This window comes from Parasteatoda tepidariorum, chromosome 10, assembly GCF_982258835.1.
Source record: "Parasteatoda tepidariorum strain Cologne lab strain chromosome 10, Ptep-v5.0, whole genome shotgun sequence".
Taxonomy (NCBI): Eukaryota; Metazoa; Arthropoda; class Arachnida; order Araneae; family Theridiidae; genus Parasteatoda; species Parasteatoda tepidariorum.
In genome coordinates, this window is record NC_141764.1 from 10,011,180 (window position 1) to 10,126,962 (window position 115,783).

At 29.1% G+C, this 115,783-nt stretch overlaps 1 protein-coding gene across 5 annotated transcripts; it reads right to left on the bottom strand.

Annotated features, from left to right (window-relative positions):
• Positions 1–335: 335 nt before the first annotated feature.
• On the bottom strand, positions 336–63,239 carry LOC107444126 (nonsense-mediated mRNA decay factor SMG8). 5 transcript variants are annotated; one of them, XM_087153318.1, is made up of 23 exons: positions 63,049–63,237; positions 59,686–59,818; positions 58,622–58,648; positions 55,842–55,970; positions 54,183–54,266; positions 53,098–53,165; positions 49,442–49,619; positions 48,653–48,741; positions 47,502–47,635; positions 43,776–43,987; positions 42,789–42,928; positions 40,075–40,162; positions 39,837–39,992; positions 37,525–37,665; positions 32,842–33,055; positions 29,738–29,866; positions 27,876–28,022; positions 25,908–26,054; positions 19,306–19,427; positions 10,098–10,156; positions 7,643–7,822; positions 7,067–7,192; positions 336–3,641 (listed from the first exon to the last, which is right to left on the bottom strand). In XM_087153318.1, exons 1-22 carry the CDS (start codon positions 63,120–63,122, stop codon positions 7,081–7,083), a joined length of 2,763 nt encoding a protein of 920 aa, XP_087009444.1. In that variant the 5' UTR covers positions 63,123–63,237; the 3' UTR covers positions 336–3,641; positions 7,067–7,080. The 5 variants fall into 5 exon arrangements, with proteins under 5 accessions (XP_087009444.1, XP_087009445.1, XP_087009446.1 ...); XM_087153319.1 differs by lacking the exon at positions 58,622–58,648; XM_087153320.1 differs by lacking the exon at positions 54,183–54,266 and having other exon boundaries at positions 63,049–63,236.
• Between the last annotated feature and the right edge of the window lie 52,544 nt (positions 63,240–115,783).

Here is a 115,783-nt window from a genome sequence, read left to right on the forward strand (position 1 = left end):
GGATATTTTATAGGCAAATTTTTTTTTTTAAATTTCTTTACAAATACGGAGACATTTGAGAATATTCAGGTAAACAAGAGATAGTCATAAAATACAGGAGTCTTCATTAAAAAACAGGAGACTTGGCTATTGATTTTAAAGAAAGTGAAACAAGTTTCTGCTCAAAATATTGTATTCAGTCAAGAATTAATGTATTTCTTGGAAATCCTGAAAAACCAATGAATGTATAAAGATTTATGAGCACAGCATTTTATTATTATTTTGTAATAATTGATTGTATCATTATTTTTTATTTGTGTCAAAAGAATTTAGAAAAAAGAAGAAAAAAAAAGAAATTTTCTTAAGTCCAAAATATTTATTACACACTTTTAGCTACAAATGCTTTATTCTATATCAATAAGAATAAGACATTAAATTGTACAGAAATCAAATATTACACAACTCAAAGATAATAAAGAAAAAAAATTTTTTTTTTAGAAGTTGTTGGCATCAGTCAATCCAGTACAATTAAAAGTATTGCTTCAGAGAATGAAAGAACTGAGAAGTATTTATCTATACAAAAAAACAATTTTTTATTTATTATTTTTAACTTCATTAAATAAAAGATAAAGCAAGGCATTTCACAGGAGTTATTTTGCAGATACATAATTTTTTTTAAAAAATTAAATCAGTGGTTCCCTACCTTTTTGCCCCCCCCCCCAATGTGGAATGCCCTCCATCTAAATATTGACTGCCACTTATCGCCCTTTTCTATCTATTTCTCGCTTTCTTTTTTTTTCATTTTTTTTTTGCTCAAAAAAACTTTAAGCAGTAATAAAACCAAATTGAAAAAAAAAAGAAGAAAAAAAGGTAATTTTCTTAAAAGTTTTTTTAAAATTATTTTTTCAAATGAACAGACATTTTAAGGAAATTAATCAAAACAGGAATACATATTTCTTCAATTAAAATCTGGAAGAATTGAAAGTGTTGATAATTAAAATTTGAAAACTCTATTGTTCATCCTTAAGACTTTCTTCTACTTTCAGTTAAAGAATGAATGTTCGCCAGAAGTTCACTTTCAAGCAAATGTTCAACCATTTTTTTTTTGTTTTGTTCAGAGAGGATCTGTAAGACAGATTTTTGTTTAACCATAAATATGACTAAAAAATTATTTTAAAAAAACTATTCATTTTTTTAAAATTTATTATTTTTTAATTTTGTAATTCCTTGTCTAATCATATGGTTTTGTATATATTTTAATTTCAATATACGCTAGCTTTTTATTATTGTTTTAATTTATTTTATTTTCAATACTCATCACCCCATTGAAAGTAGAAATCGTCTAATTCACCCCCAGTTTGGGAACCACTGAATTAAATATAAACTGTTGCAGGGTTGTCACTCAAATCTGTAAAAAAAATTTTCCTGTGTTTTCCCTGTACATATTATACACAATATATAAAAAGGAAACAAAAATTACTGTGCTCTTGTGTGCCCAGTATTAAAATTTTAATATTGGGCTAACTATATTTATTAGTTTTAATTTCTAAAAAAACAGCCGAACATACTTAAATAATACTCTAGAAAATTAAATACTTTAGTATAGCTGAAATATCATGGTTAAATATCCCATAGAATACGCTTTGAGTGGTCACCATTTTTTAAAAGACAAAAATAAGAAACAAAATTCCCTGCATTTTCCCATTTTGCAGGGTTGGCAGGTTTTTGACATGTGACAGTTTTTGACAGTTTAAACCATGGTTTAAACCGTCACGTGAAAAACCTCACTGTCAAAAATGTCGAAAATGTCAAAAACCTATATTCATATGTGAAATTTAATTAATACATAAAATTTATATATTTTTTATAAAGGTTAGTGTTTCTAAATATGTTCTAGAAAAAATAAATTTAAAATTTTGAAGAAACACTTATATTTTGAATAGTAACCAAAATCTTGTACTTAAAACTCACATCTTTTGTAATATTATGTATTCATTTTCATGTGTTATTGAAAATCTGCAGTGATATTATTAAGAAATTTATTTATAACCAAATTTAGCGTATAGTATAGATTATACAAAAAATTAGACATTTTTAAAGATAAACATTAGCAGTTTTGTACATTAGACATCTTCTTTTAAAGAAAAGTCTTTTTAATATTCTTTTAAATCTTCTTAATAATCTTTTTAACATAAGACAATACAAATTTAAGTGCTTTCTGTTAAATACACAGAGTAGTTAGTGTCAATTTACAGTATATTCAGCCTATTCATTTACTATGCTGAAAATTTAGTTTATCCAAATACTTGTGAATTTCATTTTGCTGAATACGATATAGTTTTGTTGATTATCTAAATATTCAGCTGTTGAATAATTACTTATTGCTTTCAAGATATGCATTATTTGTATTCTTAATACAAGTGGAGAAAAAAAAATTAAGAGATAAAAATTGTTTTAAAATGATAAGTGTAATAATTATAAATAAATATAATGAACAATATGAATTATATTTATCATTATTTATAAATATAACTACTTTTAAATTCAAATTAACATACTGGATAATAAAGATATTCGGTATAACATTAAAAAAAAATTTTATACACTTGTATCAAGTTTGTATTTATACAACATAACTTGTAAGTTCCTTATAAATATTAGTTATATGTTCCTTATATGTCAAAAATGCATAGTAATAAACTTTTAATTTTCTTAAGTATCAAAAAAAAAAAAATTTTTTTTTAAATATAAGTATTTAAACAATTTTTGTGCAAAATTTTTCTGCACATGCATTTGAATATAAATTTCTGAGATTTTAAATCTGTTATTTTACCTTAATTTTAATTAAAAAATATTTTAAAACCTGCTGACCTATAGTATAATTAAATTTCAATCTAATGCATGGCAACTGTTGGTAGTTTTGAAGTTTATATATTTTCTTGGCAAACTTCAGTTTTTGACATTTTTGACGGGTTTTTGACGGTTTAAACCAGTATTATACCCTTGTCATGTCAAAAACCACTTTTTGACGTCAAAAACCCAACCCTGCCATTTTGTAAAGAGAAAAAAAAAATCTAAATTTCCTGTTATTTTAAGTGATTTTTAAATTTCCTGTATTTTCCAGGTTTTCCCTGCGGACTGGCAACCCTGTTAAAATTCCCTGTATTTTCAAGGTTTTCTGTATTCTCCCTGTCGAGTGGCAACTCTGTATTGCCTTTTATTTTTCCAGAAATGAAAGAGAAAAAACAATTCTAGAAATAGGTACAGAAAAAATTAAGAGCATGGAATATTTTTTGAATTAACTCAAGACGTTTGACTCAGTAGCAAAGATAATAGAAAGAAAGAAAAATTAGTAGTAAACCTGTTTTACATACAAACAAAAATGTCAAATAAAAATAAATATTTACAAAAAACAGCTCATAGAATCCAAGTTGTTTGCTTTACAAATGCATTTTTTTTTTTTTTAAAAAAAAAAGATTAAATCTTTTTCTCAATTCCAAACAAATTTTAGCTGATTTTTCTCTCTGAATTTTCACTATGTGGAGATTTTTTTTTTCCCTCTCCTAAAGCACACTGACTGGGGAGGAGGTGAGAATCTCATTTCCGGATGACCTCTTGACCATGACCTCTTGAAAAAGAGCAGGGGATAACTGGTAGAACAGCTTTAAAGAAATAAATTTAAAAATTAATAATAAAACTGAAAAAGAAAAGAAATTTAATCTAAGCACAACTATAGTCTGTCTATGGTAAAAACTCTCTAATTTCAAATATCTGACTTTTTTAAAATTTGATTTTTCAGGAATATAAAGTACGTTTTTGAATCTGATTTAGTAACTCAAAATATATTGTCTGCATTAATTAGCACATTTGTTGTGATTGAGTTCTATTACGTGAAGGACCGATCATTAGATCTAAAGTTATTCAGGGTGGTCCATATTTTGTTTTTCACACTGTTCTTTATTTTGTGGAGGATATAAAAAAGCATTGATCACTTAAATCACAAATATTTGGTAATTTCTTAGCATTTATTAAATCACTGTTGAGAAAAGCACAGAGTTTGAGAGTTAAAAGAACGAATTCGTAAAAAGTGCTTTAGAATAAAAAACTTTTTCGTGTCAACATGAATTAAAACTTTTTAATATCTCCCCATATTTAACCAAGCCAATTTTTTATTCAAAATCATTTTGAATATTGGTGAAAATTGTGTTCGCCAGTTAAGTTTGTTCTCTAAAAGTAGTGACTACAATTGTAATAAGTACTTGCAATTAACTACAAAGAAAACACATTTTTTCCGACCACTGGATAAATGATAAATATTTTTGGTGCTGCAAAGAGAATTTTCATTTTTTAGCAAATTTTACAAAAATTATTAAACTTAATATTTTAAAATTTAATTCATTTTAAATGTAGCTGTAAATTTCATGTTGCATTTCATTTAAATTACCAAATACTTTTATGTACTGAGTACAAAATATCGGATAGATTGGTACAAACCCATTTCTAGAATAAAGCAATAAGTTATATAAGAACAGTACCAGTAACGAAATTTTCTGGAACAATTACCTATTTATAAAGGGTGTTTGCTGAAAAAGTTGAAACTATTTGATTGGTTTATATGATTCAGAGCATATTCTACTGTCTCCAGTTTTTAGAATAATGCAACTAGTTGCAAAATTTGATGAAACAATGACTTAAATATTTGTACATTACTAAAGAAAATATTTTTAAAACTAATGTTTCTTTCCCACTTTTCATTCAAACATTCATACACATATTTTTTAAACACTAGTTTATATTTCTAAGAAATTCAGTTTAAGGATATTTTGTCAGGTAAGAATTTGGAAAAAAAAGAGTAAAAGCTTAAATTCCAAGCAAGTTAATACAGTACAGAACCCGTTATCCGGAAATCAGAAAACCGCAAAACCAAAAAACCGGAACACGAAATTTGATAAATTTTCCTGCTATTTTAAAAAAAAAAAATTTTCCTCATAAGATTTTTGGATTTTTCTTTCTTTTTTGAAAGATGTTTACCCTAGCATCATTTTGGAAATAATCATTAGTGTATTACTTCGTTTTTTCAAGCTTATTTCCAAATATTTTTTTTTTAGTTTAGTTTAACAATAAAAAAAACGACTTTTTGTAGCGATTCAGAAAACCGGAAAAATCAGTTATCCGGAATGGTGATGGTCCCGATCGTTCCGGATAATTGGTTCCCTATTGTAAGACAAGGAAAAAAACCTCAAGAATTAACATTTAAACTTCTGTATGATTAAGAAATAAATTTAATCTAGTATTTAAAAGAGTATGCGACTGTGTGCAAGATAAAAATATTTTTAAAAAATTGATCAGATGAAATTAATTATATTAGTATTGAGCAATTTGTAAAATAAAAGTAAAAGAATCTTTCATTTAATACAACAAATCATTTTAACAAATAATATGGTCAGAAGTTGCTTGGTTTAAAAATACAATGTGCACTTTTCGTTTTAAAAAATCCAAATTTTAATAAAAATAGTGATTTATGAATGCTTATCAATAAATTCTTCATTTGCAATAACAATTGTAACAGCTGAACATAAATTAAAAACATATTTTATAAGCTGTTATTCTGTTATGAAAGAGAATTTAACATCATGTACGTACACAAGAATGTTTACAATATATCTACTTGAAATTGTGGAGTATTAACCTCCATGGCCCCCCTAGAATACTTTATATATAAAAGACCTCATATCTAGATATGTATGAACTAGAAAGTGGAATATATATATAAGGGTCAAAATTTCTTAACAAAAATTTTGTAAAATCAGGCACATACGGTATAACTGTATTTTTATGAATAAAAACTTAGGAACTATTAGTTCTATCAACTTGGGTCTGGTTCCAATCGTTGGTTTCCTTGAAAATTTTAGGGGAAAAAGTTTTTTTTCCACTAAAATAAAAAAAACAACAACGTCAAATTGATTCCTTACAAAGAACCTCAAAATCCTGATTTCTAAAAGCAAATAAATAAACTGTCTTACACAAATATAAATTGGAGTACAGAAATTAAATTTAACAGGGTGCATAGCCAAATCTTTCAACAAAAAATAGGCCCCTTTTAAGTACTTTTCAAGCACTCACAAAATATTTTTAAATAATATATACATCAACAAAATGCAAAATAATTTTCAAAGACTTTATATAATCATGATAAAATAACTAGTTTAAGACAAAGAGCTCTTTTCTTAATTATATTAGCCTTTATAAAAAGATGAAGAGCTTTTTAGGTTTGACATCAGAGGGCGCAAAATGAAGCCTGAAATGGAGAATATCTTGCAAAACTCAGCAGAGTTGCACATGAGAAGGCAATAGTCTCAGGTAATATCTCAGTAGACGCACGTGTGGATTCGCAAGTATTTCATAAAACATGTAAAATGATTGGCGCTTGCATACGCTATGGAACAACGGTAAGCCAAAATAGATTGTAGTTGAATGAACTGTGAAAACATTGAATAGAACAATGTGAAAAGCTTGAAGAAAAAAAATCTCATTTTCGAAAAGGAAAAATTAAGTACATTTTAAAAACACCCAATGAAAAAAAAACACCTTTAAGATCTTTTTAAAAACACTACACAGCATGTTACATACTTAAATAATTTTTTTTTCTTTCTTAATGGCCGGCACTTGGCCCTATTTCCCATTAGAAAAGCTACTCTCTAATTAATACTTAGTGGGCACTTGTGGTTAAGCCATGGTGGTGGAGTAGTCTCGCCTACGTCATACAACCACTAACCTATTTATAGAGCATGTCAAATTCACACAGAGGAAAGGACATAGAGTACACGGAGAGAAAAATTTACATCAATGCCTATAGCAGGATTCGAACCAACATCCACTGGCCCCATAATTCAGTACAGTAACCACTAGATAAGTGATTGGTTCTATATATACTTAAGTAATTTTGTCTGTTTTTAAACCAAAAGTATTCTTTTGAAAGTTTCTAGTCCTAAACTCAATTTCTAAAAAAAAAAAAAAAACAATTGAGAAAATTCCCACAAATAAGCTTGAAAATGAATTTCAGGGTGAGAGAAGAGAAAAAATATACCTTCGTTTTTTTGTTCATCGATTAGATTGATGCTCAGCAATGTTATATGTTCCTTTTAAAAGCTTGCATGCAGAGACAGGCTCTCTGGGTGGAAGATAGGGACCATGATCTCCTTCATACACAAATCTTTGATTCAAATGTTAAGGAAATCAAATAATTACAGCACAAATGAAATGATAGCATAAATGTGCTCATTTTCAATGAATTATTTAGCAAAATTAGGCAGAAAGATAGCATAGTTAGAATCAGAAATTAATTTCTATACATTATTTCATGCCTCCGTGTTCATTTTCTCATTTCAAAATTACCAGTTCTTTGGTAATCAGAGACTAATATTATTAACTTTTTTAGGGATTTTATTTGCTTAAAAATAGAGTTCAAAGATTTTTTGTTTAATAGTGAAATTAATGCTGCATATTTGGATACAAAATGGTGTCATTGCATTTTTCTCCAAGTCAATTCTAGTTTTACTGCTACATTCAATCTTATTCATATTGAAAAGATCTTATTCATATTGAAAGATATTCTTATTCATATAGCCAAACATTCTTTAAAGAATATAGTAAAAAAGGATACGGCAAGCGTAGGACCCAATAAGCTGACTGTGTCAGTTTCAGTGGTTCATTAATTGTAGGAAAAAATATTGGGCAAGCCTCTGAGGCTGGCTGAACTTTCGGATGTAACGTCACGTGAACAGGAGCTTTTGGAGTGACTACGTGAATTCGCATCAACTGGGCCATTTGAGGTTTGGAAGATCTACAAGAATGGAAATAAAAAACAATAGTATACATAATAGTATATGTAAAAGTACAATAGTATATATATGGAGCCGGGATTGCCTGGTTGGTCGGGCACTGGACCAATGTCCAAGAGTTCGATCCAAGCCGGCCAAAGTCTCCTTGTGTAGTAAATGGTGACTGATGCATGTTAAATCTGTTGAGTCACTAAGTCCTCCACATTCCCATAACCAATCATACCTCTGGAGGTACTGATCTAGGAGTTTCCTTGCAAAAATTTTCATTCGATATTTTATGTAGTTATTACTATTTATTTTCACATTGTTTTTAAAATCCTATATCTTTAATACGATATTTTTTTATTACAACTGAATCTCGAAATGAAAACACGCACATTAATAACATCTTTTTCAAGAGTCCGATTTGAGTGATTTTGCCATTGATTTTTTTTGTTAGTTACTGCTACTGATATCACTATTTTTTTTTTAATGTGATGATTTATAAAAGCGAAAGAGGAAGTAATTAGCATGCTTAGTTAGAAGTTATTATAACTGAATATCAAAATGAAAACACACATTAGTAACACCTTTTTCAAGAGTTTGATTCAAGTGATTTTGCCGTTGAAATTTTTTTTTTTTTTTTTTGGAAGTTACTGCTTCTCATTTCATGATTTTTTTAATGTGATGCTTTACAAAATGCGAAAAAGGAAACAATGAGTGTGTTTTCATCCTACAAAATGTGAGGATATTGGCAAAAAAATTACATATTCAAATTAAAAAATTTTTTTTAACCGAAAGTTTTTTTCTTTTTGAAGTTTTATTATTTCTGTTTTTTGTTACTTTAAATTAATAGCATGTATATTTGTTATTTTTAAAAGTATCTTTCAGAAAGATATTAGTATTAGAGAGGCATGTTGCAGAAAGCCTGAAAAAATTCTGCCATCAGTCAGTAAATCTTTTTTTTTTTTTTCTTTAAGTTTCAAATTTCTTAAATTTTTATTCAAATATATATATATACAAGGTCCGGCTATTAATTTCCAGGACTCATGGAATAACTCAGAAGAAAATAAAATTAAACACATAGCCATTTAATATTATTCGAATTAACCCCCATCAGCCGTAATGCACGTCTGTGCTCGGCTGTACAAATTTCGGATAGAAGTTTTAAAGTCCTCTTTTGGAATGCTCTTTAATAGTGACGTTACAGTTTTCTTGATGGCTTCGACATCTTGAAATCTTGTCCCCTTCAGAGAATTTTTCAGCTTAGGAAACAGTCTGCGGGTGCTAGGTCTGGATAGTATGGTGGATGCTGCATTTCAACGACACCATGCTGGGCTAAGAATCGCCTCACAGGCAACGCAATGTGTGGAAGCGAACTTTTTCAATTTCTTCCGGCGTGCGTAACGACTGCGACCAACCTGTGTGTGGATCATCTTCCACGCTTTCGCGCTGTCCCGAAAGCGTTTAAAACATTCAAAAGTTCTGGAGCGACATAATGCTTCCTCGCCGTAAACTTGTTTTAATCATTTGTAGGTTTCCACAGCTGTCTTGCCCAATTTGAAGCAACATTTAATGTTTATTCTTGCTCTATTTTCACTTCGACAATAGGAATTTAAGAGCTATGTTTTAATGCGCTTTTCTACGAGAACCACTTACTTCAGTATGGTGCCGATTGCACTGCACATGCGCAAGAAAACACTCTTCAATATGCAATCATTAGCGCTATCTTCCGGCTTTTCGTTCTCCTACAGTTACGTCAGTCCTGGAAATTAATAGCCGGACCTTGTATATATATATATATATATATATATATATATATGCTTAAACACAATAAATATATGCATAAATTTTAATTAAATAAAAATTATGATAAATAAAGGACATATTAAACAAAGAAGGTTATACAAAATCAAACTAAAAATTACTGGATTCTTCCATGGCAGATTTCATCACAATTTAAAAGTAATATATTAATGTTAAGTGAGAAACAAAATGAAATTGATTTATTACAAACAAGTTTATTTATGCAAAAAAAAGATAAATAAATAAATGAAAATAAAAATAAATTAAACATAAAAAGCAAAAAATAAAAGAAGAAATTTTTTTCACCCACTAGTGGTTTTCTTAAAACATTGAGTTCACATGACATGATTATTTATGTTATTATAATTGTTTAGGTAACTTAAATTTTTATTTAGTTTATACAACACTTTTTAAACTAAATAAGAAAGAGAGGTGAGAACAGTATCAACAAGATTATTAACAATCTAAAAAGCATTTTTAAAAAAAACTTACCTGCACGGGCAAGGGAAATAAAGTGGCATGTCAGAACTTGTAATTTTAGATGCATTATCCTAAAAATGCGAACAGATAAATAAAAAAATTAAATTTTAAAAAAAATCTAAAACTATAAACAATATGAGAGTAAAAATTTCAGATTTATTGATATAACTTTTAAAAAGCTACCAGGTTAAAAAGTAAGACTCATACTTTTAATTTCCAAGCAATAAAATAAAATACAGATTTTTTTCTCCTTTTTTAAAAAAATTAATAAAAAAAGTTATTGATATTTCTTGTTATAGTTTTCAGAACCGACAACAATAAATATTGATATTTCAAATACTAAAAATATAATTAAATTCCTTAAGTTTCCTTTTGTGTGAAAGCAATAATGTAAAAACATGTATTTTATGCACATAAACATACATTTATTCAGCAAAGATCTTTATAACCAAAACACGAAAATATGAGCCTTTGCATTATATAGAATTTTGTGCTATTTTTATCACTTTACATATTATTAAACTTGCATATTAAACATCCCAATGTACATAAGGAACAGATCAATAATGTTTTAAAACAATTTTTATTATTAATACTTTAAACAAAGTACAAAATAAACACTTAAATATTCGTTATTTTTAGAAAATTTTTTTTTTAATTAGCAAGTACATTTGAACTAACAAACAACAAATGTATTATTATTGCTGCAAGAAACAGTACACAACAGTAAAGATCTTAATAACGAAAACACGAAAATATGAGTCTTTGCACTTTACGTCTGTAAAGTATGAGCCTTTTACTTTAGAATTTTACTTTGCGTATCATTAAACTTGCATATTAAACATCCCAATGTACATAAGGAGCAGATCAATAATTATATTTTAAAATAATTTTCATTATTAATACTTTAAACAAAGTAAAAAATAAACACTTAAGGCCGTTGGCACCGTTGCCAGCTTCAATCGACGTCTCAATGTTATTCTATGGGAGAACATAAATCACTTTTTCTCAATAATTTACAACCTGACAGCTCAATGTTTAATATTAATGAATAGATCTCATTTAAACAAACATAACTAATGTAAAAAATTATTTTAAAATTCTATTAATAATTTTTAAAACGAGTTTAAATGTGATTTTAGAGTAATTTTCAAGCGTTTTTCAAAGTTACTTTTTTAGCAAAATTCACGAAATTTTTTTAAAAAAAAACATATAAATACGTAGTTCAAACGTAATTTCAGCAATATGAAATTATACATTAGGAACTATTGCTAAAAAATGATTTTTTCCGGGGTATGAAACATTTTTCTACTCTGAAATCGTTCTTCAGTTCTTCCTTTTCTCTCCAGGAGGCTATCACTCAACCGTGAAGAAATCCCCCAGGCATGAAGAGGGGAACATAAGTGAATTTTCATGGTTGTCATAAATAAACCTGTGATCTTTTTCGTAATGGTGGATTTCAATGGTCGCCAAGAAACAAACATTCACAAGAAGCATAGTCCTTGACAAGAAGTAATCATTTACTGAAATGAGTGATTCAGATCTTATTTTCCTTCACGGCCTAAGAAAATCTTTTTCAAGATTGAAATAATGTTTAACTATAAACCGTGAGAGTAATTAACAAATAATTCACTCGTTTAAATAAATTGAACATTAAAGCCATTTTAAATTTTTTGGAAAAAGATCATTTCGTTTACAAAATTTTTCCTATAGTTTTTTGAAAATTAGCAATTAAAAATAGTTTGTTCGGGGCAATTTTTTAATATCTCCTTTAAATTACTATCTAAATATTTCATAAAATGTATCTCCACAACTTTTTTTCGAGAAGGTATTTAAAACATTATTCTAAATAAGAAAAATGAAGGAAAAAAATGTTACTGCTGTAAAGAGTTACCACCAATGAACTTAGGGTGAAGTAGCTTTGAAGATACGTAACTTATCATTTTTAATGTATAAATTTTTTTTGTTGGAGGGGGGATAAAATAGAAAATCTGAAATAAAAGTATTAAATTTATTGTTAGTTATGAGTAATTTTATAATTATTACTTTGATCATTATTATTAATTCTATCAATGAAAGGAATTTTATTATTGATATTATTATTAATCATATTGTTATTATTTGAAATTAAATTTTAAAATCAAACTAATAGAAAATTTGTTTGAAAGTCGTATATTTTCTTATTTAATTTCTTTTGTACTAGAACAAATAGTTCGGCTGCGTTCAATATATTGCCCTATTTTTGCCTTAAGAAAATTAGTATCGTTTTACTTACATTGATATCTCCAAACACACTTTTGGCGTAAAGTTCCCGCATGACAACATAGTGCAACATTATAAATTAGTTTTCTATGTGCTTTATTATGCATTGTGCTTTTGGATCAGGCTATTGCATCTTTCAACGCTCATACGGTCCATATTATACTTAAAAAGGGGTGTCAATGTTCTAATAAAAAGAGTAAACAACTTTTTTACTTAGTATTCACTTTGAAATTAAAATTGTCATATTTCGTCACTATGTATAACTATTTGAAATTATAAGGCGTAGTTGTTGATAAAACTTATAACGATGCATAATTTTAGTCCTTTTTAAGGTTTGTATGAATCCTGAATTATCTTAAACTCTTCCACTGATATTCTGATCTCAGAGCAAGCATCGCCTACAACTATTTAGCTACACATTTATGCCTACTGCTTTCGTTTTGATCAAAACAAAACCAAATATCTGCTGCAAGTCACTATCCAAAGTGCAATATTATGAATTATTTCGACATATAAAGACATAATAGCTTTTAACCGCTAATAAAACGCATTCATTGTACTAAGAATCTGAATGTCAACTTAACTTATCGACATTAATACCAGTAAAATATACTTGAGACAAGATTTGACATCGCAGATAGCATACGAAACACAATGGGCTGGATAGATTTTATTGTTGCTCAGCGTGTGCATTCTACAGAAAAGACAAATACTATCTTTATTTTTTTTTATTTCTGGAAAACATTTAACATAACGTAACGTCACAAAACGTAAGTATCCCGTTTTACCTTACCTCAGTTTGAAGTTCCATGACATTTATTTATTTAAAGTGATATTTCCTTTTTATTTAATGAATTATGGTTGAGAAATAAAGTTCTAATTTAAATTTTTAAAATCAATCATTTTAATAATCCCAACATAAATTCCATTGACGAAATTGACATTTATGTAAGCGTTTTTAAATTTTGATGCTTGATAATCTTTTCATTTTTATTTATTAATTGTTAATAGTTAATGATATCCTAATGATATTTATTTAAAATTTACAAATATGTATTAAATTTGTTTCTAGCAAGAGAGGAACAAGATTTTTTATCAAACAAGTTGAAAACAAAATTAAAATTTTTTTTCTTTCTGAAAATTATAATCGAACTAAAAACTTGTTTACTCAATGAAGTTTGATAGAAATTATGAGAAAGCTCTGTTTTGCAGTATCGTACAGTTAACTTAATTTTACGTTTTGCAATATTTTCTTTTATCACGAGCATATGGTTATTTTAAGAAACTTTTGATTTTTAATTTCTTATAGATTTTTTTTTGGCATTATTGCGAGAAGTAATAAAAATTGTATTTGCTATAAAATATATAAATTTAAAGTATTTTGAGTCAATACGAATCGTAAAACTATTTCAGAGTTTGGGAGGTTTTATTATTAGCGACTCGAGTGAGCTCTCTAAAGAAATTCATCCAGAGGTCAATCCAAAGGTTGACCTCTCGGACAACCCTTGCTTCACACAAACGCTTTCTCCTATTCTTTTGTAAATAAGAGTAAAGATGTTTGGCTATTTCAGAAAGTGAATACTGGAGAGAAGGTGTAAAATAGCCCATTGTCGGCGAGAAGACCAAGCTATTAGCAGCAAGATGATTATGCACCTGTTGAAAAAATACTTTTGTGTAAGAGCAGCTGTTTTTGTGCAATACATTGCAGCTAATCGAGAACCTAAAGGTAGTGGCTTTCAAAAGAGAAAAGCATGAAGATTTAGCTTTCTAGTTTCTTTTGTTTATGAATATGCTTTCTTCGCGTCGCTTGCTCACAAAAGACACTTTTTAAAGAAGTAGTGACGAGTCAGATTAGTTCAAGTCTTTTATTACTCTTGTCTTTAATTAAACCGCACAAATTAAAGACGTTCTTAAAAATATCGTGTCTATTATTAATTAATGATTCAAATACATTTGAAACGAAGTATTGCATTTCATCGGATTGGGGGACAAAATTGTTTTTTTGTTATAGTACTCTCATCACTAGTAACCCAATACAAAACCTTTGTACTTTTGAAAACTTTTACTTGGAGAAAAAATGGTAATTCAGATTTGAAAAAAGCAGTTACTTTTTTTTGAGAAAACATTATCTCAAATTTTTCCCACCCAAAAGTTTTCATTGGCCATTTTTTTAATTTCTCGGAAATTATCTTCAAAAACTTTTTAAACTTTTATAAATAATCTTTAATAGTGCTTTATTTACTTTTAAAATATTTTTTAATTACTTCGAATATTTTTTACAAGAACATTTTTGATAAATTTTTTTTATTATATTTTAAGAATATTTTTATATTATATTTAAAATATTTTTTTATTATATCACTAAAGGTTTTTGTTCCTTACAAGGCTCTAAAACACATTGCTCTCCCCCATTCTTCAATTATTTTTCTTTCATGCGATGTTTCTATATAAATTTCCTTCAAATGTATATATGCTCTTAAAATCTTCTGTTTTTCTGTTGTTTTGTAAAATAATTCTGTTTTTATAATCACACGCGTTTTATTTATTACGTTATCTTTACATAGAAAAAGAAATTGCAAAAGAAAGTAAGCCAACATGAACAAGGTATATTTATTTGATTTAGATTTTAATTTTGTTCGATTCCAAAATATCAATAAAGAATTATCTCGCACAGAATATAAATATTTGCAGAATAATACAATTAGCGAATAAAACAAAGATAGTATTTTTTCGACACACAGAGAACTATTGGGAGTAGAGAAATTATTATAATTGTTTTCTAATCACGCAAGTTTTAATTTTACTAAAGACAAAAATAGTATATTTGAAACTTATACCCATCTCTTTCCTATTTATGGTGTTAAAATTTTTCTATTCAAATTTTTATTTTGAGGAACAAAATTTACTTTGCATTGTTAAATTGTTATAAATATAAAATTTGCTTGAGGAAATAATTTTATTTTTTAAATGAATAAATAAAAAGTAATTTTTTGTGTTCTATGTAGGGCAGAAATATGCGGTAAATCAGTATGGTAAACAAATTTTTGATATGAAGATTTATATATGCATAGTATGCGTTATATAATAATAATGATCATATGTATAAAGAATATTTCATTGATGTTGTAACAAAAATATTTTGAAAATTAAAATAGAATAATAAAATATTAAAAAGGAATTGTACTTATGTGTTATTATTTGAACTTGCAGTAACTTATGTTTATTTAATTTTGAACTATTTTCCAATTGAGTTGGTAAAATAACAATTGGTCAATAATTATAAGAAAAAACAAAAGGAGATAATTTAGTCTTTAATCAGAGAAACTAAAAGATAAAACAGAAAACGAAAATTTATTAGAAATTTCAAGTAAGGGGTAAGCGGATAGTGAGTCAATTCAAAATATTGTAATGATTTGATAAAATTGTCGTCAAACACTAACATGACCTATGCAATTATTAATGCAATTAAATATTTTATTTCGCCGTATAATAAGTCATGAAAATCCTTATCGTTTTAAATACTGACTTTTTAATTTCTATGAGTAGTCAATTAACACAATAGTAGCGCAAAATGATGCTCATGACAGGCAATATATGAAATCAAACGATTCCAAATCCATTATTTTTTGTGTACAATGTAAAAAATATATTCATTTCGCATTTTTTTTTTGTCTCAATAAATGTTCTTAAGCATTCTATATAATCTCGCAATTATTGGACATCAGTCCTAAAAAAATTAAAACTTATTTTAAATTGAATTTTAAACTCTTCCTCACACAATTAAGCCAAACTAATTTTATAAACCCATGCAATCAATTCCCGTGTTTCTCTGTAAGATTGGCTTAACTTTTAATGTTTGAATAAATTAAACTATATGCATAAATAAAAATGCATATTGAAACACCAGTTTAGGAATTACATAGAAGGAAGATCACATTTGGCCTTTTCATTGAGACCCTTTACTAAAATAAAACACAACGAACCAGCAGGAAGGAAAAAAAAAAAAAGAAGAAAGAAAACCTGTTGTATACGCTTTCACGGTAGTCTAAATTTTGTATGTAGTTACGATTTCGAGAAAGTAAAGTAGCGATAACTTGCCAAAGAAAAAACCCGGATTTGAATGGAGGGGGTGACCCTCAGGCCAATCGAAACCCTCACTATAATGATTCAATCCTCCCAGATTTCTGAGGAGTTTTAACCGTTTTACTGACCACCAGGGGCAAAGGTTTCCTCCACTCTTCCTCCCCATAGACAGTTCACTTCCTTTTTCAGGTGCCAACGGCCTTAAATATTCATTACTATCAGAAATTAAATTATCAAGTACATTTGAACTAACAACCAACAAATTTATTATCATAGCTGCCCAGAGAGTTAGGAAAAAATCCAGTATATTTTACAAAATATTAATTTTATGATAATTGTTGCATAATTTACAAAATATTTTACACATAGGGAATTTCAGAGACTTTTAGTCATCAAAAAAGAAAAACTGCAATATTTTGCAGTTATGATTGGTATTAAATATACTTGAAATGCCATGCATTATGCTTACTCGTGATTTTAAATAGTAATGGGCATTTAATTCATCAAAGAAAGTTAAAAGATTTTTTATTTAATTTAAAAAGAGAGTTGTGAATAAAAATAAACTAAACATTTTAGAACAAAAAAGTTGTACATTTATTTCAATAAATGAAACTCGCTTCATGATGTACTAGTAATACTTATTTCTATAATCAAGAAAGCAATAATCTGTGCAAAATTTTTATTTCAACAGGGACTTTTTAAAATGTACGAAAACCAGGAGAATTTTATTTAAACTAGTAGAACATGGGAAAATGTCAAAATTCAATAGAGTTCATATTTGTCATGTATCAATAGCTATGTACAGTAGTGAACCGATTATCCGTAACAATCGGGACCATCACAATTCCGGATAACGGATTTTTCCGGTTTTCTGAATCGCTACAAAATGCCGTTTTTTTTTAATGTTTATAAAACGAAACTAAAAAATTATTTTGAAATAGTCTTAGAAATAATAAAAAATGATAAATAATAATACACTTAAGTTTAAATAAGGAAAGAAATTATGAAATAAAAATTATATACAGGCTTATATATGTTATTAATGTTATTATTAACATTAATAACATATATAAGCTATTTGTGCTTATGTGAGATTTGTCTACAAACGGCTTTTGATCCGTCCTTTAAATCAGTTCTTTCGTCAACTCGATATGTTGTACGCTCTAAATAACAAAATGGGATCAAAATCTTGCAGGAAAAAAAAACTTTTTTAATGGAAGAAAATTTATTTCCGGCTCCGAATTTCATTCCGGTTATCTGGTCTTCTGATTTCTGGATAAGAGGTTCTGCACTCTATAATTATTTGTTTGCTCTAGAGATCATTAAGTTAATGTGGTTCATGGGTGGAGAATTGTGTTCTATAGAATTGAGTCAGATAAATATTCTACTATAATAAAGAACTTTACGCTGAAACTTTATAGGAAATTCAAGATGTAATAGGTCAAACCAAATATTTCTCTTCCCATAAACCACATAAGATGTAATGGATATGAGAAAAGAAACAGTTTGCAAATCAGAAAAAGCAATAATGTGATAATAAAAATGTATTGAATCTTGTTATTGAATAAAGATTTTACTTACATGAACCGCCTCCCTGATTATCCCGAGTTTACTCGGATATATTGCAAATATTTAACATCTGGAGAAAACTCGGGCTTAGCAGAATTTGTCAGTACGTTTTGTTTTATCACGTTTTTACTCTGTCGGAAGCAAAAAACATATTCTGCTGTGATTGGAAGCTGGTCAAGTTTAATTTGGGAGTTTTGCTGTTGGATGGCACACGTGTTTTGTGCAATTGTATATACAGTGAAACCTGCCAAGTTGACCACCCTTGTAAGGTGGACACCTGCATAAGTTGACCTCAATTATCAAGAACGGAATTTTTCCTATATTATATAAAGAAGCAAAACCTTTGTAACTTGACCACCTGTCTATCTTGTATGTTGACCACTGAAATAAGTCAATTTCGTCTAGGAGTATTATGAAATTCTATTCTAAAACCCTCATAAGTTGACCAAGAAAAAAAAAATTCAGAAAATTTTCTGGCATTTTGCAATGTATGTTAAAATTTAACTTGTTTGGTGAAATAGTGCAAAAAGCTAATTTAAACCCTTTTGTGAATTGACCATCTGGGGAAACTGTAGGGGGTCAGCTTTTGACCATTTCTTCCATTCAAAACATTTGGCTGATGTAAAGTCTAAACAACAGAGCCAAACAACAATGAGGGATTATTTTTGTAACAAATAGGTTTGTAAGTGTAGTAATAACAGAATAAATTTTAAAGTGTTCAAATAATTTTGTTTTGTTAAAGTTTTCAAATTACACATCTTCTTGTTCTGATATTTTAAGAAATTATTTTTATCAAACACTTCACATGCATAACTAACGAAATAATTTTTTTTAAAAAGTTAGTTAAATATTAGAATATAGGAAACGAAAAAGTAAACAATGACCCACTCCCTCTATAAGTTGCCCACTTGTCTAAGTTGACCACTAAAACAATGCACCACTAGTGGTCAACTTAAGCAAGTTTTATTGTACGATGATTGCTGAATTTATACAGCAATAAGAGTATAAAAAAAAATTGCATATTCCTTCACTGACGTTTGAAACGTATCACTTTGTGTTGTCCCTTGTTTTAAGAACTATCATACAAAGACTCATATTTCACTCAGTTTCTTTTGCCCAACTCGTGATAGTAAATTGATTTTAAATTAAATGCTTCTTACACATGAAAAAAAAATTCAAATTTCAACCTGAAACTTGTACATTATGTTTTGTTTCAATTCCTTAAATTTATTAATAAAAAGAATATGTTGAATTTTGGCATTTTTTTCTCAAAATGATTGGTAAGGGAATTGATTAATGTACTTACTTTAACGTGACCAGTGCTTGTGATTCTGAGCACCCTATCTGGAGCAGAGCACATAAAACGATGACCCCTGTAACATTCGTATTCTACACCAATGAATATCTTCACGTTAAACTGGGGACCATCTGCAAAATATCACCATTATGAAAATAGTATAACAAAGCAGGAAGATTTAACAAGCTTTTTGATAAATATACTGCTTCACTCTCATAAAAACAGCATACATTATGTTAAAAAGCATTCTGATGGAGCTAGAATAAATATAATTGCAGTTCTATCGACATTAAGTATATGTGACGGTCAATCTATATGAAATAGAAATGCATTAAATGTAAATGTTGTTCAATCTACATTGAATATAAATGGTGTTTAATCTATATTAAATACAAATTTAGTTCAGTCTGTAGTTGTATATGTTGTATAAGTAGTTGTATATCTGATAAATTCTGTTGAAAAGCATTTTGATGGAGTTAGGATAAGTATAAATGTTGTTCAATCTACATGAAATAAAAATATAGTTTAATCATCAGCATCAGTTATCTATCAGCATTAAATGTAAATGTTGTTCAATCTACATTGAATATAAATGGTGTTTAATCTATATTAAATATAAATTTAGTTCAGTCTGTAGTTGCATATGTTGTATAAGTAGTTGTATATCTGATAAAATCTGTTGAAAAGCAATTTGATGGAGCTAGGATAAGTATAAATGTTGCTCTATCTACATGAAATAAAAATATAGTTTAATCAGTATTAAATATTAATGTTGTTCAATCTGCATTATATATAAATGATGTTCAATCTACATTAAATATAAATGTAGTGAATTCTACATTTATATGATTGTGTTAAAGCCATCAAAAGTATACATTCATAATTTTTTTTTTTACATCCCTTTAAAACTTTCAATTTAGCAGAGAACATTGGCTTATCTTTTATCTGAAAATACAAACATATCAATTAATTGATATTAAAAATATTTAAACTAAGTATGCAAGATTTAAAAAATCTTAAATCTTGCTAATAAAAATTACAATAAACACTATCGTAAAATCGGTAAAAACACTTGAAGCTTTTTAAAATAAGATATTGAATCCTTTTTGTATTTAGTTTGATAAAACCACAATAGCAGTATTTTCCTATTTTTCCAGTAAAATTACATTTTTACTTTCGAAATTAGAAATGCCAGAAAATAGGAAAAAATTTCCTGGATTTATAAATAAGTTTCATTCTATAATTAGGGTCATCTCGTTTTTAGGTATTTCAATGATTTAATTTTATTTTTAACTCCACAATCTGTCTCGTAAAATTACTGAATGACTTTTTAATAACAATTAATTTCAATTTCTAGTATTCATAATACATGAAAAGGAATATATTTTTTAGTTATAATATTTTTTATGCAAATTGAAGAAATTTAATAATTTCTCAGTCAGATACTATGACATAAAAATTAAGCCTTAATTTGTTAACAGCCATACTTAGTTGAGATCATGAGCTGGAATATTTTTTTTTCAGTTACGACAAATTGCTTTTTCAAAATGCTGATCAATTGAATACAGGACGAAAATATTGAACAAATTTGATGAAATAGCTTGTCATTTAAAAGAAGAAGAAAAAAGGTTTTAAAAATGGTTTTGCTTAATTTCTTCCGTTGAGATACATTGTTCCGGTCTCATAAGGTTTTGAGGGTTTGAAAAGAAAAGTTTTTTTTTGTTGTTAAAACCATTTAAAACAAAAACAAAATGTGAAATAATATTTTAAGTCCTTAATTGAAACTAACTAAACAATCCAAAAGTATCTTGGAGTATTTCATTTAACTATTACTTAATCATATTACTTTTATTCGATAAACTTTTCTAAATAGAATATTATCGAAAAGAATATTACTTTTCAATAAGCAATTCAAAAATATAATTTTTTGTTCTTTAAATTTGCTAACATAATAATAAATAAAAGAACTGAATATTGAAGAGATATTTTGCCCCTGCTTGTGTGTATTATAAAAATATCATATTTCAGAATTATTTAATTACTGTCATTTGTTTACTGTATGCCTATATATCATATTATTAGGTTTATCTATATATCATATAAATCTTTCTTGTTTTTTTTTCTTACTTGCTTGAAACAATACAAATTTTAACGTAAAATTAAGGCAACATTTAACTTTTTATATTAAGTAATTAAAATTCCATATAAAATAGGGTAATTCCACTAATACTGATGTTATATTTGTAGACTTGAAATGCATATAACTTAATTAAAAATCCTAAAATCCTTCAACTTCCGCGAATGTTTTCAAAAAATAAAAACTGTTTGTTATGGACATAACAGATACAAATATCAAATGTTTTTCACATACATTCAAGAGATAATGACATTTTTGAAGACATTCAAGTTCTAAACATTGATACTCTTAATAATTAAGAAAAAAACACAAATAAATTAGCTACTGGGTTAACATTTGGTGCTACTGACATAACACTGTCTGATTTTACATCATAAATTAGCTTTTACAAAATGGAAACCAATAAAAGATTACAAAAAGTATGACTAATAATTAAGAATAAATAGTTAATGATTTTATGAACATATTTGATAAGTAAGAGAGAATTTTATTAATAAAATTTTGAGTAAAACCAATACTTTTTGTGCACTTTTTTTTCTAAAATATATGATTATATAAAGATTTATTAAGCAAGAAGTTAGTTTTTTTTAACCATGTTTGCGATTTAAGTAAGAAATAAATAATGCTCACATTCTGATTGTTACGTAAGAAATTTACAATGCAGCAGTGAACTTTGTTATAGAGAAAAATTAGAAAAGTTTTTCTTTTGATCTGTGATAGGCTAGTACTTTTTTTAATTTGATTTTTCCTTTCATTTCAAAAATGTTGTGCCACACCATCAGAAAAATATCTACACACTGAAGATCAAGAAGTTTTTTCAATTCCCTAAATAAATAGTTATGAGGCAAATAATCTGAGATCATTGCCTATGAGTATATATTTTTGATACATATGTATGCAACTGCTCTTTACACGATAATTTAGTCATTTGTTTAGTGTGCAAATTGTACTTCATTTTGTTGTTGCATAATAATGAAGTTCTCATTAAAATACACCTGATTTTTGCATTCTCGAAAGTATAAAGATGTTGCTCTGTTTTTAAGTAACAATGTTCAAGAAATAGAAATTTTGATAAGATTTAAAAAACTTTAATGTTTTAGTGAATGATAAATTACATTTAGAACAGTTTAAAGCAGGTTTTTGTAAGAAAAAAACCCAGTCCACATGGGTTTTTTTGAGAAAAAAACCTAATTTTGTCAGAGGATGAGTGGGTTTCATGAAAAGACCTGACCGAAGATAAGTTAGTTTTTTCAAGAATATTATATATTCATACTAAATATAAATATTAGATAGACAGAATAAGGATTGATTGATTATTCTCAAAGGAAGAAATAGTTAGGAGATTAACTATTTCAGTCATTTTTATGCCCTGTAAATGATTGCATAATGATACAATAACTAAAATGATTCATGAATAATAAGTTATGTGATTAGTTATGAATTAAATAAACACATAATTTGCTTTTAAGTTAAAGAATGGTATTTTTAGAAGCATTTATGAAATGAAAAGCACATATTGTTTTGTTGAACACGGTACAAAAAATTATGAATTTTTATTTTTACTATACATTTTGCTTTTAAAATGAAAGAAAAAAAGATAATAAATTTAAACAGTTGTTTCTTAAGTATTCAAAGTACTTGATTTAAGATTTTAATGAACACAAAGGAATTATTTAAATTTAATTGGTAATTATGTATGAATATCCTTTCTTCGCTGCATATCTCTACAATATGCATTCACATTTAATAAATAATTAGATGTTTACTATTTAACTTAATCTTTCTTTTGCAATAAACAAAATGTTTAACAAATAAAATATTACCAAAAATAAGATTCATAGATACGAAATAAAATGCATTTTTACTCAAATGCAAAATATAAATGTAATATGAATTATCATAACAATTCAATAAAACTAAAAGTTTAAAATAACGGAAACATTCTCTTCAAAATATTTAAACATAACAGAAACTATTTCTGCTTTTCAGTCCTTAAGCAATTTCACAGTTTGAACTGAACTAATCTAAAATGAGAAATACAATATGGATGAAAAATTAAAAGAAATGTTTTGGCTTTCAAATGATATTCTAAATTGTTTTAATTATTTATTATTTGTTAAATTTTTTAAGATGTATAACTTTTTGTCTTGATACTCTTGATTCTTCAAGACATGAATACAAATGAAGATTTTAAAATAATAGATTTGAAGAATCAAAAGATTTGGATTTTTGATACATCTTTTTATTTTAAGTAATGATGCTAGTAAAAAATGCAAAATTAAATTGTCCAAATTTAGGTTAGAGACCATCTACCAACTATGTACATGGTTCATGGCCTTACCTTTAGGATTTTTTTTTCTAACTTTTTGAGAATTCCATCATTTTATGAGAAAAAAAAACTTAAATAACAATTTCGCTTTCTCATTTTTTATTTGTTTATTTATTTTGTGAATTTAGCAGCTTATGAGCTAATTTATAATTTTCAGTAAAAGCAGTAACAAATCATTAGGGTGGAGTTTAATAGTTTCACTAATGTCGATTTTTCTTTTTAATATGATTTTAAAAAAGAACAATTCCAATCAACAGTACAATAATCATATTGTATAATTTTTAATTATGGAGTAGATGCCTTATCCACAAAATTGTTCTTGAACACAAACGCTGAGTTGCATATTCACTTAATTTATATTTTGAAATTATTTAAACCCCACTTTAAAATTATTTAATTAAAGAAATTTTCAACTAAATTATAAATTTTAATTAAATATTGGCATTAGAAGAGGTTAACTAATGGTAACTTGTCTTGTACTTTTTTTTATACAACAGTACCATTTGAATCTTCTAAAATATTGATGTCAAACTATTATGAGTTGTTCATTGCTCCATTAATAAAATTTTATTGAAACTGTGAAAACTTTCTGTTCTAAACAAAACTGAAATTAAAAACAGTATATTTTATTGTATCTGTAATACAACAAACTAAAAAGTTAACAACAACAAACAGTTAAAAAACATTAAACTAACTGCAAAATTTAATTAAATATATAATAAAGATACATTTTATTGTGTCTGAAATAATATATGTCTCTTTTTAGTTTGTTGTTTATCCTTTTTAAAAGTAGTCTGATATGTGTATATATTGTACAAAAATGTATGCATTGTAGAAAATGTTTATATTGTATGTTGCACCATTATTGACCATTTTACTACAGAAGATAATAGTTTTTCAACGGGACACAGAAACTATGAACATTTTAAAAACTTGAAAGTTAAAGAAAAAAATAAACATTAAGATTATATAAGCATTTTAAAAACAATTTATCAAGTTAGATATTTTTGGAAGATCTCGGCATTTTAATTAAGGATATTACAGTGAGGTGTGTAAAAGATATTTCTTAAATGGAATTTACTGCATTGCCAAAAAGTAAAATAACTGATGCGTTAAAAAAGATTCATTCATTTAAATTAGCTGATTCTTTTAACACATGAAATTAAGGTACTTTATTTATTTTTACTTAATATAATTGATAAGCATATTCTTAAGAATGTGATTTCGTTTAAAGTCCAAAGGTTTCATCCAGAGAAATAATTAAAGGGCAGCGATGTTTGTAAATTATTATTTGATAATAAAAAAAAAATAATAAATAAAAAATTTAAATGTGGATAAAAGTAGTATGAAACTTTTAAAACAATTCACTGTTTAATGAACATGTTTCAATTACATCCATTTAGTTTTAAATTCATTTAAATTCAAGCATTTTTAAAACTTTATAAATACGTAGTTTGTGTTTATAAAAAAATAAAATTTTATTGAAATTCATGAGGTTGTTGAACTTGAATAAAATTTTGATTTTAAAGAGTGATTATAGAGTTGTAATTAAATAATAATCTTGAGTTTTAAACTTATATAAATTCAAGTATTTTAAAATTTTAAGAATATGTCGTTTGTGTACATAAAAAATTAAATTTTATTGCAATTCATGAGATTGTTGAGCTTTAATAAAAATTATTTTGATTATATTCAGAAATTAGATATTGTTGTAATTAAATAATAATTTTAACTATTTTAGTTAGGAAAAATAAAATATTTTAGCTCCATATTTGTTTTTGAATAAAATTAAGTATTATTAATACATTTTTATCTAGATTAGATTAAAAAATGAAAAAAAATCTGATTTAAATTTTTTTAAAAAAACTTATTTTAATTTTTAATTGATTTATCTTTTTTTAAAAATCATTAATTTCACCAACCCTAGTCACAACAGTTATATTTTTTTCTAAATAATAACAATAATTGAAGGTTTTTAAGAAATTTTAAATTTCGATTTGTTGATAGATGTTCATAGTAGTAAACAGAGCTGAATATTGATGAAATAAAATAGATGAATAATAAGAAAGAACATAATTCTATAAGCAGCATTTTTATGTTATCTACAATCTCTAAAAAATAAATGCATTTAAAAAAAGAATTCACCCCTAACAGTCTTTTTGGATTTCAGACCATACGATCTCTTCCCTTCCCACAATGCAGGCCAGCGTTCTTTTTGTTCCAATTTTACAGTCACATCCCAAGGAAGTAAGTAATTTGTTCCAGGTATGAATCCAGGCTGATCTTGCAAACCTGTTACAGATTTAATATCAACAAGCAGATTAGAATATTTATTAAAACAACATTTTACAATATAAAAATCTAATAGTCATTATACTATTTAAGAAAAGAAAAATTTAATCTTAATATGTAAATAAATCATTTACTTATAGAATTAGTAAGCTTTTATATAAAATTCAGCCAACATTTAGCATGACTCAATTAGTGTGACTCTTTCATTATAATGACCACTACATGCAGTCCTGTTTACTGGTCCCTAGACGCAATTTTATTTCAACGCCCTTAAGCCAATTCTCTTTCTCCTTTAATTCTAATTTAAAATTTAAAGTGTAGAATAATAAAGTTCAAAGAAACCTAGAGTAAGCCATGAATTTCAAATACTGAAAAGAAAATTTTAAAATATACAAATGAAAATAAATTATGAGATAATAACTTAGGATTACGTAACTGAGAAATTCTCTTCTAATAATTTGTTTCCATTTTAATATTTCGAAGTATTTTTTTCAGCAACTAAAACTTCATAACTTACACTAGGTTTGCCTGAACTTACATTTAAATTAGTAATGAAGGAAATTTTGCAATGAAAATTTTCTACCACACTTCCTCTTAAGAACGTCTGAACTGAACCCTACTTTCAAACAAGGCGATAAAAATTTTGTTTGATTTTTGATTAATTTCAAGAACAACACTCCAAAAATAGGTGCTAAGATAATTAGGAGCTTTCAAAACTAAAATTTTTTCATTTGTCAATCAATAATTAAAATCTTGAGAAAACTATTCAAACTACTCAGGTGTTAACAATAAAACTGAAAATGTAAGCAAACGTAAGAATTTTGTGAGAAGCATCTGTAGATCATTTGATGCCGCCTGTTGAGGAAATATTATTTATTTCTTCATTGTGGTTAAATTCCTTTCTATACCATTCATAAGATTCACTTCATCTTTCCTTTTTAAGAGTTTTACAGATTTTTTACAAGAAACTGCAACTGTAAATTTTCTTTACAAACAACTCAGAAACTGATAAATAAATAGGTTAACTGAACAGCATAAGTTTAAGTACAGAATCAAAATAGTCATATTAAATATATAAATGAATAAACTTTAAGGGTGCGCCTAGATTCTTTCATTATTGAACCAATACAATGCAATGTATATGTTGACAATGCAAACAATACTGACAATAGAAAACAAATTTTTCCACGCATGGTTTTAAACTACTGTTTTACTCTTTTTTTACAGGGTTGCCATTCAAATCTGAAAAATAATTCCCTGCACATATTATACACAATATATTGATAGGAAACACACAATTGATGTACTTTTGAGAAACCTATATAAGTCTAGCTATACTAGTTTTAATTGATGGAAAAGCTTTAAGAAATAACATACTTAAAACGGATAATGCTATAGTAAATGAAATAGTTTAGTATAGCTGAAATATCATCCTTAAATATCCCAAAGATTGCGCCTTGAATATCCCAAAGACGAAAATAAGAAAGAAAATTCCCTGTATTTCTCCAGTTTGCTGGAAAAAACTCAGAATTCCCTGCATTATCCCGGTTATTTTAGGTGCTTTTTAATTTCCCTGTTCTACTGGTGGAGTGGCAACCCTGTTTTAAATCGGAAGGAAAAAGTTATCTTTCCTAAGATAATAAAAAGGAGCGTAAATGTGCATGAATAATATAGAAGTCAAGATAAAACAGATACGGATCTAATAAAAATTAAAAGTAATGGTTGTATTTTAGGAGCTGAATATTTCTTCTCTTTTGTTGCCCTGAAATGATTAAATGAAGACAAACTTCATAACTATACAGAGACAGTAAGAACTCTCACCAATGTTATGGGAGTAGAGACTAGAGGGTCCCACACACACTAGGGACCAAGAGGAAAACATTGGAAGTAATCCTGGTCTACTTTCTGAATGCAACATACCAGGCAGATATTCTGTAGTAGAAGGCTGTCTTGTAAGATTTCCTTTATCTGAAGTTTAAAAAAAAAGTCATTCATAGAGAACTACACAAAACAAATTTTAGTTTCTACTATCTTAAAATATTGTATATTATTAATATCATATTAGTATGAGAGTGGGAAAATAAAAAAAAAATCTGAAAGTATCTATCAAGTCAAATCAAGAAAAAATGAATGAAAAAGGGTCTGAAACTATTTTTCACTGAAAGAAAAAAATTTAATTAACTACATACTTATTATTTTCTGCTATATGTGTACATTGACAACACAATGAACTTAAGATTAGTTAAAAAAATTAAAAACTGTTCAGATTTACATACATAAATCACGATTTAAGAAAATACATACATAATCAGGTTTAAAGAAAATAAAATAATAAAGTAAATCAACAAAACAATGTAGAAATATTAGGAAAAATAGACACTTAACATAGCTTTTTCTTTTATTATTTTAGTTCGAAATATCTCCAAAAATTGGAAGAATCTCATGCATGATTAATAAAATTAGAAAAAAATGGTTTTTAAACATAAATGTATTTTGATTTGATTAGAGAGGAAACGTCTTTATTTTCATTTTTATTTTATTTTCAACAAAGAATAAGCACTCGAAGAATATTTTTAATCACTTTCCAATTCGCGCAGTAATAAATATAGTTTTTTCCTGTCGTTTAAAGTTCTTAATTTATAAACATAAAATCAATGAAATTCAAAAAAAAAAAAAAAAAAAAAACATTTCACAGACTTTACATAATCATGATAAAATAACTAGCTTCCGATAAATATTGCAGAGAAAATTGGGAAAATCATGAATTTTTTTGTAATTTTGTATTCAATATGATACGACAAAGAAAATTTTTTTTAAAAAAAAGATAGAAAAATAAGAACTTTTTACAAACCCCAAATAAAAAAAGCATCTTTAAGAGCTTTTAAAAAATGTAAATCAAAAGTAAGCACTTTTTAAAAACGCTATGCACCCTGTACTCATTTCATAAATGAATAAGTACAATAAGTGCCAGATAAATACCAAAATAATTAACTTTGTCATAAATTTCATTCATTTTCGCAAAAGTTCAAAACTCACATACCATAGAACCTTAATCACCCAAATACCATAATAAATAAAGGATTATTGTTTCGAAATTTTTTATCATCCCTGACACAGATATGTACTAATTTTTTTATCTCCTAATTTATTTGGCAGACAATATAAGCAGTTTTGAATGGATCAAAAGCAAATAAAATTAAATGAAATAAGAAGTTTGTATCTTATTTCAGAGTTTTGCTTATCTGTTTATTTTGATATTACACTAAATAAGAAATATATAAAAGATTCAATTCCAACTTTAGTCAACAAAGAAAAATTTTATTTTAGTTACTTTCTATTAAATAATATTTTATTAAGAATTTTTTCTTCCATATAAAACTAAAACTAATTAATTAAATTTATGAATTAATATTTTAAAAAACTGTATTAACATCCAGTGTCATTCACTAAAAGTTTTAAAAAATGTATTTGTACTTGAACAGGTGAATAAAAAGTATTTTATTAACGATTGAAAATTTGAACAAGATATAGGGAGAGTGGGAATAAATAGTAGGAATTGAAAAATGCATTTAAAAATAAATTTTTATCCAATCAAAGAGGAAAACTATAGAAAAAAAATTCATATTTGCCACCATTGGGCGTCTACTTTAACTCATAAAGTGTACAACAAAGAAAACAGCAACCTTTGCTAATGCTGCTTTCTTCCTGGATGCTGATGACGATTTCATCCCTTTCTTCTTGACTCTGAGAAGACTTATCTTCTGTGGTCAGTTGTTCCATCTCATTGGTCAAAGAATTTTCCTCAGAGTTTCCTGTTTCAAAAGACAAAAATGTGATCACCTAAATTATGCTTCACAATTATGCTAAAATTATGCAAACACTTGGTTGTAGCAAGCTTTTTTAGTAGTCCCATCTGAACTCTTATATAACTGATTTATTTTATCTATTTATGGTAAGCAGAACTTTCATTGAACAGCCAACCCAATTTTTTGGGTTTTTGACTACTAATGTTCAACTCCATCACCTTGTAATTTTGATCCTAGTCCAGAAGACAAGGGAACTGCTGGACCAAGTATTGGGGAGAAATTTGCCTTCTTGGAAGACTTTTATATGGAACTAACCCACATTTGCGTTACATGGAGAGGAGAAAATCATGAAAACCTGCCACAGCTAGCCTGACGGCAAGGGAACTCCAAATCAAGATCTGTCTACCAATGATGATATTTTACATCAGCACTGTGGTCTCTGCAAGCCGGATGCGGAATTTGTAACGATCAGCCATCGCTGGGATTCGAACCTCGTTCACTTCATTCAGAGACAAACGCTCTATCCCCTGACCCATCATGACTCTAACAGTAAGAATTATAGTATGTTTATAGTGGCTTATTATTTCATTTCTTCAGTTTTTATTTCAATTTATTATTTCTCCAACTTTAAATTTTATAGCAGCTTACTTATTTTTAATTATCAGGACATTTTTGTTTAAATAGTTTGAGTGGAAACAAATTTTAATTTAACAATCTATTATTGATTTAATAAATTTAATTCAGAATGATTTTGTCAACCACTATACAGTGTAACGTCCCATATCCAGACGTCCCTTTTCCGGAAGGGTCGATTTCCCGGACACTTTTTAACAATCAAAATAAACAAACATTTCTTCATCTTCCCCTCTAATTAAAAAAAAAAAACGAAGTCTTGACAGGTTTTTCCCCTTTTCAGCTTCTAGAGATCTATGCATTGAACCCATAAATCAACAGAAAAGAGAACAGAAGATCTACTAAAACCATGACGCTCCTCCTCTGGAATGCAGAAAAGGGGGGAGGGGGAGATTTGTTTTCAAAAGAGCACAACTGAGTCCCCTCCCTCCCCCTTCTTTCCTATGCAGAGAAATTCTTTCCTAAAAGAGGCGTTTCCTGGAACCTTTTTATTTGAGTGTCAGGGGAAGAAGAAATACTGTGAAAAAGGGTAAACACAGCAAATGTTAAAGTGGAGGGGGAATCCCCTTTAGTAACACAAGAAAAAATAAAGAGAACCCAATCAGCATGCCACGCCTTTATGCTTTCTTGATAGCCAATGATGGGAGAGAAAATAAGAATTTGTCACTACCCCGCCCTCAACTTGAATGACAAGTAAGGAGGGAATGTATTTTTCTTCTCCACATACCCACCTTAATGAATGACGGGAATTCCCCCTTCTTGCTTGAATCGTTCTAGTTCAAAATGGCGGAGAGAGCAATTAATATTTTCATAACTGTGAATTTTTTTCGTTTTCTATATTTATATTTAAAATAGCAATAATTATTTTTTTCTAATATTTTGTTTATGATTGATTAGATATCATTCTAATACTAAAACATTATTGCCTGAAAAATAATGTTTATTTATTTTCTGCTTCTTAGATTCAGATCATTTTAAGCTTTGTTTACCTTGGAGGTCAATTATATGGAAAAATCAAATATACGGACTTCGGGAAGTCCCGCCGATTCCGGATACGTGACTTTCCACTGTATAATACAAATATATATATATATATATAGGCAAGGGCGCTAGCAGAATAATATAAAAGGGGGTGCAACCCTCTAACAAACTACTTCCCCCCCCCCCAATTTTTTTTTTTTTTTTTTTAAGTGTTGTGTTATTGCATCTTGTTTTGTTATTACATATACTTTCATCTGTTAATTTTTTTCAAGATACATTTCTTCATTGTTAACTAGATATTTAAAAAAAAGTATGAATTTCTTGTATTTGCAAATTTTGGACACGAGAAACTGTACTGATGGCGCTGACGTAGCTACTGACTTTGAAACACACATTACTACTAACAGTAGTTTCGCATACTAACGTGTTTGTGCGAGCTTAACATTGATATTTATTGTGTTGATGAAGTTTTACAGTTGTGAGATGTCAGTTTGTGTTATACACCTTTTTTAAACTAAATAACTAATAGAAAATATAATATTATTTATATTTTATTAAATGAAATTTTAAAATGTAGCTCTGATATCTGCCAAGTTTGAGCATGCTCAGTGTACATAAGAAAAGAATCAAAGATGACTCAGAATTCATTGAAAAAGTTATAAACAGATTTGGACAGCAAACAAGACGATCACAGTTCTTGTTTGATTAAACAATTTTTTAATTATTATGTATCATTTATTTGATTATTTGCTTTTGAATAAAAATATTTTTAATAAAATCTTTTTATAACAAAATTGTTTTTCTGCATCGCTCTAATTGTTTGAAAAAAAAAGAAGCTAGGGGGGTGCAAGCGCACCCTCTTGCACCCCGCTGCCGGCGCCCTTGTATATAGGCATTTTAACTTTGACTTCAGCTCAGAAAGTTTGTTTTCTGTTTTTTCTTTTTACTCATTTTCATTTGCAAACATCTTAGTAAATGAATAGTTTCATTGTTCCTTCCTTGGTGGCCTTTCTCCTATGGATGGTCACCACATTATTCAGTGCAAAGGTCTTCATGGAACTTTGATTACTGAGAGCTATTAATTGGCAAGAAGCCTAATGAGGTAATGATTTTCTGTATATCTGATTTTAAATTTGCTTTATTTCATTTTTATACTATTAACTCTCAGTCATTGGAGAAAAAAAAAGTTCTTGAAATGAAAAACAAAAAGTGTAACACAAATACAAAAGCAGAAAACATAGGATGATTAAAAAAAAAAAAGATACTTACAAATTTTTTTTAAAGATTATTTTAAAATGAAAGATAATGAAAAAATTCACCATAACATAAAATATACAATGTGATGGGCAATTGCAATACAGTCATACCTTCAGAGAGTTCAGATTTAGCAACAGGTATGTTGGAGTTTGTGACTTCCCTTGACTTCTCAGATGGAGCATCATTATCAGGGGGTGGAGAGGAGGAGGAAGATGGAGCCGGACGAGCCACATCTGAACTGGCTTGAAAAATTGGAAACTCTACCCTGTCTAAATCACGACAACACTGATTTCTCTGTAGAACGTAGAAGTCGTAATTTGCTGCCTAAAATGACAATTAATAAATGAAGAATTTGAACGTCAAACACATTACTATCAGACTTATATTTTATAACCGTCGGTGAACAGCCGACCCATTTTTTGGGGGTTTATGACTACTAATGTTAAACTCCATAGCCTTGTAATTTTGAACCCAATCCAACAAACTCCTGGATGAAGTATTGGGAGAAATTTGTCTTCATGGTGGGCTTTTTGATGGAATTAACGCGCACTTGCATTAGACGGAAAGGAAAACACAAGCAACACCCCTTTGCTGTCCCAAAACATGGTACACATGATTTTCGGGGCTGACATTGTCTACTTAAACTTCACTTTCTAGGATGAAGTTGAATCCTGCTGTTCCATTCATTGATGCTTTGATTCAGGTGTACTGTAGGTCACCCAGGTTTCACCGCCTGTAATGATTAGGCTAAAAAAATCATTACCTTATACGTGGTAAAGCCCAAGGAAGGTTGACACCTCTCCCATACATTTGGTTTTGTTCACCTTTAGCAACATTTTCGGAACCCAGCGTGAGTGCAGCTTTCGGTAATTTAATCTTTCAGTTACTAATACATAAAAAGCACTTTAACAAACTTGAGGAAAGTCATCAGATAACGACTTAGTCCTAAAGCACACTTATTTTCGCTCACTGTTTGGTCAACATTCTGCACCAAATTGTCAGTAGTGACTGAAGGTCGCCCACCTTGTTCGTCATCCTGCACATTTGTATGACCATCTTCAAATGCTCGAACCCACTTCCTAATCCATCACTCATAATGTTTTCTCAATCAGTGTGCATAACCAAATTTCTCAACAAAAAATAAGCATTTTTCAAGGAAACAAAAAATATTTTTAAGCACTTTAAAAAAATTTCATAATTAGACAGGGTGGCAAGTTTCTGACAATTGCCGAAAACCAAAAATTTTGGCTATAATAAATATGAAGTATTTTTAAATTAACATACATGTGAAATTACAAGTGCTCCATCAATATTATGCTCTTGAATTATTTTAACATAAAACTCTTTTTGTTTTCAAAATTACTGTCAAAAACCAAAATTTTAGAGTAGAAAATATTAGATAATTATAAATAAAAAAGTGTATTATAATATACATAAAAATATAAATGTGTATTACATTATACAGGGGTCTGTCCAGACATTTTGTGAAAGGTCCTGTTTTTCTAAAATTGTGAAAAAAAATTCATAATTTGTGAATATAAAATAAGCGTGAAGTCACATTCTTTTAACCAGGGTCCTGCTTTTGTGAATTTGTACAAATAGGGTCCTGTTATTGCAAAAATTGATAAAAACCTTTTCAAGAAGTTATTCAATTGCAAAGAGATTCTACTCAATTGCAAAGAGATATACAAGATTCTGCTCAACAATTGCTTCTACTAAATTAGAGATGCAACATAGTACAAATATTTGGTATTTAGCCTATACTGTTCAACACAGAATATTCATTTTGGACGAATGATAGAAACAAAATCACTCACATTTGTAATAGTTTCAATTGACATATTTTAAATAACACAACTTAGTAATGTATCACTTTTAATGTGTTACGCATTAAGTAAATTTAAACAATTTTTAAATTTATAATATTTTATTTAAAAAATTGCCAGAAATTAATTTTTATTTACATAATGTTCTATTAATTAATTTTATGAATAAATATAAATTGATCAATGATTTATTTACAAAAAAATTATGATTTAACATTAATAAGAATGTGCACTTGATGTTTGCAAAAGTAGAAATATTTTCTTAGAATACTACATTTGGAATTTAAACTTAGGGAAACTTCTTTGTCTCGAACCATCTTTCTTTCGCCCCCAACAACCCTCGGAAGTGTTTATTTGATAAACAAAACAATAATGAAGATAAACAAATTTGTGAAGGGTCTGATTAAAAGATAAATTATTTTGTGAAGGGTTCGTTTTAAGGAAAAAACATTTTGTGGACGGACCCAAATTTCTTCTAAACAGATCCCTGTTATAGTATTATAAATATGTAATTATAAATAAAAATGTCAAATTGCAATTTATCGAATCCCTTTATTTGTTTAATTATTAAAAATGAAAATGCAAAAAAAATTCTTATAAAATATCACTTAACAATCATCGCATTCTTTTTATATGTAAAATCAGTTTTCATTTACTTCCATTTTAATTCCTCTTTTTCCCAAAGCAAGCCATTACAAAAAAGTGATTTTGAAGCTTTCAGTACTACAAGTTCAGTTTTCAGTTTTGTATGAATACGAACGAAATTTGAAAATGTTCTTTTATTGATGCTCAGCTGTATGGACTAGAATGTTGACCTACTAATTTATTATAACGTAATAAAATAACACGTAATTAAGAAATTTATTCTAATAACTGTACTAAATATTGCTGCTAACTTAATTATACCATTGAATTGATTGAGTGAAAAAATTATTAAATCATTTTAAAAAAATTTATATTTTTTGTAAATTATAATTAGTTTTCTTATCAGGGAATATATTATATTTATGATTTGTAGTAAATAATCAAGTACATATAAGAAGAAGAATTCTTAGTCCCTCAGAACAAAATGTTTTTTTTTCTTTTCTTTTTTTGGATCAAAATTTCCCCCAAAATGTTAACATTTTTCATTCATTTTCCTTTAGTACAATATTTTTTTTTAAAAAAAATATGTTTGGAAAGTAAGCTTATATAAGAATAAAAATTTGTTTGATTTTTCACAATTCTTGAATAAATGAGCATATGTTAAAAATTGTTAGAAATCAAAATATGTTGTAAAGTTAATTTAGTAATAATTTATTAAATTAACTTACTCCTAAACTTAAGGAATTCAAACTAATAAATACACAACTTGACATTTTAAGTTTTTTAACAAGGTAAAAAATTTTTAAACTGACACATTTTTTAACAATAAAAAAATTTTGTAGGAATTTTTTTTAAACAGAAAATTTTTCTTTGGCTGCCTGAATTTTTCTCAAAACCTCGTTCCCATGATTAGACATATACTGCTAACCTGCATATAAGTAATAATAGCAAACATTACATATAAAAAAATATTTTTTTCATTAGTTGAGATCAGACAATTACGACTTAAGTTTTACTCAATCTAAAAAATCTGCCTGAATTGTGACATAAAATAATTAAAATCAATATTTAGATTAATAATAATTATAACAACTTACAGTTATTACTTATAATATATCAAAAGTACCATGCTTTTAGAAAAATCAATAAATAATTTAATGGTTTTGGCAATATTTTTTATAAGAGTGATATATTAATACAAATTATAATAATAGTTTCGCCCAGTGGCTGAGCGGTAGTGCTTCGCGCTGTCGTGCCACAGGTCCCTGGTTCGATCCATGAGCTGGGCAAGGTTGACTCAGCCTTTCATCCCTTCAGTGGGTCGATAAAATGAGTACCAAGCATGCTTGGGAGCTAAACACTGGGGACTCCTCACTGGGCTGACCACCCAACCGGAACATCTGTCTTAGCACATCAGAGCCGAAAGGTCAAGAAAACTGAGATGGGCACAGTAGGCTTTGGCCCTCTATGGGCTGTCGGGCCACTGAGTTTAGTTTATAGTATAATTATAGTTTATAATGCAAGTATTGATCATGATTTAATGTCTAATAAAATGATCTCAATGTTAATAAAATGAAACTTGTCCCAAGTTTTTGATATTTTTTATCAGATTTTGAGAATTTTTGACATGCCAAGACAAACACATCGAAATTCCAACCCTGTAATTAAGATATGCGTACTAAAAAAAAAAAAATTCCTTCTTACTATTGTTGAAAGTTCTTAATACATTCATAAAATGCACAATAATGTCTTAAAACTTTACATGATCATGATAAAATAACTAATTTCTGACAAAGAACTCTTTTCATGATTATATTAGCCACCATAAAAACAATTTATACACAATTTTAAAGATATTCATTATTAAGTGGCTCATTCTATTTTTAAATTAATAAGTAATTTATTTAATTATATAAATGAATAATTCAAAATTATAATTAATTTTTGACTATTATTTTAAAAGATTATCGAGTGTACTTTTTAGATTTAAATGAAAGTTATTTATAAAAGCATATTCAACAAAACATTAACAAGATTATTATTAATCATACTGAATTTATAAAGATATGTAAAGAATTAAGCAAACTAAGAAAACTCTAATAAATTCACATTACATTAATGTAATTTAGTGAATGACGCCTAAAAGAATGTTTATTAATATAAAAAAGAGTTTATTTTTTCACATTATTATTTCTATCAGATTATTTAGATGGACTAAAGATTGTTTTTTCAGATTATTATTTATATCAGGTTATTATTTCAATTTTCTTTAGACTAGAAAATTACGAAAACATTTTTAATCCCTAGTATTTTAAAGCAACACTTTACGGATCCTTTAAATTAAATAAAAGCTTTCTCTAGTCCTTAAGTTAAAAGACTGACCTTAATATCGAATGGGTCCTCTCTGGTGGCTTGCTTTCTTCCACATTCACATGTTGACACTATTTTCACTTGACTGCAATGAGACATCACGGGAAGAGACTTATCATCAACATCATCATCATCTTGATCACTTCTATGAATCTGAATAGGAGTAAATCCATTATCACTATTATAAGATAGAATAAATGATCTCAGTTTTATAGTAGCAGGGTTGCCACTCAAATCTGTAAAAAAAATTCCCTGTACATATTATACACAGTATTATAAGGAGAAACACACAATCACTCTGATCTTCTATAAGCTATATTGGGATAACTGTACTAGTTTTAATTAAGTGCTGGAAAAAATTAGAGAAAGAAGGAACAGCTCAACATACTTAAAACAAATAATGCTGAAGTAAATGAAATAGTTTAGTATAGCTGAAATTAGTGATGTAACGAATAGTGATGGGGCCGAATAGCCGAATATTCGGCCAAATACTTACTTTTTTAAAAAAATTTCTCTTTTGATTGTAATTAAAGTCATTTTCAAATTTTAAATTAAAAATGAAATAAATACTAACAAAATTGCTTTTTTAATCTTTCCATATTTAAAAAAATTTTAACAACTTGATTTATTTTTTGTAATAATTTAAATATCTTGATGCCAATAACAAGGCAATATGGCTTTTATAAATCTAAATAATTAATAATAGCATATTTTAGTTATAGTTATACTTGTAATTTATATGCTATTTTATTTAAAATAAGAACTCATTACTTACTACTGTTAAATGTATTCTTAACTTTCTTTTTTGTCAGTAAAATTATTAAAACTCAGAAAATTAAGAATTTTTTAAAAAGTTTCGCTTTTGAAATTTTAATTTTGTAATTAAATAATTTTCAAATTTTAAATTAAAAATGAAATAAATATTAACAAATTTTATTTTTTAAACTTTCTATATTTTAAAATTTTTTAACAACTTGATGTATTTTTTGTAATATTTTAATTATCTTGATGCCAACAATAAGGCTTTTACAAATCTAAATAATTAATAATAGCAGCATAATTAATAATAACATATACTTCATTATTCGGCTAGGCCGAATATTCGGCAAAAGGGTCGAATACCGAATAGTGGCCGAATATTCCTTACATCCCTAGCTGAAATATCCTAAAATATCCCATAGATCGCACCCGGAGTGGTCACCAATTTTTACAAAAGATGAATATAAATACCTATGCTACTTTCTTATGTTTAAAAATCTAACTAGAATTTAAAAGATTTTAAATTTTTAGTGATCAGGAATTACCCTTTCTCTTGATCATTTCTGGGGTAATTCCTGATCATTTCTGGGGTAATTACTGATCACCAGTTTTTATAGCAAAGGGGCTGTTTAAAAATAATTATACAATGATAATTAACAACTAAGACATCAAGATCAAACAAATAAACCAAAAAGGCATATTTAAGCAGCTAATAAAACGATTTATTTAGAAATATGAACTGTTATTTAAGAAAAGACAATTAACTATTTATTAGCTGTTTTTTATACTATTTATAAAAAGTTACGACAATGATCAGGAATTACCCCGGTGATCAATAATTACCCCATCTGTAGGGGGCAACATTTGATATAGTTTCCTATAATCAATTATAATGTTTACAATAAAAGTGAAACAATTAAACAAAAGCTTACACTATTTTTATATCAAAGAAAAAGAAAGTAACTCAAAATGTTTATTAAGAGAAGTGTTGCAGAAATGTGCACATTTTGAAACCTGTCTTTGAAATGGAAAATACAGAAAGCAGTTTGAAAGATACTTATTTTGTTAGATTAAACAAAAAAACTAATATTAAGTAAATGTAGTTACACTTTAGTAAAGTGTACAAGCATTCTTGTCCATGTATAAAATTTTTTTTAAAATAAAACTTAGGTGATCATTATTTACCCCAGAAACAGAGTGATCGTTAATTACCCTGGGTCATCCTAATTGGCGAAAGAATGAAAGTAAATATCGGGCAAACAGGATTTTAAAAAAAAACTTCCAACTTTTACCGGGTCAAAAGTTTTTGATTCACAAAAGGATGCAAACCAATGCTCTTGATTTATGCAGAATACCACTATATTCATGCTGAAATTGCATGCCTCACTTCTAGTTTTTAAACCCGGAAGAATAATATGAAAAAACCAGAATTCGGGAGTGCCCTTGGAATAAAATCACCCATGCATTTGTCGAGTGTATATTTCCATAACGTTAACATACACAATACTAAAATGCAGTGATATTTTGAATAAAATGAAGTAACAACAAATGAAAAAGAAACTCACTGGATTCATGCAATGATTTCCAGTAAGGCTGAGAACTTCGCACATTTGATGTCCGTTCTTCCAGAGCCTTTCGCAGTCTTCCATCAGCTGCTGAGCGAATCTCGGCACGGCCGGACCCCTTGCGTGGATGTTAAATACGTGTAAAGCGTGAGCAAGCTAAAAGTAAATTACAAACAGAATCAGAGAAAAATTCCATTTATAGTTATGCAATTTTGGAATTATTAAAATCATTTTTAACCCTAGTTTCATGATAATCCTCAGTGTAGTGAGTGGGTAGGTTTTCTTGGTATGCAGCAGACGCTAAGGGCAAGACTTTATTGCACCTTCTGAAATGATAAAAAAGATAATAAAAAACAGTTGAAAAAAAAAGGAATCGAATACAGGATGTCTAGTGAAAGACTGAATGACTTCAAAATTAAAAAACTTTTAAATAAAAGGCGACAGACGAATGAAACATCAGCATATCTGACTAGACAGTCCAGGGTGGGCCAGTGCCTTCCTTTGAATTCGAATCCACTTCTCTCTACTTTTAACACTTGTTCGCCAGTTTTTCTCCTTTAGAGTAAGGAAATCAGTCTCAACTAAATCCAGCCATCTCAGCCTGGGTCTACCTCTTTTCCTGTTCGTTAGGGGTTTGTGTAATAGGATTTTCTTTAAATTTGAGTCATCATTCCTTCTGAAAATGTGAGCTGCCCATTTCATTCAATTTATTTTTATGAATTTCACAATATCTCGCTCTCTGTAGATTTTATACAGTTCAGTATTATATCGTCTTCTCCAGGAATTATTTATTTTTATCCCATCAAGGATGGCCCTCAAAACTTTTCTCTCAAAAATGGCAATTTTATTTTCACCAGCTTGAGTTAGGTTCCAGGTCTCAGAGCCTAATTAATTCTCAGGTCTAGAGCCAGGTATTGGCCTAATTAATGTTTTATAGAGTAAAAGTTTTGTATTTTTTGATAAAAGGGAGGATTTGAAAAAACGTTTTAAACCATAAAAAGCTTTATTTGAACAAATTAGACGACTCCGAATCTCATTGTCTATGTTATTGTCGGCAGTAACTATTGAACCAAGGTAAGTAAAATTCTGAACAGTTTGAAACCTGTGGGAACCAATCTCCAGATAGGATTCACTAGAATTTAATTTTGCAAGTACAGGGATGTATTTGGTCTGATCGGTATTAATGATTAGTCCCATATTTCAGAGCAGCAAGCTCCAAAGAAAGGAAAGCTTCTTTTAATGCAGGAACAGTTCTTGCAATGATGTCTAAATCATCCGCATACCGCGAATGAAACAAACTGTAAAAAAGCTGCAAAAACATATTCAGAAATTTTTTGAACTTAGTTGGAAAGACACAGCCTCACGAGCTATCATTGACCAGTTTAAGCATTTTTCTCTGTGTCTAGTTTTACTTTTTTCTATCTAAAATTTCAGAGCGTATTTGATAGGTCTAAATGCTTCATTCTGGAAATTATTGGTAATAGTAGATGGAACACTTGATAAAAAGTGATAATTGGTTTTTAAAAAAAATCATTGATAGCCGCTTCTTATTCTTTAAAGCAACTTTATCATTCTAAAAACGTTTAAATAAAACTTCTTTTTAATTTTAATTGAAAGAGAAAAGAATAAAAAAGACAGCAATAAGCACTCAGAGAAGAAGAGAAAAGAATTTTAAGACTGTTTTTGTTAATAAAAATGTATTAAGTATGTCATTTGTACAAATTGCAATATAGTTTAGATACAGGGGATGACTGACTGATATTAAAAATCTTTGAAATGAAAGGTGACAGACGAATGAAACAAACGGTGAAAAAGCTGTAAAAATATATTTGAATTTTGTTTTATTCGACACATCATTAAGACAATTTGTTACGTATTATTAATACATGTTATGTACTACAGTAATGTAAGCAAAAATTACTATTATGAACCAAATAAAACAATCTTAAAAATTTTAACTATTTTATTTTTACTATTTTGTTTATTTGCCCATCTGCTACCTCTAACGGAGGAAGAAAATAGAAATAGCATTCTTCAAAATGAATGATTAGGATTTTATTCACATGCTTATTATCTGCATTGTGTCCAGTTTCCTTTCATGTTAACCGATAATCAGCTTGAAAATTTCTTGTTAAATACAACAATAATGGATTGCTGACTCACAGGACCGAACATGTGTTTCATGTAAAATGCTATTTCACATTAAGCGGTTTCGCATTAATGAGTTTCGACTGTACTAACAACCGAAAAACCAGAGTTGTTTGTGTGTTTGTTCTTTCTTTATTAATTCATTAAACACTTAATGTTATGCTGGTAGCAAGCTATGGATGTTTTTTATGCTTTTCACTCATAATAAATAGATTTGCCATTAAATCCTCCCTTAGAGGTACAATAACAAAGGAGGATATATTTTAACTTAAAAACGGACCCTTCACAAAATATTTTAACTTAAAAACAGACCGTTCACAAAATAATTTATCTTTTAATCGGACCCTTCACAAATTTGTTTATCTTTATTATTATTTTGTTATTCGAATAAACCCTTTCCAGGGCAGAAAACAAGAAAGATGGATATAAACGAATTAAGTTTTGTTTTCGGCAGACGATTCTTCCATTATTCGTACGAAATTAATATTCCGCGTTCAGTATAGGCTAAATACCAAATATTTGTATGTTGCATCTCTAATTTAGAAGCAGCAATTGTTGTTTATTTTTTAAAATTTAATTTTTTTAATTAAAATTTTACAGTGTTGAGCATAATCTTGTATGTCTTTACAGTTTAAAAACTCCTTGAAAAAGTTTTTTTTTGCAATTAACGGACCCTATTTGCACAAATTCATAAAAGCGGACCCTGGTTGAAATAATGTGAGTAGTTTTTTCACAATTTCACGAAAAACGGACCTTTCACAAAATGTCTGGACAGACCCCTGTGATTAGAGTGAATTATATTACCCTTCAGAGAATTTCACATCAGTATCCAAAGTAGTTTTCATCGCTTGATAGAAGGGTCGACTTTTGCCCTCTTTCAGATCTCCATTCATAGCATTGGTCAGCTTACAAATTACTTCAAACCAAGTCTGGACAGGAGCCAGCTAAAAGTTAATTCCTTATTATACTTATTAATTGCCTTTTTCTTGCTTGAATTTTACTATATCTTGATAGTTAGCAAGTATGATCTTTTTTTAAAAAAAAAAATTGAATTAATTTAAATCATATTTTGTAGAATTTAAATCAGATTATTATTATTTATTTTTACAATTATATTAATTAAAGCATATGCAAAAATGCATTAATAATACTTAATATTACTTAAAAACAATATAGCTAAAACAGTTAATAACTGGTTAACATTATTATTTAATAAAATCATAGTTATTTTTGTTCAAGCTATATAAATTAATATTATATTTTCTATGAAATCAGACTATGTAAGAATAACTTATATAAGAATATATTAATATATATTCTTATAGACTTATATAAAAATATATTAATTAAATATATATTTTTCCAAAATATTTTAGGCTTAATTAAATAATTTAAAAATAAAAAAAATCAATTGGTTTAAGTTAGTGATGTTTTTTAAAATTAAATATTACAATTTATATAAATTAATGATTTTTTTTGAAAAATCAAGTGACTTAAAGTGGTATATTAATCATGATTTAAATCAAATGAATTTTTCCTTCATCTTCAAATAAAAGAAAATACAAAATGATACAATGATTTTCCTGATCAGAAGCAAAATCATTTAAACATTTTTTAAAAATTGAAACAAAAAATAAAATAACTTTGAATATGATAATATTTAAAAATCAGAAAAGAAATATATATACAAGAACTTAGGTAAAACCTATAAGATTTAAAAAAAAAAAAAAAAAAAAAAATACATGAGATACATACAAAGAGGAGTTTTGATGAAGGTATTGAGGAACTTACCTCGAAATAAGCAGGAACCGGAAATCGACCAACATTATCATCGAATCCCTTTGTCAAGGCTAGATTTATGTGTTGAAACAGAAACTTGGAAAAACTATGTTCAGAGTTATCATTGGTTGAAAATGGCTCAAATGTGAAACCATTTACATACGGAAAACTTAAATTATTTCCTAGGATATTAGATTTGCTCTTCGGCTTGGAATCAGAAATATCTGCAAGGTGTAAAAACAATCTTATAACAAAGTATCTTTAAATGAAAATCTGGAATAATAGTTTTATTCAAAACGCATTAATGATCACACATTAATGATAAACAAAAAAAACCTTTAATGATCAGAAGAATATTAATTTTTCTATTGCCAAGTATGACATATTAAGAATGTTTTTCTTAATATAGTAAGATTGCTTTTTGTCATTTTCAAAGGCTCTGCAAAAATATGCCTTTCATTAATTTACCTACACCTTCAAATACACTTTTATAACTGTTAAGTATGAAACAACAAATTTTGGCAAATAATATGTCACTTTTATTGCTGTTTCAGATGAAACAGCAATAATTTTATTACTTATAAGTTTATAGTTTTATTACTTTTTAGTTCATACTACTTTTACCACTGTTTTATACAAAATAACATGTTTAAGTAAATAATATGGTATTTTCAAACTGTTTAATATGAAACAATATTTTAGTAACAATGTGTTACTTTTATAACTGTTTCATATGAAACATCAATTTTTAATAAATAATATGTAACTTTTATAACTGATTCCAATAAAATAACACTTCTTAAAAATTGTTGAGAGTTTGTATCTGCTAAATTATTTAGTGACATTTCTCTTCAAAACTAAAAAATTTCAAAGTAAAAAACTATTTTCAAAAAGAAGAAAATCCAAAACTTTAATTCAAAAAAAAAAAGAATAATAAAATAAAGCTGTTATGCCCTAATTATTTAATATTTCAAAAGTTACTTCATCACTGCATTGTAAAGGTTCATAAAAATATGAAAAAATTACGAAATATTCATCGATTTTAACGAGATTTTTCTCTGGGTGAAAAAGTTCTACAAAACTAGAAAATTCATAAAAATGCTTAATATTTTTTTCTAAAATATTTTGTTATTTTAAAATCGAATAAATTCCATTCAGCAAAAAAGCATTATGCAGTTTCAAATTAAAGCTTTACCTCAAGTTTGAGAAAAATATCTTTAATGTAACTAGAAATTTAATAATGGTTTCTTTTCCTTTTCCTTTGCAAAAACCCTTCAAAAAAAAACATTCTTTAAATTGTGTATCACAGAAAACATGAAAAATTTACAATGCTATCATTTGAGTAATAATAGCAGGCTTCACGACTTTTTGCCTAGGTTTAAAATTATGAAATTTTATAATATAATTATGATTAGAACATTATTAAATATAAATTATAACACATATGTCATAGCACATTAATAACAGATGTCACAACACAATCACTCACTTATATACATCTTTTCTTTTTAATATTTCAAAGCTTTATTTACACTTAATTACATAATAATTTTACTTAATTCAATGCAAAATTTTCAAGTGATTTTTCCGAATTAAGGGAATTTTTCTTAATTTAAATATTAATAAAATGACCACTATTTTTCAGTCTCATAATATTTGACCTCTCTTTTGGAAAATAATTTTAACTTTTTATATGTTCTACTTTACTATCAGAGGTCATTGCATGATTCTGTCTGGATGAAAGTTTCAAGATAGGTTAGAAATATTATTTTTTTTTTTTTTTACTTTCTCTTTCAAGCATAAGTAATGGGTCTGTTTGAACCAAATCGCTATTTGTAGACATAAATAGCGATAAATGTTCCTTTTATAGTGTTTGTTTTTTAATGTGTAATATATGTTTTTTTAGATTTTGAAACATTGTTTTGTGAGAATGACGTCATGAAATTAGAACAATTTGATCTTTGGCCTTTAGCAATTTTAAAACAAGAAAAATATGATTGATGAATAGAAAAATTTTAAAGGTAATGATTATACAAGTGATTCTGATTTTTAAATAAAAGTGCACTTGAAATTCTATGTGATGGTAAGTAAACCATATATTTTAAATTTCTTTTGACCATAGATTATGCCTACATTTTGTCTACCTTAAGAACTCCCCCGCCACAAAGTCTGCTGCTATAGAAACAAGACAGGCGCATTTCAGGGCGGGTAACTTCTCTTCACTCTAAGAATAACACAATTAACCCTTGTGGCAGAAATTTTTCAAGCTATCTGCGACAAAACTCCCTACCATTAGTGCCTTTCTGCAAGATACTTTTAATAATAACAAACATATATACCTTACTAATTTAAAATAATAAATGCTGTGTTTACAAAAAAAGAAAACTATTATATTTTTTAATTGAACATGTAATAATTTTTTTATTTAATATGGTGATATTCTTGCATTTTTTGGATGGGGGGGGGACACTAATTATTTTCCTTGTCGCATTTTGTAAATAATAATCACAATAAAAAAATTTATTAAAATCATAAAATCCGTTGATGAAAAAAAGATCAACGACGAACTCACCCGAATCGGACTCCTCAAATCCGTGTTTCGTTTCGAGATCAGGTTGTAATAAACAATACCGTACATAAAATATCGGATTTAAAATCTATGGAGAAAATCAATAGCAATAACTGCTAAGAATTCAAAAGTATTACTGCCTTAAAAAGTAAATACTCAAATACACGATTCAAATTTTTCATATTGTTTGAAATATTAAACAATATGAAAAATTTCAGATTGTTTCAAACCATGAGAAAATCAATAACTACCGAAACTTCAATCAAAACATTACATCGATTTACGATACTATCTGCTTGAATTGAGCACGTCAAAAAGTGATTATCTAAATGTATGATTCAAACATTACGTGGAATTCACGAGACAAATTTACGAGAAAACTCAAAATTTGTCCTTTTTAAAAGAAAAATCTTTCTGCAATAACTCTGTAACGTTCTGCGACAATGTCGCCATGTTTCTGTCACGGGGCAGTAGACCGGTAAAAAAAGTTTCCCTTTCTCCCGCTGACCAGAGCCGAAACCTGTCCTAAATAATGACTACTTCAAATAGTTATACCTCATTACCATAGTCACTGCCACGGGTCTAGACAAATGAGCTAGGGGAGTTCTTACTTTAGACAAACTATAGGGTCTCCTAGGATTAGAATAGGTGGTCTTCAAGGAAAAAAGTAAGCCAGAAAATAAATCTTGAATTAATTACATAATTATTTTATAAACAAAAATTAGTAGTCTCCTTTTTTTTTACCAATGAAAAAAATACTGAACAGAAATAAATATTATATTGCAATTTAAATATGAAATTTGTAGTAAAACACAGAACAAGAAGTAGAATAATTCATGAAAGAAGTTTTTTTACAACAAAAAAACTTTTACAATTGCATTTTTTTAAAATAAAAAAAAATTGTGTTGTAAAATTAAGAAATTGCAAAAATAACAAAACATTTTTTAATAATAATCTATAGCAAATGCTGTTGTTTTCTTCAGCAATGAGGCATCTCACTTCTTCTAGGTGATTTACCCTTTACTTTTATAAAACATGTATAGTCAAGAGTTAAAAAAAGTTTAATGTTACAAGAGACAATAAGAAATAATTATTGTAAATGTTGACTTCGAAGACATTTGTTCTGTAAAAAAAGAAGTTTAATAAGCGAAATTAAATGAAAGTCATACCCAAGTCTTTAGCCATTTGACAGTGGAACCTTATTTGAGACAAAAAGAATCCAATAAAATCTGAGAGATATCGCTTTGTGGAGAATATGTAGACAAACTCTTGATTAGCAGGAACCGCAAACAGAGAGTTTCCACTGCAAAATTAACATTTATGTAATAAATATATGCGTGTATATATACAGTCCCTAAGCCAAATTATTAGACACATTATAAGATTCTAAGTAAAATCTTAATTATCAGGTGATACTATACAGCTTTATTGCTTTTACGCAACTGAAACCGGTTTGCACTTGTTTACATTAGTGTATCAATGGGTTATCATTGTAATGCAATACGTTAAAAATAAATACAAATAGGAAGTATATTAAAAAATCACCTGAGTAAAAGCCCATTACATGTATGTTTAAATATAAGAATATTGCAAGCAAACTCTTGCAAAACATGTAATTTTTGAAAAACTACAGTGCGTCTAATAATTTGGTCTAATTATTACAATATAATAATATAAAACCTGATATGATAAATATTCTATATGTATATAATCTATGGCAATGCATGACTAATTATTTGCTATATAGTATTTAAAGAATATTTAAAATATTAATTTAAAATACAGATATAGTCTAATAAATAATATTTAATTTCAGATTAAGATTTTATTTATATATTTAATATATAAATATTAATAAGAAAATATTAATATATTAATGTAGAAATTATAATTTTCAGCAGAAAAAACAAATTTTCACTTTATTCTATACTTCGTTTGCAAAGAATCTTGAAATAGACTTATTTAATTTTTTACAATTAGTGCAATTATCATTTTAGTTTTTCGATTACTTTTAGTGTAATTATTATTGAAATGGAAATATATTGATTTGTTGCTATAATTAATTTCTTTTTTAACTTTTTATTTATTTATTTTTTGTTAACTTTAAGATAAGTGTATTAAAATCAAATTTAACGTTGTAAAAGTTTAATAAAGAAAGTGACAAAAAAATAATAAAATATGCATATAATGTATTTAAAAAAAAAGGATTCTGATCAATTTGCACTTTCAGTAATTTAAATTACAAACTTAACATAACGTGTGGACTGAACCAAAAAGTTCACTGTAGATTTCAAAGAAAATATTGATAGAAATTAAATACCTGACATTAGTTATAACTCTGCTTTTTCTCAATATTCTATAAATTTCATCCTCCAATGAGTGCTCAAGTTTTTTGAGAGGGGATTGTTTCTATAGGAATTTAAAAAAATAATATTTGTACATGACTACATAAGACATAAAACTTCAAACGAGAATTGGCTAATCTACTGGGAGACAACATAAATATAGCATAAATGAACAACAAGCAAATATAAATTAAGTAAACGAAATTAAATACTATTAATTATCTGGGCTTAAACCAAAATTTTTATAAAAATTCCCTTTTCTATGAAATTGTAAGAATCTACTTATAATTATGATAATCTAAAATAATGATAAATTGGATCCTTCAGTCAGAATCTTGATTTTAATTTCGCGAAAAAATTCCAAAAAATATCTGTCCTTCAAATAAATAAAGTTCTTAAATTGAAAATAAATGCAAAACCATACTTCTTAGTTATTTTTTATTTTATAACCGTCCTTGAACAGAAAAACCAAATTTGGGTTTATGACTAGCATTGTTCAACTTTGTAGCATTGTAATTTTAAACCCTATCCAGAAGACAAGGGAACTCCTGGATCAAGTACAGGGATAAATTTGCCTTTGTGGGGGACATTTTGCTGGAACTAACCCACATTTGCGTTACATTGAGAAGAAGAATACAAGAACCTCCCCTAGTTAGCCTGACGGAAAGGGGACTCTAACCCATGATCCGTCTACCAGTGAGGATATTTCACGTCAGTACTGTGGCCAGTGCAAGCTGGATGCCAGTAATTTTTTAACAACATACTTTTGGTTTTGGTCTTGTTGAAAATTCGCCTGAAGTCAAATTGTCGGGTGGAGTGTACAAAGGAGAAGATTCGAACACAAACAGAACACGGGGAGAGCATGGTCTTCCATTCTGTATCCATTCTGCAGAAAGTTCCAAATCGGATAGAACTTCTTTAAACCAGGGCAATGCTTTCAATCTGAAAGAAGAAGAAAAAAAAACTTACACACATGAAATACAATATCTTAAGATAGTAAAAATAACAACCACTAAACAATGACAAAATATTCATACATGAGATGAAAAATAAACCTTCAGAACAAATTCAGATAAGAAACGATAGGTATTTCTTTCACACGAAATAAATGAATGTCATGTGTCATAAAAATAAACACATTTTATTTTCAAATAGAATTTTTTCTTAAATTGAAGACTGCAATAAAAGTAAAAATATATTTTTTAAATTTTGATAGAAGGATCTTAACAGTGGCAGGTGGGAATGTACTCAATGGCATTAAATTTGAGCTGACTATGTCTGTCAAAAACATGCCCAGAACAGATGTGCTAAAGCTCAGTTTTAAAAAGTATAAACCCACTTAGACTTTTAACCCACTGACGGTTCTGCACGTAAAAAGTCGCATTTTAATGTGCAGTCTTCTCCGCATAGCAAAACTGGTTTTTACATGTTACTATATAGGAGAAAAACATTCCTCCCAATTTTACTCATTTGCTAAACTGCCAGTGGGATAATACAAGCTCAAGATAATATTTAATTTGCAAAGCAAAGGTTAAAATTCTTAAAAAATTATAAACCAAAATTTAGGTAAATATAAGATACATTATTTGAGATGATCTATTTTTGAATCATGACATTTGATTCAAAATCCTGACTATTATTATAGAAGAATTGGTAATAGTAAAAATTTCTTTTGTACTTAACATAGAATATTTAACTTAACACTCTATTAATGAGTTATACATTCGTATTAAATTAAAAGGCAGGCTGCACATTGATTGTTAAGAAAATAATAAGAATATTTAAAGTTGCTTTTAATAAAATGAGATAAAAATTAAATAATTGATTTATTTTAATTATAAGAGAATTAAGAATGATTAAAAAAAATTAAACCATAAAATTAAAGAAATTTTAAAAGCTAGGAAATATGTAAGGCCTATAACAGCATCATAACTATTAAATTACTTATACAGTTGAACCTGTTTATCTCGAACCTCTTTATCTTGAAAACCTCTATATCTCGATATTTCTAAAATTCCCTACATTTACTGTCTAAAATCAATGTATTTTCCATGTTTATGTCGAATTATTTCCCCTTCAAATCCTCCGTTTCTCGAATTTCTAATAATACAGTACTAGTGTCAAAACTTTCGTTATCAGTAGAACTTGCTACAGAGATGCATTTTGTGAACCCACAGGAAGTAGGGATGAACTGGTTGGGGGTGTTTCTTGGAATTTCAATCACTATCCCTGCGCTTTCTTTAACTAGAAAAGAATACAATGATTCTGGCATTAAGTGAGGGGTTAATGAGTAGTGACCAGACCACCAGGGGTGAGCTTTTCAACATAGATATGAAAGCTAAGAATTCATTTTCACCTCAAAATTGCAACCAATGGATCAAAGGATAATTAGGAATTTTAAAGTTAACTGTAGAAAACAGTTGGTATGCAAACTTGTAGATGCCATCAATGAAAAAAGTTCTCTTCCAAAATTAAATGTGTTGGATGCTATCAGAATTACTGTTTTGCCTGGAGAAATGTGTCTCTAAAATTTATCCAAAATGGTTTTAAGAATTGCTGTGCAGATGATGAACAAGAGGTTGAAGGCATTAGTAAAGAAGAAGAAACTGCTGACGCTGAAAATACAGTGCCAGATTTGCCAGAATGGAATGTAATAAAATCTGGATTTAATGTTGACATTAATTTTGAAGAATTTTACAAGTGAACAACTGCCTGGCAATATGCGGAACATTGACAGTTGCAGAAATCATAGATAATGTCAAAGGAATATCAGATGATGAGGAAGAAGCTGAAGATCATATTGATGAACCAAAAGTGAATGCAACAGAGGTAGAAAAAAGCTGTAGAATTCTATTAAAATATTCTTGAATCCCAGGAAAATGTTATCTATTTGGGCTTTGCGCTCTTTCTAACCTTTAAAAGAATAATCGAAACAAATAAAGTTATACATCAAATATCTTTTAAAAATTACTTTCAGTGTTAAATGTATGTTAAAAAAATATTATGTAAATAGATGTTATGTAAATATATGTGGCATACGTAATTTGAAGAAATGCCTATATTTTTCTACTAAAAACAATTAAAGCACTTTTAATAGAATTTCTTAATTAAATTAAATATTTTTAAAGTACCTGTATAACTTGAAACCTCTTTATCTCAAATTTTTTTGCCTTTCCCGTGAGATTCGAGATAAACAGGTTAAACTGTATTAAAAAATTCAGACATATATAATCGAATAATATAATTTTGAACTATATGTTTGATTTGAAGGTAGTAAGAAAATATATGAAAATTTTTATCAAGAGCCTGGCTTTTTATCTGAATACAAAATTTGAGCTAATTCAGTTGAATAGTTACTGATAAATCAAATTCAAAACATACAACTTTTTCAAAATTCGATCTCTCAGGAACTATTCAATCGATTTGTCACAAATTTTGTATTTTTTCACTTAAAATTATAATCTTTAAAAATATGTAAAAAATTGTATAGCTTACAATTTAAAATATTTTCCACTTTTAAATAAAATAATAAATACTTACTAAAAGTTATATATTGCATGGAATTATATTGAGCTATGGTGAAATATGCAAAACGTAAAATTAACATTACGGAGTACAGAAATATGAATCCCTTGGAAAAAAGCTATGTTTATTCAGAGAAAGCATGTTTTTGTGTCTGATTTTGTATGTTAAAATAATATTATCTGCACTAATTATTTAGCATATTTGAGATCAAACCTTTGAACCATTAAAATTGAGCCCTAGAATATGAAGATCTGATCATTAGATCAAAAGTTACTTAGGGTAGTCTGTTTCTTTGTACATTTATAAGAACCTCATCAATTGATTGGCAAAACAATAATACAGAGTAATCAAACAGAGCTATATTTAACATTAATGTTTTTAATTAAAACTGATCCAACACTTACATCAAGGAAAAGCAGCAATTTAATTTGATACTTAAAATTATTTTCATTTTTTCCTGTTATAAATACAAAAAATATATATATATTTGGTTTAATACTTTTGACATGAATTTTTATGTGAGCTTTTTTTTTTTCCAGCTAGAGAATTACAAGTTCCAGAGGATATGCCTGTCTATTCATCAGAGGGCTTTATATTATGTCAGAAATTTTATGTCCATCATTTTTATGTCTTTAACTAAAGTAAAAAATATCACGCAAGTGATTAAAATAATCTCCTTATCAAAATCCCACATGAACCACTCTCCATTTAAAAACTGTCCTTTACTTTCCGTGGAGATAGCGGTATTAAAATAGGGCCAACCTCGTAGATTAAATATTTATAGATTGTTGAATACGATTAATCATCTTTTTATTTTATTAGATTCTTGAGCAGCCATAACCAGATTTAAGCATATAAGTACTGCATATCAAAAAAAGAAATGATATAAGAATACCTAATTGTGTCTAGAGCTCTGAAAAGCTGGATGTAGCTAACATCAAAACCTGCTTTTGGATGTGTTATCTGAAAAAGAGATTTGAGAAAAAGATTAAGTTCTTCAATTAAAAAAAAAATCAGTACATAAACTAAGTATATGTTGAAAGGAATAAAATAGTTTAAATAAAAAAAAGAACATTGGTTAATTAGATGCTACTTTTTTTTAGATTTTACTTATTGCCTGTAGAAAATAAAAAAGAAAGTAAGTAATTAATTAATTGGTATATAAAAATATTGTTTCAAGCTGAAAGGCATACATTGACACATTTAATAAAGCTAAAATAATTGCACAATTTTTATTTATTTTTTATTATCTTCAGTTCTGTAAGATTAAGCAAATTATTATATTATATTACATTATGCAAAACATGATTTCATAAGTTTATCCCATCAAGCTAAAATTTAAGCATCATCTAGTTCTAACTCATGTTATTCATAGTACACTAAAATCAAACAATTTTCACAATTATTCTGATTTTTAATATTTAACATGATATTTTTATTTCAACTACTATTAATTTTAAACTATTCAATTTTATAGAACCATTTTTCAAAAGCCTAATTAAACAAAATAAACATGTGGTTTCAGATAATTTAAGAAGAAATACTAAAACGGTGACAAAATCTTTACCTGCTATTGATCCTTAAGCTTATTTTACATAATGAGTAAAAATAATGAACTAAGTGTATGCAATAAATGTGGCTCTTGATCAAACAGAGCTATACGCAAGCAAACATCAGAGATGTTATCTCTTAATGTTTGAAAAAGAATTGTATACAGATTAATTTGTAGCAATGTCTAATGTTGAAACAATATGAAAAATTCACTTTTTAAATGACCTTCCCAAACAAACTGATTGACCTTGTAGGAAAACTTTTAGGCTCGAGGGAGTTCCTCTTTACACCTACTTTAAAAATTCCAAAACTCCAACACAAATGATTTTTTAGTTATAGGATTGATACACAGTTGGACAGACACGCAAATTATTTTTTTTATTAAACAGACGATAAAGAAGCAAAAAAAAAAATTTTTTTTATACTTACAATGATTATATGAGAAACACAGAACAGAGTAAGTAATATTTTAGCAAAATCCAAATGCAAATCACTCCATACTTCTAAGAAGCTCTAAAAATATAAACTTAATTATTTATTTATTGATACATGAAAGAAAAAACTTATTTTGTTTAAACATTAAAATGTCAACTACTTAAAGAGATTAAGGTATGTTTCTATTACTTTTTTAAAAGTTGTACTGGAAAAATCAAGCTACGAATTAATTAATATTTTAGATCCGTCGTTGAACAGCTGACCCAGTTTTGGGTTTACGACAACTAATGCTCAACTATGTAGCCTTGTAAATTTTGAATCAATCCAGAAGACAAGGAAACTCCTGGATCAGTACCCCCAGAGGTATTGATTTGTTATGAGAACATGAAAGATTTTGCGACTCGACAGATTTAACGCGCATCAGTCATCATTAACTACATGGGGAGTCTTTGGCCGGGGGGATCAAATCTAAGAACTCTTGGACTACTAACCATGCTATCCCGGCTTAATTAACTCATATTGTAAAATTTAATAAAGCCACACTATTTATACTGATAGAAAAGAGAAGCAAGTGGAAAATATAAAATTACAGAGTGAGCAAATTAGTATGACAAAAAAATATTAATAATTGGTTCACTTCATTAGAAGGTAACGTTCTATCCCCTGAGCCATCATGACTCAAGAGTCTAATAAGTTGTGAAAAGTAGGAATGTCTGGAGAAAGCCTGAGCTCACCCCTGGATATTGAACCGTTGAAAAGGGAATAAGAGCAAATTTATGATAATTAATATACATGTTTTATTGGGTTGATGCACAAGTTACCGCACTTTGTTTAATTTAAAAAATTTGCGCTGAAAAGGAAATGTTTTGGCATAATCTTTTGTGTTATTCGAAAGAGAATTTTTCACTCTATAAAATAGTGTATTTCGCTTTTTTGTTGAGTTTATTTTTGTTACATTTTAAAGCAATGGAGTGTCAAGTTGACAAAAATGAGCATTTCCGACACCACCTTCATTTTGCGCTTAATTGCGGTGCCAAAGCCACAGAAGCTGCTAGAGAGAGCAAGCACAGAGCTGCTCAAATGCTTCATGTGGCATTTCATTCAATACTGACATCGAATTATGGGTTTGGTTGGACGACTTTTTTAAGACGCTTACGGGTGATTTCTGTCAAAGAGGCATCGAAAAACTAGTTGAATGTTGAGAGGAAGACGCAAACAACAACGAAGAGTACCGTATTGATTAAATTGCTGTTATTTTATGTAAAAAAATAAAGTTATAAACTTTTTTTAAAAAAACAAACACGGGAACTTAAGCATTAACCCAATATAATATTAATATAGGTGCCATTATAAATAAAAATGTTGATAAGTTATCTTTTTTTAATTCTCTTACTGCCTTGGTATTAATATTAGACGAAATATTTCTACTAAATCTATCATAATTAAGGTTGATTATTAAGGTCACACTAGAGCTGTGCAATCGATGACAGCAAATCCTGACAATTTATCACTGAGAACAACTTAGTCAATATTTAAAAGGGTTGGAGAAAAAAAACCTGAAAAGTAATTAAAATATATGCTTAGTTAGCAATAAACCTAGTGAGTGAAAATAAAACAAGTGAAGTAAATTAAAACACAAATTTTGATTTTTACCTTTGTTTCCAACTCTGTTCCTAACTCTTTACATTTACGAACTAAAACACTTGTATCAGATATGCCAGTTGCTTGAAGAAATATGGCGCTGACAGAAGGATCGTAATATCCTTTTACTTCACAACTCCTCTTGAAAGTAAAAGATCAGTATCATGATGGTTATGAATTACTGTAAATTTATATTAATAAAAATATGCATTTCAAATAATTATTGAGAGCATTATTGAAACAAATTGACAAACTTAATTTAAAATTTTTTTAAACAGGGTTGCCACTTAAATTTGGAAGGAAAAAAGATTCTTGGCTTGTGTTATACGCAATATATTAAGAAGAAACACAATTATTGTTCTCTTCTGTGAGCTATTTTGGGCTAACTATACTAGTTTAAATTGCTGGTATAACTTTGAGGAAAAAGAAGGAACAGCTGAACATACTTAATGGTATAATAAATGAAATAATAGCTGAATTATTATCTTTAAATACTCCATAGATTGTTTTTTGAGAGGTCTAAATATTTCAAAGGACAAAAATAAGAAATAAAATTCCCAGTTAGTAAAGAAAAATTTAAAATTTATTGCATTTTCTCTGTTATTATAGGTGATTTTTAAATTCCCTGTATTTTCCCTGCGGAGTGGCAATGCTGTAATAGAAAATAGTAAAAAAGATATAGATTATAAATGTTATAATAGACAAAGTATTACACAAAAAAGACAAAAAATAAAATACTAATAGTTGAAATAATGTGTGAATAAATTTATTTTTTAAATATGCAGTCAAAACTTAATTTATTTAACGTGTTTCTCTCACTTTAAACAAAGGTTTTATAACACAATAATTACACAAAATGAGCCCTGTGCTTATTTTAAGATTAGGCTGAATTTTTTATGGTAAGCATCAGCTTTTGGATGAAATAGGGTGCATAGCCAGATTTTTCAACAAAAAATAAGCATTGCCATACTTTAACTGACGATAATGATGCTCAATCAATGTTAATGTAGGGTTGCCACTCAAATTTGGAGAAAAAAAATTAACTGTGTTCTCCTTGTACATATTACACACAATATATTATGAGGAAACAAAATCATTGTTTTTGTGTGTAGCTAATTTGGACTAACTATGCTAGTCTTAATTAAAATTTTGAGGGAAAAAAAGGAACAGCTGAACAAATTTAAATAATGCCATAGTAAATGAAATAATTTAGTATAGCTGAAATATCTTCCCTAAATATCCCGCAGATTGCTCTTTGAGTGGTAAACTTTTTTTAAAAAAAGAAGAAAATAAAAATTGAATTCCGAGTTTGTAAAGAAAAGCTCAAAATTTCTTTCATTTCGCCTGGTTAATTTTGGTGAATTTTAAATTCTCTGCATTTTCCGGGATTTTCCTCTTCTCCCTGTAGAATGGCAACCCCATTTTAAACATAGTCATTATTTTTTTTTACATTTGAAACATATACAAATGCTTTTTTGCATTATAAAAATATGTAGGCTGCAAAATTTTTAAGTTTTACATTTCAAGTTATAGGCATCATTTTAAGTGTTTTTTCATAGCAAGTTTAGTGTAACTGCAATGCAGTCAGAGAGTAATGATTGTTGTTGTAGTTAATTTACTATGATTACGCACTAGAGCTGCACAATGGGCTATTGGCGACAGTCTGGGAAACATCCCTGAGAATGATCCGAAGACATGCCATCACAATTTTGATCCTCTGCAGAGGGGGTGGTACCCCCGCTTTAGTAGCCTGAGGACCTGCACACAAAGTCGAGCACTTTACGGTAGAGCAGTTTAACGAGAACCAATACCGCGGACCTTATGTCCCTACGCAGACTATCCAAGAGGTCACCCACCTGCACACTGACCGCAACCAGTGATGCTTGACTTCGGTGATCTGCTGGGAACCGTGTCTTAATGATCAGTCCACTGCGGGACAAATTATTAAAGTATTGTTCGCCTTAAAAAAATATTTATAGGTTATTTTTTATTAATTATATATTCCTTATAATATTTTAAATATCCATAATGAACTGATCATCAATAATCATTATTAAATTTAATATTTTTAATAAATGAAATGTAATTTTTTTAATATTCTAAAACTTACTAATTTAATCGTTATTAAAATTAAGTATTGAAGGTAACTTTTACGTAAATCTTGTACACTCTTTTGGAATTTATCTTCCATACTTTCCTAGAAAAATATGTATTCAAATCTGCACGTTTGTTTTTGTCTCTTATAGAATTACTGCTTTTAATATAAAAATAGAATAGAATCAAATCTTGAAAGGATGCATTTGAGTAACCCTTAAAAAGTCCAATTCGCGTAATTTCGTCGTTGATCTGATTTTGTTAATTACTGCAACAGATTTCATGGTATTTAATTATTTTTTAATGTGATGGATGATGATTTTCAAAATGCGATAAAGGAAATAATTAGTACGCTTCTCCACCCAACAAAATTCAAGTATATCGCCTATAATATCAGAATAAAAAAATATTACATAAATCAATTAAAAAAAAGACATTGTTTTTTTTTTTTTGTAAGCACAGCATTTTTGTTATCCATTTGTAACCTACATCTTTGTTATTATTGAAAGTATCTTGCAGAAAGATATTAGCGCTAGAGAGTTTTTGTCGCAGAAAACCTAAAGAAATTCTGCCACAGGAAGACATTGACTATCTCCCTCCAATGATATTCTTTGCATTTTTAAAATTACAAATAAAATTACTATATACATTACACAGTGGATTGCCCAACTAGTATAAATTAATAAACATTTTCTTACAGAAGTAGACTGACAAGCTTCTTCATTCTAAAGAATAAAAAAAAAAAAAACATTTAAGTACTATTCTTAATAAATTACACATTAAAAAAGATTTTATCATAACACAGCATATTAATCAGATTAGATATCACAAACTGATTAATGAGTAAACAAAAGAACTTTAAACTATAAGTACAATGAAATATTAAACTGAGATTAGTAAATTTAAAGTAATTACTGTTCACTTTAGAGTTATAATTACTTAAATGACACTAATAGTAAATTTCTATAACATCAAAAGCTACTTAAGATTTTCTTAAAGGAAATTAGTGATGTAACGAATAGTGATGGGGCCGAATATTCGGCCAAATACTTACTTTTTAAAAAAAATTTCTCTTTTGATTGTAATTAAAGTAATTTTCAAATTTTAAATTAAAAATGAAATAAATATTAACAAAATTGCTTTTTTATTTAAAAAAATTTTAACAACTTGATTTATTTTTTGCAATAATTTAAATATCTTGATGCCAATAACAAGGCAATATGGCTTTTATAAATCTAAATAATTAATAATAGCATATTTTAGTTACAGTTATACTTGTAATTTATATGCTACTTTATTTAAGATAACTCATTACTTACTACTGTTAAATGTACTCTTAACTTTCTTTTTTGTCAGTAAAATTATTAAAACTCAGAAAATTAAGAACTTTTTAAAAAGTTTCACTTTTGAAATTTTAATTTTATAATTAAATAATTTTCAAATTTTAAATTAAAAAGAAATAAATATTAACAAATTTGCTTTTTTAAACTTTCTATATTTTAAAAAAATTTAACAACTTGATGTATTTTTTGTAATATTTCAAATATCTTGATGCGAACAATAAGGCATTCACAAATCTAAATAATTAATAATAGCATATAATTCATTATTCGGCCGAATAACTGCAGTATTCGGCTAGGCCGAATATTCGGCAAAAGGGCCGAACACCGAAAAGTGGCCGAATATTTGTTACATCCCTAAAGGAAATAATTTTGAAAATGAATAAATGTTACACTTAATTTTAAAATGACTTAATATTAACCTCAAAAATATGTTTATTCAAAGCCTCAGCAATCAGATGCTCTTTAAATTGAGATGAATTCAGGGAAGTCTTGCCGAATACTGATATCACCACCACTTTCTCATTTTTCACTTTTTCTTCCAAAAAGAATTTTCTAAACATAAAATAAAAATTATGAGTAACAATGGTTTCAGATGAATTATCATGTTCAGAAAGTGCAATGAAAAAATAAAACAGCATTATATAGATTTTCAAGTAGCAGCAATTTTAAACTTTTAAGAAAAATAAATTCAGGCATGAAAACTGCTTTCTTTATGGAAATGTGCACTTTTAGAAACCCATCTTCAAAGTGGAAAATACAGATAGTAGTTTTAAAGATACTTATTTTGTTGGATTAAACAAAAAATTATTATGTTGTTGTAATTACTAAATTACTAAATGTTGTTGTAATTTAGTAAAGTGTACAAGGTTTCTTGTCCAAGTCCCAAATTTTAAAAAAAAAAAAAATTATAATAATTTTTTTTTAAAAATAAAACTTAGATCAGTGGTTCCTGAACTTTCTTGTCCCGTAGACCCCTTGCCATGTTTTTCGGTTTTGGGCAGACCCCCTGCTTACCTGATATTGATTTTTTGTAAATTCATCAATTTCAAATGTATTTCTGACAGCTGGTATAGTGCTATTCACTGTGAAAGATTTAAATTTCTAACTGTAATGAAGTGTAGTGTGAAAAACTTAAGAAAAAACACATGTAAATTTTATACATTTATTAATTAAATTCAAACTAATTTTATTAATATGTCAATGGAATAAAATAGTGCACTATAAAACCTGTACTCCGTTACTAATATTATAATTGGGGAAATAAGTTTGTATACAAAACCATAGAAGTGTACTGTCGATTTGCTTATTAAGTTTCCTCGTAAAAACTGAGCAACAAATTTTCTGCATCTTGAGCGCCGATAAAATTGGAGGTCTAGCTAGCTAAAGAGTTGACACATCTTGTGAGGCTACAACTTACAGCGGAAAAATACTTTTTGTTACAAAATAGAACCTTACACGCAGAGAAAATAAAAGCGTACACGGGCGGAGCTGCAGGCAAATGCTAGTTTATAATAATTCAGTTTCGTATATCGAAAAATAATCCTAATAACTTAAATTTCAATAAAATTCTTGGTTCATAGCTACTTTTATAAAATATGTAGATAGATATATATCTTCATATTATAAGGTAGTATAATGTAAGTAATTATGCACTACCAGTGTATGTTGATTAGTCCATTCATGCAATGCCAAAATTAAAAGTCACAACCTGCTAATATGAGATCCACTATCATTGATCCCCATTTCAAGGACCCTCAATTTTTTCCCCACTTGACATGAACTTCTTGTAGGTTACCATCGATCCCTGGGGATCGATATAGACCACTTTGGGAGTCATTGACTTAGATGATCATTATTTGCCCCAGAAACAGAGTGATTCTGAATTACCTGGGGTCAAAATATTTCATAACGTTAATCTATTTTTTTTTTCTTCCAATAAAGTGAGATATTTCCAGATCAGTATCTGCTCGAGCCTATTACATGGAATAGGCTACTAGTTTTATAGATAAAATTGTAGAATTCTGACTTTTTTTTTTCATGAGCTACTACTTGGTTTTAAAAACTAAAGGGTAAACAATTCATGCAAGAGAAGACAGAACTGATTTAGAGAAGGCATATTATTTTCTGTTTTGGTTAATTGTAGAGGTGCAGAGCCGTGATGGCTCAGAGGATAGAGCGTTTGTCTTCTAAAGCGAGCCATGGCTAATCAAAATGAATTACGCATCCGACTTGCACCGGCCACTGTGCAGACATAAAATATTCTCAGTGGTAGACGGATTATGGGTTAAAGTCTGCTTGTAGTGAGGCTAACTGTGTAAAACCGCAAAATGATGAGTTCCATAAAAAGTCTTTCAGAAATGCAAATTTCTACCAATACTTAATCCAGGCATTTTCTTGTCTTATGGATTGGGTTCAAAATTACAAAGCTACGTAGTTGAACGTTAGTAGTCGTAAACTCAAAAATTAGGCAGCTGTTCACAGAGCTCATTCTAGGCAGGGTAAACAGGGCACAGCACCCTGCTGCTCTTTTAGTCAAAAGAATCCACCCTGTTGCTTTTGAAGTAAATTAGTGCCCTGATGTAATAGACTCCATACCCTTTTTGCCCATGCTTTCCTCAACCCTTTATTTTTTCCCCAAACTCTACAATGGATTTCTTAAACTTTTGTTATTTTCAACTCTTTTTATTTAGTTTGTCGTTGCTCTCAATACATAGATTTATATGGGAAAGGAAAAATAGCCATCACACCCCCTTGTTGCACTAGTCTTTGAAAGTTTGCAGTTACTTCCACTATCATTAAATAATAATTATTATTAATGATTTTAATTTATAAATCATAACTACAGACACTTAAAAACATGCATTTATTATTTTATTAACATATGCATGCATTTTAAATAAATTAGTAAGCTAACTAGCTCAATATATATGTTAATTTTGTAATAAAAATTAGTAATTAATATGATTGCTTTGCTACTGTTAGTAAAGTTTATAAAAACATTTTTCATTTACTAATTGACAATGTTTATTAATAGAATGTGTAAAGCCCATAGAAAGAAATTATTGCCTTTTTTAAAGTAATAATGCCCTTTTTCCTACCTAGAATGAGCTCTGGCTGTTCAACCACGGTTATAAAATAAAACCATTTCTGCAGAGATATCATTACAACAATCTTTCTAGAAAAAATATTAAATTTAAAAAATTGTACCTTTTAACATTGTACCATAATCATGCACCTTTTAACATTGAAAGGAAAATTTATTAAAAGTGCATAAAAAAATTACTTCAATTAAGCCTTAAAATTATAATATTTTTATGTTACAAAATTCTGATTCTTAAAAGAACCATCCTAAGGTTCTTGTTAATTGAGTTGAAACTATAGTATGACAATTTAAGTTCGTTAATTTGTGCTTTATGCTGTAATGTACATAGCACAAAATATCACCCTTCTCCTTTCTTGGAAGTATTTTGATAAGATTATCAGGTTTTCCAGATTGATAACATTCTCAGATTTTTCTGCGGCACCCTGATCAGGAACCACAATAATTATTTACATATTTTTTTTGGAAAGAATGCTTCAATATACTTAGAATCACCAATGTTTACGGAAATTCTATTACTCTTATTCAAGATTAGAAGGGCAACAAAGAACTTTAGGACGAAATTATTATGAAGATACTAATTACGAAATCACCCCAATTTTCATTATAAAAATTTTTCAGCACAGATCAATAATTGAATTACTGTCAAGCAATTTAAAAAATAATTAAAAGCACGCCTTACTTTAAATCTTTATTGACTAGATCAAATAAACTAAAATCTATAGTGTTTTCATCCTCTGTTGGAGTTGACATCATAAAAATCTTCTAATATTATTTTTAAAAGTAGTAAAATTTAAATAACCAGAAACACCTCATTGGCTAATAACAACACATCTGAAATTGCTGCAAAGAGGAAAATACTGTTTTGAAGCTATCGCCTGTTTATTTCTGCTCCAGTTATGTGTTCCTCACTAAAAGTTAAGGATGGCATTTATCTCAGTAGATTACCGAAGTCGAACAACACTTGTTTTGAATTTACAATCACAACAGTCGAAAACGTAATTTAGGAAGAAAACCTTTCGATTCCACATGTTTCAATCCATCCCCTTTATCCCTCTTCTCAGTTGTATTGGACTGTACTACGATATTTCCTCCTTTCTTAACATTTTTTCTTATTCATTTACCACAAGTATTTTTTTAAATTTCCATGACGCTTTTTTTTGGAATTATGTTCAATGTAGTTTTCAGTTCCATACAATTTCCAAGCGTGAAAGTTTTTAATCTATTTGAAAATCAAGACAAAAGCTAACGTACTTCCTTCTCCTATGACTCTCGACGCGCTAAGATAAGGGCATGCTTGACCATCCTCCTTCACTCTCCTTCTCTTATCAGTTGTTCTACGATATTTCGATACATATCTACGCACGTATATACATGTTGTTGTTGTTAATTTACGTCGCACTAGAGCTGCACAATGGGCTATTGGCGACGGTCTGAGAAACATCTCGGAGGATGATCCGAAGACATGCCATCACAATTTTGATCCTCTGTGGAGGAGATGGCACCCCCGCTTCGGTAGCCCGACGACCTGCGTGCGAAGTCGAGCACTTTACGGTAGCACAGTTTAACGAGGACCAATACCGCGCATCCTCGGTCTCTACGCAGGCTGATCAAAGTGGTTACCCACTCGCACACTGACAGCCGCCAGTGATGCTTAACATCGGATAAATTCAGCGGAATCATTTTGAAATTTAAATTAAATACTTAATTAAATATTTTTCTTATATTTTATTGAAAATTTTTTTCGACAAATTTTATCAGAGCTACGGTGGATAGAGCGTTCACCTCTCAATGAGATGCCCTAGTTTGGAAACCCAGAGGTGCTGGTTGATTCGAATTCCGGTCCCGACTCACACCGAACACAGTGCACTCGTAGGATATCCTCAGTGTTAGATGGATCAAGGGTTAGTGTACCTTAGCATACGGGCTAACGGTGAGATGTTTTCGTGGTTTTCCTCTCACTATAACGCAAGTGCGAATTAGTTTCATCGAAAAGACCTCCGCGAAAGCTAGTTTGTCCCAATGCTTGGTCTATGAGTTCTCTTGTCTTCCGGGCAGGATTCAAAATTACAAGGCTACGTATTTGAACACAGATAGTCGTAAACTCAGAATTGCGTCTACTGCTCAATGCCGGCAATATAATAAAAATGTTATTAGATAGACCTACAATCCACCGCCTGATATTTTTTTTTAGTACTACTATGAGCGAAATATTTTTAAAAATCTAATCAAATATACTTTATGAGTTAACAAAAAATGTGAGGTAAAGTATATTTGAGAACAACCCTTTGAATTATCACACAAAAAGAGAAAAAAACACATAAATTATACAAATAAACTATCTTACCAATACCATCAAGAATTATTTACAAAAAAGTGTTAAAAACAAACAAATATTAGCATACTTCATAGTTTTCTAGTAACAAATTTCTAAATTTGAAAAATAGTATATTTAATTAAGATAAAAAATAGATCGATCTTCAAAATTTTCCGAAAATCAATAACATCTCTTAATCAACCACAATCTTGTTAGGTCCCCCCAGAAGTGCTGCACCGTCTACTGCGATAATCCCCTCCCCCCCTGTCGGGAAACTATGACACAGAAAAAAAGAGGAATTGAAAGGCCATTATAAAAAGAAACAATACAATTTTTTCAACAATCTGACTGGTTTGGATATTTTTCTTCTTACCATCCAATATCCATTTAAAGAACTTTTCCGTTTTTCAGCTATTAATCCCTCTTTCCCTAAGAAAAATAATTATTTTTATATATATAACACTTTATTCACGTTGAAATATCGAAAAATAAATTATAAAAAATAAAATAAAGTGGCTAGAAAAAAAAATCAAAGTTAATCCCTGCCCAGGACCGAACCTCTAACCAACGAGACTACAAACTTCTTTATCATAGCACTAACAACCATACCACGACTCACACGTTGCTTCCTCGAATATATAGCTTAAAGTACTTTCTTCCTTTTAATTAACAAAATCTATTTTGGCCCATTATGTGCTCCCTAATTAGTCTATAAAAATTATCTTTGGTACAATTGTTTGGGATATAAAACTTTAATTACTGGCAGAGTTTGAAAATTATAAGTTAATATTAAAGGGAATTACGGAGTGAGTCGTATGCGTAGCTCCGGAGTCAATATTTATTCGTTTTTTAGCTAATGTTCCCTCTTTCCCGAAGAAAAATAATTATTTTTCCATATATAACACTTTATTCACGTTGAAATATCGAAAAATAAATTTAAAAAAAAAATGAAGTAGCTAGAAAAAAAAAATTAAAAATTAATCCGTGACCAGGACCGAACCCCTGACCACCGAGACTACACACTTCTTTATCAAGGCGCTAACAACCTCACCACGGCTCACGCGTTGCTTCCACGAATATATAGCTTAAAGAACTTCCTTCCTTTTAATTAACAGAATCTATTTTGGCCCTTTATGACTCCCCTAATTAGTGTATAAAAATTCCCTTTGGTTCAATGTTTTGGTATATAAAACTTTAATTACTGGCAGAGTTTGAAAATTATAAGTTAATATTAAAGGGAGTTACGGAGTGAGTCGTATGCGTAGCTCCGGAGTCAATACTTATTCGTTTTTTAGCTAATGTTCCCTCTTTCCCGAAGAAAAATAGTTATTTTTCCATACATAACACTTTATTCACGTTGAAATAGCGAAAAATAAATTTAAAAAAAAAACGAAGTAGCTAGAAAAAAAAGTAAAAATTAATCCGTGACCAGGACCGAATCCCTGAACACCGAGACTACACACTTCTTTATCATGGCGCTAATAACCTAACCACGGCTCACGCGTTGCTTCCACGAATATATAGCGTAAAGAACTTCCTTCCTTTTAATTAACAGAATCTATTTTGGCCCTTTATGACTCCCCTAATTAGTGTATAAAAATTCCTTTTGGTACGATGTTTTGGTATATAAAACTCTATTTTCTGGCGGAGTTTGAAAATTATAAGTTAATATTAAAGGGAGTTACGGAGTGAGTGGTGTGCGTAGCTCTGGAGTCGAAATTTATCTGTTTTTCAGCTATTAATCGCTCTTTCCCGAAGAAAAATAATTATTTTTATATATATAACACTTTATTCACGTTGAAATATCTAAAAATAAATTTTAAGAAATAAAATAAAGTGGCTAGAAAAAAAATTCAAAGTTATTCCGTGACCAGGACCGAACCCTTCACCACCGAGACTACAAACTTCTTTAACATGGCGCTAACAACCATACCACGACTCACACGTTGCTTCCTCGAATATATAGCTTAAAGTACTTTCTTCCTTTTAATTAACAAAATCTATTTTGGCCCATTATGTGCTCCCTAATTAGTCTATAAAAATTATCTTTAATACGATTGTTTGGTATATAAAACTTTAATTACTGGCAGAGTTTGAAAATTATAAGTTAATATTAAAGGGAGTTACGGAGTGAGTCGTGTGCGTAGCTCCGGAGTCGATATTTATTCGTTTTTTAGCTAATGTTCCCTCTTTCGCGAAGAAAAATAATTATTCTTACACATATAACACTTTATTCACGTTGATATATCGAAAAATAAATTTTAAAAAATAAAATAAAGTAAATAGAAAAAAAATTAAAAATTAATCCGAGACCTGGACCGAAGCCCTGACCACCGAGTCTACAAACTTCTTTTCCCATAGCGTTAACAACCACACTACGACTCACACGATGGTTTCACGAATATATAGCTTAAAGAACTTCCTTCCGGTTAATTATCAAACTCTATTTTGGCCCTTTATGACTCCCCTAATTAGTGTATAAAAACTCCTTTTGGTACGATGTTTTGGTATATAAAACTCTATTTTCTGGCAGAGTTTGAAAATTATACGTTAATATTAAAGGGAGTTAAGGGACGAGTGGTGTGCGTAGCTCTGGAATCGAAATTTATCTGTTTTTCAGCTATTAATCGCTCTTTCCCAAGGAAAAATAATTATTTTTATATATATAACACTTTATTCACGTTGAAATATCGAAAAATAAATTTTAAAAAATAAAATAAAGTGGCTAGAAAAAAAAATTCAAAGTTAATGCGTGACCAGGACCGAACCCCTGACCACCGAGACTACAAACTTCTTTATCATGGCGCTAACAACCATACCACGACTCACACGTTGTTTCCACGAATATATAGCTTAAAGTACTTTCTTCCTTTTAATGAACAAAATCTATTTCGGCCCATTTTGTGCTCCCTAATTAGTCTATAAAAATTATCTTTGGTACGATTGTTTGGTATATAAAACTATAATTACTGGCAGAATTTGAAAATTATAAGTTAATATTAAAGGGAGTTACGGATTGAGTCGTATGCGTAGCTCCGGAGTCGATATTTATTCGTTTTTTAGCTAATGTTCCCTCTTTTCCGAAGAAAAATAATTATTTTTACACTTTATTCATGTTGAAATATCGAAAAATTAATTTTAAAAATAAAATAAAGTGGCTAGAAAAAAAAATTAAAAGTTACTCCGTGACAAGGCCCGAACCACTGACCACCGAGACTACAAACTTCTTTATCATGGCGCTAACAACCATACCACGACTCACACGTTGTTTCCACGAATATATAGCTTAAAGTACTTTCTTCCTTTTAATTAACAAAATCTATTTCGGCCCATTTTGTGCTCCCTAATTAGTCTATAAAAATTATCTTTGGTTCGATTGTTTGGTATATAAAACTATAATTACTGGCAGAATTTGAAAATTATAAGTTAATATTAAAGGGAGTTACGGATTGAGTCGTATGCGTAGCTCCGGAGTCGATATTTATTCGTTTTTTAGCTAATGTTCCCTCTTTTCCGAAGAAAAATAATTATTTTTACATATATAACACTTTATTCACGGTGATATATCGAAAAAAAAAGTTTAAAAAATAAAATAAAGCGATTAGAAAAAAAATTACAAATTAATCCGTGACCTGGACCGAAGCCCTGACCACCGAGTCTACAAACTTCTTTTCCCATAGCGTTAACAACCACACCACGACTCACACGATGGTTTCACGAATATATAGCTTAAAGAACTTCCTTCCGTTTAATTAACATACTCTATTTTGGCCCTTTATGACTCCCCTAATTAGTGTATAAAAATTCCTTTTGGTATTATGTTTTGGTATATAAAACTCTATTTTCTGGCAGAGTTTGAAAATTATAAGTTAAAATTCAAGGGAGTTACGGAGTGAGTGGTGTGCGTAGCTCTGGAGTCGAAATTTATCTGTTTTTCAGCTATTAATCGCTCTTTCCCAAGGAAAAAAAATTATTTTTATATATATAACACTTTATTCACGTTGAAATATCGAAAAATAAATTTTAAAAAATAATTTAAAGTGGCTAGAAAAAGAAATTCAAAATTAATCCGAGACCAGGACCAAACCCCTGACCACCGAGCCTACAAACTTCTTTATCACGGCGCTAACAACCATACCACGACTCACACGTTGCTTCCACGAATATATAGCTTAAAGTACTTTCTTCCTTTTAATTAACAAAATCTATTTTGGCCCATTTTGTGCTCCCTAATTAGTCTATAAAAATTATCTTTGGTACGATTGTTTGGTATACAAAACTATAATTACTGGCAGAATTTGAAAATTATAAGTTAATATTAAAGGGAGTTACGGAGTGAGTCGTATGCGTAGCTCCGGAGTCGATATTTATTCGTTTTTTAGCTAATGTTCCCTCTTTCCCGAAGAAAAATAATTATTTTTACATATATAACACTTTATTCACGTTGATACATCGCAAAATAAATTTTAAAAAATAAAATAAAGTGATTAGAAAAAAAAATTACAAATTAATCCGTGACCAGGACCGATGCCCTAAACACTGAGTCTACAAACTTCTTTTCCCATAGCGTTAACAACCATACCACGACTCACACGTTGCTTCCACGAATATGTAGCTTAAAGTACTTTCTTCCTTTTAATTAACAAAATCTATTTTGGCCCATTTTGTGCTCCCTAATTAGTCGATAAAAATTATCTTTGGTACCATTGTTTGGTATACAAAACTATAATTACTGGCAGAATTTGAAAATTATAAGTTAATATTAAAGGGAGTTACGGAGTGAGTCGTATGCGTAGCTCCGGAGTCGATATTTATTCGTTTTTTAGCTAATGTTCCCTCTTTCCCGAAGAAAAATAATTATTTTTACATATATAACACTTTATTCACGTTGATACATCGCAAAATAAATTCAAAAAAATAAAATAAAGTGATTAGAAAAAAAAATTACAAAATAATCCGTGACCAGGACCGATGCCCTGACCACTGAGTCTACAAACTTCTTTTCCCATAGCGTTAACAACCACACCACGACTCACACGATGGTTTCACGAATATATAGCTTAAAGAACTTCCTTCCGGTTAATTAACAAACTCTATTTTGGCCCTTTATGACTCCCCTAATTAGTGTACAAAAATTCCTTTTGGTACGATGTTTTGGTATATAAAACTCTATTTTCTGGCAGAGTTTGAAAATTATAAGTTAATATTAAAGGGAGCTATGGAGTGAGTGGTGTGCTTAGCTATGGAGTCGAAATTTATCTGCTTTTCAGCTATTAATCGCTCTTTCCCAAGGAAAAATAATTATTTTTATATATATAACACTTTATTCAAGTTGAAATATCGAAAAATAAATTTTAAAAAATAAATTTAAGTGGCTAGAAAAAAAAATTCAAAGTTAATCCGTGACCAGGCCCGAACCCCTGACCACCGAGACTACAAGCTTCTTTACCATGGCGCTAACAACCATACCACGACTCACACGTTGCTTCCACGAATATATAGCTTAAAGTACTTTCTTCCTTTCAATTAACAAAATCTATTTTGGCCCATTATGTGCTCCCTAATTAGTCTATAAAAATTATCTTTGGTACGATTGTTTGGTATATAAAACTCTAATTACTGGCAGAGTTTGAAAATTATAAGTTAATATTAAAGGGAGTTACGGAGTGAGTCGTATGCGTAGCTTCGGAGTCGATATTTATACTTTTTTTAGCTAATGTTTCCTCTTTCCCGAATAAAAATAATTATTTTTACATATATAACAATTTATTCACGTTTAAATATCGAAAAATAAATTTTAAAAAATAAAATGAAGTAGCTAGAAAAAAAAATTAAAAATTAATCCGAGACCAGGACCGAACCCCTGACCACCGAGGATACAAACTTCTTTTCCCATAGCGTTAACAACCACACCACGACTCACAGGATAGTTTCACGATTATATAGCTTAAAGAACTTCCTTCCGGTTAATTTACAAACTCTATTTTGGCCCTTTATGACTCCCCTAATTAGTGTATAAAAATTCCTTTTGGTGCTATGTTTTGGTATATAAAACTCTATTTTCTGGCAGAGTTTGAAAATTATAAGTTAATATTAAAGGGAGTTACGGAGTGAGTGGTGTGCGTAGCTCTGGAGTCGAAATTTATCTATTTTTCAGCTATTAATCGCTCTTTCCCAAGGAAAAATAATTATTTTTATATATATAACACTTTATTCTCGTTGAAATGTCGAAAAATAAATTTTAAAAAATAAAATAAAGTGGCTAGAAACAAAAATTCAAAGTTAATCCGTGACCAGGACCGAACCCCTGACCACCGAGGCTACAAACTTCTTTATCATGGCGCTAACAACCATACCACGACTCACGCGTTGCTTCCACGAATATATAGCTTAAATTACTTTCTTCCTTTTAATTAACAAAATCTATTTTGGCCCATTTTGTGCTCCCTAATTAGTCTAAAAAAATTATCTTTGGTACGATTGTTTGGTATATAAAACTATAATTACTGGCCGAGTTTGAAAATTATAAGTTAATATTAAAGGGAGTTACGGAGTGAGTCGTATGCGTAGCTCCGGAGTCGATATTTATTCGTTTTTTAGCTAATGTTCCCTCTTTCCCGAAGAAAAATAATTATTTTTACATATATAACACTTTATTCACGTTGATATATCGAAAAATAAATTTTAAAAAATAAAATAAAGTGATTATAAAAAAAAATTACAAATTAATCCGTGACCAGGTCCGAAGCCCTGACCACCGAGTCTACAAACTTCGTTACCCACAGCGTTAACAACCACACCACGACTCGCACGATGTTTTCACGAATATCAAACGATTAACAAACTCTATTTTGGCCCTTTATGACTCCCCTAATTAGTGTATAAAAATTCCTTTTGGTACGATGTTTTGGTATATAAAACTCTATTTTCAGGCAGAGTTTGAAAATTATAAGTTAATATTAAAGGGAGTTAAGGGACGAGTGGTGTGCGTAGCTCTGGAGTCGAAATTTATCTGTTTTTCAGCTATTAATCGCTCTTTCCCAAGGAAAAATAATTGTTTTTATATATATAACACTTTATTCACGTTGAAACATCGAAAAATAAATTTTAAAAAATAAATTAAATTGGCTAGAAAAAAAAATTCAAAGTTAATCCGTGACCAGGACCGAACCCCTGACCACCGAGTCTATAAACTTCTTTGCCGATAGCGCAAACAACCACACCTCGACTCACACGATGCTTTCACGAATATATAGCTTAAAGATTTTCCTTACGGTTAATTAACAATTTCTATTTTGGCCCTTTATGACTCCCCTAATTAGTGTATAAAAATTCCTTTTGGTACGATGTTTTGGTATACAAAACTCTATTTTCTGGCAGAGTTTGAAAATTATAAGTTAATATTAAAGGGAGTTTCGGAGTGAGTCGTATGCGTAGCTCCGGAGTAGATATTTATTCGTTTTTTAGCTAATGTTCCCTCTTTCCCGAAGAAAAATAATTATTTTTACATATATAACACTTTATTCACGTTGATATATCGAAAAATTATTTTTAAAAAGTAAAATAAAGCGATTAGAAAAAAAATTACAAATTAATCCGTGTCCTGGATCGAAGCTCTGACCACCGAGTCTACAAACTTCTTTTCCCATAGCGTTAACAACCACACCACGACTCACAGGATGTTTTCACGATTATATAGCTTAAAGAACTTCCTTCCGGTTAATTAACAAACTCTATTTTGGCCCTTTATGACTCCCCTAATTAGTGTATAAAAATTCCTTTTGGTACTATGTTTTGGTATATAAAACTCTATTTTCTGGCAGAGTTTGAAAATTATAAGTTAATATTAAAGGGAGTTACGGAGTGAGTTGTGTGCGTAGCTCTGGAGTCGAAATTTATCTGTTTTTCAGCTGTATTTCATAAAGGAAATAAATTATTTCATAAAAGAAATACTAGATTCCTATTAGTAACCTAGTATTTCTTTTATTGCTGTATAATGTAATCCTAGTAACTACTAATTCAGTGTGCAATTTATATAAATGTTTGCAATAAATAAGAGAAAATTAAATTTTTATTTATTTAGAAGCTACGGGTTAGTTTCAAAGGAGGACGGGTACATTGTTGGACAAGCCGTCCTCGGGGACGGATAAAATTTTTGAGTTTCTTCGAGCCCTGGTCTGCAGCATAATATGTTATATTTTTCATTGGTATATTATTGACATCTAAGTAGTTTTTTAGCTTATTATATATATCTTTGGAGGAAGGGCTGCTTTCTAATCTTTTACAGAACAACTTTTCTTCAGCAGAATGCCCTTTATCAATATATCTTACTTAAGTTATCAATACTGCCACACTGTCTATCAAAGTTGATTCATCTATTTGCACTGAGAATTTTCTTGTTTTCAGCTTTTCAACAAGTTGTTTTTCAATTCCTCTCTAATTCCGTCTATTCTTCAGATGCGAAAAACTGCATTGTTTAGCGAGATTTTAAAGCGTCTGGGGGTCCACACGGAGTCTGCCGTCTGACTCAGGGAGGTTAACTAGACGACGTCAAATACCCAGTTGATAATTTGGTCTCGCCAAACGAATTTATAACATTTATTGGAAGCAATTATTTAAGAATTTGCTTTTTTCTTTCAATTTTGGCTTCGAAATTTAGCATTGCATTTAAATGGCCCAGAGCAAAAGGGTTAAACTCTTGTCGAGTTTATTTTCGAATTGCCCCCCTTAGCGATAAAATTGCCCCCCAATGGGGTTCCCACGTTGGGAAACACTGATTTAAACCATTTCAAATTAAATATATATATATATGAATGAGATAGAAAAGCAAATGTTTTGCTATATTTTTGAATGCCAGTATAAAATCTTCAGGAAAAACCATAAGAGTATGTTGACTGGTTAAAGTTCATAACGTATTTTACACATGGCTTCTGTAAATTCGATTAAAAGCATTATTTTCGAATATTAAGAGGGATAAGATTTCAATTTCGCACAATTTCAATAAAAATAATTTAAAATAAGAGTTATTACGATTTACCAAATTGGTTAATTTGTATTTTTTGTAGTTCTTAATCTTTTACTACGTTGCATAGAACAATATTATAGAATTTCAAATGCTTTGGCCGACAGCATTTATTCAATTTCAATTCAAACAATATTTAATATTCAAAAAACTTTTTTTTAAGACATACTTCAATAACTGCCACCAATGATCTTAAAAACATGTTGAATTCAAATAAAGCAAAATTAATAGATAAGTTTTTGTAACTTTAATCAAGTCGAGTCATGATTCTATTCATGTTGCCTTGTTGAAACCTAACCCTATTGGGTGGTAACGGATTTAGAAAGTCCAATTTCGACCTACAATGTTTTCAGAGTTTTTAAATCCAGTTTTTAATGTATTTTAGAGATACAGTGAAGAGTAAATCACATAAAAAAATAAAGACTCTGCACCTTTTTTTAAAAGCAAGCTGATCAGAATACTTATCAAGTCAATTAGCGCATAAGCCCGCTTCTTTACCCATATAGCACAGACTATCAAAGCGGCGTCATAAAAAGTAAAGAAGGTCACAGCAGTCTCCAGGACTATTTATTGTGACTTTTGTCAGTCGCAAATATACTTAACTGGGACTACAATCCCTGAGAAATTGTTGAATTTTTGATCCCTTTTAAGTCACATGAGAACCATTTCAAGAATTTTCTTTCTAAAGTTGTAAGAGTATTTTTGTCTCTCTAAAGAAACACTGACTTTTATTTTTGCCTCTCAGCTTCTAATAAGAGAAAAAGTATGTATCCAAGATATAATTTTCTGTTTACCTACCATCAACCAACTCCTATCAGCACATTGGATAGTTATTCCAAGTTTTACGTTGTGTCTACAAATAACTATATTGTGTCTAAGGCAGTTGCGAAACAGGGACTTGAGGCAGGAAAGTATTCTCTGCCAATCTCTTGATATTCCCGCATGCCCCTATTTTATTTCGAAACTTAGCTCAACCCCTTGCACATGTAAGAAAAAACTCATTTCCTGTTATGTGAATCGTAACTTTTAGCGTTCTTATTACACTAACACACCAAAAAGTTTGAACTATTATAAACCAGTTTAAAACATTTTAGAGTATTTATTAGTTATACGTAATATTTATTAGTATTTATTAGTTTAGAGTATTTATTAGTATGTTAGTGACAGCTTTTCAGATCCATCACTCAACACGAACATAAATTCCTCTTACCGATTGGATATGAATATCATGGTGAAATGTCAAAGAAAACCAATTTGTCCAATTTAATTCATAGTTTTGCATCAGTCGATATTTTCATTGCAACAAGTATAATTCCTAAAGACTCACAATATCGTATTCAATAATTTAAGATACTAGTGAGCTGCGCCCCCTGCTCGCTAATGCTCGCCAACCCCCGAAAATTGCTACGCAATCTTCGCAAACCATACTATAATACCATTCCTATAATAAAATTTAAAAAAAAAAAATTAGTATTATAGGAAAACGTTTCTCTATATAACATAAAGTCATAATGGTCTGACACCGTTTCCATTGTTGTCGGCGCATGTTTATTGGCCGGAAAATCACGTGGTAGGATCCAGTTTTCCCCCATTCATTTCCATATTGGTTAGGTTGTCATCACCAGATCACACTTGGTGAGAATGCTCTCTCTGGTTATTTCAGTTTCCGTTTTTAAAAGCGCCATATGTTGAGCCACCACAGCTAGATTTGGCGTGTGACATTTTTAGCGGCAATCATTGGTCGATTTTATAGCGTTGCCATTCGGGGAGTTGTAATGAGGCTTTTTTTGTCGCCGTGTAAGAGAAATATATATAGAGATTATCTTTGACATTTAAATTTCCTAACAATGGTTAATTATTGTTACAAATAATGATAGTGACTTTTTCGTATTCAATATCATTGTAGGTGATATTCTCGTATTTGATGCTCCTATGTTTATCAAGCTGTACTTTAAAAATATCAGTATAGATATATTTTTCAAATTTAACTAATTTATTTTCACATTCGTCAATATTTCCGTAATTTGGATTAATATGCATTAAAATAAGTATCCGATATAAATTGAAGGCAGAATTTATTGGCGAAAATTCCATAAAAAGCACGTCAAACGAATTCTATCAGTATGTGCTTGAAAACATGAACATCTAGTGCGAAATTTGTCTTTCAGGAAGGCTGCATTTAAAGAGCAGCTCAATTGTGGAATTTTATTTACTATTCGAATTCATAAGGGGTCGTTCAAATATTACAAAAGCAAAATTGAGAGGAATTTGAGATTATTTTGCCCACAAGGGTGAAGAGTATGAGCAATGCTTAAGTATAATATTAAAATCCCATTTTCAAAACTTCTAAAATGAAAAAAAAATATTTGAAATAAAGTTTTCCAAGTGCAAAGTTAAGAAATAAAGAATTGGACTAAATTTCTTTTCTTCAGAGGTCAAGAATTAACCACTGAAAGTAAACACAAGATTCCTAAAGAATATTAAACAAGAAATTTTATAAAATTGAGCACTTTAGTTTTGCTAACTTGCATCATTTTAATTTGAAGCCGATTTCTCACTCTATTATTTTAGTGTCAAGTTAGTGAAAAAACAATTAGACTTTAGACAACACAAGAGATGGAAGTGCAATTGCTAACAAGAGGGGCGAGTGCAAATTTTCCAAAAACTGGCTATTATAATATTTGAACAGCCTTTAAAAATCTAAATATATTATATAGAAGTAATATTGAGCAATAACACTAAAAATAACTTCAAAATTACAAATTTATTCAAGATATTACAATGAGTTTACATTTAATAAAACAATGTATTTGTACAAGAGATGGTTTAAATATTTACTTAAAACAAACTGTTACAGCATATGATCCGGAAAATAACTATTTCTATTACAATTTATATCCTTTGCAAATTTCCAGGTGAAAATCTTTACTACCATCTCGAAAAGCAGTTAAGTTTGTTACTATTATGAATATTCCTTAAAAATTAATTAGCTTGATTACTTAAAATATCTTTGTTTACATGCTTTTTAAAAAACACCTTGATTTTAACCAGCATTGTTAAAGTTTTTTGCATATGGTCTCTTACAAGAGGGGATGAATGCATAGTTTATTTTAAAATTGCCAATTCAATAATATGATGCATAAAAGCATAGAAACAAAAGTCTGAGTGAATGGATATGACTTAAATTTTCACGACAAATGGATCAACTATAAAGCTTTGAAGCAATTTTACAGGTTGCAGAAATTAAATTTTAATTATAAAAAGTTAAATTTGAATGCTAGACAACTTTATTTTAAATAAAGCTTAATTACTATGCCAACGATTACTGTGTTTTAAAAGAACTCTTATGTATGAGTAAATTGCTAAATACAAAGCATTTACACGGGCTCAGACTGAATAAAATTTGACATTTGTTAGTAATTTGGTATTTTAGTTTTAAAGTGCTTTATCCTGAAGTTAAAATTTTTGAAATAGAAATTCCAAATTAGAAAATTTAACATCCTACTAATGAAATCAGTTAAAAATTTAGCGTAAAAGCATAGAACCTATTAAATGTTTTTAACAGTAGCAAATATTTAATATTAAATATGAAAGCAATATTAATTGAAAACTGCTCATATTCGCATGTTGTCTACTGTAACTAATGCTACTGAGATTTAGCAGAAGCTTTCTACAGAGTACGAGGATATCTACCTCAGAAGCTTGCATGAAAGAATCGAGAAGCTCCGAAACTGCTGAAAGAGTGTGAAACAGTAAAAGGAAGCAGAACGGCCGTCTACGACTCCCAATTTTTGCAATGACTAAACTTCCGGTTCATACCTGCTAAGATAAATGCGTAGACTTCAGTAAATTTCAGTATTGTAAAAATATTGTGTAAAATTCCGTATCAATTTAGATTTTATTTGTAATAAGAGCTTGTAAAATGTTTTGAGTAATTGCGCAAAAATTATTCCGAATTAAATCTGTTTATTTTCAAGCTGCTTATTTTAAATTTATCGGCATATTCTTTTTATTGTGTATATTTTATAGCTTATTTTGTAAAAGTCTATAATATCTGTGCTTGAAATATATGTTTCATAATTTTGTTTTCTTATTCCTGACAAGGAAATACTTTTAATTAATCCAGACATAGTTCTCCGCAATGTTCAATCTTTTTATAAATTTATAATTTAGGATTTCATCGGCAGTGTTTTTGCATTCTTGTAAAATAGAATTTAAGGGAATTATTGAAAGTTCAACTAAAATTTTTCCACAATAAACTAACGCATTTTCAAACTATAATGACCTTTTAAAACTTAGTTCTTTGAACTCATATTAAACTTATACACAGTGTGATTCTAAAAAGATGGGCAAAATTTTAGGAAGTGATAGCACACACCCAAGCAAACAATTTTTATCAAAGAATGCATGGTCGAAAACAAAACGCAAAACCGCTAGAGGGCGTCAAAGTTTATGTTCTTGTGTGAGGCACAAAGAACGATGACGTTAAGTTATAAAAGCAAATTTAATGGCATGTGATTACAACAAGTGTTCAAAACAGTGGCGACAGCGGCTATGCACGCAGTACAACGGCGAACATTCTGAAACACACCTGGCATATCACGAACTTTCCCTGCAGCGGCCGAAAGCTTGACGACAAGTAACGCAGCGCAGTAACTCGCAACAAGAATGGAGCTTTCACGTTTGCATCAAACAACTTTCCAAATAAGCCAGCACCTTTGCGTTTTGTTTTTGACCATGCATTTTTTGATAAAAATTGCTTGCTTGGGTGTGTACTATCACTTCCTAAAATTTTGTCCATCTTTTTAGAATCACACTGTATACTATTAAGATACACTTTAAGGTATTGAGTACAATTTAAGTAAAATTTACCTATTACTGGAACGGTCATCTAATAAGCAGGTTTCTTTCTCCATTGATTAGAACTTTCTGCATAACTTTCCGTACTTAAGTACGTAGCATGCCATTCTAAAAAAATGAAAATTTAATAGCCTTTTTGAAAATTCAAAGATTAGTTTGGTACAGAATGTAATCAGCTCACATGCTCTTATTCTCATCCTACCACAATGTATTATATTTCTAGTAAATTCTTATTTGTATAGCAGTATTTAAATATGTTAACTTTACTGCAAATACATTGAGATCTTCAAAAAAAATAATTTTATTTGCTTTATGCTCGAAATCTGGGTCAGAAAACAAATACTTTTGCTTCAGAGATAAAGATTAGATTAGAGATTCCAACCCAAGGGACGACCCAACCACCCAGTTGTATTAATTACATAGATTGAATAATAACCGAAAATACAAGACTAGTCTGATAGTCAATCACCGACAACAGTGCTGACGTAAAATATCTTCAGAGGTAGACGCATCATGGGTTACAGTTATGATAACCGTTAAATGTTTTCGTGGTTTTCTTCTCCATGTGATGCAAATGCTGGTTAGTTCTATCAAAAAGTCCTCCAAGATGCAAATTTCTCTCAATATTTGATCCAGAAGTTTCCTTGTCTTCTGGATTGGGTTCAAAATTATGAAATTACGGAATTGAACATTAGTAGTCGTAAACACAAAAAATTGAGTCCGCTGTTCAACGACGGCTATAAGATAAAATATCTATTGCACGGAGTGAAAAATAAAAAACGGAACACCCTGAATAACTTTAGATTTAATGATCTGATCTTCACGTTCTAGGACTCAATCTTAAAGGTTCGAAAAGGAGACTTCAAATATGATGGTTAATTAGTGAAGTCGATATATTAAAGTTCGAAATCAGACACAAAAACAAACTTTTTCTGAACAAACACACCTTTTTGTTCAACGGATTCGGATTTCTGACCCCCAAAATATAAGGGGTAGCTGCCATCTGGGAAATATGGTACCCATAGTTTAATCAGGAGAATGATCCAAAGTTTAGACGCCTTAAGGTAAGTTTTACTTTTTGCGTATTTCGCCATATCTCGAGTTTTTTTTAAAATTTTTTTTTGCAAATTGAAAAACTTTTGCACATAATTATAAAACTCTTTTACCCAAATATAATTCCATGCGCAAAAAATAACTTTAATAAATATTCATTATTTTTATTGTATTTAATAAGAGTCTAAAAAACTTTTTAAACTTTTTAATGCATAAAGTTTCTTGCATCATTTTAAAAATAAAATTTTAAATTGCAAAATATAAAATTTTAGAGAAACTGATTGTGTACTTCCTGAGGTATCAAATTTCAAAAACACGACTCTTTCAAAATCATTTCTTTTTTTGCACATTATGAAAATTTAAAAAAAAAATTTATTGAACTCTAATGTAACAACGCTTATATAACTTAAAACGGCAATTGATATAAAAAAATCGTACCACCCTTATAAATTTGTGTTTTAATTTCCCATCTCGACCGATACCGTTAAGTCGAAGTCATAGTCAAGGACAAGGAGAAATATTCTATATCATTTTTCAACAGGGTGATCATTGTAGAACTTTTTATTTCCTGCTTTTTATCTAAAATTTCACTAAGAAGTCGTAATTTTTTACAGCAGTTTTAAAAAAAGCATATACATTATTTAAATGCAAGTATTTCGGTTTGCAAATTTTTCTTATTTAATTATCTTTGGAGCTAAAATTTGAGGGAAAAAAAAAGATGCCATGACGTATTGCAAGAGCGATTAAACTCATAAAAATCATATGCTTTGAAATAAATTATTAGGTATTCAAACATGCTCTTTTCAAAAGTTTCCTAGCTGAAGAAAAATTTAAAATTAATTTTTTTTAAATTAAAAAAAACCTCTATGTCTTAAATGTTTATAAAAAAATATTTCTTCCAAAAAATATATATACCAATATTCAAAAGCTAATCAAACTTAAACAACATTCCATCATCATCAGCATTGGCACGACAGACCTTTGTGAGCCTGGGCCTTATCCTCAGAAGCTTTCCCCATTCTGCCCTTCTCCCAGCAATTGATTTCCAGTTCTTTACTTTTAGGACGGCAAAATCCTCATCCACACAGTCTTTCCATGTCTTTTTGGGCCTTCCTCTTGGCCTATTATTGGAGGGGGTTGCATTAAAGACTCTTAATGCTGTTCGTTCTGGGCTCATTCTCACTATACGCCTGGCCCATCTCATTCTACTTACAGAGATGCCAACTTGCTCCGGACAACAAATATATATTTTAAAGTGGTAGTTTATAAATTGTGATTCTTGGTTTAATAAATTCAATTTAGTAAATTTTTATTCACCACTGCTTCTAAATAACTCGTAGACTTATATAATTCACCACTTTACAGTGCTTATGTCATGCTATACCTCTTAAAAAGCAAGTAAAAATAGGCAAATATTTGCAAAATTTACTTCGAATTATTTACCGCTTTTTTAATTATTTTGGCACGTCCGGAGCAGTTGGCATCTCTGTACTTAGTGTAATAGATTTAATGATATCATCACTATTAAAGATCCTATATATTTCAAAATTATATCTTTTCCTCCAGTTGTTGTTATTGAGGATAACGCCAAAGATGGTTCGTAGGACCTTCCTTTCGAAGGTTGCTAATAGCTTCTCTTCCCTTTTTGTTAAAGTCCATGTCTCATGCCATGAGCAACATTATATGCTCAAACAAATTACCAAGGTTTAATGTTATATAATTATTAGAAATCAAGTAATCTTGTGTGCCAGGAGAAAAAATTTTAATTTAGAAAAACAGTTTTGAAGTAGCTGTATTTTAAAGTAATTATTTAACAGTTTTAATTTACTAACAAATTTAAATTTATTTATTTCATCTTAAAAATAACTTGAAACAAAAACCGTGAGTTTTTGGACAATTCCAATTAAAAAAAAATAGGTGTGTTATTTTCTGTTTTCAATGATATCTTCATTTCAGTACTTTTGCTGCAATTTTGGAAGTTTTTTTGAATATGATCTTCTGTTTGATGTCAAATTGATTAAAATAAAACAGTTTATAACATGTATTTAAAAAAAAAAGAAATAGAAAAATTGTGTAGACCAGCAGTTCCCAATTTTTTGACTACGAAAGTTCAAATAGTCAACCTTCTAGTGGCGGAAACCTAACTTTATAAATAAAGTTTATAAAAGAAATTGTTAACTTAAAGAAAAATGCTATTTTTAAAATAGTTAATCAGAGGAATGAAGATATATTTCATTGTTTTTTTATTACCACGTTTATATAAACTTGCCTTCGTGTATGTCTGTCCGGGTGGAATTTTGTAATCGATTTTAAACTAACTTCCCGACTAGCTACAAACTTCAAATTTGGCACACAGTTCAGAATTGGATGACAATGCATGAAAATGAAGAGAAAAAAGACATACAAAGTAAAATAAAATTAAAATTTAAAAAAATAATTATTTTCGAGATTGTCTTTTGTTGTCGATTCCATTATTTCAAATTATTACGTGTCAGGTGAAAATATTTTTGTTGTCGGAGTATTTTTATTGGCTGAAAAATCACGTGGTAGGATCCAGTTTTTCCTCATTCATTTCCAGATTGTTTTGGTTGTCATCAGCATAAAACTAATGAAAGTCGTAAAGGTATTGTTTTTCTATAAAGATTTTTGTATCCTTAATTTAAAATAAAAGTTCTATTACTTTAGTAGTGGTCTTGTAGTAGTTTTGACTACTCTTGACTCAGAAAAATAATCTAAATAAAAATATATATTTTTAAAAACCACGTTTTTTGTTGTGAGGAATAATAATTAAAAAATGATAATTTTTTAAAAATATAAAATAAAAATTAAAAATTAAAAATATCTCAGTTTAAAATAAAAAAATTCAAAATAAAAAGTAATATTTTTAAAAACCACGTTTTAGTAGTGGAGAATAATAATTAAGAAAAAAATTGAAAAACGAAAAACGTGGGGCGCATGAAATACATAACAGTACATATACACATACATATACACATTTTTTTCTCATACACATGCACAGCCACATATACATCCACATACATATGCATATACGAAAGCATATTCCAGATCCACATTCAGATACAATTACAATTACTGATATACATACACATATTCTCAAGAGCACACATACACACACTAATATAACATTACTGTTATGTATTTCATGCGCCCCACGTTTTTCGTTTTTCAATTTTTTTCTTTATTATTATTTTCCACTACTAAAACGTGGTTTTTAAAAATATTACTTTTTATTTTGAATTTTTTTATTATCATTAAGAATCTTAAATTAGATTTTATATCAGACCCATAAATTTGCAGTCCTTGTCATATATCTGGTACAGTTATGAATTTGTTTTTGTTGTAAATACATAAGCTAAAAATGAATAAAGAAAGCCGACCTTACTTTGAAATTTATACTTAAAAGATGTTAGCAACGGTTATGAGGAAAACAATTTTCTTTTTTAAATATTTTATTTTGATTTGAAAGGTGTGATAAAAAATAATAATGCTATATTTTATTAATTTTTGTCCGTTTTATAATTTGTTCAATATATTTATTTTCTCTTCAGAAATGGCATTTCAATTTCATTGCTATAGTACTTGATACTGTACTTGATTTCATAAAGGCATACCGAAAGATTAAATAAATAATGAATTATAGGTTGGATCATAATATACTTCACTTGTTTATAATAAAGTACTAATTCATGGAACCCCTTCAACATCTCCGCGGAACACCAGTTGAGAACTGCTGCTCTAGACCAGCAGTCTCCAACTTTCGGGTCAAGGAGCGTTTCCCGTTCCTGGATCAAATGGTACCGGGTCGTCCTAGGAATTATTTTCATTTTATTTATTGTGTTTCTCTCGGGTTTGTACGACTTTCCATTGATGAGAAGTTAACCGGGTGTTGAGAGACCTAACCTAAAGCTGTACCACAAATGCAATTGTAATTTAGTTTGAAGCCATGTTTAAATACAATACATTATTTAAAATTATTAAACCAAGACTACCTGAAATGTAAACATTCAACGTCCCTCTTCAGTGGACCGTGGTAAAATTATAAAACGTTGCTGCTCCGCTGTGAGAAAAAGGTTGGGGATAAAAGGTTATTCTAGAACAGGGGTTTCCAACTTACATGAGGCCGGGGGCCACAATTAAAAACACAAATCAAAAGGCGGGCAGCAACTTTAACAGAATTTTATCTTGGACTCTTTTATGTTTGAAGGAACATAAAATGTTACTGTCATATTTTTACCAAGTTATACAAAACAAAAATATTGAATTACAAATTAAAATAAGCAGTAGATTTTAAAAAATATTTAATTGCATGTTAAAAAAATTGGGATACAATAACTTTAATGTGCACCCATGTAAATGTGCAACATATATCTAATTGTTAAGATATAAAACTTTAAAAAGGTTGGTATTAAAACTTACATAGTAGCACACAAAATGTTCAATGACAAAATTGAAGTTTGTCTGCTGCAACCACCAGAGAATAGATAGTTACATTTTAAATTTTAAATTTACAAATGTATATAATTTCATCCAAAATAAGTGATTTCGAAAAGTTAAATCGGAGAATTTCTTCGAGAAAATTTCTGATACACACATGCTAAATTATATTCACAAAATACAAAAAAAAAAAATGAAATAAAAAAGAGCAACATACACGATTATTTTTGTATTTGAATAAATATTTTCTTGGATGAGAAATAATTTTTTTTGCACCTTTGGTATGATAAATTTCACAGAGACGAAGAAATTAGGTTTTTATTAACGAGAAAAGTATTTCAACCTATATAGATTTTTTACGAAAATTGTCCGCAAAAAAATGGCAACTAATATAGTTTAGTTCGCGGGCCACAAAAAAGGCATGACGGGCCGGATGCAGCCCCGGCCCACCAGTTGGAAACCACTGAACAATAATTTCACTTTTTCCAACTTTTCCTACTACAGTGAAAACACAGAATACAGTATTCTAGCAATTGGTAATTTCAAATGAAAAAGAAGTAATGAATAGCTCGACTGAAAATTGCATTGATGTTTGGTTAATTAAAAGTTGTCATCATGTTTTGTTCCATGTCTGTAAATAAAAAAGAAACAGAAATTTTATTATTTACAATTTTCTTCTCTATTTTCGTTCACATTTCCTTGTTTTTTATTGCATGGTTTAAAATGGCTAAAAAATTTACTCATTACAATTAAACATTTTTGCAAAAATCCTTAATTGAACCGATAAGTCCAAAAACTAGTCATCTCCACATTGTTTCAAAATTGTGATTCTCGTATTAGGTTAAGCTAACGTAGAAATATAGCTAGAATATAAAAAAATCATGTCTACTTGGTATAGTAAATTTTGTGCAATCGATATATCAACCTTATACATAACTTTTCAGTTTTTTGTCTTTCCTGTGAAATTAGTTTTGTTGGAGATGACCGAGTTTTGAACTCAAGGATTCAATTATTGCCTGAAAATGAGATATTCAATCAAACTCCGCTATAGTGAACTTTCAAGGGACCGAAATTTCGGTTCACTATAACCGGGATTTCACTATGTCCACCTCGCAAACAATTTTAACTAACAGTTCCAAACTTCCCCTTCCACTGCACATTATTTACATAAATGATCAATAAAATGAAATACAAAACTGACGGAAAAATAATACGTAGTATCAAAAAAAGTGTTAGCTTATATTTTTTTATTATTCTTCGTCCTAATTAGTAATCTTTAGTAATAAAATAAATTTCTTTTTCTCTTCTTTCTAAAAAAAATTAGTAATATTTTGCTGATGAGTAATCCTCAACATCAGATATGGAAACACTTTAGTTTTAGATTGAAAAATAATAAAACGAAATTTATAAGTTTTTTTAACAATTCATTGACACCACTTTTTAAATTTTCCAAGAACTATATGAATCCTGTATATTTACAAATTCAAATCAAGCTGTTAGTAATAATATTTTTGATATTATAAATTTATTGCCTTTTGAATGTGTAATTTAATGACACTGAAAGTTTTATTTTTAAATTGAAATAAATGATCTTAAGAGCAAATAAAATAGCTAAAGGCAATGGGGAACTTTTTACGTAATGATTCTCAAATGACTGTAGCTGATTTCGAACCCAGGACCACAGGCACTGCAGATGCCAATCTTTATCTTAAGCCGCTGAGACATCACCTCGGATACTTTGTTTGAGATTATATGTAGTGATATAAATTTTTATGCCAATATAGCCAACTTATGGCGACCTTTTATGCGCGTTAAATGTGGCAACCTTTTGGTATAAATACTTCACTTTGTTTTGAAAACATTGCCGAAGACTAGAATTTATATTCGCCTTATTCGACACATCTATAATCTACTATACTTACATATAATTATAATATTATATATAATTATATAATTATATTACGTGAGTTACATTTACACCAATAATCTTTCCATTTTTTCTTTTCGTTCAAATTCAGTTCTATATATTTTATTATCTTATTGTATATTCTGTAATTTGGGATTTTCCTGCACTACAATATTTTGATAAACTGTATTAATTATCTTGTCGAATATTTTGAACTTTTTTTTTAAATTAAGTATTTGTAGGTTAATTAATTGTAAGTATTGCAGACATTTAAAAAAAAAACTTGGATTTATAGGAATGTCTTCTTTAGTAAATATTAGCCGACACAGCGTATTTCTTAATAGATTTAAGTAAGAGTTATTGTTGCATACTTTGAAATGTTAAATAGTCCATTTTTAATTAAAGTAGTTTAGTAAATTACAAATATCAATTTAATTAGGAAAAATATTACGTATTTTAAAGGGAGTAAAGATATTTTGAAGTTCGCAATATCAAAGATATTTTTAAGTTAGTTGCATAAAAGACAACCTCTTGGAATGAAAATTAGTTTACTTAAACATAATAAAATTTCATAAACTAATTTTAGATTTCATAACGTAATTGTGTGTGTGTGTGTTTCGTAATTGTGTGTGTGTTAATTTGAAGACAACCAATTTCTCAAGCGTTGGTAATACGCTTAAATAATGGTAATTTTCTTTGATGTTAGAGAAAAGAAAATCACAGATCATGACGAGCTTTGATATTAAACTTTTCAAATGATTCTGAATGTTTGAATTCGATAAATTTAATGTCTCTGCAATCTTTAATTGATCCCAACCAGATTAATAAATGAAAGTGTTTATTGTGGCTTTATCAGATTAATCTGATGAAAACTCAAATGGACCTCGGTAGTTTAAACTGGTGTTTTGCATCTTAATCAAAATATTGCCAAATAAAGTTTGCAAGCCAGTTTTTGTATTGTATCCATTTCATCTCTTCCATAGACAGCAGACAACTTTTTTGTTTTTTTTTGAACAGTATTTTTATTCTTTAGATAGTAGAATAGAACGAAAATTAGGCTCTTTACTTTCTATATCTGAAAGAAAATCAACCAGAAACTGCAAGGAAGAAAAGTTTGCTGTGAAAAAAAAATCTAAGTCTTGTGCAGCGAAAAAACGAAATTCCTTTCTGAATAACACAATATATATATTCTTTAATTCTGCGAAGGAAATACTAATGTACATTGAAACTTTTACACTTCATTTACGAAGATGAAATTCAGAAGAAAATTCTAAGTATTGAAAAATTTAGAGATAAAATAATCTGTTTTTTTCTTCTTTTTTTTTTGAATTTTTTATTTGCATAATCCAAATCCTGAAAGGTAACTTATATTCTTTCCTTTTCTTAGTGAGCTTTTGCTTTTCGCAAATAATATTTACTTTTAAATATAAAATAAAATGAATACTGAATTTGCGTGTCAGAAATGGTTATGTATTTCATCCTTAATAGTTTGCCTTGAAACTTAGCAAACAATTTATTAAAAAGTATGTTATGCAATGTTTAAAATTGAAATTTACAACATTCTGCTTTAAAAATTTCATTTATTATAACAACTATCAAAATTTTGTAATGAATGCGTTTTTAACAAATGTTATATTTTTTTAATAACATAGGGAGGAATAACTTTTCAGAGGAAATTTTATTCGACATTAATCCATTTATGAACTAACTTGACAGCTAACTTTTTATTTTAGTTGGTATGAGATTAAAACTTCTACAGTGTACAAGTATTCATTTTGCTAGAAAATGTTAATAGTTAATTGTATATTATTTATAGCATTATATCGTACAGTATTTATAACAGTTGAATGGAAAAATGTATGAGTATAGCTTTACATTGTTGTCATCCGTAAATTTCATGCACATAAGTAAATCAGGTGTTCAGTCAACTTTATAATCACAACATTTGTTATTGTAATGCTGCATTATCAAGTAATATTAAAGTTTAGAAAATTGTTTTACAAGGTGTTCCCAATGGCCTCCCTTAATGTATATCTTTAAAATCCTTGGAAAAATGAACTAAATAAAACTCTTTGGAAATTCGTTGTTTTTCTGTAGACAATTGAACAGGATTGATGCATTTTCTTCCACTTTTTACAGCTGTTATTTTATTGAGATTTTATTTTTTCCGTGGTTAAAATTATTTTTTATTACGATTTTCTTATAAAAATTTAAAAAATATGTGTTTTGGACAAGTATTCCATCTATTATGTCATTGTTTATGGTATATCTTGTACAGATTGTTTGTAAGCTAGTTACAGGTGTTTCATAATTACCGACCTTAAAATTACTGACCATTGATGTCATTTGACCACCCTTGGTCTCTGAAAACTTTAGAGAAGCAAAACAGAACTATAGAGATACAAACTCTAACTTTTTTACTATAGATATCAACGCAACTTTAGGAAGAATGACTTTTAACGAAATCGTAAATAAAGATTTAACTACACAATATCGTGAAAAATCCTCTTGAAATCATCTGATCACTAAAAAATTAAATTCTTGTTTACATATACTTAAAAAAAAGTAATCTTGTTGCAATCAATAAATCTTGTTGCAAAATATAAATTCTGTTGAAATCTATAAATCTTGTTGCAATCTATTAATCTTGTTGCAATTTATAAATAAACTTGTTATTCTCACACTAGCTCATGAAAATTTTAAAACTTTTACCTTTTTTTTTAAAAATTTTATCAAATCCTGTTTGAAATGCTTAAATCTTCTTCTGTTATTGCAAGTTGAAATTTCTTAATTTTTAATGATTAATTTTAAATTTAACGTTTTTAATCTCATTCTAAACTAATTGAGCATTAAATAAAGCAAAAAAATGATTAATAACTAATTTCTGTCCACCAAATGAATATAACTAATTCCAATATATATATATATATATATATATATATATATATATATATATATATATATATATATATATATATATATATATATATATATATATATATATATATATATATATATATATATATATATATATATATATATATATATATATATATATATATATATATATATATATATATATATATATATATATATATATATATATATATATATATATATATATATATATATATATATATATGTCTTTTTTTTACTTAAAAAATTCCTGGAATTTGATACCTTAAGTACTGTTATGCCGGCTGTGATTATATTCTGAGTTACAAACATCTTATGTTTAACCATGTGAAATTGTTTCTTTTTCTTAACTTTGCACCCCTACTGAAGATGCGGCATCTCTTCTGATTGATACTGTTGTAATATTTGTTTGTATTTAGTTCATTTCTAAATAACGCTGTTTTCTGGATTTCATATTTAATATTCAACCTATTTGTGAAGACTCTAATATGAAAATTTTAAGCTAGTTATTACTAGTCGTAAACCCAAAATTTGGTAGGCTGTTCAACGACGGTTAGACTCAGCTCCGAAAGGGCACATCAACCAGCGGTCTAATGTACCCATACCCTAAATCATGATTAGCAAGAAAGCCCTATAGCTGAAGTAAAATTCAGCAAACACTTTACAGGAACATCCTGTAGTTCCCAGATTTTAATGCAATGTTGCCCCAAGTGCTGAAATCATTGAGCAGAATAGACCTCACAAAGTATATGTCGTGATGTCTCTTCAAGATGTATGTCAGGAAAATATTCGTGGTTGAAAGCCGCTGTTGTTTTTTCTACTAACAGTTGTTCCAGTGAAAGTGTGTGCTGATTGCCAGAAGAAATAAAACTGGTGCAATTCGGGTTCAAATTTTCCGGCAATTTAACTTTTTTTTCGGTGTCAGTGGTGTCTTCTTCTAGCCTACATAAAAATGAATCCCAATCGGGCGTCTTTACTATTTTGTTCGCTATCCTCAATATGAAGTGACGTATTAGGTATTCTACAACACTTTTGACACAAAAGTGGCAAAATCTATCAGAACTTCAAACAGTTAAAACAAAGATCGTTTCCTTTCTTTCAAAATTGAACCAATCGCTTACGGAGAAAATTCTGAATATTTGTACAAACCGTGGAATTCATCTCTATTGCATTTGAAACACTTAGTTTTTGGCACATTGTATTTAATGTAGTTATGTATGTAGCCTTTTGTTGAAATCGTAAGTTGGGGTGTTTTTTAGCTTCTATATTTTTACTATTTTGAAGTGATCACATGCATGGTTTTGCAGTCGCTCAAAAATTTCGAATAAATCAAAAGCTTTGGAATCTTTTTTTCACCAATAACGAGATTTAATTTTTCAATCAAAAATGCTATCATAATTTCAGATAAGCGTTTTATTTTATAATTTTATGAACTCAAAGGTACCGTACCGGTACAATTTGGAACTGCGTGCGTGTTAGGCAGGCACGTAGTAGTAGTTCTAATTATAAACCTAAGAGAATTTTAGGCAAGGAAAAGAATAATTGCAGTTGCTTAACAATTATAAGATCTGTTTAGTAATCTGAACATAATTTTAGTTTTTCTCTATCCTTATACTACAGGCGGTACAACACATGGTGCACCCTATTAAAATAATGTTTCATTTCCATTCAAAAAGTATTTTCCGAACAACCCAATTTATATAAAGGGAGTTGAATACTGTAGGAACCTGTAGTGTATAAGAAGTTTAACATTTTCTTTTTTTGTTTCACGTTTTTTGAAATATGAGTCTTCGGAATTATCAGATATTGCGCGTGAATTTGCAGTTACTCGATATTTCCAGCTGAAATTTTATCGATTATGTGTTAAAGTTGTTCATAAATTCCACTTTGATTGTTATTTTATTTCATATTTCTTTAAATATATTTCATAAAAGGTGCCTTAAATATTGCAATCCAGGTTTCTGATGTATGCATGTGTATACATGTTTTTACGTATGAATGAGTGTGAATGTATATTTAAGTACAGATAGCAAAAAAAAAAAAAAAAAAAAGACCAACTTGTACAACTTTTGGTCTAATGATCGGATCTTTACTATCTCGAACTCAATCTCAATGGTTGGAAGGAGTTACTTGAAATATGCTAATTGGTGCAGATGAATTTTTTAAGAAGAACAGAGTTAAAAACGTACTTTCTCTGAATCTTTTTCTCCAACAGATTTCTGACAATTTGGGTAACCGCCATTTGGGAAATATGGTCCTTACAGTTTGAACATGAGAGTGATCCAAAGATTAGACCCTTTAATTTTATTTTTGCCCATATCAAGCTTTCTAAGTGAATTTAAGCAATTTTGATCTGATAATAAATTTTGTTTCCCTGCAAAATATAATTTTTAGCAAATATTTATTTTTCAAAAACTTTACTTTATAATAGTCAAAAATTAAATTTCATCGTATATATTTATGCATAGTTTTTAAGAATGTAATTTTTATGGTAAAATTCAAAATTTGAGCGAAATTATTCGAATAATTGCTGAAAAATCTAATCTTTAAAAATAAAACTTTTTTAATTTCTGATTACTCAGATATTAATTAACCGATTTCGCTCAAAGTTTTTATTTTGCTATAAAAGATTGCATTCTTCAAAATGATGCAATTTTGTAAATGACGCAAATTTTTTCCGGCTATTGTTAAATAAAATTATAAAGTATTTATTAAAAAATTTTTTGAGCACGAAATTATCTTTGGGTAAGAAAAATTCAGAGTTGTGTTACGAAATGACGAAGTTCTCATCGAATAATTGTTTTTCAGCAACTCCATGACTTACTCTAGATTTGTCTCAACTCAAATTTTCTAAACTTAAAATTTTAAGTTATGAAAGTAAAACAGTTGTGAAGGCTTTTATCTTCAAATTTTTTAAAAGTTCTTTAAATGTAAAAAATTTTATCTCTTCAGTTTATTGGGGTTATTTATTTAACCAACAAAGTATTTTCTTAAATAATGAATTTTGCTCCCTCAGACTTTAAAAAGAAATTTAAACAGTTTTAGTATTTTATAAGAATGAGAAAAATATTTTAGATGAAAGGTTGCTTTAAAGCTATTATGAGTTGCTCTGTGCTCCATTTATAAAATTACATTCGATATTGTTATAATATTAATAATTAGTATCGATATAATCAATGTTGTTTTGAGATTTTATTTGGAACAGTTTTAATTGATAATTATCTTTTGTTATTTTTAGACTTATATCTATGATGGATAATTTAGTGAAAAGGAAATGCGTACGAAATTCGGGAAGCCGACTCCGCTTTAAAATCCCGTTTTTCGGCAGAAATGATAGACTCCTGGAAAGGTTAGTAAATTTCATTATTATTAATTTTTAAGTAAATACTTGCAGAAACACTTATTAGTGAATGAACAAATTTTTCATATTTTTTTCTAATAATATTAAATAGGGTGCTTTTAAAAATAGATCCAATATATTGAATTCATAGAATATGAATCCTCATTTTATAAATCCTTATAATATTATCCTTATTTTATAAATTCTTATAAGGATAATTTCTTATTAATATGATCATTTGATTTGTTTCTGATAACCTTAATAATTATTCCACTTTATCATACTAACTAAACAGTTATCTGAATATCGATAAGCGTTATGTGATTTTTCTCTAACTATTCTGCCAGTTGTCTAATTTTGTAATTATTTGTTGTAACTAAATTATTTTTTCTTAATTTATTAATATTTTGGATCCAGTTCTTTTTTTATTTTTGAGAATCAGTTAAAATTCAGTTCCTGACTAGCTAGCTTGTGCAATTTGTGACCACTTACTTAAAGAGGGTTACTTACAATTTTTTCGTTGAGTAGATTTTATTTATTTTGTTTTATCTTAGTTGATTTTCACCAACTATTTCATTCTCTTTGGTTATTACTTTGTTTTAATTTAATTATTATATTAAACCTACTATTTACAAATGTTAATAATTTGAATCTAAATACTTTTTTCTTTGGTGTTAATTTTTATTAGTTATTACCTAACGTTATTAAATATGAAAATCTTGCTGCTCTTTTTCTAATAAATTAAAGTTATTTACAGTCAAATATGTTTGCGAATAGTAACAAATAGCTAAGTATAACCTAGATTCAGTAGGACACAATTGCATGTCACTCTCAGTTCTTCAAACATATATCTATGCCTCGGTAATATCAATCAAAATGGAAATTTGTATCAGAGCTCGAATGCTATATTTTTAGAGTGTCCGAAACGTGTAAAATTTCCGATCACGCATATATTCTTCTACACCGGAAGCGATTTTCCTATCGAGCGGTGTTTCATGGTAGCCAAATTTGTTGTTTTTGGAATTTATTTTTGAATTAATAATTAGTTTTTGATTTCAATTTTAAAACAAATTGTATGTATTGATTATTTGACTTTAAAAAAACTGAGATGAGCTTAACATTTCTTTGCATTTGTAGCCTAACATGTAGATTTGTTTGAATCGCTTATGCCTTATTAATTAGTAAGCTATAGTTTAGAAACATTTCGATTTCACAACTTAACTTATGAATTAATTATGTTATATATACCTCAAATCTCTGAATAAACTTTTCTTGTTGTGCTTCATGAAATACTTTGTTTTATATTGCTATTTATAAGACCTTGATTTTGTTATTGCACCATCGAATGCGAAAAAAATAAGATAATTGGCAAGGAGAAAAATTATAGATTTACAATATACGAATGACAATAATAGATCCCAAAATAAAGTCCTCTTTTTTTTTCCTTGAGAAGGTCAAAACCAAATGAACTTCTTATAACAAAGAACCCCCTCTACGATTCCTCGCAGCGGTAAAGCAGAGAATCCGTCTCTTTTAGAAAAAAAATTGACAAACAGCAGAGTTTTAGTTGTTATTTTTAATTTTTTTTAATTTAATAATTGATTAATCTAATATTTTTTAATTGAATAATTTAATATTTTATTTGTTTTAAATAATTTTTAATTGAATAATTTTTTTTGAACTAGTTTTTAAATGATTAATGATTGAATAATGAATAATCATATTTTAATTGACAGATATTAATATTTGATTAAGTGATAGTTTAATTAACTATCAATAAATTATTATCAATTGATTGCTCCTTCAATTGATATTTTTTATTTAATAATTAATATCTGATAAATTACTACTTCATTTGCTCAGCACCTTTAGTTTTGAACGGTGACGTCGTCACGCAATGAATTTTACGTCTTTAATTTGAGCTTGGTTTCATGTTAAATTGAGCTAATGACGTATGCGGTGACATTCATGAAATCATTTTAATTGTTTATTCCAAAGATGATAGCTAAGTTTATTATGCATTTCTTTTAGGCAAGAAACTCGGGGACGAGCTCGGGACCTGAGTCACGGAATCTGGCGCTCATTACACTCTTCAGAGTCTCCTGCAGAAGAGTCTCAAGATTTGAATGAGGCCATCCTATGGGTAAGATTGAAATTTGTTTTTTCTACTCTCTTCTTTTTTATATATTTCTTTTTTTTTCTTACAATCACCCACCTCTTCTCAAACTAACCAATCTCACTAACTATTGATGCAATGAATGGCTGAATTGCAATCAAAATGGATTTTATAAAAAAAAAATATGCGAATATTTAGTGTAGACGATATTTTAGGACATGTAAGATATGTAAGGTATTTTAAGACATTCTACGTATGATTTTTATAACCCGACATTATATATATAACATTCATTCTGCAGTAATTGGCATAATTACTTAATTTCCTACTCTTCAACTCTTAAGAGTATTCAGCAAAGCAGATTTTGCGATATTTTTTCATTGTTTGTATTTCTTTTAAAATTATCTACTTCTTGCTTCGCTCAATAAATTCCATGATACAAAGCACTGATTTTTGATCGTTTACACAGAATGTTACATAAAAATTAAAAATTATTCAATCAAAATAATTTTGAAAAGTGTGCATGAAATGAAATTTACTTTTCGATTAAACTGCGCAATTAGATACTCACTGTACAAATTTAACATTTGATTTGTGCAGCATCTGATGACTCGTGAGAAATATAGTACAAAATTTACTATACATGTTGCCTGCGCAACCTATTAAAGTGGGATAAGATAAATATAGGGGCCCCTTAATTAGTGTTCTGCCCAAGGTCGCATCTTTCTTCATTTGTGCCTTGTATTTTATAGGAAGATCTTTACCTGTCTGACTCATCAGAGGAAGCAGTTGCTGCTACATCCAACGATGCACTCAACAGGTAAGTTACTATACTTTGAGTAAATGTACAGCACAAAATAAAGACATTAAAGACATTTGATCTTTATTATTGAATTTTCAAGCGCTGCAACTCAATCTTAAAGGTTCGAGAGCTTTACCTCAATCATACTAATTATTTAGAGATGATGATATTCTAAGTTACAAACACAGAAAAAAAGTTTCTCTGAGTAAACATACCTTTTATTTTGAGAGGTTAGGATTTTTGACTCTTTAAATATAAAGGGAGGGATAGCCACACAATCTGTAGTGTAAAATAGTGTACCAATAGTATAGGCAGACACCTTAGAAATAATTTAACTTTTTGCTTACTTAATTATGTCTTGAAAACTAAGCGAATTGAACAATTTTATCTCAAAATTATTAAATTCGTTTATGCAAAGATAATTTCAATAAAATTTTTTTATTTAGCATATATCATTTTTATAACTTTATTTTATAATAGACAAAATTTTGAATTGTGCGACATACAGAATTTCACATTTTAAAATACAAATGCTTAAATTTAAAAAACAAAATGAAATTTGAACGAAATCGATAAAATAGAAATAAAATTTTTCAACATAAGCTACACGACCTACTTTTTCCAAATTCTATATTTAGTTATTTAAATTTACATACTTCAAAATGATGTAAAAATTTGTTTATACCTTACAATCTTTTGTCAAATTTTATTTCATAAAGTAATAAAAAATAATTATTAAAAATCATATTTTATCTGGAATTGTGTTTGAATATATGTATTTAATGTTCGTGCGCAAAAGTATTTTAATTCGTTGAAATAGATCTCGTTATAAAGAAATATGCAAAAAGTGAAATTAACAGCTCTCAAAATTTTAGATTGCTCTTTTATATAAACTATTTGGACCATTTTTTCCAGCTCTCTACCACTTCTCTGACAATCTAACAGGTTTTCATGAAAAGCATGAAAATCTGTTTGATTGCCGGAGTAAATTGAAAACAAGTAAGAAGGGACTATTAATATCACTTTTAAGGTTCATCCGACAAACAAAGTCAATTGTTTTATATCCAACTTTTCAAATTAGTAATGTTTATCATTTTCGCAACATTTTTCAGTTTTTCCTCGCATGAGTTTGTGACAACATGTCTATGGGCCGGGATAGCCTGGTCGGTAGGACCCATATCCGAGAGTTCGAATCCCGCAGGCCGAAGACTCTCCTTGTAGTAAAAGGGTGACTGATGCTGTCGAGTCGCAAAGTCCTCCATGTTCCTATAACAAATCAACACCTCTGGGGGTACTGAATTGGAAATTGATCGTTCTCTGATTCAGGTCAAAATGACGATGAATGAATGGGTGTGACGTATGAGTGTGGTAGAAGTCGAATTCTTGGCCATAGATGACGCCACTGGAAAACAAGTTGCACCCCTCTGCCTAACAACAGCAACATGTCTTTCTATTATACAGGGTTATTCATAATTCCCTCTGTTTAATACAACCTCATGTTTACTACAACTGGCTTCAGTGGTACATGTTACTGCCATCTACCAGCAACTATTTAAATTAAAACTTTCGGGATAATATACTTTCGGAATAATTTCATATGTTCTTTTTTGCCGTCTTCGTCTTCGGTTTTTTACTATAACGCTTCGAAATCCCGGAGGGAATCATGAATAACTCTGTATTTTGGACGGAGATTCTAAAAATACATTGAACATAGGACGATGATTACTAAACAACTTGTATATTTATTGATAAATTTAATAGAGAGTCGGTCAGTAGCACACGAAAAAAAAAAAGAATAAATAAAAAAAAAAGGTTGGAAATTAGAATCAGAGAAGATGATTAGAAGGTTAGAATCAGAAGCCCCACCTCCTGGAATCTTTTCTACTTGCTCAATAAAGGGAATTAAAAAAATGGGGGAAAAAACAGGTTTAAACTTGAAATAATTTTTTCTATTTGATAATTTTTGAAATATCTCTTTGTTTAAACAAAAATCAGGTAAACAAGACTCGGTTTCGTAACTAAGGACATTGTTACGATCAGATTTTCAAAAAGTGCTTTTTGGAGAAATACGTTTTTGAATTTTTTCCGATGCTTTTTGTTACAGATAACACCTAAATGAGTACCCGAGAGTCAACTTTGCCTGGAATATTTAAGATTTTGATTGGAATATTTAAGAGTTGAGTTTTTACGAATCATTTGCATTTGAAAATTACGAAGAGTTTTTAATAACAGTTGCCCTTTATAAGCAAATTTTCTATAATTAGAGAAATAGAATGTTTATTCTCTTGTTCCAATTGTGAGATTTGAAATTAGAATTCTTTTGTCTGTTAACATTTTAATTATAAAACTTCATGCATTAAGGATTTAACATTAAAATTTTTAATAATATTGAATAATATAATGAATAAATATTAAAATGCAGTACTTTACTTTTTTTTAAATAAAATTAAAATTCTTTTTCTAAAAATAAAAAAATGAAAATAATTAGTAGAGATATTCTAAACTTCACTACGTAGGCTATTTATTTGTAAATATGACCAAATTTTAAAAATTTTCCAGAACACAAAAATTCGATAATCATTTGTTTCATTTGAATTCGCTTAATGATGTGTATAATCATTAGATTTGATTTCAATTTATGTAAAATTATTATTCAATATATGTTATGCTAATTACATTGTTTTTCTTTGCAGGCAGAGCACTTCGCATGATCTGGCGGACTTTGATCTCGATAACATCTTCTCGTCCAGCAGAAAGAAGAGGAGGGAAAGTCCTGTTGTAAGCTTAATTTTATTTTGTATTTAAAATGTGGAAGGCTAAAGAAAGAATAAAATAAATAAATAAAAATTATAATCCTTTTTTTTGGCCATATTTTGTTCCATACTATTATATATATTATGCAATTTTATTTAAGCACAAAAAAACTCCCCAATAAATATATATAAAATTGATACTCAAATATAAATAATAAATAAAAATATAAATATTATAATATCAATAATATCATATAAAGGACGAAAATAAGATAAAAAATATAATATTGTAATATAAATAAATGAAAAAATATAAATTATAAATAAAAATATTAATATTATAATATAAATAATATCATATAAAGGACGTAAATAAGATAAAAAATATAATATTGTAATATAAATAAATAAAAAAATATAAAATTTTTTATTTTCTAAAAGTTCTAAACAAGGGAGGAATCAGCTATTAATTTATGAAAACATTAAAAATAAAGTTGAAAATTATTATGAAAAAAATTTATTTGTAAAATTTTTTTTATTTAAGTGTTTTTAATAAATATGCACTAGTTACATGCATGTTTCATGACTGCTTTGTTAAAATAATAATTAACTCTTACTCTAAACTATCTCTATTTCTCGGAAGTACACATAACAGCAATTTATTCTTATTTTCTAATAGAATTCTGCTATAGAGAGCATCTTTTGAGATGTCCTGTTATAGAGATGATTGTTACAAAGAGAATAAACGTTACAGGGAGGATTCAGCTCTGTAATTCATATTAACTCCTTTTCTCTTTCAAAAAAAGTTCCACAGTCATCACTGGTTTACGGTCTTCTTTAAACTGTGCCAAGTACTCGACTTCATGCAGACTTCTAAGGCGGGAGAATCATCTGTCGATGATTAAAATTGTGATGCGTAAAAACAATTAGAATTTTTTACTTTATTACCTTAACAAAGCAATCAGTGCTACGTAAAGAAATGAGACTTTTAATGGTACTGCTACAGTGTTCCCAACTTGATCCCGACAGATCCGGTTAAATATTTTCCGAGTGGCACTCCTTTAATGTGTGATTCTAGGTCATTTGATTTATCGGTTTTTTATTACTTCTAAATGATTCAAAGGCTACGCCAATTTGTTACTGTTTAGTCATGTTGAGAGTTTTAGAATATAGGCGAAATGAACCAAAAGTCTGCAAATTTTAGCTTTTAGTTCCCTTAAAATATTTTGCCGGAGCATCTCTGCTACATTGTCGCTCCTTTAGGAAAATTTTGAAAGGGAAATATTTCTTTGGTTTAGTCTTCATTAAATTTTGTGAATCTTAGATAACTGCCATTGAGTAAACAAACACGTAGTTTGGCTCTGCTAGCAATCTCATTCTTTTTGTATTTTGTAGAGACCAGAGGATCGCAGAGCTTCTGTCATCGTGAAGCGTTACCCTGATGAAGTGTGCGAGCGGAACGTAGAAGTGCCGCAGTAAGTTTATTTTCCCTGTCATTTGTTTGCTTCCTTTTTGACAATATTTTGCTTCCAATGACTGATTTATGGATGATTCTTTGAAAACATGACAATTCGTAATTTTTTTTGTATATTTATTTAGTTACATTCATTAATATTTTACAAACAACAGTGTTGTTTATTGATATTTTGCTCAATTAAACAAAAATTGAAATTCACCGAATTCTGAATGACAGGTAAATGACATATTAGCTCAGAAGTTAAGAAAACAGCCATTTTTAGCTTATAGTTAGTAACTCAAGAAACTCAAAAAAACAAAGTTTGAAAGTTAATTTTCAATGCAAATAAATTCCAAAAATAGTTATTGTGAACAATTTGAACATACCGTTCTAATCTCTTGTTTTTCTTTTCTCAGTTTATTTTTCCTTGATTATTCCCATGTCTTAAAATAGCCTAGTAAAATTAATTTTATAATACTTTACATCGGAATTTTTTTTATTATGTTATTTAAATTTAAAATATTTCAAATCCTTTTATTTTACAGCTTTATTACATTCTTTAATTTATGCACCCGAGTAAAATTTAAAGACTATGACGGAATTAAATTGTACAGTGATGTTCTTAGCTTATCCTTTGTACTTTAACTACCTGTGTTTTGAAGAAGAAAAAAAATAACCTAAATATGGCCTATATGGGCCATGAATTGCTGAAATTAACTATTTTATCACCTGTTAAAAAAGTCAGAAATAAAACCATTTCGACAGTCCTAGATATAATGAAGTAAAATCACATCGATGTCTACCACTCTAACCAGAAAGAGATTGTTTCCTTCAGTAAAAGGGAGAATCACGCGATGATGTATGCTCACGGGGATAAGGTTTAGCACAGTTTGCTAGCAAACTGCGCTAAATAAATAGAAAACTGCGTAAAAGTAGCAGAATAACAGGATGTTTTTTTCTTTTTTTTAGTCGTTCAATAATGTGCTTTGAAGCACAGCAAACTTCTGAAAGTACGCATCATTGTTTGATTGTTGAGGAATCCCGCTACTAAAAGTCTAAAGGGTTCAGACCTGGTGATCATATAGATTTTCCAAATATTTTGCTCTAGTTTTTGATATTTTTGACATTTGTATTTTTCTTTATACTTTATTACAATGTCAGAAAAAATTTTAAATAAATTTTTTTCAGTAGCAAACTTAACCACATGATCTAAAAAAGCTTAGTTTTACTGGTATTGTTCTAGTAGAACCAAAGCTACGAAACTCTGAAAACTGCCAATTTCACGTCCTGTTTGAAAAAGAAACCTTTTTTTTGTTTATGAATTCGAACTTGACTGAAAAGATGGTTGTCCTTAATTCAGAAGTTAACAAATTATTATTTATATATTTGTAAATGTTGCTTCCAACTTCCGATTGCATAATAATGTATATAATGCTTCGTTTATTATTGAAAAAAAAAACTTCCTTTTTTAAAATCCTCTGTTTCTATTTTAGGGAGGTGTGTTTTGACAGACACAATTGCAGCCGAATTGAGGAAGAAAATTCAGTAAGCAAAGAATATTCTCTCTTTTTTTTTCTTCTTCCTAAATTCGTAATAGCATAGCTAAATGCATTACAATAACATACAAATTTGAAGATATTTTCTATTCAAATTTTAAAAAAAATATCGCTGATATGCGGTAAAGTATGCCTTATATTCAGTACGTGTAAAAAAAAACCCGTTTTTGATTACTTCTGATTTATTGATTAGATTTCCACGACTGAATCTTAATGATACTAAGAAATCATATTTTAGAGCCTTGCTGGCTCAGAAGATAGAGCGCTTGAAGGCAAATTTTTCGCCTTAATGGAAATGGAAGGAGACAAAGCAACTCCTAGATGAAGTATTACTTCATCTAGGAGTTCCTTTGTCTTCTGGATTGGGTTCAAAATTTCAAGGTCATAGAGTTGATCATCGGTAGTCATTAACTCAAAATTGAGTCGGCTGTTCAACGATGGTTACAAAATAAAATGAAATCACATTTAAAGAAAAGTAATATGTTTTGAGAATTATTCGCCCTATTTCGGTAAAATTTTGCCGAAAAGAATTACATTCTTGAAAATAAATGTAATAAATAAATAAATGTAAAAATTTGTATTCCTTGTAATTCATTATCAAATGATAAGAATTTTTTTTTTTAGGAAGAAATTACTTCGGATAAACTAATTGCGTGCGAACCTAACAAGTTCTCGTGATAATCGCGAACTGATTCGTTGATTGATTCGTCTGATTGATTCGTTTCTGAGCAACTCTAAAACACAGGCCACAATCTGTTAATCCTAAACAAACTATTGGGATTAACAGATTGTGGCCTGTGTTTCAGAGTTGGTCAGAAAAAAAAATATTAATTAAGAAAAAGTGCGTATTTGTTTTAAAACTTAAAATTTTACCTGCACTATAACCTCTGATTGGGATGCAGTGTGTGAAAATCTAATCATTAGATCAAACGTTATTCACGATGTGCCGTTCCCTTTTTCTTATTTTATTGAGTTCATTCAAAATCTGAAGTTTTTATATTTTAGTGCAATAAATTTTTTAAAAGCATTTTAATATTTATAATATGCTCCGTAGGGGAATGCATTTTGAACAACACGTTTTCTTGCATGAATATATTCAAGACACGTATTTTGAACTAAATTACGAAAGAAATTTTTCAAAAAAAAAAAAAAAAAAAGGAATAAAGAAAATACTTGGTTTTAAATACTCTTATATAATGCGTTTGCGAAATACTAAAAATGAAAAAAAAAAATCATTCTGTGCAGTTTTAGCTGTTGCTTTTATCATGTTTTAGCCATTTTTTCTTAAAATCAAATTTCGTTTTTATGATATGTTGTAAGCTGAACCATTTCTTTGCTTTTTGTTATTTTGTTTCATATTAAAGTAATACCTATATTTTTCATTTTTGTTTATTTTTTCATGAAAAACAATGCTGGTTTACAATTTCAATTTAAAAACTAAAATGAGTGAAATAAAGGTAATCGTGAGATATTCTTCAAACAAAATGATAACTGTCACACTTAATGTAAAGTGACAATTTAATCTTTAATTTTACCTAAGCGTTTAATTTTTTTTAAAAACTTAATTCCTTTTTTCAATATAGCAATTTTATTTTAACTTTCTTTTTGACCTCCCTCATGGTCAACGCGGTCTTCCTGTGGGGGAGAATCAATCCCTCCTTCTTTTTTACTTTTATTTTTTAGGGGGACTAACTAACCAATCTCTTTCCTTTAATTTTCAAACTCTTCTTTAAATTTAATTGGCTGTAACTTTTCTGGTCCCACACACCAGTTAAGGAATTCTCTTTTCTCGAGCCTTCGGGCAGTTTTTCTCTCCGAGATTTATGTTTTATTTCTCAGCCAGCCTATATTTTAAATTAAATCTGTGAAATTAATTTCTGTAATTTTAATAGCTTCATTTTTACCTTTAATTTTTTTTATATTAAAGACCCTCTTGAATTTAAGCTTTCTCGATATGAAGATCTCTTTCTATAGTTAAATTTCTCGTTTTATTATTTTTTTTAATCTTATGCATGACACCTCTTTATTCTCTTGTCATCCATTTCTATTAAATGGCATTCCCAATGGTAATTGTTTTATCAATGATATTTTCCACTAAATACATTGTTTTGAAATAAATGTTCACGGACCTTAAATTTTATGTGTTCCTTTGCTGTTCTCATCAAATTCTTCTGCATGTGGTGGGTGGGTTTTGTAATTCTTCTGTTTTGGACATGCTTGTCTAGCAAAAACTAAACTTGTTATTTAATGGTTTTTTTGGGCAGACATTCTTTCATATGCTCATATTACATATTGATTTTCATGTTTTATAACAAAATTTAAGATTTTATAATAAATGTCAATTTATTTGTTCCAAGTGCAAAAATAGTTTTTTCTTTGTTTATGCACGCAGAATTTATACCTGAATTCTCATGCAAGTAAAGATTTTTCGATTTCTCTTTTAGATACTTTCTTCTGAAAATTCAGAGCTACGTAGTTCGCTTTCGTCCATGGAAGCTGAAAACGTAAGAATTATTTTATTATATTTCATTAAAACTAGAAGTTTTGTTAAAATTAAGTCAAACTTTTTTTTTCGGTGGATTTTCGTTCCGAAAAACATGGCCAGTATTTTGAAAATATAATTTTAGTTAAATAAAACAGCTAAAAATTTCAACCTTTTTAATCTTTACATGTTGTGCCATATTTAAACTATTAAAAGCAAATCAAATACTTCTCGCACTTGATTATAAAAAATTAAAAAAAAAAAGTATTTATAAGCAAAAAGAATTAAAAAAAACCATAAACAATTGTTATTTTATTTTTAATGTAAGGAATGAAAGATATGAAATTTACTACTTCATTTCAAACTATATTATTTTAGAAAACAAAGATCCGGAATTTAAACGAAATTGCTTGGATAGTTTTGAATATTGCCTCTTCGAAAACTAAAATTATTCACTTGCAGTGTATGAATTAAACATTTTGAAATGTTTGATTAATTACAGTTCCCTAATTCCTCTCATCCTGAAATTTTAATCCATTTCAAACAAAAGAAGAATGGAACAAAAATCTCAATCCTCATAAATAAAACTTATCAATTTGTCGGAATTCTTTTTTTCAACAATTCAAATGAGAAATTCTATTTTAATATTATACGCAAGTCTGTATTACTAGGTTTTTGCCGAATTAATAATTTTAAACTTCATTACACATTTTGTACGTGGCATGTAATAGAATTTAGGTACATATTGGATACAAAACAATTTCTGTTTAAAGCTATCTGTAATTTATTAACATTATAAACTTGATGTAGCGAGTACGGCATTTTTTGAGATTTCCGTAACTACGACAAAATTTTCCAACCACACCGTCAAAAAGCTGATATTAATGATGCATGAATTTGTAAATTTGCAATAAGACAAACAAAAAAAAATTAAATTTGTTAGTTTTCTGCTATTGTAGCATTTATTTGAGGAAAATAGATGTTTTTGCTATTTCAAATAACAATATTATACAAAACAGGGCAATTTTGAAAAAGTCCATTTTTTGCAGAACAAATCTTAATTTAACTCCGGTAGTCCCTCTGTGGACTGACTGATCGTTAAGACACGGTTCCCAGCAGATCACCGAAGTCAAGCATCACTGGCTGTGGTCAGTGTGCGGGTGGGTGACCACTTGGACCAGTCTGCGTAGGGACCGAAAATGTGCGGTATTGGTCCTCGTTAAACTGTTCTATCGTAAAGTGCTCGACTTCGCGTGCAGGACGTCAGGCTACCGAAGCGGGGGCGCCATCCCCTCTGCAGAGGATCAAAATTGTGATGGCATGTCTTCGAGTCATCCTCAGAGATGTTTCCCATACCGTCGCCAATAGCCCATTGTGCAGCTCTAGTGCGACGTAAATGAACTACAACAACAACAACAACTCCGGTACTCATCGAGAAAAAGAAAATATTTTTTCGCCTTCTCACTATCCGAACCTCTTCTGTTTATAAGAAGAAATTATCTTTTTTTGTTTGTTTACAAAATGAAAAAAATTATTTTTCTTTTTTATTCCGTTACTCATTCCAAAAGACTTTCGTTGATTACCTACCATTATTTTCCTTCTTGGTAACCCATCATAATCAAAATGTTTATTCTCAGTGACGTCATGCAATTACATTTTAGACTTTTTTGGTTATATGTTTAGACACGTGTGTATTTGCTTACACCGACAGTCACATCTGTCCTTCGGACTTATAGTGCATTTATAGTAAGCACATGTGTGTATTTGATAATACCGACCGTATCATTTGTCAGTCATTTAAGGACTTACAATATGGTCAGCAGCTTAAATAAGTTGCATCGGATTGACATAAAATTTCATGTTTGCATTATTGCAGGGTCGACATTAAACAAACTATTTCTCAACCTTGCTACTAAATAATAATTTTGTTTGCAGTCTAATATGATATACTAATAACAAAACCTTGTTAATGAAGTTTTAAAAGCTGTTCTATACTCATTTTAAAGGCTTTATTGAGTGTGAGTCTTATCAAATAATTTATTTCCATACAGAGGAGTCTGCAAGAAAGGCTCGAAAGAGCGGAGAGTGAAATCGAGAGATTGTCCCTCGAAAATAGGATAATGATGGACACTCTGCCGGAAGAGGATGGATCTCCTCCAGCAGATGATATTGATGTAGGTTCACCTCTATCCTTAACATTATTCTATTTGATTAAAACATTTGTAGACACTGATAAATACGTATACGATGTTTTCTCATCCTTTTTTGCCCATGCTGACGCGTCACATGAAATTCATACACAGAGAAACAATGTGAACATTAAGTATGTTTTTTGTTATCTAAATTTTTTTAATCTCAAATAACCATCAACGAAATATTTCAAAATTATGACCATAATTGCGCACTTTTTCTTTTTTACCACAGCACTCTTCGTTCACTATCTAAAAATGTTTTGTTTTATAACCTCAAATACTAGTTTCACTAATTGCTCCAATCGGGAAATGCGCTAACTGCGAGTTTTCTTATCGGCAACCAAGTGTAAATGGCGATAAAAAAAATCTGAATATTGTAAACCTTTATTCATATTTCTGGATGCGAAGCTGAATTTCAGCCTTGACTGGAGACATTTTTCTTAATTTGATATGATATAATATATTTTTTACATAAATGTTTTTTATGGATTCCCTTTACTTTATTAATTATCATAGATTATGATCGCAGCACTGAAACTTTTACTCAATGATTGCTTTAATTGTACCCATATTTTAAACTAATTTCTTATGATGAAGGAAAATTAATCTTTGATAAAAAACTAAAGCTTTGTTATGAATGAAAGTTAAGGTTATAAATATTCACTAAAAATAAATTTTCCTTTTTTGGAGGCAGATTTTTTAATCTTCGAAGAAATCAAATTTTTTTCTCCCTTTTATTTAGACAAGAGTAAACGTGATTAACTTTTGCATAGAATAACTAAAAAAAGCCAGATTTTTTAAAAACGATATCTTCGTTTTGTAGCATATTACTAAAGGCATAGACAATCACAAATCTTTATATTTATGCTCACTCATTATACTTTTTTCATTTCAAAGATATTTTTTATAAACATTTATTATTTTTAATTATAAATCTGATTTGTTGCTTTAAATATCAGCAGAATTATATACCTAATTTTAAATTTATTTCATATGTAAATTGTGTAGACTTAGCTTAAAGTAAATTAAATTGAATATTGTTAAGAATGCTAACATGATACAAAAAATGTTTAAATCTCATTTTTGAAAATTCGAAGTGCTATGTTTGAAAAAAATATATGCTTTATCAGTAGTCGTTATCGTACCGTGGAGAAGAAAGGGAAGTTTTGAGAACTATTTTATCCTTTGCGTTTTTTCCTTTAATCATTTATCAAATTCATATGTAGTTATAAACCTAGCATTTATAAATTTGGGGTGTAATATATTGGAAATTTCCTCATCACATAATCGCCACATATCACATAAAATTACTACCTAATTTCATATAACAAAATACAAACTTTTATGGTTAAATGACAAGAGAATATATAGTAATATTGCTGATTTTAAATTTGAAAATACAAACGCATGAAAATACATGGCTGTGTCTAATCACTTGGTTGTGCTTGGCTTGTTAAAGTCACAGCCTTTATGGTGAAATTTATTATTGCGGTGAATCAATTTCTGCATCAAATTTGATTAGATACCTGAAGGCGACATCATGGGTGTGTCGAACCTGATTAATTGACCTACACGTGACATCTCCAGGTTTAAAGTTTCCCCCAACTATAAATAACAGTATTCAAGATTTATCTTCAACTGTAGATAATAGGGATGGTAATTCATATTTGTTCTACAGAACCTGCCAAGCCCTGGCTCTCCACAGCAGCCCAGCCCGTCAGGCTCTCCACAGCAGCCCAGCCCGTCAGGCTCTCCACAGCAGCCCAGCCCGTCAGGCTCTCCACATCAGCCCAGCCCGTCAGGCTCTCCACAGCATCCCAGCCCGTCAGGCTCTCCACAGCAGCCCAGCCCGTCAGGCTCTCCACAGCAGCCCAGCCCGTCAGGCTCTCCACAGCAGCCCAGCCCGTCAGGCTCTCCACAGCAGCCCAGCCCGTCAGGCTCTCCACAGCAGCCCAGCCCGTCAGGCTCTCCACAGCAGCCCAGCCCGTCAGGCTCTCCACAGCAGCCCAGCCCGTCAGGCTCTCCACAGCAGCCCAGCCCGTCAGGCTCTCCACAGCAGCCCAGCCCTTCAGACTCTCCACAGCAGTCCAGCCCTTCAGACTCTCCACAGCAGTCCAGCCCTTCAGACTCTCCACAGCAGTCCAGCCCGTCAGGCTCTCCACAGCAGTCCAGCCCGTCAGGCTCTCCACAGCAGTCCAGCCCGTCAGGCTCTCCACAGCAGTCCAGCCCGTCAGGCTCTCCACAGCTGCCAAGTTCAGGGTCTCCTCCTCAAGCTGCTTCCATATCCGGTAAGTGATACTATTTTATATATGCTTAATTTTTTATCGATGCAACTAAAGGGGAGATTTCCGTATCGTGATCTGTGGCAGAATAATCGCAAAGTCTTGGAAACTTCGGTGCAGAGGCCCGCAAGAAACTAAAAGAAAAAAAACATCCCAGAAAGGGGCCAACTCGAAAGGTATAACTCTTAGCCATCCCCGGGCAAACATCTACACGTTTTTTTTTAATTGCAAGTTTGAAATCTATTTGGCACCTTGGCGATTGTAGTTGGCGCAGTATATCACAATACGGAAATATCCCCCAACTAAACTTTTTCGTGCGATGTCCCAAAAAGACATTGTTCGAAATTAAAAGGAAAAAAAAACAATTTTAAGTGTCGATCAATATCTCTCAGCTTTTATAAACGTTGTTGATTTCTGATCAATATTGTCAACATGGTATTCACAAAACGAATGTTATGGAATGCACCACCAAGCGTCACCATTGTGTTATAAGCAAAAAATAAAAGAAAAAGCGCTTGAAAAATTTTCTAGACTGTTTGTACTCTAGAAAAATGAAAAATAATTTTCATAATAAACCATTACTAATAAAACCATTTCCAGCTAGTTTTCAAAAAAAATAATAAAGAAAATAAATGAAATATTAATAAAAGAAATAAAATACCAATTATTCATTCAGAACTTTTTATTAGTCATGACATATAAATATATGTGCCACACTACGATATTTACATTTGTTATTACACATATATTTGCACTACTACAGACTAGTAGTATCAGTATCAATCTTTTTTTAAAAAGATTGATAAAGCTTTTTCTATGGATGGTGTTTTCTACACAGGGAGGCACAGCTAGCTTTTTCCTTATTAAACTTCCGTGTTACTGTCGCTGTATACTTTGAAGCCATTTAGCTCAAATCGTTATCATTGCGTTTTCAGATCCTCAAGGGTAGTATTTTTTGTATTTGTAATCTGATTTATTAGTGGTATTTTCTAAAAAAAATAATGGTATTGAGAATTGTCATTCGAAGACCTGTCGTTTTAAGACGTAAGAATCGTCATTTAAAGAAGAAAAAAATCGTTATAAGACACTTATTACTTTGTCAACAATGTAATAACTTCGAAATTAAATCCTGAATGATAGTTTTTAAAATTAATTTAATCTCGCTGTTCAGACAGTATGCTAACACGATGGTAGACGACTTGCAACAAGAAAAAAAAAACAGTAATAAACAAGTAACACGAGTTCGAATCGCTATAGACAAAAAGAGAGAAACCATGTAAACTTTTTTTAATACATCCATAAATGACTAAAACAAATTTTGTTTGCAATCAAGCATTTATGTGAATGAAAGGTAGCAGAGATAAATATTGATTTGTTTTGTGCAATGTTACTTGTATTGTCTCCTCTTTATATTCTTCAGTAGTGCAGGAATACCTAAAGTGACTTAATGAATTGAGCCATTATTAAATAAAAAGTTCAGATAGCCTTTTAAAATAAGAATTTATTTCAAAATGCTCCCATAAAATAAATTTTAAAATAAGAGTTTATTATTAAATAAACATAACTAGGAAATATAAGTAAGTGAGCTAGTGCTTTTAACAAGATGGAGGATCGATGATTAGTGAAGGGAAACTTATTAAAAGTTTTACATTACATAATTAAACAGCGCCATCCAGTGACTAAATTAATAAGCAGTAAATCATTGAATAGGAAGTTTAGTGACGAAATATCTATTTTATAACAAATTTGTACTTCAAACACACTAGAATTACCTAGCAATACTCTTATGAAATATTACAGATTTGAGCTAAAAAATTATCTAAGTTATTGTTTTATTAAAAACTAAACTATCTCATTAAAAATATCGTCCAGCAGAATAATCCGCAGTAAGCAACTGTATATTTTCAAAATGGAAGTCGAGCAGGTCAAGAGCTCTTTATATTTGAAAACATCATCCATTATGAACTATTCCTTTGTGCTTATGAACGTTTGGATAAGAAGCGGTCCTGCATATACGTTACTACCATAAGACAAATAAAAGATCTCGCAAACGGTAAAATCATACTCACCATGAAACCGGTCTGATTTAGTCACTCAGCACGTAATTGAAAAGGAGGAATGTTGGCTAATTATTCCTATATTTGGAGATAATAGAAAAACAAATTTTCTTGGTGTCATAAAATGCATTTTGAGAAAACACTCGGAATTGCACATTTTCCTCGTAGCAGCGAAATTTAAGACAAACGTTGACTACCGTTAATAACGAAATTACTTTTAAAAAAAATTAAAAATGGAATAAATATTTCCGACATCAATCACTCATTTTTCATTCGTAGTTATTATCACTAGCACATAACATGTTGGGCAAAATTTCGGAATATTTTGAGCAAAGTTTAATAATTTCCATTAAATACTTTATAACTTAGTATGCTAATCAATAAACAACTTATAATTTAAACTTACAGTACGTATTATATATTTATATTTCAATTCGCATGCTATATAGCCACACGAATCATGTTTAATTATTTAATCCAATATATATATTTCTCTCACGTGGCTCCCGTCCCGCAGTGGACTGATCGTTAAGACACGGTTCCCAGCAGATCACCGAAGTCAAGCATCACTGGCTGCGGTCAGTATGCGGGTAGGTGACCACTTGGACCAGTCTGCGTGCGGACCGAGGGTGTGCGGTATTAGTCCTCGTTAAACGGTTCTACCGTAAAGTGCTCGACTTCGCTTGCAGGTCGTCGGGCTACCGAAGCGGGGGTGCCATCCCCTCTGCAGAGGATCAAAATTGTGATGGCATGTCTTCGGATCATCCTCAGGTAGGTTTCCCAGACCGTCGCCAATAGCCCATCGATCAGCTCTAGTGCGACATAAATTAACTACAACAACAACTTACGTGGCTCCCAAATTTTGACTGTATTTGTCTTCCGCCGGTGGCAACGTTTGCTTTGTTTTGTTTACGTTACTATTTCTCTTACACGGCGAATCGACCAATGATTGCCGCTAAAAATGTCACATGCGAAATCTAGCTGAGGTGGCTCAACATATAACGCTTTTAAAAACAGAAACTGAAATAATCAGAGAGCATCAGCTGCGGTAATCTCATACTATTAAGCTAGGGAGAAGTGAGTAGTCTTTGTCGATAGATCTCTATTTTAGTATTTTGTCGAAAGCGCTTTTTTTCACGAATTTATGTATTACGAATTTATTTGACGATTTTTGATTTATATTACGAATTATACTATAGCACATTTCTAATAGGTTTAACGAATTACATGTCATTTATTTGAATTCAAATTTATTTTAATGACTTAGTATTTACTAAAAAAATGTAATTTTTTTAAAAAAAGTTTTTATATGGATTTGAATGATTGTTTTCAATTCTTAAAATTATGTGCATTTGCAATGTACCTAAGTTAGTAGCGAGCGAAGCAAGCAAACCATATAAGATAGCGGAGCAATTTTCGGGCGTTGGCGAGCGTTAGCGAGCAGGGGGCGCAGCCCACTAGTAATGTAGATTCAGATAATGTATTTTCTGAACAGTTCATAAATTACAAGGCTAATTGAAAGTATAAATTATTTGTAATGCCAGTAAATTAACGTATTTATATTATTATACATATATATTTCCTAATTAAGCAACAATTTTTTTTAGCAAACATTGGTACTAGTTGAACTAATTATTTTTTTCTTCCAAAACTTTATATTGAATGGAATCATTTAAGGCTTACATTTTTTTAAACTTCAAAAATTTGTTAACTGTGCTCTTTGTCGAATTTGCGTCAATTAAATCCGTTATTTGTAATTTACTATTTTCCACATCTTCCTCTGATGCCTTTTTCATCTGTCAAAATTAAATTATTCTCATCAATATTTCTATCGGAGAGAATTGTTTCTTCTTGGCCACGTTGGTCAGTATTATTTTTAATTTCCTCTTTGTTTTTAAAACTTAAAAAAAATATTTTATGAGACATAATTAACCTAAAGCCAGCAAAGCTCACTAGTGTTTAATAAGGTTAATTTTACGAACTATAGGATTTACTTGTTAAGACAATATCAACACATAATTTTCTACAACTTTTTCACATCGTTACATATCATGGGTATTTAATCAGATGAAAAATTAATGAATTACTTATTGCCCAAATTTATCATGACTGCTTTCATAGAATATCTTACGGAATTCCCTTATTGAAATGTTTTCCACTAGAAAATTCAAAACTAAATCTGCAGTGTATTATTGCGAGCTAGTGCAAATTTCAAATGAAAGAAAATTAAAGAATAATTTGATCTATAATTTTATTTAGAGGAGTTCATCGTATTTTTACTGTTTTGGTAGGTGTTCATTCAAAGAATTCTACGTCCATTCTGTTCTGTAACTTTACATTTCTATTTTACAATTAAATAAAAACTATTCTTATAAATTTGCTTTGTTATTCCTTTCAAAATGTGTTGAATAGTTATAAAAACAAATGGTTCATTTCCTTTATGATACTAAATCAAATCAGGAAGTCACTTTAACATATACAATGTAAATCAAGCAGTTTTAAAAGAATATATCACAATTAAAAAAAATCTTACGGTTAAAAAAAGAACTTTATTTTTTTAAATAATTTTTTAATAAAAATTCTCATATGAAAACTCCCCTGTATAAACTTGTTGTTTTTCATCTCGTTTGTTTAATTTCACGTTTCTTGTTTCTTTATAGGTCGCAGTTCCTCAAGCGCTTCTTCTGCTTCGTACGCAAGCTCCGTCAAGCCTCAAGTAAAAGGCAGACGGCGTACCGAAGCTGAACGCTTGAGGAAATTTACCAAGTACATTGGTGTTAAAATAAGCAAAAAAAGGATGGAAGAGACAAAACCACGGCTGAGGAAAAGAGACCCTAACTTTTCTTACAAGGGTATGTAAGATGGAATGTGGAATAGGAAGGACTTGGGTACGGATTATGATACAGGAATAGGTCACGGATTATGATACAGGAATTATTAACAGGAATAGGAATACGGATTATGATACAGGGATTCAGCATAATGGATCATAAAGGAGCTTAAAAATTGAGATGATGTTCAGAGGTTTTGGATCTGGCCATAGTCTCCAGTCTTTCAGAGGGTAAATAAATGCATTAAATGTTTTTTTAAATATTTTTTTCCAGCCTTACAAGGTCGGCAGTATCTTTGACAACATGATGAAGCATTAAACTAAATGATACTCAGTAAAATTTTAACATTTTCCTTTTTTATAAAAAATAAATTTTGAGTATATCACAATAATGAAAAAAAATCTTATTGTTTGCAAAAGATAGATTGCTGAAATGTTTGACTTTTGAGCAAGGATATTCTTTTCTCTACTACACCTTCAGTTTTTATTTCATATCTAGTTTTTGTTTTTATATTAAATCAGACCTTTAATCTATTTCTTTATTCTTTGATAAAATTGTCATCTGTTTTTCCAAAAATAGATAAAATGTTATGGCTTTTGCCATCTTTTTCAAAAATACATGATCTAGGAAAATTTACAAGAAAATAGAGTAATGTAATTTAAACTTTAAATCTTTTTACCATATTTTTAACTAGTTACTAAAAGTATTAATATATAAGAGAAGGATTTAGTAATAAAATAATAAGCATTCTTTCAATTATCCAGGAGATTATTTTTAGTGAAAAACAAATTTTAGTGCAACAACTGCATTCTGTATACTTTATTGTTAAATGGTAAACATTCAAGTAAAATTTTTTAATTGCTTACCTACAAATAGCACTACAAAACAGTTTAGTTCAAAAATATTAATTTTAAAAAGTGTTGCTTTTATAGGTGTAACTTATTGGTGTTGTTCTTATAGGTTATCAGTATATGCCCACAACCCTTCATATTTGGATAAATTACTTTATAATTCATGGGTCAAAAATAAGTGATTTGTTTGTCTGAGATGACTAAGATTCAACTCGGGCCACAATAAATTATCAGTAATCTGTAATCAATATAAAGAGACTATTTGATGTAACATTTCGGTTTTTTTTCGGCCTTCTCAAAGTAGCATATTCTAACATAAGTGTGAACATTACCTGTGATTTTTCACTTAAATTCATTTTATTAACTTTTTTAAAATAAATCTAACTGAGAATATCACCATGCAAACAGTGGTAACCAAGGGTCCTGGGGCAAATTAAAAAATGGGGCCCCACTGCTATGTAATTTGATTAGGTTTTATCAAATAAAAATATGAAATATACAAATACTTTAAAAATGCTGAGCTACTTAAGTTCTTTTTTGTGCACTGCAGGGCAGGTAATAAAAATATTAAACAGTAACAACATAAATTACAATTAATACTTGGTGTAGGGTTGGCTAATAAAACAAAATAGAGAAGATTCAAGGGTTTATTATATAAAGGTCGGGCCTACCAACTGACTAAATAACAATTGTATTTACAATTTTTTCCCAGCTTTAGTTTTCGCAAAAGTATCAATGATTTCGTTTAAATCCAGGCTTGATGCGGTTTTGTTTTCAATTGCTATTAGCGATAAATGTCGGAGTCGAGTTTGGCCCATATTATTTCTTAAATAATTTTTTATTATTTTTAATTTGCTAAATGACCTTTCAGCTGCTGCAGAAGTGACAGGAATTGTAAAGAATAATAACATTGCTGTAAATACTTCCGTTAGGTCGCATTCTAGCACTCCATATTTGCTCATTATTTCCTTACATAATTGGTGAACAGTCCATGCTTGAGTTAGTTGAGGTAAAACTAGGTGGTAAATATTAATAAATTGAAGTGAAAAACTAAGGCCTATTATATCTGAATATTTTCTTTGGAATTCGTCACACTTTTGTAATAAAGTTGCTTCATCAACATGTAATAAAAATGTTGGTGTTAGAAAATCGAATATATGACAGACTGCACTCATAACAATAAAATGTGTATCCAATTGAGATATTACTGTGCCTAATAATCTCAATTTTAAATATTATTAAAATCTCAATTTTAAATATTTTTTCTCGGTTTGGAAATTGGTGATCAGCAGCTAATTCATCAAAATGTTTTTTAACTACCTATCTGAGCAATCACAGGATATTATTTTTTTTCTTGCCTGAACTTGGTTGCTTTGCAATAGAGTAAAACTAGGTATTGCTCTATGGGCTATCTTAAATTAATGTTATTTAAATTTAATTTGAGTTTTATTCTATTTTTTTTAAATATCATTATATAAGTCTTTATACAGATAAGTCCGTAATTAAGTAACGGAAGAAAATATTCTGTATTTTTTATTTTTCGCGGTGCTCGCTAAGTCCATCTTTTTAATAAGAAACAAGTTTAGAAACCTTTTTAAAAAGGAGCCGTAGCAATTTCGGTCTATTTGTTTGCTTTTTAAAAGTAAAAACTTGATTCAAATGAGAAAAATCTGCATCGCCCTCTGCCATACAGGAGGGTTTCTGCTACCGAGTTGCGTGCAAAATTGACTAACTTGAAATCTCTGCTGAGAGTGCTGCATTTTTGCTGACACAAAGTGAAACAAAATGCTATTTCCTTCACATTTTATGTTCTTACTGTGACTGATTTTTGCATTCCTCTAATCTGAACAAAATTTGCATATCATGTAATATATCGCTTATGGGCTGCAATAGTGGCACAGCTAAAAAAAACACGAGTTTTGGACTGAGAATAGGAGTAAATATGAGAATTCTTTCAGCTGCGATACTAGCACAACTCATAATTAAACTTGAAGATAATCTTCGTTTAAGCAAACTAAAGCATTTCTTTTGCATTTTACTTAGCAATGAAAACTTTAAACCCACTTATCTCAAAACTTGATTTTTTTGAGTTGTGCCACTATTGCAGTTCATGAGCGATATATTCTTCAATCTTTCTTTTTTTCGCCGGGCTTATGATTGCACTTATATT

Bases quoted from the DNA above. Each gene is read 5' to 3' on its own strand.
- LOC107444126 (XM_087153318.1), bottom strand. From the start codon at position 63,122: ATGATGTCAACTCCAACAGAGGATGAAAACACTATAGATTTTAGTTTA. The intron at 55,971-58,621 runs GTAAGAAAATGT...TTTACTTTCAAG, and splicing joins AAGCTTGTCAGTCTACTTCT to AGGAGTTGTGAAGTAAAAGG. The intron at 33,056-37,524 runs GTCAGTCTTTTA...TTGTCATTTTAG, and splicing joins AGGACCCATTCGATATTAAG to GCAGCAAATTACGACTTCTA.